The sequence below is a fragment of the Heterocephalus glaber genome, unplaced genomic scaffold, assembly GCF_053883595.1.
Source record: "Heterocephalus glaber isolate CG9 unplaced genomic scaffold, H.glaber_assembly_v1.0 deba00001461, whole genome shotgun sequence".
Classification (NCBI taxonomy): Eukaryota; Metazoa; Chordata; class Mammalia; order Rodentia; family Bathyergidae; genus Heterocephalus; species Heterocephalus glaber.
The window spans coordinates 17,848,729-17,992,907 of record NW_028258308.1 but is presented as its reverse complement, the minus strand read 5'-3'; the positions used below and the strand labels follow the sequence as shown (position 1 = coordinate 17,992,907).

The 144,179-nt window shown below is 39.7% G+C and overlaps 1 protein-coding gene and 1 non-coding gene across 10 annotated transcripts; one reads left to right on the top strand and one right to left on the bottom strand.

Annotated features, from left to right (window-relative positions):
* Positions 1–46,980: 46,980 nt before the first annotated feature.
* On the bottom strand, positions 46,981–47,087 carry LOC147826742 (U6 spliceosomal RNA). The gene has a single exon (XR_015438750.1). It is a non-coding gene; the product is annotated as a U6 spliceosomal RNA (small nuclear RNA).
* Positions 47,088–52,842: 5,755 nt separating this feature from the next.
* On the top strand, positions 52,843–137,226 carry Irf2 (interferon regulatory factor 2). Of its 9 annotated transcripts, none has more exons than XM_087217062.1 (10): positions 52,860–53,049; positions 64,027–64,135; positions 97,687–97,779; positions 105,599–105,698; positions 106,608–106,784; positions 107,097–107,143; positions 116,287–116,404; positions 126,694–126,858; positions 134,641–134,687; positions 135,927–137,226. In XM_087217062.1, exons 2-10 carry the CDS (start codon positions 64,028–64,030, stop codon positions 136,224–136,226), a joined length of 1,155 nt encoding a protein of 384 aa, XP_087073188.1. In that variant the 5' UTR covers positions 52,860–53,049; position 64,027; the 3' UTR covers positions 136,227–137,226. The 9 variants fall into 9 exon arrangements, with proteins under 9 accessions (XP_004853056.1, XP_087073188.1, XP_004853057.1 ...); XM_004853000.4 differs by lacking the exon at positions 64,027–64,135 and adding an exon at positions 91,514–91,603 and having other exon boundaries at positions 52,861–53,049; XM_087217063.1 differs by lacking the exon at positions 64,027–64,135 and adding an exon at positions 65,231–65,378 and having other exon boundaries at positions 52,861–53,049.
* The last annotated feature ends 6,953 nt before the right edge of the window (positions 137,227–144,179 follow it).

Sequence of the window (144,179 nt, the reverse complement as noted above, 5' to 3'; positions counted from 1 at the left end):
ATAGGGAGGAATGAAGTAAAAACACAAGGCTCAAGGAGTATTTCTTATTTCTTTTCAGTTTTCTTGTTTTCCTAGTGGAAAATTTTATGCATAAATATAGCAAAAATAGACTTCCATTTTCACCAAGATGGGGTAACTGAGCCATATTTTCTTTCCTGAATGAAATAATTGAAAAATGGACAAAATACTACATGTGAAAAAGTGATTTAAAATATCCAGGAGAGAGGCAACAAAAGACAGTGATCTCTGAGAAGCAAGAAACAAGACAGCGAGACATATGACTTCTGCAGCTTACTTCTTTGAGAGAGTTTTCAGGCTATTTATCTCCACACGGAGACAGAGCTTGTTGGACTCTCTGAGTTGGGAAGTGGGACTGAGAATCTAGGAGATCAAGGTACCTAGAGGTCATAGGACAGACTGCTGGAGAGTAGAGAACAGCATACCTGTGGAAGGTCCCCCTTGATTATTTAGCTGAGTACTCAGCACATAGTCCAATAAAAGAGAATAGAGGGAATAATGCCTCTTATTCTTACAACACTGGGAATGATGACTTCTCCCTCCAGCCAGACTCACATGACATTTGGTACAGTACCCAGACAGGTTTGCCTCAGGTGTGAGACTAATTAAATCATAGACAGACTATTGCCTAACATACCTTAAAAGCAAGATTCAAAAAGAGTACATCATTACTAAATAAAGTAACAACATATGAGGATAAGGCTAAAGAATATAGTGATACAAACATATCCAATACCCTTCATGATAAAATTTTTAATGTACGACATGCACTTAAAAATCACTAGTTAAGTCAGGCATGGTGGTACATGCCAGCTACTCAGGAGGTTGAGGCTGAGGATGACGAGGTCAAGGCAAGCTGAGCAATTTAGTGAGAGCTTGTCGTAATAATAACAACAACAAGAACAATAATAACAAATAATGAAATTTTAAAAAATAAAGGACTAAGGATATAGCTCAGTGGTAGAGTGGCTACCTGACATGCGAGAGGCCCTGGGTACAAATTCCAGTACCACACACACACACACACACACACACACACACACACAAACACAAGAAGAATTAAAAATTTAAAACAGTAAAGAAAAGAAACAAGAAAATATTAACCATAATTAGGAGATGAATCAGTCAACCAAAGCTAGTCCCAGAATTGAGACAGCCATTGTGATTAGCAGATAAAGATGAGAAAATAATTATTATGAGTTTATTCCACATGTTCAGAAATTTAAATGGAAATATGGAAGATACAAATCATAGTTATAGAGATGAAAACTGTAATATCAGAGATGAAAATACACTAGATGGGACTAATAGCAGATCAGACATTACAAAATAAAAGACTAGTGAACTTAAATTAACAACAGAAACTGTCTAAAATGAGGCACACAAAAAAAGAGAATAAGAATTGAAAAATAAATGGAATTAGTGAACTATGGAACCAAGTTCAAATGGCCTAATACATATGTAACAAAGGGCTAGACAGAAAAAAATAAAAAGGAAAGTGAAGAAATGATAATAAAAATTTCCCAAACATACTAAAAAGTATAAACTAATAGATCGAAGAGCTCAGCAAGCCTCAAGCACAAGAAATGTGAGAACCACATCAAAGCAAAGCATAATTGAACAGCTCAAAACCAGTGATAAAATGATGAGAAAATCTTCAAAGCATGTAAGTACAACAAACATAAAAGAACAAAGATAAGTATGACAGTAGATTTCTCACCAGAAATAATACTAGTGATAAAACAGTGGAGTGACATCTTTAAGGTGCTGAAAGACAACCTAGGATTCTGGGCCTGTCTTTTGCATACCTGTTCATTAAGGAAATTGGTCTGTAGTTTTCTTTTTGTGTGAAGTCCTTGTCTGGTTTTGGTATCAGTGTAATGTTAACTTGAGGGAATGAGTTTGACGTGTTCCTTCCCTTTCAATTTCATGGAAGAGTTTGCGGACTATTGTCATTAATTCTTTCTTAAAGTTCTTGTAAATTTCAATGGTGAATCCACTGTTACTGGGCTTTTCTTGGTTAGTATGATTTTTGGCACTGCCTCAATTTCATTGCCTGTTACTGGACTGTTCAGGGTTTTTATCTCTCCTTATTTATCTGGGCTGGGGATAGTGCCACACTCCCGTAATCCCAGCACTTGGGAGGCTGAGGCAGGAGAACCGCTGCAAGTTTGAGGCTAGCTTGGGCTACATAGTGGGTTCAAGGACACACTGAACTATATAGCAAGACCCTATCTAAAAAAAAATAGTCTTTATTTATTTGGGATTGCTCTGTTTTTCTCATGTGGGCATTCACAGTTGCAACAAAATAGTTTTCTAGGCAAAGAATGTTACCTTGGGTAAATAAGAACATTCTATAATGATAAATCTACAATTTATCAAGAAGATATTCATCAAGACACAAAATCAGTAAGTCTATTTAAGTAATTTGACACTACTGTCAGTCTAATTGAGCTAATCAACTGCCATAGAATATTTAGTTGAAAATGTTAGAAAATAAAGTTTTCTCAAGTGTACATGAAATATGGCAACACAGCCAATATCTTGATCCATAAAATAATTTGAAAATAATTTTTAAAAGATTTTGTTCATGCTGAGTATATCTCTTGGCTACAATGGAATTAAATTAAAAATTAATGACAGAACACTAGAAAATCTTTAAATATTTTTATTTATTTTTTAAAAAATTTTTTGATATCAGTGATTGGACTTAGGACCTTGCTCTCTCGAGGCAGATGGCAGAATGGCTGAGCTAAATCCCTGGCCCTAAATATTTTTAAACTAATAGGTAATCAAATGGGAAATAAGCAAATATTCTGAACCAAAAGAAAAAAGCACATCATATAAAATTTATATGATGCCACTAAAATAGTACTTAGAAAGAAATTTATAGAACTAAATACCTGCACTAGAAAATAAGAAAAATCTTAAAGTTAAAAGTCCCAGTTTCTGTCTGAAAAAAACAGGAAAAGAAGAGAAATTTAAACCACATTGAGTTGAATGAAGAAAATAACAAAAATCAATAAAACATAAGACAAAAACTGTAGAAGAAATCAATGAAAAGATCAATAAAATGGATATTTTTTGGCTAGACAGATTGAGAAAAAGAGAGAAGACACAAATTGCCAATATCAGGAATAAAAGTGATAGTATCAATACATTCTCTACAAATATTGAAAGACTAATAAAGGACCATTAAGGATAATTTTGTTACAGTTAATTCAATACATTTGTTGAAATGGACAATTCCTTTACACAAAGTACAAGTGCTTGCTCTAGAAGTAATAGATAACCTAATGCCCCAATGTACAAAAGAATTGAACTTATAGTTAAAAGACATTTTCACACACAAAAAATCCTCCAGACCCAGATATGTTCACTGGTTGATTTTATAAACTATGTAAGAAAGAAGTAATGTAAGTTCTACACACAAATGATTCCAGCACACTGGAAAGTTCGGATTACTTTCTGGCTCCTATGAGGTCACCCTTCCCCTGATACTATCAAAGACATCATAAGAAAACTACAGACCAGCATTCCTCATGAATATGAATGGAGAAATTCTAAATCAACTTTCAATAAATTGCCATATATATGAGATGACCAACTGGGGTTTATCAGCAATGCCAGTTTGGTTTAACATTTGATATTCACCGATGTAATTCACCATATTAACAAACTAATAAAATAATGACAATCTCAATAGAAATATGAAAAGTACTTGACACTATTTCTATTCCTAACTTTTAAAAAATTGTCAATAATTTAGTAATAAAAGGGTATTTAGAAAAAAATCTACACTAACATAATTAATGATAAAAGACTAAGTACTTTCCTCCCAAGATCAGGAACAGGACAAAGATGTTTGATTTCACCATTATGTTTCAGTTCACAATAGTAGAAAAAGAGAAAGAGAAAAAAAGACAAATAAAGAAAAAAACATGTTAAGCGATTTTGTGTATAAAAATTGTAGAATATGAGCCAGGAACAGTAATGTGTACCTGTAGTCCTAGCTACTTGGGAGACTGAGGCAGGAGGATTGCTTGAGGCCAGGAGTTTGAAACAAGTCTGGGTCACATAGTAAGATCACATCTCAAACAAACAAATACAGTACTAGTAAGTGTAAATGCATATATTGGGACAGAAAGCAAATCAATGGTTGTCAGGGAAGATAGGACAGGAGTGAGGGATTTCAAAGAGGGACTAGGCAAATTTGAGGGTAATGCAAATGTTCATTATTTTGAATGTGGTGATGGTTTCACAAGTGTATAAATGTGCTAATACTTATTAAATTGTATGTATGAAATATATGTTTATTTTATGTCAATTATGGCTCTATAGTATTTTTAATTAAAAATGTCACAAGAATAATATAGCATATGATAGTCCCATCATCCAACTTCAATAATTTTCAGCATTCTGCTATTCTCTTTCATTTTGCTATAAGTGGGAGGAGGGAAATGGGATGTATGTAGAAAGACATTGGGATCAAACAAGACATTTTAATTTTTATTAAGGTGGAAATAGCTGCAGTGTGTTTATATGCTAATGAGAGGAGAGGAGACGACAAACCAAGGCACAGGTTAAGGGAACTGAGAATTCTTAAGTGGGCAGGAAGGCTGGGTTGTTGTCCTTTGTGCAAAGGAGGGATGGGCCTGGGAGAAGGATGACTCATCCAGAACAGTAGGTAAGACAAAGACATGAATAGGCTTACTTAATATGCCACACTGACTCTTTGTTACCAACAATGATAGTATCAATAATTACAGTAATGAGAATGGTTCATAGACCTTTGTATTCACTAATAAAATGAGTCACACAGATTCAGCAGGGGTTGAGTTTCTTGGATGAAGTTTTCAACAAGACCACCAATGAGCATGAGATAGCTACAGATTTTTCTGTATTTTCAGCTAAGTAAAGATAATGCCCCAAACTCCAACTCTTTTGAAGCAGTGCTTCCTTGGCCTGAGCTGGAGTAATCAATTGCTAGAGATGATGAAACTCCTCAGTCTGGGTACCTAGTGCAAAATTATATCACCCTTCACTTTTTTCTGTGTTAATAGTATTCTCATAAATGACTTCTGTCCCCTAGTCCCTGTGCTCTTGTCAGTACCACCATCATCATTCTCACCCATTACCTACACAACAAAAATAACAGCAGTTACAGTTTGCTAAATGTTGCTAGGCACCACTATCTCCATCTTCACAACAGCCCTCTGAGGTAGATGGTATGATTAGCCCCTGCTAACAGCCGTGGAACCTTAGGCTTACAGAGTTAAGATATTGCCCAAGGTCATATTTCAGAAGTAACAGAGCCAAAATGAAAAGTCCAAAGTCCTTGCTCTTAACAAGAATTGTGTTATATTATTGCTTCTTATAAATGACGTTTTATTAGCAAGAAAAGATATATGCATGTTTCCCTCCAATTATAATTTATTATAAAGACCACATTTTGCCAATAATAAAAGAACTCAGAAGAATGAAAATAATTCACAGTTTCAACATCCTGTTGCAACAACTGTTTTCATTTTTCATTTCCTTTCAATGCTTATCCATATGTACATATTTTACATAGTTGTAGATGGAATTTTATATTCTGCTTTTATGCTTAATGTTATGCCAGACATTTTCCTTGTTGCTATTTTGTTTATAATGGATGCATAATATTCCATTCTGTTAATGTGCCATGATTTAGTTAACCATTCACTCATGATGGAAAAAATTTTTTTCTAGGTTTTTAGTTTTGTAAACTATGCTGCAGCAAACTATTTGGCTTCCCTCCATTTTTGTCATTTTTTTATAGACTAAATTTCCAGGAGTGAAATTACCAAACAAGAACTTGGACATGTTTTTTGGCTTGATACTTTTTTCCTTCAAACTTTATAAATGTATCTCCTCGTGCCCTCCCATAACACAAGATGGATCTAATTCTTTAAAAGAGGATATAATTAGGAGCGTTTGTATCTTTCACCATTGTAGATAAATTTCATAACTGATAAGAACAGCTTAACTCCATGAATTGTTTGGGAGGACAAAAATTAAAGGCAACCAGGGAGTGAATTCTAATGGGTACAGGCTGCTTCTTTGGAGTGGTGAAATATCCTGGAATTACATAACAATGATTGTTATACAACTTGTGAATGTTCTAGCAACACTGAAATATATGTATACATTAAAAGGGTAGATTTTAGGATATATGAATTATAATTCAATAAAGCTATCATAACAAAGACAAAATTTCAGACATCCCTAGTAATGGTTTTAACCCTTCCTGTAAGAGAGTTCTAGATTTGTTTTTGTATTTGGAGACTGTATCATAATGGCTTAAGAACATCCAGCTGCTCGGGTTTGATTTGAGGTATCACCACTTCACTGCTGTAGGACCCTTGGCAATTTTGCTGTAGGCTGAGTCCTCCAAAAGCTAATGCTGAGTCAGAGTTTGGAGTGCAGGATGCTTAGTAAGGTTCAAAATATCTTAAGGCAGGAGGTAAAGCAGGACAAGGCAGAGGAAGTGCTAGAAGTGAGATGAAGGACTAACAAGGCCTTGGCCAACCCTGAGCTCTGGGCTGTCAAAACTCCTACCTTGAGGGGTGACCACACCTTTACAAACTGGGCTTTGACTTGATCAGAAAGCTACTATGTGCTAGGCTGGGAAGAGCATGACCTTAAGTGAGGGGCCTGTACCTGAGGCTGACTGCACTGGTCCACATGCAGCAGGTGGCCAACAAGGCCTGTCTTGACTAGGGACTTGGGCAGCACATCTCTGTGTCTTTTGTAGCAAGCTGTTTTGATTTCTTTTGCCTCAATTCTCTCACTTATGAATTGAGATAATATAGTATTTACCTCTTAGGGTTAGAGAATTAAATGCAATAATATATATAATTACAGCAATGGTTGTCATATAATAAATACGCAAAAGACACTATCGTTATTTTATTATTACTCTACTGAATATAGCCAACTTTGCCCAGCCTAACTAAAGAATTGTGATGTAACATATATACTGAGGATGCTCTGAGAACCTTTTTAAAAAGTAGACTTTATGGGGTGGGGATTTAGCTCAGTGGTTCTACCACCTGCCTCGCAAGCACAAGGTCCTGAGTTCGATCCCCAGTACCCCCCCAAAAAAGACTTTATTTTTTTAGAGTAGTTTTAAGTTCATAGTAAAACTGAGACAAAAGTATAGAGTTCTCCTACCCTCTTTGTTCCCCACCTCCACACATGCACAGCCTCCCATGCTATTCTGAAGACCTAGAAAAGGAATAACATGGATCAGAAGTGGTTATGTACACAGAGTATGCCAAAAAAACGTATACACACTTCAGGAAAAGAAAAACATGTATAAATATTTTAATATTAAATTTATTGAGACATCATGAGATTAATATGTTACTTTTGGCCTCTACAATTACAAGAGGTGCTCAAAGTGGTGGCTATTAGCTTCCAGACATTTATTAGTACAGTGAACTGTTGGTTGGGTGACCTTGGTCATTGAGATTGCTGCACATATATTTTCAATCTCTTCTCTAAGGGCCTACAGTGTAGTGGATTTTCTGCAATATACAACATCCTCTAGCGTCCCCCATACAAGGGTAACACCATCTGTTGAAAAATACCATACTATTTTTCTTTTTCTGAAATGTGTATACATTTTTTGGTGCACTCTGTATTTTGAAGGCAGAATGTGCAGAACCCACAAGATATGAACTGAGTGATATGAAAACTTCCCTTCCCCCAGTTTCTCTGCTCTCTCCCTACTCATGACTGATATTTATATCCCATTCAATCATTGTTGGTTATTAACACCTCCACACGGTGAACATGGGTTTATTGGATCTTTCCTGCTATGACAGTTAACAGAGTGGAATCTCATGTACAGAAATATGCTTTGATAAATTGATTAGGGCTATAGTTTTAAATTGAGGGCTCAGAGGAGCTCCTCAATGCAGAGATTTAGAGGTAGTGGGTTCTGGATTTTGCCAATAGCAAAGCTGTGCACGCGTGGGGAGACAGCATGAGCCCCTGGATATTGGGTTTGAAGAGTTGTGTGGGAGGATCCAAAGGTAGAAAAATGATCTGAAAAGGAGGTAGAAGATAACAAGGATTCTTTGCTTAGTCACAGATTTTCCAACAGACAATCTAAGTATAGTTCTAGAGAAGAAAAGACAGCCTAGTGGAGGTCTTAAAAATTTTGGGGGGGCCAATTTAAATTTTATCCACATTGTATAGGAGAAAATTTCTAAGTGTCCCTAAGTTCTGCTTTTAAAACAATTATACAGTTACATACACTTTTCTGGGCACTATCCATTCTATGAATTTTAACACCTGTGTAAGTAGTCACCACTATAACCAGGATACAGAACAATTCTACAACTGAATAGAATTTCCTGTCACTAAATGCTCACAACCACTGATATCGCTCCATCATCATAGGTTGAGATGTCTCCACTTGCAGTTTTATCTTTGTTGGACTTTGTAAAGATTATGGGTTTGGAGTTGGAAAGAAATACTCCTCCCCTATTATGTATGAGATTTGGGGGAGATTAACTTAATGTGATGTGGGAAGAAAGGGCAACATATTCCTACAGTCTCCTCTCCTGCCCAGTGAGGTGAGTCTGTCTCTGTCATCTTGGCAACTGGGCCTTACTCAACAGATCATAATAAAGTTAAGTACAGGTATAGATGAGTTTGATTTACAGTGGACAGGACAAAAAGTTATTTGAAGAAAGAAAATCCTAGTTTTGGGAGGTGAAATGAGAGAGAAAAAAAAAAAGAGCTATCATAGGTGGAGTAACTTGCCGAAAGTCATACAAATATTAGGTGGCAAAGCAAGGATTATAACCCAGATGGTCCTGCTCCTGATCTTATGCTTTTAACTGCTTCATTTTTCAATAAAATTGTAATATGTGGAAACAATTTATGATATCTTTTAGATTTTATATTGCATGCAATTATCTGACACTTTATTTTCTTCATAAAAAATGGAAATTTAAAAATATTACTTAAAATTTTAAACACATAACTAGTCCCTTTTCATTATAAATTGTCCTCTTGAATATTTGGAGTTTATATTCCCTGCTCTATTCTCTGCATCCCAACACAAATGGTAGTTTGCCAGGTTAACCCACAGTACTTCTAAGGGACTCCAAATGAAGCATTTGTTTGCTATTATAAGAAAATACAAAACATTATGAAAAATCCATTTGCTAGTCCATTTGTGATCATGTTGTTTTTATTTCTAGAGCTTGTTCTTTACCTTACTTTTACTCCAATTTGTTTTATAATTGTGATTCCAAAATAAAAATCTAGACAACAAGGTGTATTCAGAGAAGTCTAGTTTCTCCCACTAACCTCTGCTGCCTCTTTAGTCCTTCATGTAAGTAGTGTGGTGGATAAGCTCAGTTGTGTCACCTTAATTGGCTTGGAGGCTACCTAGGGGCTTGGTAAAGCATATTTCTGGATGTGTCTGGAGAAGTTATGGAGGAGTGCCTTTGGGTACTACATATAGTTCCTGGCCCCTTCCTCTCTGGTGCTGTTCCTCTCCTCTGCTTCCTGGATGCGTGAAGTAAGTAGCTTTGTTCTACCATGCCTTCTACCATAACATTTCTTTCTTGGAACCAGCTGACCATGGACTGAATTTTCTGAAACCATGAGGCAAATAAACAATTTCGTCCTTGAAGTTATGGATGTTAGGTACATAGTCCCAACAACAGAAAAGTTGATTAATACAGGTAGTCATTTTGTTTACTTATTTTGTAGTTTTTCTTTTCATTTAAGGACATATGAGTTAGATTTTTATCTAACTTAATCCACAGTATTTTCTGGAAATTACTCCATAGCAATGTATGGAGATGTTTATCATTTGGAGTGTGGTTTTCAGGAGAAAAAGAATGCAGAAGTTCACATAAAGTATGTTTTCTGATCGCATGGAACTAAACTAGAAATTAAACAGAACAACATCTGGACAGAAACCAAACATTTCAATATCAATCAACAGATAACCTATGGGTAAAAAAGAACACAAAGAAAATTAGAAAATACTATGATTTGAATGAAATTGACCATGCAACATATCAGATTTGTAGGACACAACTAAAGGATGATTTTCAAGGACATTTATACCATTAAACACTTACATTGGAAGGGCAGAAAGTTTTCACGTTATGAACTTAAATTCCAATTTAAGAAATCTAAAAAATAAGAGTAAATTAAAACTAATGCAAGGAAGGATATGTAAAAAGTAGGACAGAAGTCAATATACTAGAAAACAAGAAAAAAAATAGAGAAAATAAATAAAAAGTTTGGTCTTAAAAGGATCAAAAAATTGATAAGCCTTTATCCAGACTGATGAAGAAGTTGAACAAAAAGACACAACCAATATTAAAAGCAAAGAGCGATACCCCTATAGATCCAATGGATAGTATCATGGGGACTATTACTGCCAATTTTATGCCAATAAGCTTGATAATTTAGATAAATTGAACACATTTCTTGAAAGATACAAACTACTAAAGCTTACACAAAAATAAATAGTATAAACAGCCTTATATTATGATAATTTAATTAGAGAAATTGAATTTGTAGTTTGAAACCTTTCCACAAAGATCCTCCAGACCCAGATGAATTCAGCGGTGAATTTTACAAAAATTTAGGGAAAACAGAATCAATTATCCACAAAGTCTTCCAAAAGTGTACAAGCATTACCTTGATATGAAAATAAGACACAGCCATTATAGGAAAAAAATTAGATAGATGCAAAAGATCTTAAGAAAAAATTAGGAAATATAATGTAACAATACATAAAAGAAATAATAGACCATGATCAAGTGGTTAAGACTCTTTCAATGTTTGAAAATCAATCAATGTAACTCACTGTAGTTCATCTACTAACAGATAATGAAATATAAGCTACACGATCATCTCAACAGAAGCATAGATTACATGATTTAAAAAAAACTATACTGGTAGATTGCATAGCCATTTGCATAGAAAGGTCCAAATGTTCTGCAAATAAAGGTATTAGAACTAATAAGTGATTTTATTAAGGTTACAGTGTTTAAAGTCAACATAAACAATTGGATGCCAAAATTAAAAATCATTTGCAATATTATAACAAATAAAATACTTAGGGATAAATTTATCACAAAGGCAAGGCTTATACATAGAAAACTAGAAAACATAGCTAAAATTAAAGAAGACTTACATAATGTTCATGGATTGGAAAATACAATTTTGCTAAGATGTCAGTTTTCTCCAAATTGATCAGTGTATTCAACAAATCCCTATCAAAATCTCAGCAAACTTTTTGTCAAAATCAGTAATCTTATTTTAACATTTATGTCAAAAGCAATGGACTTAATATATGCAAAATATTTTTAATAGAAAGAATAAAGCTAGAGTACTTATAATACCTGGCTTATGACATTTAAATATATAATATTCAAGACAATATCTTCTAGACAAAAAATAAAGTAGAAAGATAAGTAGAACAGAATAAAGAGACTAGAAATAGATCCACATTTATGGTAAACTGATTTTGGTGAAGTTATCAACATAATTTCATAGGGAAAAATAGTCTTTTAAATAAATAGTGTTTAAACAAGTGGACATCTCTAAGCAAAGGATTGAACTTTGGCCTTTATTTTGCATCATAATCAAGTTAACTCAAAATAGACTACAGACCTTAATATAAGAGGCAAAACTACAAAAGATCCAGAAGAAAAAGAAGAAAATTTTTATGACCGTGACTTAAGCAAAGATTTCTTAGATAAAATAGAAAGAGCAGATACCATAAAAGAGAAAAATCAATAAATTGCATTAATCATAATTTAAAACTTCTGCTCTTCAAAAGACACTATTCAAATGGAATATGGTGACATAGCCCTTTAATCCCAGCCCTTGGTAAGTTGAGGAAAGAGGATTGGAAGTTCAAATCCAGCCTGGGAAACTTAGTGACTTAGTGAGACCTTGTCTCAAAATTAAAAATAAAAAACATTGGCATAGGAAAGGACTTTATGAACAAATCCTCAGTAGCACAGGAACTAGCACAAAAAAATCAACAACTGGGATCTCATCTTATTAAAAGGCTTCTGCACTGCAAGAGAAACCACCAACAGAGCTAAGAGACAACCTACAACATGGGAAAAAATTTTACCAGCTGTTCCTCAGACAAAGGTCTACTATCTAGAATATATAAAGAACTTACAAAAATCAGATCTCCCAAATATAAAGACCCAATTCAAAAATGGGCATCTGAGGGCCAGGGGTTTAGCTCAGTGGTTTCACCTCCTGCTGCACAAGCACGAGGACCCGAGTTCGATCCCCGGTACCAAAAAACCAAAAAAACAGAAAAACAAAAAACAAAACAAACAAACAAAAAAAATGGGCATCTGAAATAGACACTTCTCAGACAAAGAAGTAAAAGCAGCAAATAAACATATGAAAAAATGTTCAACATCACTGGTCATTCGAGAGATACAGATGAAAACAATGCTGAGATTCCACTTCACCCCAGAAAGAATGGCTGCTATCATGAAATCAACCAATAACAAATGATGGCAGGGTTGTGGGGAGGAAGGAATCTTCTTCATTGTTGGTGGGAGTGCAGACTGGTGCAACCATTGTGGAAATCAACATGGAGATACCTCAAACAACTAAGATTGGAAGTCCCATTTGACCCAGCTATTCCCCTGCTGGGTATCTTCCCAAAAGAATTATACCACAGTGATATATGCTCATCCATGTTTATAGCTGCACAGTTTGTAATAGCTGAAAATTGGAAACAGCCCAATTGCCCATCAACTGGAGACTGGATAAAGATGTGTGTGTGTGTGTGTTTTATAAAATGGAGTACTTACTCAGCCATAAAGAATCAGAAACTAGAGACATTTATAGCTAAGTGAATGCACATAGAGGCCATACTCTTAAGTGAAATAAATAGGACACACATATGTAAATACTGAATAGTTTCTCAGGTATGGAAAACTAAAAGTGTAAATAAGAATCAAAATGTATAATAGATATTATGAAATAGGAAGAAAATATCTAAAGGAGTAGGGGAAATGGGAGGGGGAGGGGAAGGAAAGAAGGGAAAAGAAAAAATATGAGAAAAGGAAAAAAATGGAAACAAAGTCTTTGGAAATAGGGAAGGGTGGAGGGGATGAAGGCAAAGCAGGGGAATAGGGAAAAATTAAGAACCAAGATGCATCATGTAAAGGTACAGGATCCCAATGATGAATGTAACTGCATTGTATACTAAAATGTACCAATAAACTTAATGGAAAAGAAAAACAGTCTGGGGATGTAGCACTGGGCAAATGCCCTAGGTTCAATTTCCAGTACTTAATAATAATAATAATAATAATAATAATAATAATAACCCTGCTAAGAAAATTGAAAGTCAGGCAATTGATATAGAGAAAATATTTGCAAAGTACATCTGATAAAGGACCTAGAAATAGTACATAGAACTCCCCAAACTCAAACAAAATGAACTACTCAATTAAAACATGCACAAAAGATTTGAAGTTTTAAAAAGTACATAACTAAGGACAAATGGATAGAAAAAAGCCCATGAAGTAATGCTCAACATCATTAGTCATTAGGGAGAGACATATACAAACTATGATGAGATGTCACTATGTATATATCAGCATGGCTAAAATTAAAAAGTGTGTCAATAATAAGTGTTGGTAAGGATATAGAGCAATTGGAATTCCCATTGGTAGCTCTTATGCAAAATTATATAGCTACTTGGAAAACTGACAGATTCTTTATAGATTCAAGCATATACATATTTTTCTCTGTGATCCATATCCCACCCCTGTGAATTTATTTACCTGATAGAAAAGAGAATATGGATTCATATTAAGACCATCCCTGAACATTTCTAGTAGTTTTACTCATAGTATCCCCAAACTGGAAATAAATCAAATGTCTATCATCTAATGAATGGATAAACATGGATATATCCATGCACAGAAATACTACTCAGTTATCATAAAGACTGAACTATTGATACTTACAACAATATAGATGAGTTCAAAAGTTTTATGTTAGGCAAGCATAACCAGTCAGAAAAGGTTATACACAGTATGATTCCATTTATATTACATTGTTCAAAGGGAAAAATGACGGGCAGAAAAATCAGACTAGTGTTGCCAGGGTGTCAGGAACCAGGGAAGGGGATTGACCATAATGGTTGTGAAGAACTTTCTGAGTTGGTGGAAATATTCTATTTATTGATTATAGTGGTTGTTATCCAGTCATATATATTTGTCAAAACTCATTTAAATGGAGTGAATTTTATTTTTATATATTATGCCATTATAAACTTAACTTTAAAATATGTAATAAAATATAATAAAGGTAGAAGTAAAAAAGCAAAGAAAAACAGAAGAAAAAGAGTGAAGCCAGAAGCCAGAGAAAAGACTGAAGAAAAGATAAGCTCAAAGTAGGGCCATGATCACTGAATTAAACACACAGTTAAGAATCCTTACGATCAGACAGATTTTCTGCATGTGGTTGTATACATCTGTAAGCCTAGCTACCCTGGGGGCTGAGGCACAAGGATCAAAAGTTTGAATTTAGCCTGGGCAACTTAGCAAGACCCTATCTCAAAATAAAAAGTAACAAGTTAAAAAGAAAAAGACTTGAACTTAATTTTGGCTGTGTTATATACTAGTTATGTGATCTTAGGGAGGTTATTGTAGTCATGTTTAGTCCTGGGTAAAATGAGTATGATGATAATAGTACCCATCTCTGCTGTGCCTAGAGTACAGCATCTACAGAGGAGATCATTGAGTCATGTTTAAAGATGTCTTGATTGGTTCAATCTTGGTAGGAGCAGGGAAGGGTGATTCATGGGTCCTGATTTGGGTGACTGAGGCCAAGTAATTGACATATAGATTTGGAGGGAAAACTATGAGTTCAGACTAAAACATGCCAAGATTAAAGAGCTCCACTGAGGGGCATCTTAATAAACTTTCTACTGAGAGTTGCATATAGACATCCAGACATCAGTTTGAAGTGAAAGCCATCTAAAAAAAAAATCTAGAAAATAAGTTGTATTTTAATTCAGATTCATGTCGAATATATATATATATATCTTGGTTCCTACTGATATTCCAGTGTTTAATTTTATTGGGCTGATATCCAAGCCAACTATAGTCAGCCCTCAGTATCCTCAGGTTCCACAACTGTAAATTTAACCAAGTGTGGGTTAAAGATATTCAAAATGAAAATGTCACATTGTTGCTGATGTGTACTATGTAATTAGGCCTGTGATGATTGCATTTGTACTGAACTTGTACAGATTTTTTCTCCTTGTCATTATTCTATAACCAATACAAGATAGTAACTATTCTGTAGCATTTATGATGTACAGTGGACCTTTGACAAACAAACTGGATGGGTTAGAGGACTGATTGTAACTAAGCCAATAGAGTTGAAGTCTGGATATTTACCTGAATACACACTATAAATAACAAGAGGCAGATGAGTCTTCCCTTAACCTAATTAACCCAAGTTGTTCATATGTCAGACTGGTCATAACTTGAGCATCCACTGTATTATCTGTTGTAAATAATCTAGACATGATTTAAAGTATAGGGTGTGCATAGGTCATACAGAAATACTGTGCCATTTTGTAGAGGGGATTTGAGCATTCGTGGATCTTGGTATCTGTGAGAGGTTCTGGAACCAATTTCCTGAGGATTCCTAATTCTCTGTGCCTTAGTGCCTGAAACATGGTAGTTACTCAACAAATATTTGTTGAACAAATCTGTTGACTACTGCTTTCCAAAGTATTGGAGGCTTCTGGAGTCCCTGGGCACTAGCAGCGTGTAGGTGGATTTAGTGCAAACTGTGAGAAATGGCTACATGACTGGAAACCCAGCCTTTTAAACTCAGAAAGATGGAAAGATGAGAGCAATTGTTGCTACTTGTCACCTGGTTCAATGACTTCATACCAAACTACTATTTTTCTCTTAAATCTAGCTTTAATCCTCTTTAATGCTGACATTTTAAAAAATGCATTGGCAATTGGAACCATTCAGAAAAGACCTACAGCTTCTCTGAAAATTGAATTTTTGAGTTTTTAGTGACTTTGGTAGCAGGGCCTGAAGGTGTCATGGGGAGAAAAAACTTGAGCATCCTTGCTTTATGGCAGGACGCCATTTTAATGCATTGTTAACATCTTAGCTTGGCCTGGGCACCAAAGTATTAAGTTCCTAATCATGCAGGAACCTGTGTTTTCAATTAAAATGTTGTGTGACTTCCTTTAGTTAGGATGATTGCATTCCCTTAACCCAGTTGGGCAGGATGGCACATGTCCTAAGACTTGGCTGTTGTCTTTTATTAGCTATTATTTCTTACCACCCAAAGTCCATGACAATCCTCATTCTTTGATTATTATTTCTTCTGTGGACCCTTGATTCTCAGTGTGTGTTTTCTCAACATCCTGTGTGTGAACCAGGATGGGTTTGAATGTCATAGTTATTGAGAAAATTTGAAAATAAGTGGGTTTGTAGGAGTCAGAGTGAGAGGAGTTGCTGGGCCAGAGAGGAGTGGGAAGTTAACGGACTGTAGGAGGAATGAGTCATAACTGCTCTGAGCTTCAGAAACAGCTCAGTCTGGCCAGCTGCAGGCCTGGCTTTGCTGCTTTAGCAAGTGAATCTATCTGTACTCCTCCTCGTGGGGTGGAACAGGAATGAGCTGGGAAGTTCTGAATAGGAAATTCCACATTTAGACACTGAACTTTAGTATCTAGGTTCTACTCATGGGCAATGGTTGAGGGCAAGGCTGAGTTTACAGGAGTAACCTGAAGGAGGAACTGTCGATATGACAGATGGTGGAATACACAGAATCTCACCCTTTGGGAGAGAGTGAAATGGGAGGATCTGATGGTATTGCATTTTCAAACCTAGGACATTCTTAATGCTTCATCATTTTTTTCAGTTCAGACAAAAGTTCACAGATACACTTATGCATCGTACCCTCAAATGTGTTAGGAAGGAATAGTTTATAATAAAAAGCTGGAAAAAAGAGGCAGATGGATGTGGTGACATTTCATTTATATCCCCCAAAAAGTAGCCAATGAACTCGCTGGAGAAAAGCTCAGAGTTGTCAGAGATGCAGGAGGAAGAAAAGGTAAGAGTTGCAGCTTGAGTCAACCATTCAGATATGAGGGATAACTTTAGGAAGGAGTTATGCAGAGACTTCTAGATCTCAAAGCCTGCTAAAGGACAATGTGACATATGATCTTAGTGGGGCTATGACTCAGGAGTTTGGAGAAATGCTTCCTCCTTCCTTTATCCTCTAAGTGTACCTTTCAAGGATAGCAGAGCATCTTTCCCTTTGTAATTGAAGAACTTTATATAAAAAGCCTTAGTCCCTGGACAGGATAGAGAGAAGAGGATTCTCTCTGAATTACAGCTCTGAGTTAAGACACTTGCTTTTGGGGTCCTGGTATTCATCTCTGGAAAATTCTACAGGCTTCAATACCATGATGTTCCTAAATTATTCACCACAAAGGGGAAATAGAGAGATATTATCCAGCATGTAAATGGGACATCCCAGCAAATTTGGCTTTATTGGGCATACAACATGTTACCATCAAGATTGCAGTATGACAAATCCAGGGTCTCTGAGGAAGGATCTCAGTTTTGCGGGGGGCAGGGCGGGGGTGGTGGTAGCCACAGCATCTCTGTACACCAAACCCTTTTGTATAACCTTGTAGCATTGGCTCCAAAGGTTAATTCAGTCAAGAACATCTTGGTTCTGTGGAAAGTATTTTTCTGAAAGTTGTCACATGAATCCCATCTGGGAGGAGAAAAATGAAATGGATATCTGTGACAACCAAATAGCATAAATAGGACCTTGACGTTTTGTTTTTGTTCCATCTCTGATAGAAGCAAATGCAAGACAGGAGGGGCACGTACAGAGTGGAAAACAATGATGTCATGGGCAATATATCTTCTACTTCTGTCACTACCCAAATATTCGTCCAGGGCACAACAAAATATCATTGTTTGACATTTAGTGTTATAGATACGTGGTGCAAGTATTTGAAACGTGGCTAACTCTAATGTGGTCAATTCCAAATAATTTGAAGAGAAAAATAAAGTGATAGCCTAACAATAAGCCAGGTCTAATTGAAGGCCATTCCTGACATGGGATTGAAGAGAAGCCCATGGGACCATTCTCACCCTGAGATGTGCTAAGCCAGGCTTGGTGTTGGTAATCTGTCTTGCTAGGCTATTATTGCCCTCCCCCCTCCTCCCATCTACGGGTTTGAGCTGTGCTACAACTGTACAGCCATGTATTTTTAGAATTTTAAGGAACAGCTTGAACTCAGACTGATGGGATTTTGTAAAGAAAATCATCTTTAAAGCTAAAATGTTATGAATATCATAGTTTTCATTAACCATTTCTTTAACACTATATATATCCTGTGAGTTGAACATTCACTTCTTCTAGATGTCAAATGTTAGAGTGTTAGATAACAATACTGAAAAATCCACATATTTTTCTCTCCCTTTTTGCCTAGAGGGAGTAAGGACTTTATAGTCCCCCTCCTCTTCCATGCAGGGGTTTTCTTATACAGAGGCTAAAGGCTGCTTGAAACAGAAAGGCTTGTCATTTCAAAACAGCTTTTTAAAGAGCAACTCTACTAACTGGCTGTCCCTTCTCACATTCAAAACTGACTCTGTAGGTCTGGAGCTTAATTGGAGAAATATTTTTAAATTTCATTGATAGATGCCCCTTCACTGATTCTTGGAGGCAGCAAATATTTTGCTTTTGGTCTGAAGCAGCTCCTGGAACAATGAACAATATTCAGCTTCTTTCACAGAGTAGTCAAACAGCTGCAGGTTATTATAGAAGCTTGAGAATATTTTATATTTAAAATGAAACCCTCACACCTTAAAGCAGCTGCAAAATCATCCATGGGGTAGGGACAAATGGCTCCCAGGAACAGGGCCTCTGAAATGTTGCATACCAAGATAAAGCTGCCTGTTTAAGGCAAGGTAAAATGTGCCTGCATCCTACAATCATTCTATGTGGAATCTTTAATGAAATTTACTTATTTGGGTTTCCAAATTTTCTTCTCCAAGAAAGTTGCAAAGAGTTCACTTGCTATCCGCCTACTCTTGCTTTTGAAAATGCCTGTCATGTGATGAACCATAACTATTAATGAAGATGTTCATTAAATAAAGTAATATATATTTAGAATATTCATCCTTGCTGAACTTTTCTACATTCATATCAAAATGGCTCAAAGGATAAAACCCATAACAATTCCTGATGAAGCTTTAGACCTATAGCACAAAAAAACCAAATTAATTATATCCTTGACCCATTTAAGGGCTCATTTTTGTTGCCCAGCAAAACCAAAATTATGAGCCTTAAGAATCTTACATCTCACATTTCTCTTGACTTAATTAGATGCAAGAAAGGAACAAAAGCCACAGTTAAATGAATGAAAGTGAATGCCTATTTTTGTTGCAAATTATCTTCATGTTTCCCATACCTTTGTGTAGTTTGGCAAGCCTTTCACAGTGTTCTTACCTTTGTTATCTTCTTTGAACCTCACAGTAATCTTGCAAACAAAGCAGGTAACAAAAATAACTGTCATTATTTTGCAGATGGGGAAACTGAGGCTACAAGAAGTCACATGGCTGACAACTAAGTGGCAGCAAAGCTCTGCATCAAGTGGATTTAAACTTTGCTGCTTTCCAAAAAGAACTGAGGTAGTTTGTCGCACAGATAATCCTTGTGTGTGAGTGCCATGGTGTGAGCATGGGGAGCAAAGGTAGAAGAAAGCTTTTGAAAGTAGAAAAACAAATAGAAAATGGATTGAAAGGGAGTCATAATCACTGGCAAGTTTGTGCTAAAGTGTAGGTTAGTGCAGCAAATCAGCTCTATGTGCCTCAGGATAAAAATATTAGATGAACAACTATATACTAAACTTTATGGCTTCTAAAACATGGTCCATGAAATCCTTTGGTTGGCACCCAAACAAGTTACTAGGCATTAATTTGGGCATATAGTTGGGACTAACCATATATATCTGGAGTGATATACACTGTGAAAATGAGCCAAAGTGGCTGCCCAGAAAACAGCTGCACAGGTGCACAAGCATCAGCCAGAGGCCTGCCCCATACCATCCATCGGTAAGTGTGTGGAGACACTAGCAGGAAGCCTGCTCAGACACCAGGGTCTGGGGTGCACCGCCCCCAGCCAAAAGTCCTCCCAGACAACAGCTACATAGCGGGGCAGGCCCTAGCCAGAGCCACATCTAGATACCATCCCAAGTGTGCACAGGCCCCAGCCAGAAGCCCACTAGGACAACAGGTCAGCTGAGGGACCCAGAAGGCCACCATTCTGAACCCAGGAATTGGTACACTGGTGAGGAGCAGAGAAAAGGTTGCTCTGTGGCTTGCTGAGAATTGAAGACCATTGGGTGAGCAAAAAGTTGACTCAACAAAGGCACAGCAGGCTGCATCTGTTGAAATGAGAAGATACGTAAATGAGTCTCAAAACCAGACTTCTAGATCATCTAAGGTAACCCCAAAGGGAAGATGGAACAATCTGATACTCAAACACCTGAACTCCCTGAAGAGGCAAAGAAAGAGGATCTGGAAAAAATGAAATCAGAAATAATTTCTAAGATAAGAACAGAGATTATGCCCATAATGCAAGACATGATTAATAATTCTAGAGCAGACACAGATAAAAAAAAATAGAGGTGCTGAGGAACATGATGGAATCCCAACATAGGAAACAAATGGAATCCATAAAATGAATGCAAACAGATTTCCAGGGGATTAAAAACTCCACTGAAAGTTTACATAGCAGAATGAGCCACTGCGAGGATAGGATTTCAGATATAAAATATAGGATTGCAATTAGTGACCAGGAAAATAAAAATTTCTCAAAAATAGTAAAGGACCATGAGAAATCAATCCAGCAGCTGCTAGATGATGCAAAGAAGACTAACATAAATCTGATCAGAGTCAGTGAAGAAACAGGAGAGAGTACAGATGACATTAAAAACTGTTCACAGAAGTGATGGCAGAAAACTTCCCAAGTAGGAGAGAAGAACTTGACATACAGATAAGTGAGGCATACAGGACTCCAACTAGCCATAATCAAAAAAATCTAAACATAGGCATATAATAGTTAAGATTCCAGAAACCCAGCAGAATAACAAAATTCTACAAGCAGTTAGAGAAAAGAAACAAATCACATACAAAGGAAAGCCCATCAGAATCAAAGCAGATTTCTCAGCATAAACACTCAAGGCAAGAAGAGTTTGGAGTGAAGTCTTTACAGCCCTAAGAGAAAACAACCTCCAACCCAGATTGATGTACCCTGCTAAACTATCAAAATTGATGGAGAAATAAAATACTTTCATGACAAAGAGCACCTGAGGAACTTCATGAATGCCAAACCAGCACTCCAAAGAATTTTAAAGAATATCTTAGGAAAAGACAATAAGGATCACAATCCCAGGAAGCCCAGCAGAATGAATCCATCCAGCATGACAAAAAATTAAATGCAAAGGGGGAGAATCCAACAAAAAGAAAAAGTCATGACAAGGATAAGTCAATACATATCAGTTATAGCCATCAATGTTAATGGTCTCAATTCACCAATCAAAAGAAATAGACTGGCAGAATGGGTCAAGAAGCAAGATCCAACAATATGCTGCATATAAGAAACACAATTCGAAAAGAAACTGATAGACTTAAAGAGTGGAAAATGATACTCCATGCGACAAGAACCACCCCCCTCCCAAAAGCAGGAGCAGTTATCCTTTTTGTAGATCAAGTGGATTTCAAACCAAAACTGATTAAGAGAGACAAAGAAAGACACTACATCCCTGTAAAGGGAACAATCCAAGAGGAAGTGATGACAATCATAATCATATATGCACCAAACCCTAGTGCACCCAACTATATACAACAAACACTAACGGACATGAAAAATCAAATAAGCACTAATACAATAGTAGTGGGGGACCTCAATACCCCAATGTCACAAATAGATAGATCAACTAGACAAAAAATAAGCAATGAAATACTAGAACTCAATCAAACTTTGAACAAAAGAACTTAACAGATATTTACAGATTGTTCCACCCCACAAAGTCAGAATACACATTGTTTTCAGCTAAACACAGGTCATTCTCCAAAAGAGACCATATACTCACTCACAGAACATGTTTAAGTAAGTGCAAAGGAATTGAAGTTATCCCCTGTATATTATCAGACCATAGTGTGATGAAATTGCAGATCAATAGAAAAAGAAACTAAGAATTTCATAAACACATGGAAACTGAACAACACTGTTCTAAATAACCAAGGGGTCACAGAGGAAATTAAGGAAGAAATCAGACAGTTTCTACAATTAAATTACAATGTCAATACAACATATTGGAATCTATGGCACACCATGAAAGCTGCCTTATGAGGGAAATTCATAGCAGTGAATAATCATATTAGGAAAACAGAGTGAGCCCAATTAAACAACCTGATGCTGAACCTCAACCTTCTAGAAAAAGAAGAGCAGGGCAAACCCAAAGCTCATACAAGGGAGGAAATTATAAAAACCAAAGCAGAAATCAATGCAATGGAGACTAAAAAAATGATACAAAAAAAATCAATGGAGCAAAGAGTTGGTCCTTTGAAAGAATAAACAAAATTGACAAACCCTTAGCCAACATTTTCAGAAAAAGGAAAGAAAAGGCCCAAATTCATGCAATTAAGAATGAAAAGGGTGAAATTACAACTGACCCAGCAGAAATTCAGAGGATCATCAATACTTACTTCCAGAACCTATACGCCAATAAGATGAAAAACACAGAAGAAATGGACAGATTCCTAGATACATATCAATAACCAAAGTTGGATGAAGAAGACCTAAAAATTCTGAACAACCCAATATCAATCAATGAAATTGAAAATGTAATTAAAAACTTACCAACTAAGAAAAGCCCAGGTCCTGATGGCTTCACTGCTGAAATCTATAAGACATTTAGAGAGAAACTATTGCTGCTACTGTTTAAACTCTTCAATGAAATTGAAAGGGAGGCAATACTCCCAAATTAATTCCTGGAAGCAAGTATCAACTTGATCCCAAAACCAGGGAAAGACCCAACCAAAAAAGAGAACTACAGGCCAATCTCCCTAATGAACATAGATGAAAATATTCTTAATAAGATACTCGCAAATAGAATGCAGATGATCATCAAGAAGATTATACACCCTGACCAAGTGGGATTCATCCCAGGATGCAGGGATGGTTCAACATATGCAAATCAATAAATGTAATACTCTATATTAATAGAGCCAAGGACAAAAACCATATGATCATCTCAATAAATCCAAAAAAAGCATTCAACAAAATCCAACATGAATTCATGATAAAAACTCTATAAGTATTGGAATAAATGGTCTCTACCTCAGTCTGATAAGGGCCATATATGAAAAACCAACAGCCAATATCATACTAAATGGTCAAAAACTGAAATCCTTCACACTAAAATCAGGAACAAGACAAGGATGTCCACTATCACCACTCCTGTTCAATATAGTTCTGGAAACATTAGCCACAGCAATTAGACAAGAGAAAGAAATAAAAACAATAAAGATAGGAAATGAAGAAGTCAAATTGTCATTATTTGCAGATGACATGATACAGTATAAAGAAGACCACAAGAACTCCATCAAAAGCCTTCTAGACTTAATAACCAAATTCAGTAGAGTAGCTGGATAGAAGGTCAACACACAAAAATCAATAGCCTTCCTGTACACAAACAATAGACTCACTGAGAGAGAAATAGGACAAACAATTCCTTTCACAATAGCATCCAAAAAACTGAAATGCCTAGGAATCAACCTAACAAAAGAAATCAAAGACCTCTACTCTGAAAACTATAGCACTTTGAAAAAAGAGATTGAATAAGATATCAGAAAATGGAAAGACATTCCTTGCTCCTGGGTAAGAAGAACCAACATATGAAAATGGCCATTCTTCCAAAACTGCTATATAGATTCAATGCAATCCCACTCGAAATTCCAGCACCATACTTCACAGACCTTGAGAAAGCAATCCAAAAGTTCATTTGGAACAAGAAGAGACCCAGAATAGCAAAAGCAATTCTAGGTAACAGAGACATGGCAGGGGGTATCACATTCCCCAAACTTGAAACTATACTATAAAGCTACTGTGATAAAAACACCATGGTACTGGCAAAGAAACAGACCTGAGGCCCCTTGGAACAGATTAGAAGATGTAGAAACAGCTCCAAACACACTCAGCCACCTCATCTTCAACAAAGGAACCAAACACCCTCAGTGGAGGAAGGAGAGCCTCTTTAATAAATGGTGCTGGAAAAATTTGGTTACAACTTGCCAAAGATTAAATCTAGACCTATATCTCTCATCATGCACTAAACTAAAATAAAAATGGATTAAAGATCTAAATATTAAAACAGAAATGCTGAACCAGCTGGCACAGAGATTAGGTAGAACTCTTCAAAGACATTGGTGCAGGAAAAGATTTTATGAACAAAACCTCAGTTGTACATGAACTAGCACAAATAATAATTTCCTATTATTCAAAAGCTTCTGTACAGCAAGAGAATCCACCAACAATGTGAAGAGACAACCCACAATGTGGCAAAAAATTTTCACCAGGAGTTCCTCAGAAAAGGTTTACTATATAGAATATATGAAGAACTTTAACAAATCAGACCTCCCAAATTTAAAGATCCAATCCAAAAATAGGCATCTTAAATGAACAGACATTTCTCAGACAAAGAAAGAGAAATAGCAAATAAACATATAGAAAAAAAGTTGAACATCACTAGTCATTGCAGAGATGCAAATGAAAAAAAAAAAGCTGAGATTCCACCTCACCCCAGAAGAATGGCTGCTATCAAGAAATCAACCAATAATAAATGCTGGTGGGGTGTGCTGAAAAAAGAAGCCTTCTCCTTTGTTAGTGGGAGTGCAGACTGGTGCAACCAATGTGGAAATCAGTATGGAGATACCTCAAAGAACTAGGACTGGGCCTGGGGATTTAGTTCAGTGGTTCCACCACCTACCTCACAAACGCAAGGTCCTGAGTTTGATCCCCGCTACCAAAAAAAAAAAAAAAAAGAACAAAAAAAGAACTAAGACTGGAAGTCCCATTTGACCCAGCTATTCCCCTGCTGGGTATCTTCCCAAAAGAATTGAAAGAATCATACCACAGTGATATATGTGCACCCATGTTCATAGCAACATAATTTGTAATAGCTAAAACTTGGAACCAGCCCAATTGCCCATCAACTGGAGACTGGAAAAAGAAGATGTGGGTATTTTTTTTATAAAATGGAGTGCTACTGAGCCATAAAAAATGAGAAACTAGTGACATTTATAGCTAAATGAATGCACATTGAGGCAATACTCTTAAGTGAAATGAACAGGACACACATGTGTAAATACCAAATAGATTCTCTGGTGTGAGAAACTGAAAGTGTAAATAAGGACTAAAAGGTAAAATAGATAATGTGAGGGCCGGGGGATTTAGCTCAGTGGTTTTGCCGCCTGCCTTGCAAGCGGGAAGTCCCGAGTTCGATCCCCAGTACCAAAAAAAAAAAAAAATAGATAATGTGAAATAGTAAGAAAAGTAGCAAAGGGGAAGGGAAATTGGAAGGGGTAAAGGAAAGAAAAGAAGAGAATGCAATTAATATCAGCAAATGAAAAAAATGGAAACAAAGTCTTTGTAAACAGGGAGGGCAGAGGGGTTGAAGGGAGGGCAGGGGAATGGGGAAAAGAATAAGAATGAAGAAAGATTATGTAAGGGTGCAAATTCCCAATGATGATTGTCATTATATTATATGCCTGAAATGTACCTATAAAATTAGTAATATAAAAAAAGAATTATCACAACCTTTCAATATAACACTTGCTTGGGGAAATAAGCGCAAAAAAAAAAAAAAAAAAAAAAAGAGCCACATTGAGAACATAATCGGGAAACTGAAACAACCAGTATGGTGATTCCAAGTGGGGGGTAAGACAATGGACTTGAAGAGAATTTGAAAATTGGTGAGAAAATAACCACAGTATCTTTTTTTATGATATATGTTCTAGTTACCTGTTGCTATATAGCAAATCACTCTAACTTCAGTGACACAAAACATCAAAATTTATTCATTATTAAGTATCTTCTAGTCTTGGGAGTTCATTGGGCCTAGAGGGCCTGTCATGTGAGTGTGTGCAGGTGGTGTCTTGGGCTAGAATATGGGTTAATGATGGCTATTGGCTAAGACTTCAGCTGGGGCAGTCAGTTGGAACAGGTACATGTGATTTCTCCACATAGCTTGGGCTTCCTTACAACATGGCAGCTGGGTTTCAAGAGCAAGTGTCCTAAGAAAAAGCCAGGAGTAAAATGCATTTCCTATTATGATCTAGTCTTGGGGTTACACAATCTCATTTCTCTATTGATTGAAAGGTCCATCCAATTTCAAAGGCGAGGAACATAGACTTTACTTTTTTTTTGAGACAGGGTCTCACTATGTAGTTCAGGCTGGTGTTGAACTCACTGTGTGGGCCAGTGTGACCTTGAACACAAGGCAATCCTCCTGCTTCAGCTTCCCAAGTGTTGGGATTACAGGCATGCACCACACACCTGGCTGGCTTCACCTCTTAACAGATAATAAAATCACACTGTCAAAAGAGCATATGGGGCCAGGTGTGCTGGCACACACCTGTAATTCCAGCATTCTGAGAGGCTGAGGCAGGAGGATATCAAGTTTGAACCCAGCCTGGGTGATTTAGGAACTTAGCAAGACCCTATCTCAAAATTTAAAAACAATAGATAAAAAGGGCAGATCAGTTTTAAGGTTCTGGGTTTAATCATAAGCACCACAAACAAAACAAAATAAAACAAAACAAACAACCCCACATACATACATGGGATGACAGATACTGTTACAGGCATCATTAGATGATACAGTCCATCACAGTTTATCCTCTGGTTACAGTGACTCACAACCTCCCATATGCCAAATATATTCATCTCCTACCTCAGAACCCTAGGTATCATTGCTTTATGGAATCAGGACAGGTCAGGGTGGAATAAAAACAGAAGAGTTCACAGGGACTCCTACCTCATTCCTTTGATTAGAAATGTTTCTCTCAGAACCTTTTCTTTCCATGACTTTTCTTGTAAGTGGTTCTGGACTTCTGGCTGTCCAAAGTCTATACTGGTGATATAGAAGGGAAAAAGCTCAGGACATTCAAATTCACTGCCTTATTGGTCTTTCTTGGAGTTTTGATTTCTCTCACCTATACATCTGCCATTAGTTCCTTTTCAGAGACCTTGTTGGTTGCTTCATGGATCCTCTTCAGTGTTCTTAGATGTAATCAGCAGGAGAGATACTATGGCATACACTCACTCCATTTTAACTGGAACCAGATCCAGAAGCCATTTCTTAATTTTAGAATTGTTTGCTATGTGGAAGAGGTAGGAATGAGAAACCATTTTGTTTTCAAACCCAGCAAATTTTTGCTACATTTATATTTAACTGTGTTCTTTAGCTCATCTCTGTTCTCTCTTATTGTATTATATGCAGCTAGACATCAAGTGGCATTTTCAACACTGTATCTGGAAATCTCCTTTACTAAATCATGTAGTTCATTGGTGCAATTTCTATTTTCTAAGTTATCCCAGGTTTCAGTGTTGCTAAACTTTCCACAACTACATAAAAATGTCTTCGGTCTTCAGACTCCAATAGTATTTTCCTCATATGTATTTAAACCCTCACTGACAGCCTTTTCAAGCAGCCCCACCTTCTATTCACTGCCCAGTTCCAAAACAGTGCCACACATTTTAGGTTTTTATTATAGCAGCTCTGATTCTTGTCTCCACATTTCTATCACCTAAGGTTTGATCAGCGAAACAAGACCACCTTCAGCAAAACAAGGACTTCATTGAAGAGATGAGAGTTTATGTGGTCATAGGAGCTGATTAAGCATTTGGTATAGTCTGTCATCACAGCATCCAGACTTGTGCTTGAGATCATCAGGGCTGGAATCATGAGGAAAAGATGGATGTGAAGAAGGAGAGAGTAAGATGGAATGTACAGGAGGACCTGGAAACTGGTGCCTGCTGCCATATTGATCTCTCATGCCTCCAACTCTTCTACTTCACTGATGAAGGGGACCTCTACAGAGGAGCTGGTGCACTTCTTGGTAGATGGCATCACAATGGTGGGAGGACTTGAAAAGTGATCATGGGGTGAGACAGGAACCTAAAGACTGGAGTGGGGCTGATCTTGCTGTTTTATAACAACCCACTCTCACAAGAACTAACTCACTCTGGGAAATTAACTTTAATCTCTTCTGAGGGCAACAGTCCAATAACCTAAATCTTCATCTTTTTAAAGGTTCTATCATTTCTTAACATCACCATACTGGGAACTAAGCGACCATACAAACTTGTTCTCCAAGATTTGGGGGTTAACTACAATCAAAGCATAGTAAAGTGAGAAGAACTCACAAAGGCAGGGAAATTTAGTGTTTATGAATCAGTGCTACAAGATAACAAATAAAAGTGAGTCAATGTCCAGAATAAGTTTTAGTTAAATAGTATTAAAATGATTGTCAGTACTACAATGGACCCCTGAAATTTGTAAGGGTTATGTTCCTAGAGCACCCACGAATTGTGAAAAAACAGGAATTTCAAATATGATCAGAAAAATGCCTATTTTTATAGTTTAAACCCTAAATATACTAATCCAGCAGTTCCACCTTCTCTTGAAGTGTCTTAATCTTCTTCTGGCACTTAGGTTCATTGCCAAAAACCTTAGAAGATGCCAGGCATTTTGGCAGCATCTTGGGGAACTTGGGAATTTAAGAAGAGCACTCAAGATAGCTACATGCAGTACAGCAACCTATTATGATGCAGCAAGGAGAACTGAATAATGCTCTCAGATTGGCTGCTTGCAAATCCCTGCCAAAAAAAAAGAAAAAGAAAAACAAACAAACAAAAAACAATTGGGAAGGATATTTGCAGTTTCTGTGAAATTGTGGGGGGTTTCTGCAAACAATTATTAGTTAGGTTCTAAGAAAAATCCTGCAAATAACTGAGGCCATGCACTCTGAACCACAACTTCATGAGGGTATATTGTATTTTCAAATGGATCATTTAGACATTAATAGATTTTCTTTTAACAAAATATCCCAGACTGAGTAGCTTAATCAACAGGAATCAGTTATTTTACAGTCCGGAGACTAGGAGTTTTAAAGCAAGGCATTGGCAGGTTTGGTTTCTTCTGAGTCCTCACAGGCTTGCAAATGGATACTTTCTCACTGTGTCCACATGGGCATTTATCTGTGTACACATGGCTGGTGTCTGTCTGAGTCCCAATCCTCTCTTCTCATAAGGACATCAGTCATATTAGATTAGGGCCCACTGTAAAGATCCCATCTTGCCTTGGTTTCCTATTTAAAGGTCTTATCTCCAAATACAGACATATTCTGGGAACTGGTATCAGAGATTCAGCATATGAACTGGGTGTACATGGAACACAATTCAGCCCCTAAGAATTTCTATAGGACAATCAAGTTTGAGAACTACTACATGCTATATTTTTTTGGGGGGGAAGTCACAAAGCACATCTGCATTAAAAAATCACACAGTCTTGGAAATCAACCATTCATTTCTCACACATCTTGCTATTTTGTATATTATTTATTGTTAATCCTCAACCACCTTCTTTTATCCACTGGATGATCATACTGAGGTGCTGAGTGGTAATACTATCTGCTATCTGCAGCTGTGGCTGGGAGTCAGGAAGGGAAGTTTGGAAATGAAGTAGGGAAGAGCTGAATCTGAAGGGGATGAACTGAAACCTGGGTCTGTCTCTCATCAGAGCTCATGTTGGTTACATCATCTCCAAGCCTCAGACTTGGGAGATGCCCAGGAGTTGCAGAGAGAAAGGGGTTGGTGAGATGGTCTTTCTCCTTTCTTCTGTTCCAAAGGGACCTTTCAGATTGCTAGGTTATTTGCTCACCTATAGCTGAGGCCAAGTGAGTAGCCTCCCACCAGGCCAAACCTCTACTATGCCATTTGTCTTTATTTTCCAGATGAGGAAAACAACAGAGCTGTGGATGCCACTGGAATGTAGACAGGCTGGGCAAAGATCCACAAAGGAAAGTGTGGGCAGAAGTAAGTGGGCAGAGGATGAGTGATAAGGGGCACTGGCCCCCACCACACTCCAGCTCCCGATATTCTGCAATAGCCACATCTGTACATGCCATCTGCTTAGGTCTCTCCTGCCTTGTGGCCTACTTTCTGTTTCCTACTCCTACCTATCCCACCTGATGCTCAGTTCAGCTATTCTAGCTCAGAGTTTGGCTTTCTGTCTCGACTAAAATTAGTTAAGTCTCCTGTAGGCCTTCGACTTGCAATCTGAACAATTCCCAATTCCCAAAGCTCTAACCTTGCAATCGCATTTTTTTTTTGTATATCCTTTTATTGGTACATTTAAGGTGTACAATATAATGGCATTCATCATTGGAGATATGCACCTTTATATACTCTCTTGGTTCTTATTTTTTCCCCCTTCCCCTGCCCTCCCTTCAACCCCTCCATCCCTCCTTATTTACAAAGACTTTGTTTCCATTTTATCATTTTTCCATATTAATTCCATTTCCTTCTTTCCTTTCCCCTACCCCTCCCACTTCCCCCTCCCCTTTGCCCCTTTTCTTCCTATTTCACACTATCTATTATAACTTTTAATCCTTATTTACATTTTTAGTTTCTCACACTAGAGAAACTATTCAATATTTACACATGTGTGTCCTGTTTATTTCACTTAAGAATATCGCCTCAATGTGCATCCATTTAGCTATAAATGTCTCTAATTTCTCATTTTTGATGGCTGAGTCGTATTCCATTTTATTAAAAAACCATATTTTTTTTTATCCAGTCTCCAGTTGATGGGCATTTGGGCTGTTTCCAAGTTTTAGCTATTACAAACTGTGCTGCTATGAACATGGGTGCACATATCTCACTGTGGTATGATTCTTTTAATTCTTTGGGGAAGATACCCAACAGGGGATTAACTGGGTCAAATGGGACTTCCAGTCCTAGTTCTTTGAGGTATCTCCATACTGATTTCCACAGTGGTTAACCAGTGTACACTCCCACCAGCAGTGGAGCAGGGTTCCTCTTTCTCCACAGCCCTGCCACCATTTGCTGTTGGTTGATTTCATGATAGCAGCCATTCTCTCTGGAGTGAGGTGAAATCTCAGTGTTGTTTTCATTTGCATCTCTTGAATGACCGGTGATGTTGAACATTTTTTCATATGTTTATTTGCCATGTCTACTTCTTTGTGTGAGAAATGTCTGTTCATTTCAGATGCCCATTTTTGGATTGGGTCTTTAAATTTGGGAGGTCTGATTTTTTTTAAGTTCATTATAGATTTGAGATAGTAGACCTTTGTCTGAGGAATAGAAGGTGAAAATTTTTTCCCACATTGTGGATTGTCTCTTCACACTCTTGGTGGTTTCTCTTCCTGTGCAGAACCTTTTTAGTAAAAAGAGATCACACTTTATGATTGTTTGTGCTAGTTCACGGGCAACTGAGGTTTTGTTCATAAAACCTTTTCCTACACTGATGTCTTCAAGAGTTCTACCTAACCTCTGTTCCAGCCAGTTCAGTGTTTCTGTTTTTATATTTAGATCTTTAATCCATTTTGATTTTAGTTTAGTGCATGGTGAGAGATATAGGTCTAGTTTTAGTCTTTGGCAAGCTGAAACCCAATTTCTCCAGTACCATTTATTAAAGAGACTATCTTTCCTCCAGAGAGGGTGTTTGGCTCCTTTGTCAAAGATGAGGTGGCTGAGTGTGTCTGGCATTGTTTCTGCATCTTCTAATGTGTTCCACTGGTCCTCGGGTCTGTTTCTTTGCCAGTACCATGGTGTTTTTATCACAGTAGCTTTGTAGTAGAGTTGAAAGTTGGGGGATGTAATACCCCCTGCCATGTCTCTGTTACCTAGAATTGCTTTTGCTATTCTGGGTCTCTTCTTGTTCCAAATGAATTTTTGGATTGTTTTCTCAAGGTCTGTGAAGTATGGTGCTGGAATTTCAAGTGGGATTGCATTGAATCTATATAGCAATTTTGGAAGTATAGCCATTTTCACTATGTTGATCCTTCCTACCCAGGAGCAAGGGATGTCTTTCCATTTTCTGATATCCTCTTCAATATTTTTTTCAAAGTGCTGTAGTTTTCAGAGAAAAGGTCTTTGATTTCTTTTGTTAGGTTGATTCCTAGGTATTTCAGTTTTTTGGATGCTATTGTGAAAGGAATTGCTTGACCTATTTCTCTCTCAGTGAGTCTGTTGTTCGTGTAGAGGAAAGCTATTGATTTTTGTGTGTTGACCTTGTATCCAGCTACTCTACTGAATTTGGTTATTAAGTCTAGAAGCCTTTTGGTGGAGTTCTTGGGGTCTTCTATGTAGAGTATCCTGTCATCTGCAAATAATGACAATTTGACTTCTTCATTTCCTATCTTTATTGTTTTTATTTCTTTCTCTTGTCTAATTGCTGTGGCTAATGTTTCCAAAACTATATTGAACAGGAGTGGTGATAGTGGACATCCTTGTCTTGTTCCTGATTTTAGTGTGAAGGATTTCAGTTTTTGACCATTTAGTATGATATTCGCTGTTGGTTTTTCATAGATGGCTTTTATCAGATTGAGGTAGAGACCATCTATTCTGATTTTTTGTAGGGTTTTTATCATACATGCATGTTGGATTTTGTCAAATGCTTTCTTTGGATTTATTGAGATGATCATATGGTTTTTGTCCTTGGCTCTATTGATATAGTGTATTACATTGATTGATTGGCTTCTGTTGAATCACCCCGGCATCCCTGGGATGAATCCCACTTGGTGAGGGTGTATGATCTTCTTGATGATCTTCTGCATTCTGTTTGCCAGTATCTTATTAAGGATTTTTGCATCTATGTTCATTAGTGAGATTGGCCTGTAGTTCTCCTTTTCGGTTGGGTCTTTCTCTGCTTTGGGGATCAAGGTGATGTTTGTTTCCAGGAATGATTTCAGGAGTATTGCTTCCCTTTCAATTTCATTGAAGAGTTTAAACAGTAGTGGCAGTAGTTCCTCTCTAAATGTCTTGTAGAATTCAGCAGTGAAGCCATCAGGACCTGGGCTTTTCTTGGTTGGTAAGTTTTTAATTACATTTTCAATTTCATTGATTGATATTGGGCTGTTTAGAATTTTTAGGTCTTCCTCATTCAACTTTGGTAATTCATGCATGTCTAGGAATCTGTCCATTTCTTCTGTGTTTTCCATCTTATTGGTGTATAGGTTCTGGAAGTAGGTATTGATGATCCTCTGAATTTCTGCTGGGTCTGTTGTAATTTCACCCTTTTCATTCCTCGTTGCATGGATTTGAGCCTTTTCTTTCCTTTTTCTGATAAGGTTGGCTAAGGGTTTGTCAATTTTCTTGATTCTTTTGAAGAACCAACTCTTGGCTTCATTGATTTTTTTGTATTGATTTCTTAGTCTCCATTGCATTGATTTCTGCTTTGGTGTTTATAATTTCCTCCCTTGTATGAGCTTTGGGTTTGCCCTGCTCTTCTTTTTCTAGAAGGTTGAGGTTCAGCATCAGGTTGTTTAATTGGGCTCACTCTGTTTTCCTAATATGATTATTCACTGCTATGAATTTCCCTCATAAGACTGCTTTCATTGTGTCCCATAGATTCCAATATGTTGTATTGTCATTTTCATTTTTTTGAAGGAACTGTCTGATTTCTTCTTTAATTTCCTCTGTGACTCACTGGTTATTCAGAAGTGTGTTGTTCAATTTCCATGTATTTATGAAGTTTTTGCAGTTTCTTTTGCTGTTGATCCGCAATTTCATCACACTATGGTCTGATAATATACAGGGGATAACTTCAATTCCTTTGCACTTACTTAAACATGTTCTATGAGCTAGTATGTGGTCTATTTTGGAGAACAACTTGTGTGCAGCCGAAAAGATTGTGTATTCTGATTTTTTGGGTTGGAAAACTCTGCAAACATCTACTAACTCCACTTGTTCAAGAGTTTGATTGAGTTCTAGTATTTTGTTGCTTGTTTTTTGTCTAGTTGATCTATCTATTTGTGACATTGGGGTATTGAGGTCCCCCACTACTATTGTATTAGTGCTTATATGGTTTTTCATGTCCATTAGTATTTGTTTTATATAGTTGGGTACACTAGTGTTTGGTGCATAGATATTTATGATTGTCATCTCTTCCTCTTGGATTGTTCCCTTTACAAGGATATAGTGCCCTTCTTTGTCTCTCTTAATCAATGTGAGTTTGAAATCCACTTGGTCCACTTAGCTACTCCTGCTTTTTGTTGGGTTCCCATTGCATGGAGTATTGTTTTTTACCCTTTAACTTTCAGTCTATGAGTTTCTTTTTGAATTAAGTGTGTTTCTTGTATGCAGCCTATTGTTGGATCTTGCTTCTTGACCCATTCTGCCAGTCTATTTCTTTTGATTGGTGAATTGAGACCATTAATGTGGATGGTTATAACTGATATGTATTGAGTTATCATTGTCATGACTTTTTCTTTTTGTTTGATCCTCCCCCTTTGCTTTTAATTTCTTGTTGTGCTTGGTGGATTCATTCTGCTGGCCTTCCTGGGGTTGTGATCCTCATTGTGTTTTCCTAGGATTTTGTCTAAAATTTTTTTGAGTGCTGGTTTGGTATTCATGAATTTCCTAAGGTGCTCTTTGTCATGAAAGTGTCTTATTTCACTATCAATTTTGAAAGATAGTTTTGCAGGTTACATCAATCTGGGTTGGAGGTTGTTTTCCTTTAGTGCTTGAAACACATCACTCCAAGCTCTTCTTGCCTTGAGGGTTTGTGTTGAGAAGTCTGCTGTGATTCTGATGGGCTTTCCTTTATATGTGATTTGTTTCTTTTCTCTAACTACTTGTAGAATTTTGTTCTTCTCTTGGGTTTCTGGAATCTTATCAATTATATGCCTATCTGTAGATTTTTTTTGATCAAGGCTATTTGGAGTCCTTTATGCCTCACTTATCTGTATGTCAAATTATTTTCCCTTGCTTGGGAAATTTTCTGCCATCACTTCTGTAAACACTTTTTTTTATGTCATCTGCACTCTCTCCTGTTTCTTCCTTGACTCCAATGAGTCTTTTGTTATTTTTCTTTGCATCATCTAGCAGCTGCTGGATTAATTTCTCAAGATCCCTTAAAATTTTAAAGAATTTTTTCTTTTCCTGGTCACTAATTGCAATCTTATCTTCTATATCTGAAATTCTATCTCCAAATTGGCTCATTCTGCTGCATAGGCTTTCAATGGAGTTTTTAATCTCCTGGAAATCTGTTTGTATCTGTTTTATGGATTCAATTTGTTTCCTATGTTGGCATTCCATCATGTTCCTTAGCTCCTCTATTTTTTTTTATATGTATCCTCTCTAGATTTATTAATCATGTCTTGCACTATGGACACAATCTTTGCTGTTATGTGAGAAATTATTTCTGATTTCATTTTTTCCAGATCCTCTTTCATTGCTAGTTCAGGGAGTCCAGGTGGTTGAGTATCAGAGTGTCCCATCTCGTTTCCCTTTGGGGTCACTGTAGTTGATGTGGAAGTCTGGTTCTGTGGCTTGTTTACCTGTCTTCTCATTTTGACCGGGGTGGGGGGGGGGGTGGAGGGTGTTCCTGGCGCCCACAGGCCTCACCTCTTCTGTGCTGGGAGCCATAGCACACCTACCCGGAAGCCTCTTGTACACTGGGAGCCATGACGTGCCAACCTGGAGGCCTCCTCTGTGCTGGGAGCTGTGGCACACCTACCCAAAAGCCTCAAAATCCCATTTCTGACTCAAACTATATAGTCACTTTTTCTTTTCAGCCAGTGAAGATTCTGTGTGCTACCTTCATCCCTGAGCAAGCCGGTGGTCCTCTCTGTTCTTGCAGTGCTCTTATCATGAATCATTTCCAAGTAGCCTCAAGAGGATCTGTCAGCTTGTAATACTAGCTATGCCTTAGAACTGGGCTCTTTGTAGTCAGGTGAAGATGGTGTTATTGTAGTAAAGTGTTTTTCTCTATAGTAACTGACTTGGCACATTAGAACAGTGCCAACAGCTTATAAGGTACAGGACCAGCTATTTCCCAGGCATTATTTCAACTCCTCAAAAACCCCTGGAAAAATAAAGAATATATTGTCTTAATTTTACAGAGGAGAAAATTGACTCTCAGAGAGCAACTCTGAACAGCTGAATAGGTTCCACATCTCCTGACTTCAAAGTCAGGGCACCATGAGCCCTCACACCAGCCTTAGCATGTGCTAAAACCAGGTTGGACCCCAGCCTGGCCCTCTCTCTCCAAGGACTTACAGCATTTTCTCCTAAGTCACAGTTCAAAAGTTCCCTTAGTAACCTCGGTCAGAATGACCCCTTGTTATTTGCTGCTTTCAGTGCCACTGAAATAATTTCTACAACCGAAAGCATTCCCTGAATTGCTTTGGGAAATACATACTTTCTAAATTAAAACTGTCACATGCTGTAAGAGTTACTTACCCAAGAGGTCTTGATGGCTTTATCTCTGCAGTTTGCTTTTTCACAACTTCCATCTTTTCATCTCTGCCTAGTAGAGATGGATCCCCCGCATCTCACAGAACATACTTGCATTATAGAAACAGCTCTTGAAACCTTTTTCCCTATATTTTTAAGAACAACTCAATACATTGAAGGATGTACAAATTTAAATACTCGTTAAGATACAACATTGTGGGGGTTGTTACAGGCTATTTCTTAAGTAGAATTTTGTGTTGCTCTTCTATGGTATTAAGAGAAGGCTGGTGACACAGTGCATAATCCTTTAAGGAATGTCTAAAAGTCAGTTTTACAAATATTTTCTCACTTGATGCCTATGCAGTCTCTAAGAGGATTAGGCTAGTTTGTGTTTCTGAGGTAAGAAAATTGGCTCAGAGTGGAAGGATGACTCGGTGTGTTCCTGTGCTGGTATGGAGAGAGGAAGTTTCCCCATTGAGGATTTATGATCTTAGCATATTGACGAAATGATCCAGACCAACCCTCAGCCTGAGTTCTAGGGATTGAACCAGGGCCTTGGGCATGTTAGGGAAGAATTCTACCACTGAGCCATATTCCCAGCCCACCATCTAACTTTTGTCTGGAGGGCCTCCTGACTCCTTCAGTGTGGTAGGCTAAAAAAAAGACCTCCGTCCTATCTTGGAGATTCCACGTACACATTTATGTTAAAGAGTTTTTGGCTGTGCTTACTGCCTTCCTGGCTATGATGGGATAATTATGTGGCTGAAGAGACATGGGGAGTTTCAGTGACATTTCCTTTAGTCTTTCAAGTCTCGGGTATGGAAGACACAGACTCTTTCTCTGACTTCTTAGTCTCCTGGATGACTAAGGAGAGGAACATCTTTTCACACCAATAGCAGATGGTGTCACCATATCACTGGAACTCAGAGCCAATCATAACCTCAAGAAAGCTTCTCATTCCCTTGCCATTGTTATTTAGAATTGAAAGAATCTTTTTTTAAAAAATTAAATTTATTGGTACATTTTAGGTATACAGTATAATGACATTCATCACTGGAAATTTCCACCTTTACGTAATCTCTCCTGATTCTTATTTTTTTTCCCATTCCCGTGCCCTCCTTTCAACCCTCCATCCCTCCCCATTTACAAAGACTTTGTTCCCATTTTTTCATTCTCTCATATTAATTCTATTTCCTTCTTTCTTTTCCCTTGCCCCTCCTACTTCCCCTTCCCTTTTGCCCCTTTTCTTCGTATTTCACATTATCTATTATACCTTTCAGTTCTTATTTACACTTTCAGTTTCTTACACTGGAGAAACTATTCAGTATTTACACATGTGTGTCCTATTTATTTCACTTAAGAGTATCACCTCAATGTGAATCCATTTAGTTATAAATGTCTCTAATTTCTCATTTTTTATGGCTGAGTAGTACTCCATTTTATAAAAAAACCACATTTTCTTTATCCAGTCTCCAGTTGATGGGCATTTGGGCTGTTTCCAAGTTTTAGCTATCATAAATTGTGCTTCTATGAACATGGTCACACATATCTCACTGTGGTATGATTATTTTAATTCTTTGGGGAAGATTCCCAGTAGGGGAATAGCTGGGTCAAATGGGACTTCCAGTCCTAGTTCTTTGAGGTATCTCCATACTGATTTCCACAGTGGTTGCAACAGTCTACACTCCTACCAGCAGTGGAGCAGGGTTCCTCTTTTCCCACAGCCCTGCCACCATTTGTTATTGATTGATTTCATGATAGCAGCCATTCTTTCTGGGGTGAGATAGAATCTCAGCATTGTTTTCATTTGCATCTCTCGAATGACCAGTGATGTTGAACATTTTTTCATATGTTTATTTGCCATGTCTACTTCTTTGTGTGAGAAATGTCTGTTCATTTCAGATGCCCATTTTTGGATTGGGTCTTTAAATTTGGGAGTTCTGATCTTTTTAAGTTCTTTATAGATTCTAGGTAGTAGACCTTTGTCTGAGGAACAGCAGGTGAACATATTTCCCCACATTGTGGGTTGTCTCTTCACACTCTTGGTGGTTTCTCTTCCTGTGCAGAACCTTTTTAGTAAAAAGAGATCCCACTTGTTGATTGTTTGTGCTAGTTCACGGGCAACTGAGGTTTTGTTCATAAAATCCTTTCCTACACCAATATCTTCAAGAGTTCTACCTAACCTCTGTTCCAGCTGGTTCAGCGGTTCTGTTTTAATATTTAGATCTTTAATCTATTTTGATTTTAGTTTAGAGCATGGTGAGAGATATAGGTCTAGTTTTAATCTTTGGCAAGAGGAAACCCAATTTTTCCAGCACCATTTATTAAAGAGGCTCTCCTTCCTCCACTGAGGGTGTTTAGTTCCTTTGTTGAAGATGAGGTGGCTGAGTGTGATTAGAGTTGTTTCTACATCTTCTAATCTGTTCCAGTGGTCCTCAGGTCTGTTTCTCTGCCAGTACCATGCTGTTTTTATCACAGTAGCTTTGTAGTATAGTTTCAAGTTGGGGATTGTGATACCCCCTGCCATATCTCTGTTGCCTGGAATTGCTTTTGCTATTCTGGGTCTCTTCTTGTTCCAAATGAACTTTTGGATTGTTTTCTCAAGGTCTGTGAAGTATGTTGCTGAAATTTCAAGTGGGTTTGCATTGAATCTATTTAGCAGTTTTGGAATTATGGCCATTTTCTCTATATTGATTCTTCCTACCCAGGAGCAAGGGATGTCTTTCCACTTTCTAATATCCTCTTCAAGCTCTCTTTTCAGAGTGCTATCATTTTTGGAGTAAAGGTTTTTGATTTCTTTTGTTAGGTTGATTCCTAGGTATTCCAATTTTTTGGGATGCTATTGTGAAAGGAATTGTTTGCCCCATTTCTCTCTGTGAGTCTGTTGTTTTGTGTACAGGAAGGCTATTGAGTTTTGTGTGTTGACCTTATATCCAGAGACTTTTCTGAATTTGGTTATTAAGTCTAGAAGACTTTTGGTGGAGTTCTTGGGGTCTTCTATATCAAGTATCATGTCATCTGCAAATAATGACAATTTGACTTCTTCATTTGCTATCTTTATTCCTTTTATTTCTTTCTTTTGTCTAATTGCTGTGGCTACTGTTTCCAGGAGTTTATTGAACAGGAGTGGTGATAGTGGACATCCTTGTCTTGTTCCTAATTTTAGTGTGAAGGATTTCATTTTTTGATAGAAATGAAAGAATCTTGAAACAAAGCTCTCCATCCAAGGTTCAGAAACTGGCCATTTTTAAGAGATACAGTCCAATAGTATGTGACCTTCTGCTGGCTTTGTGCAAGTTAAGTAATACCTTATGAGTAAGAATCAGCCATATGAAAAGCTGGACCAAAGTATTCCAGAAAGAGGGAGTAGGAAATAGAAAACACTGGAAAGGTACTGCACAAGGTAAGTTTTAGGAACAGAAGGAGGCTGGTGTGGCTAAAGCAGGGGTGGCAAACTTCTTTTGTAAAGGGCCAGCTGGTAAATATTTTAAGCTTTGTAAGCCATCCCGTCTTGCTTGCAACTGCTCAACTCTGTTATTTTAGCACAAAAACAACCCTGGGTGATACATAAACAAACAAGTATGGCTGTGTTGCACTAAAACTTTATTTATGGACACTGAAATTTGAATTGCACATGATTTTCAAGTGTCACAAAATATTGTTCTTTTTTCCCCCATTTAAAAACATAAAAAGTGTTCTTGGTTCAAGGGCTGTTCAAAAATAGGAAGTGCTTGGATTTTGCCTGTGGACTGTGGTGTGTCAACCCTGCATAAAAGCATATGAGCAGGGAAAAGAAGAGTCCCTGGTGAAATGACAGAGGTGGATAGGCAAGGGGAGACTGCATGCAGAGAGAGGGTTTGAAGGTCATTAAAGAGTGTATGGGGATTTTTTTCTAATTGCTAGGGGAAATGTGTGAAGAGCTTTAGGCAGGAAAGTGACATGGTATTTTAATAGCACTCAGGAGTATCCAAACAGAATGAAGTATTGGGAAACAAAAGTAGAAGCAGAGATAACAGTAAGGAGCCTGCTCTCGCAGTCCAGGCAAAAAAAGATCAAGCACTGAACTGAAAATCAGATCCCAACCTCAAGGGGAAAGGCCTATCGGGGTGATGATGGCTTAACCATCCAACAGAGTGGCTGGCGAATACTCTATAATTCAGTGAATGTTCTATTTGATTTCCTTCTTTTTTTGGTGGTAAAAGCTGAGATAACTTGGCTTGGTCCAAATCTCTCACCAGTCTCATAATATCATTAAAAGTAAGTAGACATATGTTGAAATTTTGTTGAAGACTGTAGCAGCATATGTGTGTCTGTGTGTGTATGATAGTTAATTTTATGTGTCAACTTGACAGGGTTAAAGGAAGCCCAGATAGCTGGTACCACCAGTATTTCTGTACATGTCTGTGACAGTGTTTCTGAAAGAGATGAGCATATGAATTGGTAGATTGACTAAAGAAGGTCCTTCCCTAATGTGGGAAAGCATTGTCCAATCTACTGAGGGAGAGCCAGAGTAAAACATAAAGAGAAGGAAGGGTAAATTCTATTTCCTTATCCGGTCTAGGACATCATCATTTTCTCTTGCCCTTGGATGTCAGGCTCTTGATTCTTGGGTCTTCAGACTTGTACCAATACGTACATCATCATCTTGCCAGGTCCTCAGAACTTTAAACTTAGATTGATACCACTGGCTTTCTTGGCTTTTTCAGCTTGCAGCCGGCACTGTGGGACTTCTATACTTACAAGAGCCATACCTCTCATAAGTCTGTCTCTCTTTCTCTCTGTATATATAGCATATATGCATATGTATATAAATATATATATCCATGCATATATACATATTACTAAATAGCATTAGGGCATGAATATATATATTATTCATTTTGTTGAATTATATGAAATAGTTAATTTTCTGATTAAAGTTCATCACAATATCAAGATCATTAGATTTATTGTTACTCTGAAAATACACTTGGGTTTTTCTGTCATTGTTTTGGTTTTTTATTTGTTTGTTTCCTGTTTCAGGTTTATTTGTACAAACAGCATAGGAGGATGGCAGCTCCATCCCAGGTGGTGGTCTGGGTGTCACATCAGTTCTCCCCTCTTCACATTGGTGGGCAGAGACTTTTACTCTGGGGCTTAGCACCTTTTGGACCCCAAGCAGAAGCTGGACTACAGGCACATACTACCAACTGTCTGGGTAAAAAACTATTTTAGTGCACAGATGTTCCACCTGCATGGCTATAAGCTAAACATCTGGATATAAGATATTTCTTTAGTTTTCACCAGATGTTTGATGTTATGGAATAGACATACCCATGTAATTAAAGGAACTTGTGGGTGAAATACTGAGTTAACAAGTAACTTGAGGCTACTTTTCCATTCATCCTGAATGCGACCACAAGTGAGTCCACCACAATCATTACATCAGCTGTCTACTAATGAATGCCCTGAGAGGGCCCAAAGAATTCACGGCAGGTACCCATTTGGTGACTGTAACTTTTCCCTTTCATTCCTCAGAAATAAAAATGTCACAAGGAAATAGTTTTAAATCTATAGTTTCAGAGGCTGAAAGCTGCCTTGGAGATCTCATAAAATGCACACATTTCTTCCACATGTTGGTTTTAGGATTCCCCCTCTCATCCTCAATTTTTAGTTGATGAAACTAGTTTCATAATTCTATTGACACCTTCAATATATAATTCAACAAACCCTCGTTGTTTAAAAATGGAACTGGATTAGACCATAGTGCCAAATGAGTTTGTCAGATTGATGTGTGGTGAGTAGATTTTTAAAAGTCTGAAAGCTTTTATTCACATACATAATCCTTTTTTTGTGTTACTCTATTCTTTAAAGCAAACCTCAAATCCCACTACCTGCTGGCAGCTTTTTCTTTGGTAGTCCTTGCTATGCTTCATTGTTTGCTATCTGTATTTGTCTATAACAGAATATCTGGGTATTTTATAGAGGGAAGAGGTTTATTTAGCCCACAGTTCTGGACATGTGAGAACACAGTGCCAGTATCTGCTTGGCTCTGGTGAGGACCTCCAGGTTACATCACAGTATGTCAGACAGCATTGTGGTGAGAATGCTTACAAGACAGATCACAAAGCAAGACAGGAAGCCAAAAGATTCAGGGGCCAGGCATGTGTGTTTTTGTTTTTGTTTTTAATGACAACCAACTTTCTTGGGAAGTAACCAGGTTTCCAAGGAAACCACATTAATTCCTTCCAAATGTGGCACACCTAAGGATCTAATCGCTTTCTACTAGTCCCCATCTCTTAAAGGTTCTACCACCTCACCACCACCACACTGGCAATCAAACTTCCAGTACATGAACATCTGGGGGACACCCTCAAGCCACATCCAAACCAGAGCACTATCTAATTATGTAGCTTTGTGCTTGACTGAAGAAAGTATCATGTTCATGTAATATCCATCTGTTTCCTGATGAATAATTGCTCAGAAGAGGTAGAGGAAACTGGACTAAAGCACTCATGGTGTATGAACTTATGCTGTGGGCTTATAAGTAATGATGAGCAGAAATGTACTCAGCACTTTATTCTCAAAGTGTAGTCAGCAGACTAGACTCTGCCAGCAGCTGGCTTCCTTCTCAGTTCATCAGCCTGCTAGAAGGCAGCCATGTTAGTGCTTTAAGGTGAGGTAGGAGAACTCATTAGCACAAGGACCTCTACAGTGGGAGTAGGACCCACCTTGGCTTTCGGAAACTCTTATCCATCAGGCTGTCGAAATATACAAAAGGACTAAGATGGGGACGTTCCCACCTGGAGAGTAGACAGATATCATAGGGAACTGAAATGACTGCCCATTTAGAAACACCATGTGGGTCTGTTGGGTGATTTGGGGTCAAAAGACTCTTACCAGAAGACCCTGACGTGACATAAACATAGTGGGCAGTCAAGAAATATCTGTTTATAATTAATTACCCAGAGAACTTTATGTACAAATACAAATACAGATGCAAGTACACACACATACACTAGACTACTTAATAAAATAAAAATCAAAAATTAAAATTATTTTAATTTTTCTATTTAACATTGTTTTCATTTTGTATTATAATTATTTTTTCAACATATACAAGTGATCAATATTGATAATTTGGTACATATACCTTCATCCTTTTAAATTCAAAGTTTTTAGGGGAGGAATCACTGTTGTCTTTGCACAAGAGACCAAAATATGAAATTTCCTTGCACCTTGAATTTTACTTTTTGTGTGTGTGTGCTAGGGGTTGAACCCACAGTCTTTCCACTGAGCTACAACCCAGCCCTTTAATTTTTTTTTTTTAACCTTTCAGAAGGGTCTTACTAAGTTATTAAATTGCCCAGGCTGGTCTAAAATTTGAGATCCTCCTGCCTCAGCCACCCAGAGTGCTGAGATAATAGGCATGTGCCACCACCACACCCAGCCAACAGATACTCTTCTTTGTGGGTGTATAATGTCTCACAGAATTGATCAACCACAGTTTATTCAGTCATTCACTACTGACAAATATTCAAGTTCTTTTAAGTAATTTTGCCACTACAAATGTCTATAGCAAACGAATGTTTGACTGAAATGGTGTATTATTAATTTTAGAATGTCATTTAATATACAGAAAAAATATAAAAATAGAGATACACTATAAAGTCAAGAAAGAGGTGTTAAATGAACAGACAGATGAATACATGAAAGTGTTACCTGGGACTAGGTTCCAAACCTTTTTTATCTTGCAGAACCAATCTTTTCATTGCAGGCTTGTCTCCCAGGGTACTCTGCAAGCACCCTGAGATGAGGAAGCAAGTCTCTTTTCTCCTCGCTTCCTCCAAAATGCTGAGCACAGCCCTGCTCTTTGGGACAGTCCCAGACCCACACATTCAGTGTGCTCTCACAGATTCTTCTCAAAATAGCTGCTTAAGTGCAAATGACATTTCTCCATATATACAATGTAATCAATTTGTGTAGTCTCAAGCCAGCCCACAACCTATTTTTAACCCAGAATGAAGGTAAACTACATACTTATAATATTGGTGTTTCTTATTTCTGTGAGAAAAAAAATGTTCTGAATTCCAAAATGAGGATCTGTGTTGTGTGTGTGCACATGCATGTGTGTCTGTGTGTCAGAGAGAGAGAGAGAGAGAGGGAGGGAGAGAGAGAGAGAGAGAGATCATTTCCCTCATTGCCCAAATGAGATGTTCTTCTCTTTCCTCTTCTGCTAATCTGGTTATATACGGAAGTCAAGCAAGCAAAATAGACAATATGATGAGTAAATATGAAAGTACCAAAAAGAAAGCCAAAAGAACTAACTCAAACAAAAACTTCATTTTTTCTTAGAGTCCTCATTCATGTTTGAGATTTAAGAATTTGAATTTATTGCTAAGAATACAGTAAGTAGAATATGCATGTAAGCTAAATGAAATGTATAAAGATTTAAAAATTCACATTTCTTTGAATTCTTAACCTTTTTCAAATATCATATTTAAAACATAATTTTTAAGTTTAAAAATTATTTTTATATTTCAGGAGCACTGAATTCCAAAGTTTGTTCATATTCATTATATGTTCCTCTGAAGAGACAATATTTTTTGAACTGCTAAAACAAAAACAAATCCTTTTGTAAATACTTTGAGAACATAGCATTTATAGGAGATCTTCTATGTCACTTGAAGGTAAATAAATTTAAAAATTCTCAACAGATTATACTTTAAAATATCTTGGATATAAACTCCAGTGCTTTCTTTTTCGAAGCACTGTGGAAATAAACAGCTGAAAGTTACAAGTAACTTATATAAAAAAACATCAGCATCAGAGAGTACATTTCTAAAATTACCTATAAAATTTATCTAAAATTTTATGACAAAAATAAAATCCATTCTCAAAAATGGTAATTTCTCAATAGACAAAAACAAAAGCTACTCATAGTCTCACCAAAGGCAATCACTGTTAATATTCTGATGTACTTCTCTTTAATTTTATATATGATTATCTTTGTGGACTTACAAAACACCAAAACTTAATTTTCTTTTACCCTCAATGTATAGCATAAATATTTCCTATCATATTTAAGTTCATAATAAACAAAAATATCCACAAACAACAAAAGTATATATGTGACCAGTTAAAAAGAAGCAGTGAGAGAGGCCAGGGATTTAGCTCAGTGGTTTCACCGCCTGCTGCACAAGCGCAAGGACTGGAGTTCGATTCCCGGTACCAAGAGAAAAAGAAGCATTGTGAGAGATAAAAGGGTTAGATGATGTTCTTCCAATTTCTCAATCAGAAAAAAAAGGTTTGTCATTAAGTGTCATAAAAGCACGACATCAACCGCATATGTTGTGAAACACATGGCCATAATTCTGGTGGTTCTATACTGTTAGAAAGGCGAAGAAGTTTGTTTTTTTTTAAATCAAGATAGGAGGTGAAACAAAGAAAAGTGGAGACAACTTGAGCACAACTCCATTGATGATGTACCCGTGAAGTTGGTGTTCCGACATGGCTGGCCCTGCCTGCCTCACCCGTTGTGAGCTTGCTCAACTGAGTCTTAACACAGCCTATGTTGCTGGGCCTACCCACTTCCTTCCTTCAATCATATGGTGTATCAAAGCATGGCTGGTTGTGTTCTCCTTATTTATCTCTAATGACCTGAAATTGAAATAAGACTAACAATATTTATAGCTTTGATTTTTTTTTAAAGCAACAGAATCTTTTTCTCAAATGACATTCCATTTCAATATGGAAAACAGAAAACACTGGACCTTTTTTTGGTTTGAAAGGAGTGCAGCCTGAACCGAGGACCCAGTTTAAAGTTAAAAAAAAAAAATGTGATGAGTTGTTAAAACTAATATTACTTTCAGATTACAAAGCATTCAGAACAAGCTACGAAGTTTTATTTATGCTGATTTGCATAAAAATCAGTTTGGCAGAATCTATCATGTGAGGAATTTTTGATTGAAAAAATCAAAAAGGTGAGGGCTGGCTATGTAGCTCAGCACTAGAGCACTTGCCTAGCATGTGGAAGGCCCTGGGTTCAACCCCCAACATGGAAAAATAAAATGCATTTGAAAAGATTACAGCTTTGGAATGAATGTTGATTTTGAGGTGCTACAATTGGTGATGCATCACTCCTCGCTCCAAACTGTTTGAGGAAAATAGTGTGTGCCTGGAACCAGTAGTTGAATATATCCTTTTTTAACAACCGATAATCAATTTATTGAAAAACTTACCTTTGGCATCTGCAATAGTGACTTCTACCTTCATTCCTAGCTCAGTACTGATGGAAGTAATATGCTTAATAATCTCATCATGCAAGTCAGTGAACTGCTTGTGGATTCTCATTTGGGAAGGATCCCAGGTCTTAAAAATATGGACAGCTTCATGAATTTGTGTGTTATCTTTGCACAGAGGCCATGATAATCTTCTCTGTATTATTCTAATTTCAGCATATGTGCTGCCAAAGTGAACACTCTATCTTCTTTTTTAATGGAAAGGTGGTTTTTATTCAGAAGGGGGAGCCATTAATTAAATTAATATCATTTATTTGTGGGGATGAAAATCAGACCAAAAGTTAAAGGTGCACAAACATTTTTACTTAGGAATGAAAAAAATAGAATGCAAAGACTACATATAAATAACACTGTAGTCTCAGCAAATTCAACTGTAATGGGACTGTAGCCGTCTCATTAAAAGACAGTTGCAAATTCCTCTAAGAAATCTTCTCTTTAGAATCCTTCAGAATCCTCCCACTGCTTGTAGAATAAAACCCTAACCCCTGATCTAGGTTCTGCCTACTTGCCCACCACATTCCAGTCCTTCTCACCCTCACACTCAACTCCAGAGTCATGTTCCCTCTCTGTCAGTTCTCTGACAGGGAGGCCATGCCAGACCCTTTTGCCTCTCAGGACATCTGGCCCCAGTTTGCTCTGCTTGGGCACTTACTGCAAAACTGGGCCCTGTTATGGGCTAAATTGTATTCCTCTGCACAAATTCATCAAATCTTAACCTCCAGTACTTCAGAATGTGAGCTTATATGAAAAAAAGGTCATTATAGATGCAATTGGTTAAGATGACAACATGCTGGAGCAGGGTGGGCTCCTAAGCCAAGGTAACCAATGCTGCTAGAGTCCTTAAAAAGGGGAGGAAATTTGGTTACACACACATACAGGACATCACCCTGTAAACATCAAGGCAAGAGATCGAATTATGTGTTTATAAGCCAAGAGAATTCCCAAGATTTCTGGCAAACCATCACAAGACAGAAGGCATGAAACACATGCTCCCCTACTACAGCCTTCAGGAGGAGCCCAGTCTGTGGATACCTTGATCTCTGACTTCAAGATTCCATAGCTCAGACTATAAATTCCTGTCATTTAAGCAACTAAGTCTGTGGTACTTTGTTACCGTAGACTAAGAAACTGACACAGAAGCTTCTCATCTGAACAGGACAAAATGAATATTTATTACTGTGGATTGGGAAATTTGTTGCTCAGTTTAAACTCATGATCTTCAAAGAATAATTGCAACAAAATGAAACTTCATTTTAGAACTTCCAGTAAAATGGAAGGAATCATTGTATGATGTAATAGTCAAACACCCTCAATAATTTGTCCACCTTGGTGCTAGTGTTCCTTGAACTTTAACTAAAAGCTTTTTCAACTTTGTCACAGTTCTACTGGCTCACCTAGAATTTAACTTGGCTCCCTTTTGATTTGATTTGGACTTCACAATAATGTCCTTCGCAATGCAGGACTCTTATCCGTGGCTTTGTATTGGTTGACTGCTCTGGCAAGTGTGGAATGCACATTTTCCATGATTTCAGCCCCCTTAAAGAGGGGAGACCCAGGGGCCAGGGCAGAAGAGGTACCAGTGATGCTGTGGAGAAAACTGACTAATACCTGACAGACTGAGGGTCTCCAGATTTAATCACAGCTATAAACACTTTCACTGTAGTACGCCATCATACTACACATTCTTAACTTTAGTGTACAGTTCTAAAGTCTGTGATGATAAGTAGCTAATGTCCATGCCATTACTGGGCTGCTACAATGGAAATCAACATCTCAATAAATTAGACTGCAAGAACTTCTTGGAGGGCAGTGATTTTCATTCATTTTGTTCACTTCTGTATATCCAGACTGAGAAGGCTTCCTGGATTCTCAGCAAATGTTTGCTACTTTAATAAGTATTTATTAATGCATTTATTAGAAAAATAAAAGCCAATTGTAAGGGTCCACCTTGGGTGCATCTTTAAATTTTTTTCTCAGTTAAGGTCCACTCGTGGAGAAATCTATCACTGTCCTGTTGAAATAATCATTACTTTCACTCATCATTCCTGAAAAGAAATTAGTCCTAAAGCTTCAAGTAGATATCAAGATGTTCCATTTGTAGGTGAAGTGTATCATTCTATACCTGTGAGTGTTCTGGTTTCCTTATACAAGACTGCTCAAATAAGTTTTATATTAGACTAAAGTATTTGATCAGACATCTTTGAATGGCAAATGGTACCTTTTCCGTAGGCTTCCAAAAAGGTTATATTTTGCTCTATTGATCCATTTTCCACAGAGATTTGTGACTGTGTACATCTCATCAAAGAGCTAAGCAGTACTTCCTGACTGTGTATATTAATACCATGTGGATATTTGGGGTCATATTTCATCTTTGATCTTCAGTGATATGTCATCAGAGGCATAAGAAAAAGAAGGAAATCCATTCATTTTATGAGTTTAGGGGGACTGAAAAATTGGAAGCAATACCTTTACCTCAGGGAACTCCAGGGAGGGGCTCAGGAAAGGGGGGAGTCCATGATACCTCTCAGTTTTCCTCTCAGTCTAATCAATCCCTGGCTAATCAATGGAGTGATAAATATTAGTTGTGGGGAAAGATGTTATGAGTTTAGTTTTATGTTATGAGTTTAGGCATGCATAATTTTTTGCATCTGAGGAATATCTAGAAAGTAATGTGTCAGAACTCAGAAGTCACAGATCATCAAATATCCATGTTCCTCCACTTATTACATCTTGATAAGTCCATAGTAAATTGAGAATATTGGATGACAAAAATGCATTTGATGAACCTACAGAATATCATAGCTTAGCAACAGGTACCCTGGCCGTTTCCCCTTGTGATCATGTGTGTGGCTATGAGCTCTGCCTCAGTATTGGTGGCCAGCATCATGACATCACTGAATATCCTACTGTGTACTGCTGGGAAAAGATCAGTGTTCACAATTTTAAGTATGGTTTGTACTGAATGCATATTGCTTTTGTACCATCGTATGGTTGGAAGATTCTAAATAGAATGATCCTAAGTTGGGGGCCATCTGTAATGATATTTGAAGCTTTGGGTGTGGATGAGAGCATCCAAAAAGAAAATATGTAGAATGAGAAAATAAGAGGGTTGAGGAGAGAATGCTTGGCAACACCATAATTTAGGGGGCTGGCAGCAGAAGAGAAGCCAGCCAAGAAACAGAATAGGACAGAAGGATGTCACATAAGCACTGCAGGGAATGAGAAGCACAATCAGCATTATTAAATGATGCTGAGTGACAGACTGAGTATATGACAATTGGAAATGGCCCTTTAGAAAAATGACTAGTAGGAAATACATACCATAATTAAGAGGTGAGATTCCAGGTGTCTTAGTCTCATCTTTCAGCTTTCCTATATTTTTTGACTGCTGCAAAATAAGTAATCAGTTACATTTATCTTAAAGTTATTAAAATATAAAACAAATGCTCTGATAATGTCTAAAATATTTTAGAAGAACCTGATGAAAAGTGCAAGTAATCATTAATTCACAAGTACTGAGTGCCCATGCTAAGGATACAACAAGGAATAAAGGGAACAGCTCTGGCTGCACTGTTTTGCAAAAAGGAAAGCAGCCAGTTTGGCAAGGGAGAGATGCAGGCCTTGTGGGGTGCAGTGGCAGGGGATAAAGCTGCAAAACAGCCTGCTGAGACATTACAGTGGACTTTATGTATTTTTGTCAAGTAATATGGCCTTCATTCTGAAAGCTACAGAGAGATTTCTGAAGGGCAAAGAAAAGTCCTTAACTGGGCTTTACCTGATACTCATTTTCTACTTGGATAGTAGTGTAGCCACTGGCCTGGAGGAGTCCAAGGTAGGAGATAGGTAAGAGGCAGGTTTCCAGGAATTGCAATACCTGAATGACAGCAGTGACCTAGGGATGGGCCGGGGCCGGAGATATTTGTTCGTTGCATGAACAAGTCAATAGGATGTGACTGAATGTATACTGTTGGAAAGAAAACACCAAAAATGACTGGAAGAAAAAGCGTGTGAAAAAATTCTTGTTTGTTAAAGACCATAATTAAGACAGCACCTTTTCCTGAAACAAGGAAAAGCAATTGTGCTTACAACAGGCAGGTCTACCTTCTCACAGGGCTGTAAAGAAAGAACAGGAACTGGGACATCAAGCCTCACAATCACAGCAGTCTGAAGGCTTTCTGCACCCAGCACAAGTTTCCAGGAATAACCTTATGTGTGGCAATAGGTAATTAGGACGCAGGGTGGAGGTTTGTGGGCAAGGCCATCTGCCTGCCTTGAAAGCACACCACTGAGGCAGCTGCCTGTCACAGACACAGGAAGGCGTCAGCTGTCCAACTATGTCTCACTGTTTCTTTCCTGGGACCTGTGTGTGTAGGCTGCTTAATAAGGTCAGTCCCATGCATGCAAGGAACAACAAGTTCAAAATCACACTCTGCATTTTTCCTTCTATCTGCTTGGAATAGAAAAAAAAATGACTAATGACTACTGAGTTTTTAACTTGGGTCCCTGGGTGGTTGAAACTATGCTACAGTTTACATGTAGTTATGGTTATTGATTTATGAAATACAAGAGCAGTGTTACATAGCGTTTTTATAGAATAAATAATGAATCTGAGATCAGAGCCACAAGATATAGTCCCAAACATTCAGCTCTTTCCTTGCCATGCATGCATATTTGAATACCTTCCTTTTTTCAGGGAGTAGAATTCAGTGCTTTTGTGACAAAGAGATGTAGTGGAAGTTATTTCCTAGGATGTTTTTACATATTGATAGTTGCGGTGTCCTAAGAAGGGACTTTTTCTGGTAGATAGATTGGTGGGAGGTTAATAAAACTGTAAGTGGGGTCAGAAACAGATATAGCTAAAGTAAAATCCATACTTTTAAGGTAAGTGACCAAAAAGGGATAGATCCCAAATGAGTGGTACTAGTTTGAGCTAATCAGCAACTCCTGTTGCACCTGTGACATTCTTGGGATCCTTCCTTTATCTCTATTATTCAGTGTGGGAAACTGAGGCAAGGATACCAGGCAAGTAAGTTATGGAGGCCAGATCTGAACTTGGTTAGAAGTAGTACTACAGTATAAAACCTCCACTCAAGACCACCCTGGATCAAGACAGCTTTCAGTAAAAACAGCATTTCATCTTGGAGTAACAGGAACTTCTGTGGCCAGGCAATAACTAGCCTAGGGGTGTTGCTGTGACTGACTGGGGTGGGAGGGGGAGGCGCTTCCTTATCATCCCAGCTCCCAGACGGAGCTCCAGGTGGTGTCAAAGGGCTGGCCCGTCAGACCCCTCAAACCCTCAGCCGCAGATAAGCGTTCCAATAAGGTACCGGCCTAAGGCAACCTATTTTTCAACTGATCGTTCCTCTCATTCCTTTGAGGAGGGCAGTGCTCCAAAGAGGTTTTTTTTATTCATCCTAAACACAGCGGCTCCAAGCACCACCTAACTACCAGAGAGATAGTAAGAACGTCCTTGCTTTCCTGGATGGTAAGCAGCCCCCTCCACCTCCAGGTGTCCCTTCGGGTGGAGAGGCAGCTACCTCCCTTTTCCCCTAACACTAGTTCCCGGGTCGAACTCCAGCCTGGGCACCGCAGACCCCCTTTCGAGCGCTGGTGCGGCGACTCTGAGACCCCTGTGTGAGAGCAACAGACTCACGCGCTACCGCTTGTTGCTCCTGCTGCCTCGACTTGGGGAAGTGAAAATGAAATTGACTTTTTCGAGAAATGATGAAAGCGGCGCTGCCTGCCAATGAACGGCGGAGGCGAACTTCCGCACCTCGCGGCCGAGCCGCTCGCGCCCTCCCTCTGCCTCCACCTCCCGGTTGCACAAGCTTGAAACAAACACTGTGGAGGAAGGGTGGAGGGAGGAGGGAGGAGGGTGGAGGGGGAGGCGAGGGAGGGGGGGAGGGAGGGAGCGAGGCCCGGAGGAGGCGGGGGGTGGGGGGATTTCCAGGCTCAGTGCTTCGCAGTTTCCTCTCCTTGTTTTGCTTTCGATCTGGACTGTTCTCAGGCAAGCCGGGGAGTAACTTTTAGTTTTGCTCCTGCGATTATTCAACTGACGGGCTTTCATTTCCATTTCACACACCCTAGCAACACTTATACCTTGCGGAATTGTATTGGTAGCGTTGAAAAAGCACACTGAGAGGTAACATTTTTCAAATAATAGTTGTGACTGTGCGTGTGTTTCTCTCGAGGGCATGTTTACGGGGACTGGAGAAGCTGTGTGTGTATGCGTGTCCTGATGCTTTGACACGATGTTTTGCGGGCGGAAAACGACGGGGTTCATAAATATTAATACGGATTTTTTGAGGAACAGTCGGCACAGTTATGGAAAATCTGAATTTAGGGGAAGCAGGTTCTGCTGCTGTTGCTACTGGCACTGGGGCTGCTGAGGCTGCGAGGAGGAGGAGGAGGTGGAGGAGGAAGAGGAGGAGGAGGAGGAGGTGGAGGAGGAGGAGGAGGAGGAGGAGGAGGAGGAGGAGGAGGAGGAGGAGGAGGAGGAGGTGGTGGTGGAGGAGGTTGGTGGAGGTTTAATTTCACTTTTGGATTTGCAGATGTGGAGAGGCTCCATGGACACAGCCCAGCTCTGTGTGATTCTGCGCCCCAGGTGTAGTGGGTGGGGGTGCAGGTCCGCTGGGGTTGGGCCTCATTTAACACAAGATTGTCGTATGTCTGTGTGTGTTTGCAGCCGCCGTCGCCCTCAGAGCCCAAGGACGGGAGCCGGTCTTCCTCAGTGCCCGGCGGTGGCGGCTCTCTCCGGGGAGCCCAAGGCGTAAATAAGCAGGCGCCCGCTGCCGCCGGCTGCCCGCGCCCGGCCAGGGGACCCCTCTCGCCGCGGGGAGGGGAAACTTGCCGGGGCCCGGGGCTCGCCCGTCCGCCGGGCTCGGGGCAGGTCACGGGCGCCGGGTGCCAGCGGCAGAGCCGGCCGGCGGGGTCTGCGCGGGGCTGGGCGCAGGGCCTGGCCGGCGCGCCCGGCTTCCTGGGGGCTGGGCCGCTGCCGCTGTGTCCTCCTTCCCGCCGGCCAGCGCCCGGCCTTGCCCCGGGGCTTTGTCACTGCACTTGTCCCGCGCGCCGGGGGCTCGTGCGGCGCGTCCCGGGAGGGCGCGGAGCCGAGGGGTCATCGGCCCTGGCCGCGGCCTAGCGCCGTCCTCCTCCGGTCCCCGCGGGCGCCCCCGGGCCGGCCTGGCGCGCTGGGCCCGACCTGCCTGGGCTGCGCAGCAGCGGTGGGGGCAGGGACCCTCCCGGGACCGGGTGGCGCCCTATGGGCCGGCTCGGGGCCGTCGTCCCCTCGGGGTCCCAGGGCTCGGGCGGCGGCGGGGTGGGGACCTGAGTACCCGCCCCGTGCCCTCTGACCCGCTCTGGGCGCCGGGTGACATTCCCCCGCCGGCGGATCACGGTTGGTGCAAAGCCGCGGCCGCCACTTCCTCTCGCCCCACCGGCCGGGCTCGCCCTCCGAGCGATGCTGGCCGCGGCCAATCGCGGCGCCTGCCCGCTCCCCGCCGCTCGGCCTGGGGGCCGGTGCCCGACGGCGGCCGGGGGAACCTTCCCGAGTGCGCAGGGCGTCGGTGCAGCTCATCCCTTGACCGGGGCGCACCGGCATCCCCTGCTGGCCCCAGGTCTTGGTGCGTTTGGCACCTTCGAACGAGGAGAGGGAAGGAGGCTGGCAGCCCGAGCCGAGCGCGAGGACAGTGTCCGGGCACCAGGTGAGATGCCCAGTTCAGCCGGTGGAGTCAGGACGCTTGACGATCGGCTATTAAATGTGGCTTCTCGGACTGACAGTTGAGGTCACCACGAATGAGCCTGGTGGCTTTCTCTTCCTGGCCCTGCAGTATTTGAAATTTGGGGACTTGGTGCTCGCTCCCTGCACCTTGAGTCTCCTCCCTCCAGTGTGGGCACTGGGCAGTGCTCCTTCTCCTTGTTGTGGCATAAGAAAATACAGCGTCGGTCTAAAAGTGGAAAAGTGGTGCAGGCATTTTCCTTCAATCCCTGCCCTCCCTGTGGCCATGAGTCGGTCTGCTTTTGATGAATGGCTCAGGGTGGAGGATAGTTACATTTCATGTTGTGGATTTTCAGGAATCTCAAAGGTTGCCATCTAGCCTGCAGTTATTTATTAGTTTTCAGGTCGACTGCAAGTAACATTTAAATTTAGCAGCCTGTACTTCCTGGTGCTTAAGGGCAGGTGCGGACAGACTGGGGTCTTGGAACCGACTGCACGTGAATGGTGGAAGATCTAGATGTTAGAAGCCCCTCCCTTGCCAGGGCCCCAAGCTTGACCCTGTTTAACTTCCTCGAACACACAAATTCAGGATTCTCTGATCTGCCAAATCCTCTTTGTTTTTTGTTTGGGGGTGGGTGGGTAAAGAGAGAAGAGGCAAAAAAAAAAAAAAAAAAAAAAAAAAGGAAACTAAAAAATCCTGAAACAACTTTTCTTAAGTATCTTCAGCAGATGACTTATACGGGCGTCTCCAGGAGTAACCATAGAACATCTATTGATTGATGTGGCAGAGTCCGGAATTTCACCGTAATTAGTGAATGGTTATAATTTACAACTTAGTCTGTTGTGTAAGAAGTTAGATTTTGGTCTCTTAGATCCAAGAGTTCTTGTCCATTATGCTTTGTAACTCCTTCTTTAAATTGAGCATTTACGTATTTCACTCGCAATGAGTTGTCTTTTTTCTGTTAATCTTCAAAAGTTAGAAGTAATGTTGCATATATTTCCGACATAGTTACCTGTAAAAATGTCATCATAATCAAAAGTAGGGGGATGTAGTAAAACTGGAAGCAAATTATAACAGACAAATGGTTACCATAAAGTCCTTACAGCACTATGAACTATGGCCCTAGTTTTTCTCTTGCCCTGGCTCTTGCAATACTTTATTTAATATGCCAGAGCTAGTTAAAGATGTTTAAACTCAGTGGGAAAATTTTAAGCTTTGAAAGTTCAATATTTGATGTGTATTGATTTTCTCCTATTACCAAGGACATTGCATTTTTATTAGCATTATCTAGTATAAGCTCTGTTGTTTTTAGAGCATTTTCACATAGTTTCCTTTTGATAGTGAGCAGACTACTAAATTCTAAATTAAGTATTTGGGTCATAGTTCCCTTATCTTCCTTCTTCCAAAATGGGCAGTTCAGGAAATTATTTCTACATTTAATAAATATGTGTAGAGTATTTACTATGCACCCAGACACAGTGCTAGGCAATGTAGATCCACTTGAAAACCAGAAAGCATATTTACATTGTACAGAGGTGGCGTTCTAGTTTGTGAGTTGACAATCAACAACAAAAAATAGAGTAATTACCTTTTGGGATTAGTTCTGTGGGAGTAATAATAATAATAACTATGCAAATAGGGCTATTTCCAGGAACAGTTGAGATATCGTATATGAAAAATCATTTGGGTAAGTTCTAGCAATCATAAATGTGGAAGGCATTAACTTTCAAAATTCTATCAGATTACTATTCAAGTAAAAAGAAAAAAAGCCAGGGAATCACAAGTAGATCAGATATTGACTTTTTTATACAGAATTTCTAGCACGAAAGAATTTTACCTCTCCTGAAAGTATATAAATAATGGTAAGAATTACACCTGGGATAACTATTACATATAAAGTACTCAGAAAATATTTAACAATGAAATATAATATTATCAGTGAAATATTTTTTTCTGGCAGAAGAAAAGTTAGGATGTATCCATGGAGACCAAATGTATGGAAATAACAGTGATTGGACCAGTGTTTTTTTTGCCTCTTTGCATGAGCTCGTTGTGCTTTAGTCTGAATTTTCCTTACCATTGTGTCACACTGTTCAATTCAGTGTCTGTTATTTCAGATATGCACTTAACCGGATTAAAATATTTTGCTAAACTACTTTAAAGGGACTTTTAGTTAACTTGTTGAATACTTAACCACGTGTCCAACACTGTATATAACATGTGAAAATATAGTGTATATTTATAATATAAAATACATAAAATACTATATAAAATAAAAGGCTGTGAAATATCAATTATTAATAATAAAAATAATTTCATCTCTATGGGATACCAGGTTCTTTCCCACACTAGGGTGGGAGGTCAGGACTTTCTGCCTCTGCCTGCCCCATTTGTGTCCTGCTTTGGGCCTAAGTGAATTGATGTTTGGTATAGAATGTCAGCTTTAATATATAATGGGCTGAGCTGAAGAATAGCTCTTATGGTGGGTGTGACTGGTAGGGAAAGAAAAAGGGTGAGAAGGTTTGGTTAGACTTTGATTTGTCCACAAAGAGTGATAAATTTATCTATAGGAAACAGATTTATTTTTTAAATAAAGTACCAAAGGCAACACAGAGACAGGAAATCCATCCCCCACACTGCTGATCCTGGGGGACAAGGTTATACTGAGGACTCCTAGCCCTCTCCTGATTCGGAGCAAGTGGCAGGCTTAAAATCTCCATCTTTTTACCTTGAGAGATTCCCTTTAAAATAACTCCCCCATAAGCTCCGTCTTTTGACAGACTGTCTCTGAAACAAATTGCTTCTAAATAAAACTTCCTAAGAAGCCTTCAGGGGCCCCTGTTATATATCTTTCAGTCAGAACTCCTGATCTGCTTGAGAAAACTAGTATTATCAAGTCTAGTTGATCTTATTCCAGCCAGATGTGGAGAACCTTGGTGTGTTAAACCCTGGGCAGATTCATGTTAGATAAACCCACAGTTCTTAAATCTTCCTCAGGTACTGAAACTGGGAGGACCTTTTCCCAAAACTTCGAGTTCTGTTGGGAATCCAGAGACCCCATGAAAATATTTTAAATGAAGAATAATTATATAAATACAGTAGGACATGTAATTAGTTTGTTCAGTGAACCCAGACATCATGCTATTACTTCATGTATTTATTAAATATTTGTTGACAAGCAGCTAGGGACAAGACTGTGCAGTAGTGGAAAGTACAAGAAGTCAAAAATATGGAGTTGACTTTTACTGCTTTGATTAACTCTCTGGTCACTTCCCCCTTTGGGACCTTAGTGACTAGATAGCCCTGTCATCCTTAGGTGACAAGAGGTACGTCTGTTATGAGAATGCCCTGGGGGAGAGATCTTGTAGAAACCAAGCAGGACCCTTCAGATCTGAGGCTGCCTACATCCCTTCCTGCTTCACAGCGAGCCTCTTATTCCCCATTGTGTGTCAGATGCCCATCCCTGGTTTCCCTCAGGTGTGTGGGCCAGAGCAAGGTGGAGGACCAGTGAGTCAGAGATCTCCTCCTAGGGCCAAACCTGTGATCTCTGCTTTGCTGTGAGACCAGGACATCAGGAAAGCAAGTGGATGGAACCTCTTTCCACCTTGCCACATTTAAACCAGTGCTTTGAATAGGAGAGCCTGTGGTTACTCTCTGTTGGTCCTGTTTATGTTGATCTTGCAGGGCATATGAAAATCATACAAAAATGATACTGGTGCTATGGATGTGATACTTTGAATTTTCCTTTTTTTTTTTCCCCCTCGTGGTGCTGGGAATTGAACATAGGGCCTTGTATGTGCTAGGCAAGTGCTCCTTCCTTGAGCTATACTCCCAAGTCGGAATTTTTCTATTTTTCTTTGTTTGTTTTTGAGACAGGATCTGACTTTGTAGTTCAGGCTGACCTTAACTCACTGTGTAGCCCAGACTGGCCTTGAATGTGGGTGATCCTCTTGCCTCAGCCTTTCAAGTGTTGGAATTAACATGCATTGCCACCACACCTGGTGATTTTTTCATTTTTAAGAGGAGATAAGGCCTAGAGAGTTATAGATTTGTTGCTGTTTTGTTTTGAGTCTCTTATCAGCTTAGAATTCACCTTCTATAAAGAATAAAGAATGCAAGTCAAGTAAAGACTCTATATAAGAAACAGAAGGCTCATGTGGGTCTTTCTGATGATAGGTTCTAAGTACTTTCATCTCAAGGGCAAGACCAATTTAGTTCAACAGAAATCTTAATTTAAGGTTTTGTTTGATAAAAGCCCATGAAGTTTTCATTAAACAAACATTTTGAGAGTTAACTACTTACTAGGTAATTTTCATAAATAAATCCTTTTTCAAGCATACTTAGCAATCTGTTGCTATCTGTGTAACAGGATTTGATACTTGCATAATTGATGTGTTCAAAGGAAAATGAACTCACATATTAATTTGCTCTTATGAAGCTTATGAATGTCAGGGTTTTGGAGGACCCCAAAAAAGTACTTTGTAAATAAAAGACATTGTCATAACCCTGTAAGGTTCCTGCTGAGTTTCCCATTTGGTGAGGCTGATATTTTGAGTGAAAAGAAATTTCATACAAATTGCTTTATTTCAGGTAATATCTAGTATGTTATTTCTGAAAGAATTCTTTTCTCCCTAACCTAGATTTATTGAAAAGAAGAGAAAAATTACAAGAGGGAGAAAAGAATGTCCTAACACTTTGATGTGGTGTTAGTGGGGTAATGGAGTAACAATGGGAGGGGATTGGAAAGTGCAAGTTGGGGGGATTGGGTGATTAACAAAAGAAAAGAAGGTAGAGAGCAAAATAGCACTCCTGAATTCCTGAGTGGAAGAGAGAAAAGATGTAACTAGGCAAGTAGATTTTCTATCTTTGCATAAATATCTTGGAAAGAGTTTTGGAGGTGAAGGGAGCAGTTGGTAGTTAAGTAAGTGTAACTCAAGCACCAGTTGAAATACTGGCATACTTTGACCTTGAGGTTACCTTGTATCCTGAGGATGTTAAAGTCTGATGGGGAAATTTTGAGGCATCAGCTTACTTTATACAAGTAAACTTGGAGATATGGGTGGTTGTCACTTGGGCATGGTTGAAATCACTTTAGAGGTACTGGGGTTGAAGTACTATTTGAAGATGGATGGACTGATATCCCTATCGTGAAGCCCCAGACTCAAACTAAATTAGTCTTGAGGTAAACAATGGGCCCTCAGAGGAAAGACGTGTGTCAATAAAATTAATCAGAAATACCATAATCTCTCTCGGGCTCTCTCTGTTCTGTTTATGTTGGTCTTCCTTGGGGCTGTTTTACTTTTATCAGACTGTAGAGTTTCAAAATGGAACCAGGAAAATAGAATGGACCAATATCGTGTTTTTCTGAAGAATAGATGACAGAAGTTAAGATGGAACTCTGAACACCTAACTAACTGGGCCCTGCCCGTCACACTATTTGGAAACTTAGTACTCTGTAATGTGGTTGGGATTAAGCAATGAAAGAAACATTGTGGAATTTAACAACTGTTAAAGGCTTAAAAATGTTAAATTCCTTTTTCCAGCAATGCTGCTTTTAGAAATCTATTTGCTTAAAGTTACCAGAGGAAACAAAAATTTTTATTTAAGGATGTTTATTGAATTAGCCTTTTTTTTTTAATTGTGAAAACTTGGAAAGAACCTGATTAACCAACAATAGGAACACATGTAAGTGAATTATAGTGCATCCAGAATATAGGTAGCTTATAAAGTTCAGTGTGTGTATTTGTTTGTGTGTGTGTGTGTGTGTGTGTGTGTGTGTATGTGTCTCTGTGCGTGTTTGTTGCTGGGGTACAAGCCCAGGGCTTTGAACATGCTAGGTAAGTGCTCTACCACTGAGCTATATAGTCCCATCCTTATATTCATGTTTTTGAACTGTATTTAATAATGGGATATATTTGATGTGTTATTGTAAATATTGGATAGGGAAAAAGAGTGTTATATTGTGCCCCAGTTTTATTTATATGTGAGCATTTGAGTATAATATTCAAAAAAATCTGTGAGAAAACATCATTTTGATGTTGAATTTTGTTTGTGTTGCCTCCTGAAAAGCTTTGTATTTCTCAAATTTAAAAAGCAAGCACAGTTACTCTTGTAACTAGAAAATGTTCTCATGACCATGCTAAAGTATCCCCTTTGACCCCACCTCTGGTACGTGTAAGATTAGGAAAAGCAAATTAGATGTTGCCGAGGAGGGTGCTGTGCATGGCCCTAGCCATTCTAGACTTCTTAGTGCCGCTCTTTGTGAATCCAGACTCTAACTGGCCAGTGCTAGAAGACACCACTGTCCCCATATAGCTCTTGCTAATTGAAGTCACTGAGCCTGGTGGCTCTTTGGTGAGGTTGACCCATCCTGATTTGCCAAGAAGTGTGAAGGATCTGAGATGTTATCTCACGTCACAGTTTTACTTTGTGGGCCAATTAACTAATTAATGTGAGTAAATATTACTACTGCAGAAATGCAGAACCCCTGGGCAAGAGAAAAAATTCCTTATTGATATTTACAATTAGGTCATTGATTATAAAGACTCATACTTACACCCTCAGGGAATGCTATGAAAACTGATGGAATATGGGTGTGTTTTTTACTCTGTTGACTGGGACAGAGCTGCTGTCTCTCTTTTCCAAAAGTTGTGAGAGAAAGAAAAAACAAACAAAAGAAGAAAACCCAAACTTAAACTCCTTTGAAACCTGTCTGAAAAGGATCCAGGGTTCTGATCTTAACCTTTCAGGAAGTATAAATTTTGTAATCTAGGGACCTCTCCAAGGTCTGGGCTTCCTCTCTTTTGAAATATAAATGCCTAGGAAGATAGGAGTTTTCCTAGCACCTTGGAAACTTGACCAAGGAGTGTGGTCCAGGATGTAACAAATTGATACTCTTCAGGAGATAAGAAATTTTATTATTCTTTTGGATATAAACAGTTACTTTAGACAAATAGCTACAGGTCTAATTCTCAAGGTATGTGAAGAGTAAAATGTTTCTAACCAGTATTTTCCATAGTTACATGTCACATTGTATATCTTCACTAACATCTTTGTATCCTAGCTATTCTCATGTTGCAGGAGCTCATTTTTTCAGGAACCCTGATTCATCCAGAGTTTTATTTTTCTTTGCTCATCCACCTTTACAAGTCCACTGTTGGGAACTGCAAGAAAGGCTGAGTCAGAGTGTGACCCCTAGTTTTTACAATTGAAGAAGACTCCAAAATGCCTAATTTTTACCTGAAAAAACAAAACAAACAACACTAACAACAAAACAAAAAATTGTCTTATTCCCTTTTTGGATATAGAGATATTTTTGAATTATTATAAAACTAAGTTTGGGTGTGAGTATTATGAGTCCAGAGACTGAATGCCAGAGCATAGCTGAAGCGGGGGAGGGGATTGATTAGGACAACACTGTCCAGTGCAAATACAATGTGAACCATGTGTATATTCCCAATTTTCTAGTAGCCACATTAGAGAAGTGCAAAGAAGCATGTGAAATTAATTTTAATGTTTCATGTAACCAATTATATCCAAAATCATTCCAAAATCATCAGTGTGAAAATATTAATGAGATATTTTACATTGTTTTTTCATACTGAGTCCTCAAAGTCCAGTGTCTTCTCCTGCAGTGTCTTAATTCAGCCCACCCACATTTCAAGTGCTGATAGACACAGCTGGTTAGGGGTTGCCATATTGGATGGTGCAGGGTTGGGAAATGAAGTAAGATATGAAGAGAAATGTTAGGGGAAGGACTTTAAATATGGAACACAATTTTAAATATAGGACAAAACCTAAAAGGACTAAAGGAAAGCAGAGTGGTTGTTTTAATTGTAACTGCATGAATCTCCTTTGGTCTTTCCCCACATATCTTACCTGAACTCTTCAGCCTAAAACAATAAAATGCTCTGAATTCCCACAGAAGTAGGGCACTGCATGTGCCATTCTGATAATCATCAGCCATGCACATACTGATGAATCTTTCCTGGGTCTGTTGTGAAAAGCTTTGATTACTTGGAGTTTAGTTTCTGTCACCTATGCAGTAAATTATTTGAGAGCTTGGATGGGTCTTGTTTCTTTGCATTCCCCGCCAGTACTTGATATGCAGGAAGAACTAGACAAATATTTGTTGCTTTGATTTTGAGCAATAAAGCAAAGGTTAGATGGGAAGGCTTAATTCCAGCTCAGGAGAGATGGCAGATCTGCTGTGTTAGAGACCTAATGGTATACATATATTGAGCGCATAAACATTGAGACTTGTCACTTTGCATTAGGATTTGTCACTTTGTATTAGGTGTTCAGTACTCAGAAGGTGAGAAATTGTTTGGCTTTTCTCGTTTGTACCCAGACATTTAAAAGAATCTTACTATGGAGGGAGGTAAGAGAAAGACGAACTGGAAGAGGAAGTAAAAAGAATTGAGATGTATTATGTACATGTACCAACTCTCCATGATGAATGTAATCATTATTTACTGCGCACATGTACTAATAACAATAAAAATTTCAATAAAATCCCAAAATATATTTTCATCCATTTCTCTGACATTTCAGGCCCAATAATGATCCTTATATCTTCTTGTACATATAAATAAGCTTTTTTTTTTTTTTTTCCGGTACTGGGGATCGAACTCGGGTATAAATAAGCTATTTTTAGTGATGAATTGGTGATATACATTGGAGAGTTGCTACTTTCTCTGTAGGGTTCCTTATTAAAAATAACTTTGTTATTGTTTTTCACAAACACTTTCGGGTTATAACATATGTGCGCTAAAATTCTTTTGAAATCAAATGTGGTATTTTAAATTGCCTTCATTTGTTCTCCACTACTGAAATTGTTGATTGAAGCAACAGACTTGTCCAGAGAGCCAAGGCAATTTATTTTTACTGAAGCCTACCTAAGAACTGCTTAGGTAGCTTTATTCTGTAAGATTAAATGTGACCTTCACAGAATCATGTTAGCAGGACCAGCAGCTAGAAAAATAAAGACTAAACCAAACCTTCAGCAACAAAATTCCCAGTTGCTCAGTGGGTCAGAGCTTTTCTGATTGCTTTCTTCCAATAAAAACACTGTAGATTAGTTTTAAGTGATTCTAGTAGGGTTGGGGATTTGCAACTGACAGAAGAACAGGAAAGCATAATCTCGTTTTAAAATACTAATCCCGAAGGCACACCCTTATTGACTCTTTCTTGGGATGTTGGGAGTTTGTTAATATGAGGAAATTTAACTCATAGGCTCTGTTTAACTGCCCTTTCAAGTTAAAGACCTCCAAATAGGAGGGGAGAGGGGTCAGAGAAGTCAATCAAAAGGCTGTTGTCCCCAGAGGACACGCCTGGGAATATGGGGTGTTCTAGTGCTCCCAGGGACCCACAATGGTAACACTGCTCCCTTCTTCCCATTGTAGAATGAAGGTGGAAACTTGGGGAGCCTGCAAGGAGGACCCAGTAGGGAATGTAGATGAACTTCTCCTTCCACTTTCGGGTGTGGTCCTACTGAGGACTAGTTTACTCAGGGTGAGTTGAAAATATAGGAGAGGATTTACTTCTCTTACAGGTGCTTTGAATGCATCATGTACTCTTTGCAGTTCTTGAAAGTCAGGTTACAATTTGGGAGACAGGGTAGAAGAAGCTACTCAACTGAAACAACTAACTATTTTGATCAGTCATTTAATTAGTGAGTGTTTATTCAGTGCTAACTATATGTAGAGGGATGTGTGCAAAGGAGAAGCAATCAGCATGGATTTGAGTTAGGTTGAAGATGTGGTCTCTAGTCCTCCTAGTTAGGAGGTGAAATTGTCCAGGTGGAGAAAACAAAAGCAAGCAAGTAGACAAGAAAGATAACAGGTCCTGCGAAAGGGGTGGTAGATTTTCTGGGAGACCCCCACCCCCACCCCACCCCAGTAGTGGGGATCAAACCCAGGGCTTCAAACTGAGCTACATCTCCAGTGATTTTTTTTTTTGAGACAGGATCTAAGTTGCCTAGGCTGGGCTTGAACTTGTGATCCTCCTGCCTCTGTCTCTCTGAATGATGCTCCTCTTCCTTTGGCCACATCAGGTCGTCTCAGATTGTAGAAGACGCCAGTGATAAAGTGACAGATTTTTGAGTAAGGGCATCATTGTACTTTTTAAAACCCAGATTCTGAGTAGATTATAAAGTAGGCATGAAACAACACATTGTTTATTGTTATTGCTCTATCCCTGTGATCCTCCTATATTCAGTTCAGTTTGTTTGTAGAGCTACTGTTTGGTGTCTTTTGTCATTCAGGAAAATTGAAGTGACTGAGCCTTGATAGTTATCTCCACTGTCTTCTTTTCCTTCCTCTCAGCTTGGATGCTGTCACTAGCCCTTAGCTTAATAAATACCGGACTTCTGCCTGTGGAGGTTTGTGCTAGGAGAACCTAGTTTTTTGTGTGATGAATGGTGGTTTTCTTTTCACATGACTTGAGGGATCATCACCATGAAAGGGAAATGGATCCTTAGTCAATTTAAAAAAATATATAAGCATTTTTGTGTGTGTAAATGTGTGTGTATGAGAGACTGTGTAGCTGTAGTGAATACAGGGGTACCTCAGTTCATGATCTTAACTCTTTCCCTCATTCTGGTCACAGATTAAGTTCATGAACTGAGATACCACTGTACTTCAAATCATCTGAATTAAAAGATAATTATTACCCACAAGAGGACTGAAGGAAACAGTAGAACTAGCAAATTTATAAAATTTACTATTATCATCATCTTTAAGTGTACAGTTCAGTGGTAAGTATGCTTATTTAAAAATTTTTTTTTATTAGTGCATGTTTGGAGTACATAATGTTTACAGTCCTTGGGTGGAGTTGATACATGTACATAACACATTTTAAATTCTTTTTTCATCCCCTTTCTCTCTCCTCCCTCCCCCTCCATCTGTTAATCCTCTTCCCATTCAAGAATGATCATTTGTATAAAAACGAACGCACCTTAAGTATGTTTACAATATTGTGCAGCCATTACCACTATGCTGACCTTTATCATCTCAACCAGAAAATCTGTTCACATTAAACAATGACTGTTCCCTTCAGCCCCTGGCAACCACCATTCTACTTTCTGCCTCAGGGAATTGACTGTTGTAAGTACCTCATATATTTATTTATTTTGCAGTACTGGAGATTGAACCCAGGGCTTTCACACTGATCTACAACCCTAGCCCTTTTTATTTTATATTATTTTTAATTTTTGAGACAAGTTCTCCCTAAGTTGCTAAGTTGCCCAGGATGGGCTTGAACTTGCAGTCCTCCTGCCTCAGCCTCTGAAGGTGCTGGGATTATAGGTATATGTCCTTTTAAGAGTGAATAATTTTCTACAATTTGTTAATCCATTCATCTTTTGCTGTACAATAGGGATATAGGGATGTTATTACCTTCTGGCTGTTGAGTAAGGCTGCTGTGAATATTGGTATAAAAATACCTATTGGGTCCCTGGTTTCAGTTCTTTCAAGCCACCAGAATTGCTGTGTCCTATGGTAATTCTGTGTTTAAAAAATTTTTTTTGAGCCAGGATTTTGCTATGCAGTGTAGGCTGGCCTTGAACTCCCTAGGTACCCCAGGCTGGCCTCAAACTTGCAGCGATTCCTCCTGCTTCAGCGTCCCGAGTGCTGGGATTATAAGTGTGCACCACCGTGCCTGGCCTATGTTTAACATTTTGAAGAACCACTAAACTATTTTCCATAGTGGCTATACCATTCATTTGACATTCCCATCAGCAATGAACAAGGTTTCCAATTTCTGTATATCTTTATAGACATTTGTTATTTTCTAATTTGTTTTTTGGTTGATAACCATCCTAATGGTTGTGAAGGATATCTCAGTATGACTTTGATTTGCATTTCCATAATAATGAGCGACAGGACATCTTTTTATGGGAGAAATCTGTATTCATATTCCTTATTTTTGAATTGTTAGTCTGTAGGTTGTTGAGTTGTATCCAGTCTTGTGTGTGTGTGTGTGTGTGTGTGTGTGTGTGTGTTTCTGTGGTTTACAAAATGACATGCTAGTGTAGTCTAAGGGACTAAGATTTTCCCTCATTACAATATGTATAGAATGCAACATAAAATCATTTTCAAAATTTTGAGATGCTGTAAAGCTGATAAAACACACATTGGGAATTGAGTAATGCCAGAATGAGGTGAATCAGAGTGCATTGAAGGAAAAATCAGATAAAAGTACTCAGACTTCATAAATGCTAGGATCGGAAACTTCCTTAGTGACCATAGTCTGCCCTGCTGAAATCAAGTAAACTGCTCAAGGTTTGGTTGCCAGATTAAGTACTTAGTGAGTTTCGTTGAACTGTGTAACGCTTTCTTTTTTCTGTTGTATTTTGAATCCTAAAATTTCTAGGGAGAGGAAATCCTGAATCTGGAGGTGAATTAATTATATCAGTTCCTAGTAGGGTAACCTCTCTGCTTGGTAAGAAAGAACCCCAGGCTCAGCACTTCTATGGTATCTCAGAGTAGAGTTGGGTCAGAACCACCTCAGGATAACAGGAGCTTAAGAATTAAATATAATCTGCTAGAAAATGGCTCAAACTACTACTTGAATGGATGGGAAAAATTTATTGCTGCAAGTAAATCTGTTAAGTAAAATGAATAAAAACATTTATGTATGTATTGTGAACCAGAGTGAGAAATTTTTCATTTGTTCTGACAAGAGCTGTAGTAGATGAAGAAATTGAATGAAATGTCAGTTGCATGGTAGAAGCTGTGTTGTTGGTTTACTCATATGTATTGCTCCAATTTTTCATTTCTATCAATTCTTCTTAAAGTTTGGCCCCTATAGAATAACATACCCTGGCGTGGTAACAAATAGATCATAACTTACTGAGTTGTAAATAATTCGGAAGAAGATGCATAATGTCTGCGATTGACAAAAGGCGAGGTAATAAGAGGAATTACAAAGTTTTTATTTCCTTCAGTCATGGGGCAATAATTTTAAAATACCTTTAAAACTAGCTCTAAGTACTATGCAAAGAAATATGATAGTGATTAAATTAAATTCTTTTCTGCAAACAACTACTTTAAATAAAATTCTCCAAGGAATTAATTCCTTCAACAGATGTTTTATAACAGCTGTGTGCGAAGCACTATGCTGTGAAGATGTAAAGTTGAAAATTACCCATCCATATTCTCAAAGAGCTTACAGTTTAGTTAGTGAGACAAGCAGATAAATAACCAACTGCAGTAACCAAATAATGAGATACAGGCTTCAGAGAAGCACAACAAGCAAAAGACTTAGGGAGAGAAGAAGGAAGCGGTCTCATGGACCAGAGAAATTGGAGGGCAGTTCACCACCCACTTCCGGAAGGAGAGAGGCAATGTAAATTTGGCAAATGGGCGAGGGAGGCATTTTTGATTGAAAGAACAGCAAGAACAGACAGGAAGGGTTGACAGTTGCTTCTGCTCCTGGTGGCTGGAGCAAACAGATACGAGCAGAGTGTCAGGGCCAGCCCCTAGTGGTCACATATATCTGATTCAGAGCGTGGATTGCTATGTTTCCCAGTAAGGAAAGGTTTTATTCTGGGAGTAGAGCAAGGTGTTTTTTGGGAAGGTTACTGAGAATTTGTAACAGTTTCCCCGTCTGCATTTCAGAAAATGATGGATAAGGGCAGCTGAGTGTGTCACAGCTGTGCATCTGTGGAGTATAAGGGAATATATAAGGGGGGTGTGCATTGGTAGCCTATAGACTGGAAAGAACTGGACAGTGCTTTTGATAATAATGAGGCTTGTCTTTGGGGCCAGCTTTCTTTTCTTTGCCTTGCCTTGCCTTGCCCTGCCCTGCTGTGCCCTGCCCTGCTGTGCCCTGCCCCTCCCCTCCTCTCCCCTCCCTCCCCTCCCCTTCCTTTCTCCTTCCTTCCTTCTCCCCTTCCTTCCTTCCTTGTGACCCAAGGCTTTGCACAAGTTGGACAGGTGCTCTACCATGAGCTTTGTCACAGGCCGTGCTTTCAGATGTTTTCCAGAGAAAGTGATAAGTGGGTACAAAAGTTTTTTTGTGTGTGCTCATTATTTGTTTTCTGATTTGGTTTATAAAAAGAGCATGAAGTAATTATAAATAAGTGTAAAATGCTCAAGTGAAGTGGAGATAAGGACAATTCTCTTTAATTTGTATAAGAAACTCAACTTAGAGAACCAAAGGAAAGCAGGACAGAGTTTTAGGATGGGCTTCCTCTAGAAGTTGGTCTTCCTGAGGATGGCAGAGCCATACTGTGGCAGCCGTGGAAGGACTGGGTGAGTGCCTTGGGGTCACGGCTGCACCGGAGAGACCCTCAAAGGCTGGGGGAGGCCACGGTGTTGAGGCTTTCTGTCTGCTTTCCAAGTCTGACTGAGGTGACTATGGAACTTCTATTGGCTGTGGAGGCCGTACCACCTGAGGTCGACTGATTGCAATAAGAGCACTGATTGGATATTTGCTGAACTCTTGCCTGTAGGAGTAAGATTTGAAAGTCTTATCAAAGGCCCTTGGTATTCTGGAGTTTATTTCAATATATTACATTCTATACTCTATGATAAGTAACTGCCTTTTTGAAACAATGGTGAATTCTGCAGTGCAATGCAATGTTTTGCCCAGGGCGCAGCAAAGTGAATTGCACAAACTCAGCACTCTGTAAGTGCAGGTTGAATTTATTTCTAATGATCAACTCAGTTTTTTATTTGTTTCGACACAGGCCAGTCCATCTTACAGTCTAGGTTAATAGGGATCGTGAGCTGTGTTTTCCAGTGAGGAACAAAGACCTGAGCAGGTGGGAAGCCCAAGAGCCTTCTTTGTATGTGCCCTGGATGTATTTGGGGTTTCCCCAGGCAGGCAACAGGGGCTCTCATTTGTTGTGAGGCCACTGGGCTCTCTGTTAACTGGCCAGCCTCAGTAAAGCCTCCTTGCTCTTCCTCCACTACATCCCTCCATTTTCCCCAAGGCACAGCTTCTCTGTATTAATAAGGGCTCAAATGTGCCACTGTACTTCCTTCTCTTGTTCTTGTTTTTCTTCTTTTTGTTTGTCATGTTCTTTCCTTTCCACCTGTTTTCCAGTGCAGTTCGGGTGCCCGTACTTCTTTGAAGCTTTCCAGAGATCTCTTTTTCTTACAGACTTTTATAATACCTAGTAAAACTCTCCCAACATGACTTCCAAACAATTCACTTGTGTAAAATGCGGGGTCACATTATTTATTGTGAGGTGAAAGAAATGATGGAGCGAGTCTGATGTGGTGATTGAATTAGGACCTACTGTGTTACATACCCATGTTACTTTATCAAGGGATATAGCATTCTTCCAGGAGACACAAATCTGTCTGTCTGTCTATCTCTCTTTCTCTCCAGCTGGGGAATTTAACCAAGGGCCTCATGCATGTTAGGCAAGTCTTTACCACTGGGCTCCATCCTCAGCCAGTAGTGTAAGCCCTCTGAAGGCAGAGATCTTAATCTTCATCATCTTTGTGTCCTCCATAGAGCTCCTCATGATGCTTGACCCATAGTGTTCTTTATAGGGCTTAGCTCAGTAAGGTCTTTTTGAATGAAATGTAGAATAAATGTAAGTCAAAAGTTTGTTAATATACTTAGTTTGATTTCCATGGGAAATGTATTGCAAATAGTAAACAGTTCTTTTTTAATAGTGTACTTTTTATAGTAATTTTGTTTCCCTTGTTTATCACTTGTTCATAATAAGTTTATCTATCACAGCATATAGTTAATATCATCTGCCTTTTGGTCCCTGTCCGCTGTTCCCAGCGGGTTCCAAGAGGGATTGAACTACTTCCTTATCACTAAATAATTACTACATATCATTACATACAAGACTATGCGCTTGATAAACTGGAGTTCAAAGATGTGTAAGATGGAACTCTTGCTCATAAGGACTTTGTACAGAGATAGGCCCTATAGCACATGAAGTTAAGAACTTTGTTTGCATTAGAAAGTGGGAGGAATCAGTAGTTGAAAGGGTTGGAAAAGGTAGGATGGTGGTGAATTATGGTGAGTGGGAGTCCAGATTTTCTTCAGTGTGCATTGTGGAGCCAATGAAAGGTTTTGAGCAAGGTGATAAGATGTCTGAGAAAATTAATCTGACCACACTGCCAATAGGGAATATACTTTGATTCCAGAAAATGGACTTTCGATACTCTTGCTTCTTGTGGAATAATCTGGCTTTGTTTTCTTTTTATGAGGTAGAGCACTCCTCTACTGTGCAGTTTCTTTGGGGAAGTCTTAAGGGGAGAACAGTGCAATCTCATCTCATACTTTCCTAATATGAACTATCTTTTATTGATTTCTTCTCACAGTAGCTCTGTCAAATTGCTATTAAGATCTCTGTTTATAGGTGAGGACTTGATGGTTTGGAGAAGTTACAGGTTGTAAGTGGTGAAGTCTGACCTCATCAAACCTGAGTTTTTTATAGTAAGCATCTACAAAGAAGGGGAAGGAAACCACTGTGGTTCTGAAAGGGGTTGGCAGGGAGAAGGCAGTTGGGACAGTACAATGGACACTGAATCTGATTTCTGGCAACTGTTTGGAAATTGTTGAGAGAGCAGTTAAGTATCTTCTAAAAATATTCGAAGACAATTCTGCAGCTTATAGGGGAGAAATCCATTCTTGCCTGGGAAGTATTCCTGTATTTAGAGGGGAGAGCAATTTTGGCTCTCTTTTGCAGTTGGAATTCATTGCTAATTAAGATAGTTTATCCCCAAAACAGAATCAAACTAGTGGAAACTATAGCCGGTAAGTTTCTATTTTGCATGTTAGCTCTTGAGTTGAACGTGAAGTGTTGAATTGTGTGGCCTAATAAAATAATAATGATGATAAATAAGAAATTTTTATTAAGAGTTCACTGGCAAAAGAAAACTCAAAGGAAATTCTCAAAGGAAAACTGACAGCAAGAAGGAAGTGGCCAGGACCAGCCTATGGATGTGGTATGAGAGAGGGAATCATTTATTTTTATTCCAAGGAAAAAGACATTGCTCTTCAAAATCAACTGTTTTTCAAGGCAAGTTTTTTTTTTTTTTTCAAGCAATTGTCTTTTGAAAGGCTTTGGTTTTCAAGGTAGTCTGTAAATGATTGGCTTGCAACCCAGGCAAACAGTTTTGTCCTTTCATGCCTATAGTTTCTTAGATCTCTGTGTGCTGGCCCATAAGAATCCTTGTTATTTGACTTTTCTAACTTAGGTACTGAATGCACAGCTTCCCTTAGGCCCTTCATCTTCTCTGTGTTCTTAGCAGGGGACAAACACCTTTGGTAGGTCTGTCAAATATGAAAAGGAAGAGAAGGTGTTTGGGGACTTGAACAACCCAGCTAATTCAGGTAATTCTTATTTCCTGCTATGCTTTTCCTTCTCAAGCCTGGTCTAAATGAACCACTTCATGTTGCCTCTTTTCCACACACACTACCTTATTAAATTTTCTCCATATAGTCTGGCCCTGACTTATGATGGTTTGACTTGCTGATTTTTGGACTTTTTGATGGACTTTTTCCTGGCCTGGTTACATACAGCAGGATCTTTTCTGGTAATACTGAGCAGCAGTAGCCAACCACAGATCCTAGTCAGCCCGGTGAGGACAATCACAAAGTCCATCTCAGCTTGGGCAACTTGGTGACTTAATGAGACCCTATCTCAAAGTAAAACATAAAAACTGGAGTGGGGATGTTGTTCAATGTGAAGGCCCTGAATTCAGTAGTTCAAATTTCCAGTAGCACAACATATAGACTCACATGAAACACACAGACACACGTGTGCATGCACACACACACAAACTGTACTCCCCAGTGTGCTGGGTTGCTAAGCTTTGTGGTTCAGTAGGTTAAGCCTACTAAAGGCATTTTCACTTGATATTAGCCAAAAGGCCAAGAAGCAATGCTGAATGCATTTCCAACTTATAATCTTTTCAACTTCCAAAGGTCTTATGGGGCATAACTGACTCCCAGGAGTAGACGATGTACCTATGAGAAGTCACTTTATTTCTCCTGTAGTGGAAGGCAGTGCTCAGAGGACGTGCTGATGAGGGGAAAAATAGGGCCACTTCTTATCCCATTTTTCTTATAGAAATGAGGTCTGCAAATGGAGTATGAGCTCCAGTCCATATCCTGGGAAATCTGTCTGTGACTTGCTTTGCAGAATTGTGGAAGCTGGTGCCATCTAGGTGCTGGGGTCCAGGGCCAAACAAATCCAGTGGCCCCAGTGTGCTTTGAAATTTCAAACATATTTTCAGAAGTTATTTTACACTTTTCAGTTCCAGTTGCTTTATATGAATTGTTCTTGAAAACACTCTTTAAAAACATGATGGACTAAAAAATACTTGTAGATTTTCATAATTTAGATAATCTAGAAAATAACTTATTTGTGCAACTTCACACAGCTTTTTTATTTATTGCAAAAGAATATTGCATTTATTTCTGCAACAGATCATTGGAGATTTATTTATTTTAAAGAAGGCATGTTTTACATGTGATTAAATTACCTGAGAAACATTGTTTGGAGCAACATGGCTGGTCCAAGGGTGTCATTTAAAATTTTGTCCTGTCTGGAAATTTTGTTCCTATTTATATTCCAACCTGTAGTGTGTGTGTGATGTAAAGTGTTATTCTGCATGCTTTGCACATTTCTTCATTTAATCATCACAAAGCCTAATGAGAAGAGAGAAGGTCAGTAGCCTGCCCAAAGCTACACAGCTAAGTGATAGAGCTGGGATTTGAACACAGGCAGGTGGTCCAGGCTCCTCAGTCCAGGCTCCTCATTCCACGCTGTTGTCTCTTCTGCCATTATTTCTATGGCAGCTGTGTGAGAAAATTAACAAAGGGATGTTGTGATTAGAATTCTTTTTTCTTCCAAGCCCCTAGGTATGGATGTGACCTGCTGTGTAACTCTTATTCTTTACTCATCAGGGAAGATAAGTGTAGAATGATTTTCCTGGGGAAAATCATTACATTCTTTATGAAACTCTAACTTGGGAAATGGTCTTTTAAGAAGAAACAGGGATCTCTTTGGAGAGCAAGTCCCTTTCCTCAGTTTTCCCCTTACTCTGCTTCTATTCTTTTCTTTGTTGGCTTCTACCCTTAGAATTCTTCTTCCTGCTTCATCCTACAGCACTGAAGTGTTGATGCTTCTGCAGGCAGGGATGCATCTCAGTTTCCTCCTTCACCTAGGGTCAGATGCCAAATAGAGGCCCACAGGTTCTACAAAGCAGATTTATTTAGGGACTTCAGACTTTAAACCCTGGTTTATCTTTGCTACTGGATTTGTTGTGATGGATTGCAAAAAATGTGTTTTTATCAGCACAGCCCTGGGGTCACACAGAGTCAAAAGACTTCCTTTTTAAGGAAAAGTCCCAGTCAGCTCACTTATCTTGTTTTCCATCTTTCCTTTTGGGTGATTTGTATTTTAATTTTCTTTCACTCTGAGCAAAGACAGAACCGAGCAGAAAGTGTTGGGAAATGACTGGGGGACTTTACTGCTTCCTGGTCCTGACACAAGGAGACAAGTACCAGAACTAGTCAGGCGTCTAAGCATATTCATCTTCTGATGTTTATGTTTGAGCATCCAAAGAGCACAGGTAGAAAAAAACTTTTTCCCAAGGATTTTATATTACCAAGAAGACTCTAAAAGCTGAAGCCCAGTTTTAAATACTTCTCATAATGGAGCTCAGTGCCTGAGAACCAGATTTAGTGTGGACTAAGACACAGTGTCTTCTGCTTAAAATATGGATAGCAGTGGTACCTACCTTGGTAGGGTCATTGTGAGGTTAAAGGAGAAAATGTAGTCTAGTGCTAAGTACTTAGTACATAGATACTTAATACATAACCATTGCTGTGTCAGTGCCTACCCTGCTCATCACAACATTATCTCCTGAGGAATCAGGAGAGCATTTTTAAAGGCTTTTTGACTTTTGCATGTATATATTTATAAACAGTTCAATTTAGTACCTGAAAATACAAAAGCTTGTTTAAGTACTCTGACCTTTAAGGTAGGAAGATACAGGGACTCCTTCACCTTTACCCGCTTTAGTCTTAGTGTTTTCTCTTTCTTCCTACTGCCTGGAGGAAGTTTGTGTCCAGGGATCTCTGAGCTGAATTTCTGCCCATGTCTCAGAATGTAAGCCGTTCAGTGTATATTATTCTTCTCACTTTGCGATGATATATTTGCCCATTTTATTCACAATGAAGGGATAAAAGAAATGGAGAAGGTAAGCTTTCCAGACAATTTTGTTTGTATATGTGTGTGTGTGTAAATTTGTTCTTGTTCAACTAGATACATTTAGTCTTTTTGTTTTATACCACGGTTTCTAGCTGGAGTAGGGCTTGTGTCCATGGCATGGTGGCTCCTGTAGCTCTCAATAAATGACCTGAATCTCACTCTTAGTGCCTATATAGACAAACAAGTAATAAACTGAATTTAATGTGATACTCAACAGTATTGTTTATAATAAATTTAACTTTTGAAATCAAATATTTAAAATGTCACAGAACAAAGAATAATGGTATTACAAATGTCATTATAAAGGAAACCCAGGGAGGATATTTTCAAGATATTTTTGAATTGTACTGAAATCTTTCCTTATTTTATAAATATTTTATATATTAGATTGGTAAATTGGAACATTTACTCATATTGGTTGGTAAGCCTGATTTAAAGGAAATAATAATTTTAAATGGCTATTTCAGATTTTAAATTTATAAAAATTATTCAGGAAACATAGTTTTCCACTTTCTAATAGGCAGAAGCAGTTTTCATTAGACTTTTCCATTTTAGAGCTAAAAAGTGCTATTATTCACAAAATTAGGCTTAGTCTGTGCCAGATTAATTTGTAATGTAAATACAATTTAAGGAACAAGATGCTGATTTTCCTCTATGGCATCATAACAATAATGTATTTCAAGGATAGAAATAACTTGAAATCTACTGCAGGTTCAAAATTCCTTATTTGCAATCCTAAAAGCTCTGAAAATTGAAAGTTATTATCATGACTCATTTGGCAGGATATTCTGCCCTGAACTGACATAAAGCTATTCATAGCTTTTATTTATCCCAATCAATGTAAATGTACATGTTTTGCTCCAGAAATATTATGGTGTCGGATTAAGAGTTTCTGCCTAGATACTGCTGGGGGTGTTATGTTCCATATGGTATATGCACCATATTATCTTTCTAGAATCCAAACACTTTCACATTCTGAAACATTCCTGGCCCAAAGATTTTGAATAAAAGATGACAACTTGTTCCAGTCCAGATAGCCAGATAGCCACTGTAGCCAGAGGATTCTCACTTCCTGGTTTTTCTAAGGACAGACAGCTCCTCTTTGTATCTGTTTCCAGGATAGCCATTAATAAGGGTCCATCCACACTCAAAATTGTCCATTTTGGCCAATGAATTATATGATCACCATATTCACCACGCATGAAATCTTGGTAATGGGCGCTGTGGTCTTGGTAAATATCTGTATGTTTCTAGTGAATTCCTATTACAAAACTTTAAATAAACAATATTCCAGATTATACTTTGCAAATATAAAATAATTTGAAGCATTGTTTATAAGGAATAATTTAAAAAATATACCCTACTGCCTTCCTAGGCAGAATTCCCCACAGCATATATTTCTTTTATGGCAGTTGATCGTTTTCTTCATTGCAACTGATAGTATGTGAGCCTAACTGGGCTACAAGCCCTCTTTCTGTTTCCATTGCTTGTCCTGATGCCTGATGTATATAGAGTCACCTAGTTACCCCACTTACCCATGGAGTATACTTTCCAAGACTCCTAGTGGATACCCGAAACCACAGTGGATACTACTGAGCTCTCTGTGTACTGTTTTCTGATACATGCATATATATGATAAATTTTACTTATGAATTGGCGCAGTAAGAGATTAACAATAAGAATAATAAAATAAGACAGTTATAACAATATACTGTAATGAGAATTACTGAAAACCTATAAATTGTTTATTTCTGCACATTCCATTTAACATTTTCCTATCTTGGTTGATGTTGAATGACTTAACCATGGAAAGTGAAATGGCAGGTGGGGAGGAGGGAGTTTGTAGTGAGTTACTGTTTATTTAAAATATTTATTGAGAATTGACCTTTGACATACTTTAGAACCTAGGGTCAGAGTGTAGAACAAAACAGAGTTGATTTGGTCCTCATGGAGATTCTTGTTTAGTGGAGCAGACAGATTTGGGGACCTGGCTTGGCTTCTCTGCTGAGGAAGAGATTTTGAAGCTTCATCTGAAAAATGAGTAGAAATTAGTTAGCCAGAGAGATAGAACTCTTTTAAGGTTGAGGGACAACAGGGCTGAGGCCTTGGGGTAGCCCCTGATGGAGTTTAGGGGTCAGGCAGCAGAGCATGAAGAAGAGGAGCCTGTTCATGTGACATCACAGGGCCTCAGCAATAAATAACAAGGTCTTATTTATGCTTTAAGGAGCGTGTTCTGGCTGCAGGGCTAGCACTTGATTAGGCCTGGGGTGGCAGAGGGCAGTCAGAATGGCTGCTTGGTACAGTGTTTGTAGAAGGGAGCAATTGTTCTTGACCATTGGTTTCACTTTCCATTCGTACAGTGTCTTAGCTGTTCTCTGGGACAATAGTTATATGTGCTCTGCTTGGTACCATTGGGCCAAAGCAATGACTGCAATTTTCAGCTAGGCTAAAGCAAGTAGAACTGAAGGTTTATTCAGGCTTTCACAACTGAGAAGTTGTAAGTGAGAAACAAAAAGCAAAACCCTTACTCATGGTGCATCTTTCTTGAGCCAAGTGCCTGAAAGGTTTAAAAACTGTTACCATGTAGAAAGTGAAACTATGCTGAGAATGCCAGTTTGGGGGCCTCCAATGAAAACTTGGAGCTGTTTGGAAATGTCCTGCCAAGAGCTCAATCTTATGGGGGCCTCTGAAGGGTAAGTATCTTAAAATATACAACCAGTGGGAGCCCAGGGCTGGGTATTCTCTTGTTTTCCTTTGCTGACACCTCAACCTAGGAGGTGAGGCAGTGCTGCTGGGGAACCAGCTTTGTGTTTTGAATTTTAAATGACCTCACTTAAATATTCACACAGAAGTTTGACTGGAGGTAAGTAAGTCTTTAATGCCTAAATTTGAGTATGCAGGCCAGCTCTGGTGGTCTCATTTTTAGTTTTCTGCACAACCTGACAATTTACCTGAATTGCGGACCATCACTGCCTGTCTTGCCCAGGAAGCCAAGCCAGGAGACACCTTGTTCAGACCATTGTTATTTGACTGAATCACTGCTTATGGATGGATGGATAAGTGATTGATGTATGTACTTAATGGGATCCTGATGCCTGGATTTAGGAATAAACTGCCAGCAGTTTAAGGACAACGAAGGGACTTTTTTCAAGTTGGTTGTATTTGTAGAAATGCTGTGGTCCCCCCATCGGAAATCACTCACATACTTTTCTGTTGTCTTCCTTGCCAAGTCTTTTTCTTTGGAACTAATGTCAGACTTTCACTAAAGGTGCAAGAATAGTACAAAGAATTTCTTTTTCCTGAACCTTTGGGAAGTAACTTGGCCACGGTGATGTCCTATCTCTCCTGAATATTTGAGTGTGTCTTTCTTACAGCGGGGACTGTCTCCAACACAACCACTACAGGACAGTCAGAATCAGAGAACACTGCCAACTGATACTACTACTAATCCACAGACCCCATTGGAGTTTCGCAGGTACCTCAATAGTGTCCCTAGTGGCAAGAGTCTGATCCGTGGCCAACCATTGCACTTGTCTGTCCTGGCTCTTTAATCTTTCCTCAGCGTTCTTGAACTTAATGTTTTTGACAATTGCAGGCCCAGTTACTTTATGAAGTATATCAATTTGGTCTTGTTGGTTGTTTCCTTATGAGAGTCAGGTCATGCATTTTTTTTTTTTTACAAGAATATCACAGGTTGTTACATTCTCATAAGTTGTGTATGACTTTGATTTATTCCTTTATTGGTGATGTTCATTTGATAATTTGATTAAGGAGGTATCTGTCAGATGTCTCCAAAGTTATTCTTTCTCCCTTTGGAATAAAAATGTTTTGTGGGAGGTACTTTGAGACTACATAAGTATCTATTGTAGTTATGTAATTTCTCATCAGCATTTCACATACTCTTTGGCATCTATTGATATTTATTGACCAAATAATTGCTGTTTTGAGAGCTACTACAGGTCCATCTTCTAATTCCAATTCCCTAATTTTTCATATTTATTAATTGGCATTTTACCTTATGGGAAGACTTTCTCTTTCTGCTTCCCTATTCGTAGATTCCCATATTTTAACCTTTTTTCTTTCAGTGATGGGAATTGAACTGATGGCCTTCACACTAAGCTCCATTCCTAGCCCTTTTTTATTTTGAGAATGGATCTCCTCTAAGTCACGCAGTTATCCACTCTGGGTTCAAGCTTGAGATATCTCCTGCTTTGGCCTCCCAGAAGCTGGGATCACAGGCTGTGATCCCACCCAGCTCATTATCTATTTTGATGTTCAAATTCTGTTTCACCACCCCTTCAAATTAGGGGTGTCCTTTTGATATGTTCCCCAAATCTTTGAGGACTGCCTTGCTTTATGGCCCCAAATTAGTAGGTAACCATTCTGTTTCAGGCTAGTCTTTGACTTTCCCTGTCCCAGCCTTGAATTTGGCCATAAGACTCTGGTTCCTTTCAGTGGAGAATTTACAGTAGAAACTGTGATTTGTGCTTGATGCTATTGGTGTGTGAGTGGGCAGGGTTTGAGAATATTATTCATGTATATACTTGCACATACTTTTCATATCTGTATTTGTTTGTTTTTATTGAGATAAATGAAAAACTGTTGAGTCCAGACCTATTCCTTGAACTGTAATCCAGCACCTTGGATTATGCTAGTTTTCTTTCTCTGTGCCTTTGAATTTTTTCCCCAACAGTGAGAAGCCTGGCACCCACTGTGTAATTATTCAGTTGCCTCCCTGTGTCTAATCTCGTGCTCCCCTGACTGCCCACATCAGTGAGGGTGCCCTTCTCACCCCCTCACTTTGGTGTATTTCAAACTGATTATCCTGAGAAACTATAACAGAGAAGTAGATTGGGAAAGTTGTGCTCTTGTTTAAAAAATGATATCTATAAAGGAAATTGGCTGAATGTAGTGGTACACACCTGTAATCCCACTATTTGGGAGGCTGAGGCAGGAGGATCATTGTAGGTTTGAGGTCAGCCACGACTACATAGTGTGTTCAAGGCCAGCCTGAACTCCATAGCGAGACTGTCTCAAAAAATTTTTTTACAAAGCAAAGAAGGAAATCTATACTAGTAAGAATATTTATATCCGGATGAAGACTGCTCCAACTTTTATTACCTGAGAGAATTTATCTGCGTAAGAAAACAACTTTTAGGTCCCATACAGTCCTCTCCCCCATAACTTGTGTGGCCACTACCCCCCAGAAGCCCCAAAACTCTGTTCCTTTCTGTGGCACAGAATGCTGTGTAAACTTCTATCATCCAACTAGTCTCACGTTCTGTGGGACTCCCTTGCATATGCAGATACTTTAAATATGGTTTCTCTCCCATTAATCTGTGGTATGTCCCCTTAAATCATAGCCTATTCCAAGAACCTAGGAAGGTAGAAGGGAACCATTTTGCCCTTCTCTGAGACCCACTGTGATCCAGTATGACCTCATTTGAACTTGTTGACATCATAGAAAGCTTATTTCCAGGTAAGGTCATCATATTCACAGGCTCAGGGTGAATATAAATGTTGCTAGGAACACTGTTTAACCCAGTGCATCTGCTCTGCCTAATGGGCTTTTGGACTAAATCACTCATAATGGAAGTGAGGGAGGAAGAAGATATGGTAGAGGGATGCTCCCTCAGTTGCTTTGAGAAGAATGTTCTTATTTTCAGATTGTTCTTATTTTGGTATCTAAAATTAGAGTAGGTAGACAAATTCAAGGCCTGCCTGGGCAGTTTAGTGAGACCCTGTCTCAAAATAAAGAAATAAAAGGGCTGGGGATGTAGCTCAGTGACAGAGCAACCCTGGGTTTGATCCCCAGTCCTGGAAAAAATATTAGGGTCCTCTGCTGACATGTGGACCATCTTGGAAAACTTGGGACTAAGAGTGAAACTGTACTGCACAGAACCCATATGCTGTAAAGCTTTGTAGCCCCTGATCGGCTGTTCTGGAAATGGCTTCACCTTCTCTGCATGCCTCATTAGGATTGGGGTGTGTCCCTCCATCCCCAGCTGCCCAGTTCTAGGCCAACACATGTCCTGGGTTCTATAAGTGTCATTTGCTTGGAGCCCTTTTGGATAGGCAAGCTGTCACCGGCCTTGTTGGAGAAGGAGCCACTGTGTGTGGGGAAGCCACTGTAGCATGACAGCCCTGGTAGTTTCGGCATGGCCCTTTATTGCCCTGATGGTTGATAACTTATCCTTTCCTCTGCTTTCTTTTGCCATTTTTGTCTTCTGAGCATTCCCATACAATTTAAATATTCTTCTACAATCCCCAGAGTCCATCGTTTAACTACTATTTTTTGTTTAAACGTCTGCCTGGGTGTTTGGGTCAATTTAGGTTTTTGCTGTTATAAACAATGCTCTTTAAACACCTTTGGCCATAAATTTTGTGTTTGCACAAATTATTATTAACTTGCAATTATTGATCAGATACCAGACTTTACACATCTTATTTAATCCTTACCACAAATTTTGAGTAAGCTGTCTCCATTTTACAGGGGAGAAAACCAAGGCATAAAGATTTGGGTTCTGCTACCCTCTACATTTGTTCTTAAAGCAGGGCCCTGGGAAAAGGTTATAGTTGCCCAGTGGAGTATCTGCCACCCCCTCCACTCCTAAACCTGAACAGCTTTTCTATATTTGTGGGGAGGGTAGAGGAAACTAGGGGATTTCTTAAGGGGATGAGAGGTTGATTCCTCTTTTATGGTTACAAGTCCCTGATCTTTGTCTCATATAAGATTCAGGGATAAAGATGTAGCATAGCCACAGGTTTACTCCTTGCCTGCTTGTGTTGGACATAGGAGTACAAGAGCTCTTCCCTGGTCACTGCCCTGCTCATGCATGGGTAGCTGTGCTGTCCTGGAGGCATGGTGTCTGTCAGAACTTGAGTGCCATCCTGTGTCCTGCATTGTGACCACCATCCTCCTCCATGATAAATAAGGGCATTTTGGGGTCCTATAAAGGTCACGATGATTCTATTAGGAAATTCCACATTATCAAAGTAACTAGCAAGAGCCAGACAAGATTGACTGTCATTAACATCCAAATATTTCTTAGGAATGTCCCTTTAGTACCAGATGTGGTAGCAGTGGAGTCTATGTTGGTCAGGAAAAATGTTCTTGGAAAGGTAGGCTCACAACTGTCCTCTGAAAGTCAAGAGAAAAATGACTTGGTATTAAGTGTTACAGGACAAACAGGGTGCTAAGGGATTTAAGTAGGATGGAGTAGAATTTTAGGGCTGAGCAGTTTGGCATTCCTAAGAAGTCCTGCTATTAAAACAGATTATTTTTAGAGTGGGAAGGAAAATGGCCTTATGGCTCAGTGTTTGCTCTTCATATGCACTGACATGGCAGGAGATGGAAATGGACAAATACTAAAAGTGCTTAGTCCTTTTGTGGTTTTCAGAACCTTAAATAAATACGAATGTGAAATTGACATTAAGGTAGTAGAACATTAGCTTTCTGTGGGACTTATTTGTGTTCCTGAAATAGTTTTCCAGGTTAATCAGTAACAGGCTAGGCAGGGCACACTTAACTTCTGCTTTCAAAAGACCCCTCAAGACCCAGGTAGGTGGCCCATGTTTATCAGGCCAGGTGACCCTGTTTTATGAAGCAGAAACTAAAATGAAACAACTAGAGAATATACCCAAGTGATGCAACAGGAAAAATCCCTGCTGGTTCTTTCCTGTTGCTTCCTTAAAGAGGAGAGGGAGGTGGTGGGGTGGACAGAGGGAGATACTTTTATTTTGGCATATGGGAGTGGGGAAATAATTGTTTTCTTAGTGCAAACTACAAAAATAAAGCTTGGGTTGGCCAGGATATGCAATATGTTCTGTTGATTCCCTCTTGCCAGGAAGGTACTGAAAGGGACAGGAAGTGTGGGTTTCAAAGTGGGGCTGGGTAAGAGAAGTTGGGAAACTGCTTTCTGTTCATCAGGCCCAGCTACCGGAGTTTGCACAGGGCAGCAGGGCTGTCTGGGCACAGGGCTCCTGTGTGGATTCGGGGTTGGACAGAGCACGGGGGCCTCTGTGCCTCTTAATGTGGACCCTGTTCGGCTGGATGTTTATACCCTACCCAAAGGCTAACTAAGGGCCCAAGACGCTTGTTCAAATCAAAACTCTGTTGGTCAGTAGCTCTGTGATCTTTGGCAAATATTTAACCTTAAGTGGCTCAATTTCTTAGTCCACAAATGGGAACTTTAGCAGTATCTATCTTATAGGGTTGCTGTGAATCAAGTGAGTTAATACTCCTACTGTGCTTAGAAGCTGGCTAACACTATTAAGCTCTTAATACTCATTAGCCATTGTTATTATCTCTATGGTGGAGTGTGGGGATACTCCGTCCCTGCCAGCTGGTGGTGTTTTCATGGGTTGGCAGGTCTAGACCTAAATCAGGTGGTTACTCACACAGAAGGTCCCTACTCACCAGCGGGCTGTGTTCCCAAAGGTGACTGAGCTTGCAGAGTGTGTGACTCAGGCCTTTGAAGACTCAACTTTTCTCAATGGAGTAGTTTTTGTTTCAGAAGGGTGATCTGCTCCATGGCAACTCCACAGGGGTATCCTGTGCAGATTCTTTGTTTCCACCAGACACCTGACCAGGCCACTGTGATTTGCAGATCAGAACCAGCCTTGAAGCTATGCTTCCATCGCTGGTGACAAGGGTTTCCCCATTCATGCCAGCCACGTTGAGGTATTCAGTAGCCACATATGACTAGCCGCTACCTTGTTGGGCAGTGCAGATAATGCTGGTCTGTACTTCCTGGTACCTGCAGGGTACAAAGTACTGTGCAAGACTCTTTCTAGTTTTATCTGTTAATCCATTTAGCAATGTTAACATAGTTTTCCAACTCCAGGAAGTCTTTGTCTCAGTGGATTAAAACGTGTAAAAGGGAAATGGAGATTGGACTGCTGCATAAGACGCATGGTAACCATTGGAGGCAGTGTGTTCTATGAATTCAAAGGAAAGGAGGATGTATGTGTTTTGAGTTGGCAGGGCAGACATTGTAGAGCTGGCATTTGAACAATGCTTAAAGAAGAGTGGTTGAATCTTCCCTGGATGGACCCTTTTCCTGAACTCTAGCCTTACACATCTAATTGTTTATGTGACATTTCTTTGTGGACACCCCCAAAATATCTCAAACCTAACACCCAAAACCAATCTTGGTATCTCTCCTTTTAAACCTTTCTCATTTCCTGTGTAGCATTACCTCCCACCTTGTCTGAAAAAGGAATAAAGGAGGTCACAGAAATCCAGAGAAGTTTGAAGAGGGAGGAGAGTTGTAAATTCAGAAACCCAGTGTCTTCTATTTTCTCTGTGAAGTTAGAGGAAATATCCTTCGCAGTGATTGATGAGGGCAGAAGTGAGTTAGAGAGAAAGATCTGCAGTTGCTCCTTTGGGAAATGGGTTCAGAGGCTGAAGAGGGAAAAGCAAAGGAGAACTGCAGAGACTGAAAGCTCAGATGAAGTGATAAACCATAAATCTATAATGAGATTGTTTGGCCTATCATCAGTTTTTGCAGTGGGAGCAAACTACAAGACGGATGCAGGGAGACCCATTTGCAGTGGAGAAGTGGTAGAGCTGCTATGTTGGGAGGTGAATGCAGCCAAAGAATGGGTGTTCTGGGAAAGAGAACAAAGTCAAGACCCAAAAAAGCAAGTCAGGGAGATAGTGCTCATTTGGCAGTGGAGGCGCACAGGGTTCTATGAAAGGTAAACACGGATGCCAAAGAGTATTGCAGACCTAGGAAGGGCCCTTGCAGACCATGCTAAGAAATATGGACTTTTTCCTAAGGGAACCAGATGGAAAACCATTGCAAGATTTCTAAGCAAGTGAGTAAGCAGCACAGATTTGTTTTTGAGATTGTGTAATCTAAAGTAGAATGTGGAAATGGACAGAAGACAGGATGGCCTGAAAAAGGGATGATGCCATGTAGCACAGGCAAGAAATGAGGCTCTCCTGAGCCAGGCTGCAGCAGTGAGCTTGGAAAGAGGGTATGAGTAACGAGGACAGCAAGACTGAGCCACATGGTGACTGAAGTGGCAATAAGTAGGAGGACAAGGGAGATGGGCATGGGTCCGGGAAGGTATGGAAAGGGCTCAGTAGGGAGGTCTGGCTGCTTTCCCATTAGTGTGGTTAAACTGGGTTTCTTAAGTTTGCTTAAGAGTACTGCCCTCGGGACTTTGCTCAGAAAAACACACATCTGCACGAGCATGACATGCTACAGGTATTTTCAGAGCTTTCTGTCTGGATGAAGACCTTCTGTTCTTATGAGAGGCTACACTGTATTCACCTGTCGTACTGAAAACCAGGGATATATCGGTGTCTTTTTGAGCACACAAATGGAGGCCCTCTGCTTCTTTGTCTGCTGATGACTGTGATGAAGTAGCACACCTTAATATCAGAGGCTGGATCTCACTGCTTCAGAAACCAGAGTAGTCTGTTATCAGAGGTGGTAATTTTTGTGAAGTAGCAGTGGTACAATCTTCCAAAAGGAGGCAAAATTTTTTTGCCTAATAAAATTGTGGATAGAATGGCAAATATGCTAAACTATAATCTGGTTGAGTCTCAGTTTGGGAAACTGGTTTTGTAGTAAAGGCATTTTACATTTTAATTTAATATGCATTTACTTCCCATTAATAATGAATTCTGCTCACACTTGGCCTTCCCCTTCCCCATGACTCAGTTGGAGAGGTTTACAGCCATTGGACTAATGGGTACTAACTGGCAGTGACTCCCATACTTCATGGCCCATCAGAATTTCTCTAAGATAATTAGAGATTCCTGTTTGCTTCTTCTCATTAGGATGGAACCAGAAAATTTTTTTTTAAGTTCCTTAGGTAGTAATGTTGAATGCCAGTTTAGGAATACTGGTATAAATAGAACAGAAAAGTAGAAGTATGGGTTATGATGTATTTAAAGTGGCCCTAGTAGAAGTCATGATTGAATTGCTTAAAACTTTATGAAAAGCACTAGGCTGGAGTCTCAAAATTCTTTAATGAATCCATGATATGTATCTTTTAAAAATTCAGTAAAATAAAACAATGAATACATGAAATAAAGATTATATCAGTGATACAATGGATGTGATACAACTGATTTCTGTTACTTGTTCATTTTCCTGAAGTTTAACAAAACTTAAAATTTGATTTTGTATAAGTGCAGATAATATGCACATTTCAGATGCTTGCTTCTTTTCAGTGCCTGGCATTCTATCCAAATGTTAAATGTCTTTCTAATTTCATGACTGCCAATTGTTGACTTCATCTTCCAGGGTACCACCAGATGTAGAGTGATACAGACAGACAGATACTGCAGGCAAAGAAGTATTAAGCATAGCCAAATAGGAATGTCTCACACCTCTCCTCAGTATATAGGAACAGGTTGTCTTAGCTCTGAACATATTTTCATGCCGGACTTAATGCCATTAAGCATCTCATATATTTTATTTCTGTATCCCAGTGGTCAGTCCAGTACTAAGAGTGGGTTTTCTTCTCCTTGTCTTCCTGTATCCTATTGTGCTTTCCATTTCCCACATCACTCTCCTTCCTCCTGCCACCTGCATGTACACACACACACACACACACACCACACCTGTAGACACACTCTCAGGAGGTAGCTCAGCCTAATGCAATGCTTTTTCATTTCTCTTGGCCATAATCCAGTATGACAGTGTGATTCAATGTAAAATTGACACATAAGTTTAATAAAACAATACTTACTAGGGCTGGGGATTTAGCTCAGTGGTTTCATCGCCTGCTGCGCAGGGGCAAGGACCCGAGTTCGATCCCCGGTACCAAAACAAAAAACCCCCCAAAACCCCCCAAAACAATACTTACTCTATTTGTGGTGCTCCCTCATATTTTCTGTTCTGTATTCCAGCACATTAAAATTAAATTTAAAATGTTGATCATAATCCAGTAATACTAATCTTAATCCAATAAACTGATTCCATGACCTTCTAGTGGATTGTTAGCAGAGGTTTGAAAAACACTGGTTTCTGGCATGTCTTTCGGAGGCAAGCAGATCTAGGTTTGAATTTTAGCTTAATAGATGTTGTGCCTGGTAAGAAACTTCATTTCCTCATCTGTAAAATGAAGGAAGATACTGTGTCTTATGTAGCTTGCTGGAAGAGCTTGTTAAAAGAAATAATGCGTGAAAAGCATTTGGGTTAGCATCTGACTCCCCCAGGCACTGGAACAAATTTTGTGATGGAAAAAATGATGATGATTTTCATTCAACTTTGGCTTTCTCTCAATTCATATAATTGTGCATGGAAACTCTTACTTTGCTGAAAAGGTACAAAATAGTGTGAAGGGTATAGAATATCATGTAAGAGGAACTTGTATTTGGAGATGGATTTTTGTGTGCCCAGGAAAAAATATTAGTAAAAATTGCTATTATATTCCCTTAAGTGTGTTATCACATGTGTTTTAGTTTGTTTTCTGTACATGCTCATAGCCACCATCCTGAACCAGAGAAGTAGTTTCTGGCTTATCTCCTTGCCTCTGTTTGGCTCTGTATCTAGTGCAGCTTGGTTCATGATACTGAAACATGGCTCTTCTGAAGTCACACACTCAGAAATCTTTAATAGCTTATTTGGGTGAGCGCAGAAGTTAGCCAAGCGCTTGAGACACTCTAGAAAGACTTGGCTTCAAATCCTGACTCTTCATCTAGAGGCCTTGGGTGACTTGCACATTCCTCTCCTTTCCCCTTTCTTTCCTTTTCATTTCCTTTTTCTTTCTCTTTTCTTTATTTTGTTCATTTTTCCTTCTCCTCCTCTCCCTCCCGTTCCCATTCTTCCCCTCCCCTTTTCTGTTTCTCCTTCTCCTCCTCTTCCTCCTTCCCCTTCTTATTCCTCAAAGTGGGTTACTCTCTTAGCTATAGTTTTCCTCATTTGTAAAATGGGAATAATAACTGCTAAGAGCTGTTGTGCAAGTTAGAAATGATTGATGTTAAATATTCAGTACAGTACTTGCTTCCCACGTGCTAGGTAAGTCTTATGAAACCCTACTCATGGGGTAACAGGCAGGTTGCTCTGCCCTATCAGTGTACACATCTTCCTCAGCCCTGCTTTGTCTGAGGACACCAGCCTTTTACCTTACCTGGCTTGCGTGCCACCTTCCCTCTGCCGCTCCATTTTAAACACTTCCTCTGCCATAAAGCTTTCCTTTACAAACCCACTTAATGATGATTTATCTATTTCTTATGAACTAGTTAACTTAGTTGGTAATTAATCTTCTACTGCCTTCTGATCTCTATTGCATAGTTTTATTATTATAATTCTAGTATTATTAGCCTTATGGGATTGATGTCTCACGTCGCCAGCTAACTTATTAGTTCCCTGAGGGTAATGATCACAACTCTCCCATCTTTCAGTCCTCCCCAGCGCTTAGCACGGTTCCTGGTAATCCCATGTGTTTAAGAAATACTTGTTGATGTGCCGGGTGACTGGGTACTGAGAAGGCATATGCGGAAATTCAGGAATGTGCAAAGGTTGAGACTGTGAGAGAAGGTTTAACTCCTGAAAGTAGGTTTGAGTTAGGTTTTATTGGAGAGTAAAGTTTCTGGAGGGGGATGAGAGGGGTGGGCACATGGCTGTGCAGGGATGGCTGTTAGATGCTGAGAACCCATGCAGCTGCACAAGAACTGGCCAAGGGCACTGCTGTGGTCAGCTTCCTGTGACACAGAGTTAAACAGAAACCTTCTTCTTAGTCACTTAGCTCCCATCCCTTTGCGCAGTTCCGATCCATCTCCGGAGACTCTGTTACTGGAACTGATGAACTGTCTGCTCCACAGACAGAAAAGTCTTAAAATTTTTCTCCAAGTGACAATAGTTTGATTTTATCTTCATTCTTGAAGGAAATATTCTCCAGACATAAGATTTTTAAGTGGCAGTTTTTTTTCAGAACTTTAAAAACTTCTTTCCAGTATCTTCTGTCTTCCATTGCTTTTTCTTCTGAGTAGTGACTAGAAAACCTTGTGGGGTTGGGGTGTTTTGCGAATATTGGGGGCAATTGCCTTTTTTTTTTTTTTTGGTACCAGGGATCAAACTCGGGACCTTGTGCTTGCGAGGCAGGTGGCGGAACAACTGAGCTAAATCCTTAGCCCCTATTGTTTTGTTTTTTAAAGGTAATGGGTCTATTCCCCCCCACCCCTGATGTTTTTATGATGTTTGTCTATGCTCTTGGTGAGCATTCTACCACTGAGTCATATCCCAAGACCATTATGCTTTTAGTTTTTAGCAGATGCACTACAGTATACCTAGGTGTGTTTTCTATTTGTGTTTGTTCAGTTGGGCTTTGCAGTGATTCTTAAATTTGTGATTGGAAGATTATTGGCCATTATCTTTTCAATACTGTTTCTGCCTCATTCTTTCTCCTGTCTTTTGTGAAATTTCAAATTACCCATATTTTAGACCTTTTCAGTTTTTTCCCTATGGATTTATGTTCATTTACTTTTAAACATTTTTCCAACCTTTTGTCCCCTTGCTTCATTTTCCTTCCTTTTGGCTTTTTGAGACAAGATCTCATTCTGTACTTTAGGCTGACCTTGAACTCACTATGTAGTCCAGCCAGGCTGGCCTTGAACTTGTGGTGATCCTTCTGTCTCAGCCTTCCGAATGGTGGGATTACAGGTGTGTGCCACCATGTCCGGCCCCATCCCCTGCTTCATTTTCTATATTTTCATCTGCCCTAGCTCCCTTTTTATTATTTTTCCCATTTGTGTTGAAGCTAATGTTAAACCAGTCCATTGAATTTCTAATTTAATGATTTATTTTTTAGTTCTAGTCTCTCTGTCTCTCTGTCTCTGTCTCTGTCTCTCTGTCTCTCTCTCGCTCTCTCTCTTTTTGTAGCCTCTAGTTCTCTGCCAGAAACTTCTACCTTGTCTTTTACTTCCTTAAGCATATTAGGCATAGGCTTTTTCGTTCTGGGGCTTGAACTCAGGGTCTTGCATATGTTGGGCAAGTACTCTACCACTGAGCTATGTTTCCAGTCCAGACATAGGCATTTTAAAGATTGAATCTGAATATACTTGGTCTGTGTATATTCGTTAAATCTGTTTAAGACCTGTGTCTGTATTCCTATGGGTCTATTTCTATTGTCCATTACTTCCCTTGTTTTTTTATTGTTTTTTATCTTCATATTCCTAGTTATATTGATTGAATGCTGATGACTGGATATGAAAAGCTCCAGAGATAATATGAACCCTTAGATAACGCTGTCTTCCTAAAGATAAGATATGCATTTATTTCTACTAGTTCTAGCTTATTTTAATTTGATCAAAGGTGGAGATGATTCAAAGCTGGGCTTTGATCTTTGATATCATACTACGTATTTCCATTTAGTTTTATTATTTACAAAGCGTGGGTGAGGTGGTTTCCAGGACTCCCTTTCCCTGGTTGGTGACTGATCTACAGTTTTTGTTCCCTTGCTCACCTGAATGTGTCAGAAGCTTTGGCCCGCCTCTGAGCCCCATGGCCTTCCCTTTTAAGAGTCAGCAGATTCCCTGGGCTAGAAGAGGAGCTCCAAATACCAAGCTCACCTTCTCAGGTTTCCTTCTTCTCCCAGGCCCTACCCTCCAAATTTTTTTATTCCCTTGTCAGCTCCCTGATGCTTTAAAACAGATTTTAAAAGATATATTTTGTCCATGTTTTTAGCAGGGGTGTTTAGAAGTCTCTAGAACTGAATAAAGACGATTAAAGTGGTCTTTTAGGAAGATGGTCTTGTCAGTGGTATGCAAGTCAGACAAGGGCTGGGAAAGGCTCAGGAATAGAATGATGAAGAGACTGTCCTAACTGAGGGCTTTGTAAAATAAGACGAAAGCAGAGACAAGGGTGATGAGCCTGGGCTGTTCACATTAGACAGACCTGACTGGCTCTTCCTTACTGACTAACAGGTTTCCTTTTAGCAGTTCTCCAATCCAACCCCTTATCCTGTAAAAGATAATCAAGTTCTTAACTCCTAGGGTTAGAAGGGTTAAATAATAGAACCTTAGTATTAATATTGGCACAGAGCAGGTGCCAGTAAATAGTAGCCATTGCATTACTATTTCAGCATTCAAACTTCACTTATTTAGGTGAAAATTCAGTATCACTTTTAATGGCACTAGTTAGGACCACAGCAATGTCAGCTTCATAGGGGGTCATTCATATTATATGAATCAATGAATAGCTCTGATACTAGTGATATTTGAAATACACTTAGTTCCTTCTACTTAGGGTTTTGTTTCATGTGATTTCAGTTACCCTGGGTCAACTGTGATTTGAAAATCTTAAATGGAAAATTCCAGAAATAAATAATTCATAAATTTTAAATTGTGCAGTATTCTGAGAAGTGTGATAAAATCTCATGCCTTTCTGCTTCACCCTCCTTGGGATGTAAAGTATCTCTTTCTCCTGTGTATCCATGTTGTGTACCTTCCCCGTTCATTAGTCATGTAGTAGCCAGAGATAGTCATCAGATCAACGGTGCTTGTGTTCAAGCAACCCTTATTTTATTTAATAATGGGCTCCAAATGGCAAAGTAATAAACTGCCTATTTGGATATGACAAAGAGAAGCCATGACATGCTTTCTCTAAGTGAGAAGATGGAAGTTTACCATAGATTACTATATAAAGGAAAAAACCCCATAGTATATACAAGATTCAAGGCCATCTGTAGTTTCAGGGATTGACTGGGAGTCTTAAATTGTATCCCCACAGATAAGCAGGGATCTCTACCCATCAGGGGCTGAATTGACTGATAACCAGATGCCATGGTTTTGAAGATGATCCCTACTCCAAATCTCAAAGGTACAATGATAGCTGATTTTGAAAAGCACCTTTGTCAGGCTTGATGGCAAATGTTTCAACTCTTACTTTCTTTGAAGCAGAAGTTGCTCATATTATATGCTTATAGGAATAAAAATTTTTAGCATTTTACTTTTACAAAACCTGGTGTACAAGAATAGAAGTTTAGAAAAATTAGATCCCAAGCCTTCATGTTACAAAAAGATTACTAGAATTCTAGATTATAGAAATCATCTTTCTTTAGATGCTTTGTTTTTCTAGGTGATCAAAGTGTGGACTGGGAAGATGGACAAGAGATACACTAAGGGCATACACCACCAATGACAGAGTCAGGGCCAGAACACAAGTGTCCCAATGTCTGTGTCGTAGGAAAAGTATCACCTTTGTGTCTTATCCTGCCTTTTCCAACTCTCTTTACTTTTTGCTTGGCCTGGGTATTTATGCCCATGGAAAACTTGCCTTACAGAAAGAACAGTGTGTTGCCTTGAATTTCAACAATAGAAGATAGAACATCTATGCCAAAGTGGCATCTTTTCTTTCCAATACTCAGTCCTCTGACTCTTGGTGTTTATGGAAATAGGTTCTATTTTCAGTGCCCACTTAAATGGTGAGCTCAGGTGATAGACTCAGTGTAGAATTCTTCCTTTGCTTTTCTTCTCAGAAGAAAGGTATTCATCCTCTGTTGTGAGGAATCAACATCAAATGATAAATTTCCTGTGCAATGTCATGTGACAAGACCACTAGTGATTTATTACATGTGTGTGGGATGAGGCCTACATATAGAATCAAGTAAAAGAGAGGAAATGCCTTGATGCAAATGGGTTAGTTTTTCATTGTGCATCATTGGTGATACCCTAGCTATTAGAAAATAATAATGAAACCTGAAATAGTTAAAGATGTATTTAAGAATTTTCCCTAATAAAACATTTTTGTTTGTCTTTCTTAAAAATTCACATTAATTAATAACAATCCTAATTTAAGAACTTTAAAATTTGAGTTGAGCTGTGGTTCTAACCCCCAGGCATTGGCTTTGGCCACTCTGTTGGTTGGGGATGGCCCTCTTTCTCAGGACCTTAGGACTTTATTGATATTTAGGTGTATGGTGTGGTAGAGTATATCATCTCACAACTGTGACATCTTCTCAGAAGATTGACCTGGTATTAGGACTGGAGTTGGAGGAAACATTTGCATGATGATGATGATGATGATGATGATGATGATGATGATGATGATGATGATGATATAATCCTTACATAAATTGTGCAACTAGAAAATTTTAACATTTTTATAGGAGATTGTATTACCAGGGACAATTTCATCAGTTTTTTTTTTTTGATGTTATGCATAGGGCATATCTGTTAGGATATAGGTTTAAATAGCTCTTCAAGGAAGAGAGAAAAATGAATGAATTCCAGATCTTTCATGTCTAGTGTATGATTATTTCATATACATGTTGGATAAAATGAGAAACAAAAACCATAAAAATAAGTTTTTAAAAATTTTTTTACATGTATGGTTTCCATATGTCTTAGTCCATTTTGTGTTACTCTAACAGAATACCTGGGGTTGACAGTTTAAAAGGTAAGGGGTTTATTTAGCTCACAGTTCTGGAGGTTCAAGGACATAGCTACAATGCCTGCTTGGCTCTGGTGAAGACCACATGGTAGATGACATCACAGTGCCAGGAATGAGTACAGGAAAGGGATTCAGGGGAGAAGCCAGACTTGTTTATAATAATTAATTCTCACAAGAACTAATCTAATCCTGACCCACTACCAAGAGATAGCATTAGTCCATTTATGAAGGTAGAGCTACCAGTAGCCTAAATATTTTACAGCAAGCCCCACCTCTTAAAGGTTCCAGAATCTCAACGCTACTATATTAGGACCAAATTTCTAGTGTATCAACGTTTGGGAGCAAACCATATCCAACTTTAACACTGTGGCATTTTGGCAAGGGAAGAGATACATTTTGCATTTTGTTGAAATGTATCCTGGCATGCAAATAAATAATGGATCAACAGTAAGATGATGATAGAGTGAGAAGATCTGTTGACTAGAATGACTGGATTTTATATAGGAAATCACAGATTATCCACTCAATTTATATGCAAAAATTAAGGAGAATCTATGTTTGTGCTTTTTACTCTGTGGTCCATGGACCTAGGAGCTTGTTAGAAGGTAGAGTCACAGGTCTTGGGAGAACTACTGAATTGAGATTTGTATGCACATTAAGATTGATGAAGCCCTCTCTGATGTCACAATCAGGTCTTAGCTTTACCACTGAGAGAATTGCCCTTATCATTCACTTAAATCCTTTAGCTTTCAGTCTTAAGATGTTGACTAAAATTTTAGGTGCCATTTCCAGAGCCTTCAGGGCTAGCCTGGTCTCTGGCCCTGGCTTCTCCCTGGTGCTGACTGCCTCCAGGAGCTGGTCCTCCTGTGCCAATGCCTTTGCTTTGTCTCTCACTTGTATGAGTTCTTAGTGCTGTCATAACAAAGTATCACAGTGTGGCTTAACACAACAGAAATCTATTCTGTAACAGGTCAGGAGGCTAGAAGTCTAAAATCAAGGTGGCAGCAGGCTGTCTATAAGCTACCTCTTCAGGTTCCAGGGGAGAATCTGTCCCATGTCTACCAGCTTTGGGGAGCTCTAGGCATTCCTTGGCTTGTGGCAGCTTCATTCTAGACTCTGACTCTGTCTTCACATAGCCATTTGCCCTCTGTGTTTGTGTCTTCATGTGCCATTTGTGTGTGTGTGTGTGTAAGGGTCCATGGTCTCCCACCCCCTCTTTTTTTTGGTACTGAGGATCTGGGGATTGAACCCAGGGCTTCCACACTGTGCTACATCCCTAGTCCTTTTTAATGTTTTACATTTTGAGGCAGGACTTTGCTAAGTATGCTAATTTGCCCAGGCTGGGATTGAATTTGCAATCCTCCTCCCTCAGCCTGTTAGAACACTGGGGTTATAGGTGTGAACCACTATGCCAGACTTTCCCTCTTAATAAGGATATCAAGTTCCTTGGAGCCTCTGATCAGATTTTATCAACTGATCACTATATAATCTTGTTCTGTGGCTTTTCCATTTAAAGACACCTTATTTAATACACATTATTAGTTGATTATTGAAATCACAGCCTCTGTCCATAGCTCTATAACTCAGGCCTGAGTGAAGCTTATCTATCCACTACATTTCTTCTCCATATGGCATCACAGCCTTCGTGTGCAGAGGGATACTGCACAGCACTTCAGCACCGCTCTCAGGGACCATCTTAAATGGCAAAATGACCAACTGAAAGTACAAAAGTGTGGAAAATGTCACTAAATAGACCTTGAAAAAAACATTTATTTGCAATAGGCGAGCAGAAACGGGAAGGTAGTGTTGCCTTGTTTGACCTTGGCTGGGAATGTGCATGTTGGATGACTCGCATGTTTTTCTCTCTGTTTATCTGCTATGGCCACAAGATCACCGTGGGTTACTGATTTTGTGGTCACAAATAAGTTTTAGTGAGTAGGCAAATTAATATTTACAGAATTTGGAAATTATGTAGTTCATCAGTATCTCCCTCAAAGGCTTTAGTTTTAATGATGGAAAGCTTTCTGAAATATTTCAGGTGATCATTTTTTTTCCCAATTGAGTTATTTGTGAAAAAAAATTTGGGAAGAAATATATTATTACAATTCCAAATTGAAAGCTGGGCCATTCACATTTCCCTCTTGTGTTTCCATATCACTGAGGTTATGTACACTAGCAGTAACTGTGCATGTTACATTGTCCCCTCAGACGGACTGGAGTCTGTTGCTGTCACCTTGTAACTACTGTCATTACCCCTACTTCTGCTCTCCCCTTGTTCCACTCTATGTCTTCAGATCTTCTTCCAAGGGAGGATCCCACTGGGTTGGTGGTCACCTCCCTGGAGGGCAGAGCCCTTGCAGTGGTCACCCAGTGTGCTCCCAGAGTTCTTCTGTAATTCCTCACTGTAACTCTTTACTGTATTGTACATGGGACCTTTCATATTGATAATTCTTTTCTTTCTTGCATCCCGATTGACTGGGAGTCAAGGTGGCAGAGAATGTCTTACTGTTTTCAGTTCTTGGAACCTCATTCTCAATCCATCATCATTGAATGGGTAGATGAATGAATGAATAGAACAACTTCAGACCCATCGAGAGTAGGTGCATTGAGGATTCCAAGTGGCCTTTCCATGTCCTTTTGTGATGTCTATAGGGTTTCTGCTTATGTCTCAAAGAAGGGTGGCCTGGAGCTTGCAGATGTGTGGACAGGCCATCCTCCAGTGGCGCCCATTGAGACTGAACTTTAATTTTGGCCCAGTCATTGTATTGAACATTTCCTGTGAAGAAGGCTGCACCTGGGCTTTATAGATTTATAAGAAGAAAAGCTCCTATTCTCAAAGAATTTACAAGACTGGAGGTACACTTGCCTAACTTGCACAAGGCCCAAGGTTCCATCCCTCAGCACTGCAAAAATAAAACAAAACCAAAAATTGTCATAATTGTTAGGAAGAGAGGGTGTACAAAGCTGAAAAGTTTAGGGATAAGGTGATAGGTCAGTTTAAAGTCCCTACTTACAGTGGCTGCCCAAAAACAATGTATGACTTTCAGATGAGCAGTGTTAGATCTGTGTGTGGTAGGAGTTGGAGGGGGAGAGATCACTTCAGGCTGGAGTGGTCTGGGAAGGTCTGGTGGAGAATGAGGGTGGAGGCTGGGTCTCTAGGGGATGGATAAGAATTGGAAAAGCCAGGGAAAGAGGAACAAAGAACTTGGAAGGAGCAAGGAACAGGAGGTTTCTGGACCAGTGAGTGACCTGGGGCTGTGAGGGGTACAGGGAAAAGGCAGGGGGCTCCTGCAGGCAAAAGTGAGGCCCCTCATGGTTCCTGTAATGAAGCTTATCCTCTGGGAATAACTGGGGGCCGGGTGCAGAGGAGAAAAGTCATTAGGCTAGAAAAGAGAGTTCTGAGACATTGATCATCTCAGCTAATAGGCACCTGGATGGAATTTTCAGAGCTCATTTTGGGAGGAAACGAGTTACAGAACCAAGAGATAGCTAAGGGTTGAAAAGAGGCTTATAATATCAGCATGGTCCATGAAGTCCTGTAGTCTTGAGCTAGTGTCTTTGCTTTTAGATCCCAAATAAAGTGGAAATGTAGGCATAAGTAAATAGAAAAGGAGTGGTAGACAGTTAGGGAAATGCATTATTAGTGGTTCCTCTCTGGCTGTATTTTGGTGGAAACGGGAAAGACTCCTAGAAAGAAACCTGGGAGGAGCAGGGACAGGCACTGTGTGGGCTGGTGGAGGAAAGCTGGTTAGGTTGTGGAACAATTTCCTAAGGCAAAGTAAGTTAAAGGAAAAAGAGACACTGTCAGGTCAGAGGGGAAGAAGGTATTGAAGAAAGATGCTTGAGGGAGCAAATAAGACATCACATTAAGGTAAAAGCAGAGCAAAGATGAATAAAGGATATGATGTTGGTGAACTCTGAAAACTGATTCTGTTATGCAGCTTTAAATGCCACTATTGGGAGTTCCAAGCATTTATATAACACAGATACCCAAAGGAAGCAATTGGGTTATCATAATTCTTCACTGCAAAACTGTTTTGCTCTGGCCATCCTTGGCTTTCAGGAGGATAATACCTGAAGGTATTGTAAGATACCTTAGAATGGTCCTCAAAATGCCTGATATATTCAAAGTTTCTGCTATGAACACAGCCAGGGTAGGAGAGGAGGTAAGGCTTAGCCTAAGGCAGCATCATCGGTGATATCTGGGCTCTCTAGATACCTGGGTGTCTGCCAGACCAGGCCTACCATGCCCATAGTCCCCTGCAGCTGAGAGCTTGCCCAGAGAATGGCAGACCTGGTTCATTCCGTTGCTCCACCAAGACAGGATGAGCAGGATGGGTAAGCAAGGACAGGTAGCTGGAGAGTATCACTCCTGAATACACTCATCCAGCACCCCCAGCCCCAAGGAAAGGGGAAATAGGAAAGGCTCAAGCAGGGGTATAGAACTTTGAAGTGCAGATGGAAGAGTCAGTAGAAGAAATGTCTAATGTTGTGTTTCCCTTCTGCATAAGGAAACCATGCCGGTGGAAAGGATGCGAATGCGCCCCTGGCTGGAGGAACAGATAAATTCAAATACAATACCAGGGTTAAAGTGGCTTAACAAGGTAAGTGTATTTGGCATGTAAAATCGTGCATGTGTACATGGGAGAGAGAGTTCTTGCTGAAAGCAGGCTCACATGGACCACCGAAAGCAAAGTTGATTTTTGTGTTCAAAATCTTAGACTTATTCATTACAAGAACCAACCAACAATGATTATAAATCATTGAGTTATCATAACAGAGGTTCCATCTTCTCCGACTGTCACCTAAATCTTGAGTTCCCATAGCAGCTCTCCTTTGGTCTTTTGGATGACTTTATGGGAAGCTCCTTGCTGTGGTTTTCTTTAGGGAACCTCTTCCTTCTCCATATTTCTCTTTTGTTATTGCTGGCTTTCTAGGATTAAAGACATCAAAACTCCATAGTTTTATATCGGGAATGGGGCATTTTGGTTTCTTTTTAGCACCCTCTATGTAAAGAATTTTGGTTTTTCTCTTTTTAAAAAATGTGTTTTATCTTTAAATATAACCTGGTTTTTATGCCCATGTGTCCTAAAAATGTAGTTGTTTGTCATTTACAACTCTCCTTCTCCCCCACTACTTCTTTATTGTCTTGTTTTGGTTTTGGTTTCTTGGGGATTTTTGTTTTTGAACTCTGGACCTTGTGCTTGGGAGGCAGGCAATGGAAGCATTGAGCTAAATTCCTGGCCCGTTTTTTTTTTTTTTTGAGACAGGGTCTCCCTTCATAGTTCAGGCTGACCCTGAATTCATTATGTAGCCCAGGCTGGCCTCGAACTCCCAGTGATCCTCCTGCCTCTGCCTCCTGAGTGCTGGGATTACAGGCGTGTGCTACCATGCCCAGCCTTCATTACTGTTTTAACCTTTAAACTCTAATTCAGTTGATCCTAGCTGTTAAGGGTAATTCAGAAAGAAGTAATGTATGTAAAAAATATTGAAAAACTAATTATAACCTAGAAAGTAACTCAATATAATATATTATGCCTACCTCAGGAAAGCTCAAGGGAGAAGTTTCTCTCCTACTACCAGGAATAATTGCAGTTCTTTTGAGTAAATGTCTTTTTACTCTTCTCCCCTCTCCTCCCTTTTCCTTTTTAAATCTTAAGGACACAATGAATAATTTAGCCAGTCAGGCTTTATCTCTGTACCAGGTATAAGAGCTTAAGCCAGACTGCAGATTGTGGCCTGCTCCTAGCGAGTAGCAATGATATTATAGCATTTTTTTTCAAATTAATACCACTCCTAGCTTCATTTTATCTTTTCAGATATCACTCAAATATTATTTCTTTTTGTTCTTATTCTTTCATCTGTTTTAAATTTAATGTTACTGTATTTGAATATCTGTTGAAATGAATCCTTTCTGAAACAATGTGAGTATAGAGTAAATAGAAATAAACCATGTAGTTATTTCATGTATCCTGTTGTGTACCTTCAGTATTATGCAAAAAAAAAATTTTTTTTTTTGTGGTGCTAAGGACCAAATCCAGGACTGGGCACAAGCTAGATAAATGTTGTACCACCGAGTACATCTTTATTTCACAGTATATATTTTAGGCTTGCTGTATCTATAGTGTTTTAGATTCAGATAAGTAATTAATCTTTTCCCAAAAAACAAATAAGAAATCAGGTTGTCTTTTGCCTGTTTAGTTAGGAGGTATAGGGAAAGGGGGTTGGTAGGGAAGTGGAGTTGAAGAGACATAGTGTAGTTGATGATGATGATGACGACGACAATGATGATAAGAGCCAACATTTCTTCAAGACGATGTGCCATGCACTCTTTTAAGCAAGGTATATGCATTAGTTTTTGTAACCCCCACTATGGGATTCCATTTTGAAGAACAAGACAGTATTACCTAATTTGATGTAGAATGTGAGATTAAAACAAGTTCCTGGATTCTGAAGAAACGCAAGTTGTCTGTTACTGCTTTTGCTTTTTCTAAAACACAACTGAACATGGAGAACACAGTATCATTATGCCTCCCCAATGCTGTGTTAGTTGTCTTCTACAGCAGGTTGAGTAGTGGTCTCCCCAAAGGTACGTCCATATCCTAACCAACTGTGAACATGATCTTACATGGAAAAGGGGTTTTTGTAGTTGCAGTGTAGGACTTTATGATGTGATCATCCTGGATTATCTAGTTGGACCCTAAATCCAGTGACAGGCATCTTTCTGAGAGTCAGAAGAGAAGGCACATGTAAAGAAGCCAGTGAAGACAGGTGGAGATTGGTGTGATGCAGCCACCAGCCAGGAACTCCTGGAGGTACCAGAAGCTGCAAGAAGCAAGGAAGGATTCTCTCCTAAAGTTTTTTCAAAAGAATGCAGCTCTGTTGGCACCTTGATTTGGGATTTCCACCTTCCAGGATTGTGATAGAATAAATTTCAGTTGATTAGAGATGTTCAGGTAGTGGTCATTTGTCACAGTAGCCCTAGGAAGCTATTGTACACTTTAATGGTTATTTCCTTAGAGGTGCTCTGTATAGAGACCACTTTTCTTTCATTTACTTTGTACATTTCTTGTAATCCAAGAGCAGAAGGCAAATAGAGTTCTCTTTTTATAACTGAACACTTATCCCTGCTCAGGTGGCCCTTCCTGCTGGGCTTCATTCTTCAGGCCCTTGGTGTGAGAGTTCTCTTTCCCAGGAGGAGCTGGAAAGACCTTCCTGCCCCCTCAAGGCTCCTCTGCTGAGCAGACCTGAGCCCAGCTGATGGGAGGGGAGCATGTGCGAGAAGCTGCCACCACTGCTGCCTCTCAGGTCAACCCTGGCACAAGAGATCCTGGGCTGCCAAGGCCTGCGGTTCCTGTCAGGCAGGCATCCCATTGAGGCCTAGCCACAGAGGGAATGGGGCCATGTCTGTGCCCATGGGCAGTGCTGCCACTGTCACTACAGGCCTCACATGGGCTCAGGATGTTTTCTCTCCGTAATACACTTCTTCCAGCATCTTTTTATAGGTTTCCTCTAACTTAAGTTTGTTAGCATTCATCTGTCCACATAATACTTAACTGAAGGGCTGATGTTATTTCCTTCCCACTCACAACCATTCTAAGAATCCTGTTTATATTTTAGGTGGTTTGAGCTCCTTTCTCTGCTGAAGACTGTTGTGACTCTAAGAAAACAAACACTATACCTGGTACTTTATGATTTACTTGTGTCTTAGCTGGTGTCTTAGTTCACTTTGTTTTGCTATAATAAAATATCTGAGACTTGATAACTTATAAAGCTTGTTTGGTACACAATGCTGGTGGCTAGAGCACCCAAACAGCATGGAGCCAATGTCCTGGTGCTGGCCCTCTTGGCTGCTTTACAGTATGGCAGAGAAGCAGGAAGCAAAGTGTGTAAGCAAGGAAGAAAGACCAGGGCAGGGCCTGGCTTGCTCTTTTTACGACAACTTGATCTTGAGGGAACTAATCCACTCCTGCCTGATCTGATCCACTCCTGTGAGACGTGTTAATCTATTTATAAGAGCAGTGGTCTCATGACCTAATTATCCTCCACTAAGACCCCATCTCTTCAAGGTTCTGCCACTGCCACACCTCCACACTGGGGACAAAAGAAACCTTAGAGGACATGTTGAAGCCATATCCAAACCATAGCACGTGGTGTTCAGAATGCATTCTTGTTTATGGTGAAATGCTCCAGGCTGAAAGCTCCATGTGCATTGCATGGCCATTGTGATTGTCACTTGGTGACAGGCTAGTGAGTAGGAGGCACTCCGTAAAGCTTGTTCTACATACATGAATGAAGGTTGTGTACTTATGAGGAGAAACATTGCTTGTGTTTGTGTTAAAATTATTAGATTTATGAGTAGTAGGTGTGGGTTGGCTATTATTGTCACACACTCTCCAATGAAGAGTCCATCCAACTCAGTACATTCTTAGTAAGAAACAAATAGGTGATTAATTACTGCCTTATTTTGTTTCCATTTCCTGCTTCTGATAAATTTGAAAAATGTTGGTGATGAAATGAATCATTTGGATTCTGCCAAAGGAACAGTGAGGAAAGTTGCAAAGCAGCATTATATGCATGGAACCTTGACTTGAGGCATCTACTTATTAGGAGTATTTACAAATGTACTTAGTATGTTTTAAATAATGCTGAGAATGAATAGGATAGCAAACTCCTATATGCCTACATATAGATTGCTAGATTTATTAATATTTTGTGGTATCTTTGTGGGTGCTTGTGTGTGTGTGTGGGGGGGTGGTATTTTAGTCACTCTCTGCTAGTGTGGTGCATGTTATACCCAAAGTGTCTTTTTACTGTTGATTTGTTCGAATGAGAATCTGAAAAAGATCCACTGTATGTAAGTCTATGACTCTAAGCTTCTCCAAATCCTGAACAGTAACCCCTATGTTTTTGTTTTCCTTCTTGCCACTGATTTGTTGAAAGTCCAGGTTAGTTCTACATATGCCCAAGTGCTTGCTGTGGTTTCTCTGGGCCATTTATTTAGGAAGGAAGTGGGGAGCCGCCTCTGGGATCCTCATTTCTGTCCTAGCTCTGTGTGATTCCTACTTGGTTATTAGTGTTCCTATTCCATGTTGGGACCATGTGCTGTACCACTCCCTAAGCATAGGGACTGTCTGGCAGGGCCGGAGCCTTCCCTTTTCTTCACTTTCAAATGGGCTTGTGTTTGTGTGAACATCAGGCTACCTCTGCTCATGGTAAAAAGTCCAAACAAAAAGAGCAAACTGACTGGAACATCTTAAAAATACTAGGAGAAAGGAGAGGCAGAGGGAGATAACAGCACTAGTTTCCACAGGGGACCGGGTATGTTTGTCCATGCTGCTCAAAAGAAACTCAGTTGTTTCAGATGGACAGAGGAGGGCAAATGTATCCAGACAGAGGGGACTCTGGTACATTCAGTGCCTCCATACACAGTGTGCATGGCCACCGCAGGTGCTGCACTAGTCACTGGGGCTGGGCTTGAGGTGCTTAAAGATGCCACAGGGTCTAAGTAGACCCAGCATCACTTCAGTGTTCCTTAGGACATGGTGCTCTATAATGAGGATGCTTACACATGAACATCTCTTTAAGTTTAAAAATGAACCTCACCTTTTACCTTTAAAAATATTTTAAAAAACAGATGTCTGTGATACATTTACTTAGCAGTTTTTTCTGCAGTATGAAAAAACTACTTAACATTTATATGTAGCTTAAAATATTTTTTGTCATTTGAATTATTTAAAAATGTACAGTTCAGTAACACTAAGTGCATTCATAGTGTTGTGCTGCCATCACTACCATCTAGTTTCAGAACTTTTTCTGTCCTGCAAAAAGGAAATGCCATGTCCATTAAACAATCCCTGCCTGTTTCTTTCTCCCCTAATTTATGGTAACCATCGAGGTACTTTTTTGTCTCTAGATTTTTTCTGGATTTTTCATATAAATGAGCTTATTCAGTATTTGTCCTTTTGTGTTTGGCTTCTTTCTCTCAGCATCATGTTTTAAAGGTTCATCCCTGTGTTAGCGTGCATTGACACTTCACTCCTTCCTTTGTGGCTGAATAATATTCTCTTGCCTGCATATGCAACGTTTTGTTTATCCCTTCATCAGGGAATGGACACTTGGGTTGTTTCCATCTTTGGGTTTTTGTTAGTATTGCTGCTGTGCACATTGTGTGTGAGATTTTGTTTGAACACCTGTTGGAATTCTTTGTGTATATATTCAGAAGTGAAATTACTGGAGCACCTGACAATTGTCTGTTTAACTTTGTGAGCAATGTCCAAACTGTTTTCCAAAGTGGTTCCATGATTTTGTATTCACTCCAGTAGTGAATGAGATTCTAGATTCTCCACATCCTCCATAACACTTTTTAATTTCTGTTTTCTTAATTACAGACATCCCAATAGATGTGAAGAAGTTATTGATTTTCAGTTTCTTATCGATTAGCAACATTTACCCTCTTTTCATGTGCTTCTTGTGTATCTTTTTCTGAGAAAGGTCTTTTTGGGTCCCTTGACTATTTTGAGAGGATTCATAGTTGGTAATGCTACCTTTACTCATTGCTTTCATAATTTCATGATTTTTGCATGATTTCTATGGGAATACATTTGATATTGTGTGAGCATGGGCAGCTACTTAAATGATTTGTCTTCCTTCTACCAACTTAGTGTTTCACAAGATAGACTTCAAATTGTCACCTCAGAAATCTTTTGATCTAGAAAAAATACAACAATTTCCTCAGGGTCTGTATCTCATTAGCAGAAAGCTTTAGCTTATGGGTGTGCATTTCAGGAAAATTCTCTGAATTCAGTTCTTTTTCATTTGTATTCATTTTTATGTGAACATAAAAAAAACCTGCAATAAGAGATTTTGTTCTCTGATTTTCATGGATATTAAAAAATAGAATTTCACTGACCTTTTTCTGATCTACTGCCTTTTGACTCACCCTGGATGAAACCCTCCTGTCATTATGGGTGACCCAGAATGAACAAAGAAGAGTCTGTGAAAAAGTCTCTCACTTTCAGTTCTTCTTTATTAATTGACTTTTTAAAATATGGTAGAATTTTCCCTTGTAACAGTTTTTGGGAAACTCTCCAACATTCTGAAATATTTTCAGTTCAGTATTTGTAACTGGTTCTGTGGAGGAGTATTGAGTCCCTTTTGGGACATCTGGGACCCTTTCAGATTTCACTGTGTGAGACTGAAGTGATGGAAAATCCCTACTTATATTTCCTTTCTGTCCCCAGTGTGTAGTGCAGAGATTTTGTACCTAGCAATTACTAGAACTGCCTGAAAGCTTTTGAAAAAAGTCAGTTTCCTGAGCTTTAATTGCCACAGAATCCAAGTCAACAGGTTTGTCTTGAACAGGGAATCTGCTAAATCTAAAAGCTGAGAGACAGTGTGTGGTATGAATATGGGATCACATAATCTTGGTTTTGAACTTAGATACTTTAACCGTAAGCCCCTTGACTAAGTAATTTGATTCCGATTCTCGGTTTCCTCAACTATAAAGTGGAAATTATAACATAGGCTTAGCTCATTAGGCAGTTGCAAAAACCAAAATTGAGCCCCATGTGGACATATGGAGTCAAATGCACAGTGCCATGGGGACCTCAGTAACTGCTGGCTGTCAGAGGGCTGAGCTACCCAGCTTTTACACGTGGAGTTTCACTGTGCATGTGACTTTTTTTCTGAAACATTAGTTTCTAATCATGAGTTTGCCAGGGTTCATTTAGGCAATTTTTGAGTTTTCTTCTCAGTCTGTAAGAAAGATAGTCTGATGTAAGGATCGTATTGAGGGACTTTTGCCAGAAAATTAACATCATTTTCTACTCTGCATATTTCTACTTCTTGCTATTTCATGTAGGACAGTAGACCCATAGGATTAGAAGGGTAGATAGAATCTTCCTTTTCTGTTTACTACACAAGAGATCAAAACATTTGATTTCTGTGATAGTGGCCTCAGATACACTTGACTTTCCTGTAGCAGTGCAAAGGGTTGTGTGTTCTTTTGGAAAGATGCCTGATTTTTAATTTACCTAAGGCAACTGGAGTTACTATTTACCAAATGGCAAGAAGTTAAGTGAAAGGCATTAGAAATTTCAGTTGTTTGTTAATTATTTACAGTTCTCTGAAAAGAGAGAGACACTAGTAAGGCAATACATTGGCATATTCCAAATTCTCCCATTTGACTTTGAAATATATATGTTCCTTCTCTGCCAGGCTGTGCAAATCTGACTCTTGCCCAGAGCAGTGTCAAGATTTAGAACTCTGCCAGGAGTTTGGTTTACAGTTGATTTCACTGTAGACATACAACAAACTTAGTGATGCTTAGTATGGACTCTTACTAGCAAGAACTCAAGATCCTTCCACCATGGTTAGCCAAACCTGATGACTGCAGTTCTTCTTTATTTTTTCTTACTCCAGGAAAAGAAGATTTTCCAGATCCCCTGGATGCATGCAGCTCGGCATGGGTGGGATGTAGAAAAGGATGCACCACTCTTTAGAAACTGGGCGATCCATACAGGTATTAAATGTCCTGCATTCCTTACAGAGGCAGACACTCTTGTTTATTTTAATTTTCTTTCTTTTTTTTTGGTACCGGGGATCAAACCTGGAACCTTGGGGTTGCAAGGCAGGCGGCAGAACCACTGAGCTAAATCCCCAGGCAGTATTTTTGTTTTCTTTACACATGTAAAATATCCTGGCTGGAGGCTTCATGAAGAGAGTTCTGAAAACCCTGTGACTTGTCACCAAGCCCCGCCAGAACACGTGAATACAAAATATATCATTCAGAAGTAATGTTCCACCCATTCTATAGGATCTTAGTCTTTAATTTTCCCATAAATGTGGTATTCTGATAAGTTCTCTATGGCTTCCAGGGAAATATAAACTCATTTGTTCTGGAGCCGTAAACTGGAGTTGAATTTACTTTCCAAAAGGGTAATCAAGAATACATTTATAACAAGTTTTTAAGTAGTGAGCCACTTTCAGGGCTGAACTTTTTACTTAATATTTGAATGTCAGAAGTTACTTATGTTTGTTGGCCTTTCAGCCTTCCAGGCTTCAGTGTCATCTACATTCATTCTCCATTCCACCTTTTATCTCAGGCTGTTTACTAGAACCAAGATGACCAATTTGTCCCAGTTGGTCTGAATGTGTCTAGGTTTTAAAAATAAAATACCCACATCTTAAGAACTGTCTTAGCCCAAGGTAAATGGTGATGTTTAGTCACTGTAGGTGAAGCCTGGAATGAAGAGGTTTCTTTTACAACCTGTCTGGCAATACTGTGTTTTCAGAAACTTCATTTTACTGTGTGTCTAATTTTTTCTCTCCTTTTCTTTCTTTTTTGGTACCAGGGATCAAACTCGGGACCTTGTGCTTTCGAGACAGGTGGTGGATCTCTTTTTCTTAACCTTTGGTTATTTTGTTTTAGGGAAGCATCAACCAGGAGTAGATAAACCTGATCCAAAAACATGGAAGGCAAATTTTCGATGTGCCATGAATTCCTTGCCTGATATCGAAGAAGTTAAAGATAAAAGTATAAAGAAGGGAAACAATGCCTTTAGAGTATACCGGATGTTGCCCTTATCTGAACGACCTTCTAAGAAAGGTAAAGATTTTATTGACTAAAATAGCGATCTCTTAATATATACCTTCATACCTCCATGATTTATTTCTGCATCTGCAGTAATTCCAAAGATAATATACTTGTTCTGGCTATAGGTGACAGGTCTGCATTTATCTAGCCTGGAAAAATGACTTTCAAGGCCCCAAAGGCATAAAAGATATATTTGAAATTTTGATCACATACAAATTAAAGCAACAGGTTCATTGAGAGTTTCAGAGAGAATTTAATGTAGCAGAAATGTTTCTCTCTTGTGCTTCATGAATTAATCCAAAAACTACTTCTTTGTTGTCACAGGAAAGAAACCAAAGACAGAAAAAGAAGACAGAGTTAAGCACATCAAGGTAATCTTTGGTTGTTGAGAGAGAGAGCCAAAGTTGTGACCATATTTATGATTCATATTCTGTTTCATAAAGACAAGTAATATGATCTCTGTGGAATGTTTAGTCTTCTTGGCTATTGTGCTTTATGTGCTTTATGTGTCTCCTCTTTGGCATACACTCACTTGCAGACACAAGTACACATGTCCTCTGCTTAATCTGATGTTGCTGAGAAACTCATGAATGAAAACACAAATCCACTTGGAGCTTGACAGTCTGAAGCCTCTAACAGACTCTTGGCAGCTGATCACTTTGTTCCAAATAAGCTCCAACAACTGGCTTATTCTGATACTAAGAAATATATTTTCAGCTATTTATTCTTTACTATTTATTAAATATTACTATTCTATTAACTAATATATATGCTAATATATAATAGTATATAGTATATATATTAGTATATATAGTATATATATTCAATCATATATACATATATATTCAATCATGAGCCATTAGTTTGAGGACACAATAATCATCTTAAGTGTAGTTCTCAATTGTTTTTTTTATGGGTCCACTGTAGAACCATCTCTTTTAATTCTTGAGGATTTCTATAGGAGTGTGTATGTGTGTGTGAGTTTCTCAGTAGGCTAGAGTGTCTGAACTCCCCTAAAGTGGAGTGAGAGAGGAACTAAATCTCACATGCTCAACTGGGGTCACACTAGGGAGCGAGCAGACACTACAATTATAGACCTGTAGACCACTGGAGGAATGATTTAGCTCACTGGCTTCCACTTGCAGAAGTGAGCCCATGGATTAAGTGGCATGTGTCCCAGATCATGTAGTTATTTAGAACTGACCTTGAAGGAGATGCTAACATATTCTGATTTTTAATCTAAAATAACTGTTGAAGTAAAAACTCTTAACTGCCCAGATAGCATGATATTTAAAACCAAGTCAGTAAGTTAAAATTGTCAGAAAAAAATCAAAATAATTTATTTCCGATAATATAGTCAGACTTGTGAAAGTAAAGGTCATTCCTTAGTATCCATGAATAGTGGTCCCAGCACACTCCATGGATACCAAAGTTGGCAGATGCTCAGGTCCTTTATATAACATGCTATATTACTTGTGACCTACACACATCCTGTTGTATACGTTGTATCATCACTAGATTACTTATAGTACCTAATATAATGTAAGTAGTACATAAATAGTTATTCTTTATTGTTTAGGGAATAATGACAAGGAAAAAACGATACATGTTCAGTACAGAAACCATTTTTTTTTAATATTATCAATCTGCTATTGATTGAATTCATGGATGCAAAACTTGTGGCTACAGAGGGCTGACTGCAGTTAGATTTTGAAGGAAATCTTGAGACAATCAAGTTTCCAAGATGCTTACCTCAAACATGGAAAATAAATATTTTAGACAGAGTATTTTAACAGTGTTACTTCCAGTTTCATTTTCACTGTTTTTAGCTTCTGTCTTATTTTAAATATACCATAGTGTTAAGGCCTAATTTTTTTTTTAACTTTTTATTGTGGAACAACTCTGCACACAGAGTAAGGAAACTGATGAGCAAAATTTACTCATAGACTATCACCCCAATTTCGACATTAATCAGCTTCTGGCCAATTTTGTTTCATTTGTACTTCTACCCACTTCCCAACTTTCAGTATGAAATCATAGCTATTCAATCCATTTTGACCTACAAAAATAATTTCTTTTTGTTTAGCTTAATATTTTGAAAGAAATTCCAAACATTTTATTATTTATTTCATAAATATTTTAGTATATACCTTTAAAAGATAAATGCTCATTTAAAATGCTGTAGTATGGGTGGATGTGGTGGGGCACCCCTGTAATCCTAGCACCAGAAGGCTGAGGCAAGAGGCCAGCCTGAACTGAGACTCTGTCTCAAAAAACCAGAAAAAACCCCATCATATCATTATTGTAGCTGGAAACATTGAATAAGTGACACTAATTTCTCATTATTATCAAATATCTAGCTACTGTTTAGGATTCTAGTTGTCTCATAAATTTATTATAACTTTTATACAGACTACATGTGATTTTTGGATATTAAAGGTTTTTTTTTTAACTATAGGTTTTCCTACATCACTTTTTAAAAAATATATTTTTCATTGGAAGTGAAAAAAAAACAACTAGTTGTTAGCTATGTATAGTTACTGACAATGAGTATTTTTAAGGCCTACATTTTGATTAGTGTTTTTTAGTCAGAAATATATAATTTTCCTACAAATACATAATTTTGAAGAACTTACTACCTTCTTAAGTGTGACTGTTCATATTTACTACTATTTTCACAGCATCTAGCCCAGTGCCTGGCACAGAACAAATAAGCTGTACATATTTAATAAATGAGTGGGTACATAAGCACTTTTTGAATAAATAAATAAGATAAGTGAGGTGAGAAGGAGGATGCAGAATTTCATAATTGCAGTTGGTAAAGAAATAAGAATGGAGTAACATGTTCACTTTTTGATGCATTTCATCCAAATATACCCACCATAACCCATTGAATGTCAGATGCCAATTATAGTAAAATGTTCCATTATTTTATGTATCCCTAAGAAAGAAAAACTGCTTTCAATGAAAGGATGGCACAGAGTTGGTGGCATGTACCTACTTCAGGTGTGTGGAAATGTGCAGCCTTAAATGAAGGCTATGAGGTGTTCTCATAAGTAAACACATTGGCCTTGCAGTATCTCCCACATGGCCACTAACATGAGCATGTTGTGGAAGGCATAGCCCTGGATGTGCCCAAGGAGTAAGGTTGCCTTAGGTACAGTCTTGTATGTGGGTGAGGTTCCCCCTCAGCAAGCACAATGTATATCACAAAATCCTTGTGTAACAAAGATATCCTTAATACCTAAAATGTGTGCCTTGAGGGACATTGTTCCTTCAGCAGAATTCATTCATCAGATAATTCATCAGCTGTAAGCACGGCATAACTTTTGAATGTAAATCTACTTGCATGTATCTTACAGTACAGCTGCAGAACATGGAAGAGGCCAGCAGGCTTCCCAAGTTCTGTGATTCATGGCAAGTAAGGCCCATGTGTTAACTTAACATACATGTAGAATATTTCCAAAGTTCTTTTTCCAGGTCGTCTGGAATTTTATAATCATGGATTCTTGCTATAAATCGAAACACCTAATCTCCAAGTTTATATGCCATGTGCAAATATACAACTGAATAGTAGATTTCTTCTACTCAGAAAATTTGTTGGTGCAAACCTGGTGTAGTAACTAGGTATGGACACTTGCTATTAAGGCAAGCTCTTCTCAACCTTCAGTTTGAGTTGGATTGAAGTTTTAAGCAGCAAACCGTGTTTAGAACATGTTGGTCAGGTCGCAGAACTTTCCCTGGGTCACTCAGATAGTTTGTGTCTGGGTTCTCTGTTGCCCCAGAAAATAGTTTTCCCGGGGCTCATGGCCATGTGGTAACTTGGAAATGGTGCTTCCACATTCTCTGGTGTTGTGAGTCTGGCTCAGTAACCATATTTTACCTGAACTAGGCCCCACCTGTGTGAATGAAGCTAGCTGTTAAGGAAAATAAAACAAGGAAAACAGTAGTGAGCAGTACTAGATTGTACATCATCGTAAAAACACTAGTATGTATTTTTAAAAATATGAAACAAAATGCTCTGTGGGGATTCAGACAAGGCTAAGAAGTTAAGGAATAAAAGTAGGCAGAATAGAAGGGTATTAGTGGATAATTTTGAGCCCCTCCAAGTGGTAATTATTGCTTCTCTTGGTTTTCCTGGTGGTGAACATGTTAGCTCCCTTTTACCTAGTAAGGAAGTAGGGGCACAGAGAGGTTTAGTCCTTTCCCCAAAGTTGTACTGCTTTATGGAGCTGGGAATTCATGTTAGTCAACTCCAAGACCCATGCTCCTTCCCCTCACCAGTGCCTCTCAGCCCACCGGAAGCTGTAAGAGCTGAGCCAGGTTGAGGGGGTGGATGGGATAAAATGGTGGTTGTTCCCTAGCACTTGTAGCTTCATGAGTGAATGAAGGCTGAGAGATTAGAGTTGTTGTTTGGTCTTCCATGGACAAGTCAGGAAGATGGCTTAATTGGAACAGCAGTTTGTGTGAAAAAACAATGGGTAATAAAGACCTGCAGGGAGGGTGAATATGAATGAATACTTCCTGCCTGAAAGGTTGTTTGCAGATTGAAAGCACATTCTCCAAAATTATAAAGTGCTTCCCGATCAAAGCATTCATGTTATGATGGAATTACAATTAGAGGGCCCTTACCCTAAAGTCACTTGATGAAAAGTCAGCCTGGCCTGTGTTAGTTGTGAATATAGACCCATGGGTAGAAGTTACAGAAAAACAGATACTGGTTCAGCAGAACTTTCTTGTAGAACTGTGGCTCTAACAGCAACATGAGCTGGATTGAATAAAACGCAATGTGCTCTCTGTCACCATTCAGACAGATAGCCACTTGTAGAAGCTGTTACTGTGTTGATCCCTTCCTTGGTTGGAAGAGGTCTGCAGCTTTTAAATTTTAGTCAGATGAAAATCCAGCCAGCTTGAAAACTTGAAAAACAGATAAAGGCAGAGCTTCCCTGGGTGAAACAGATTATCAGGTTTAGCCTGCCTGCTTTGGTCCCTGCCTGTCTCCAGCTCTTGAGGGGACTGCTCAGAGCAGTTTGAGAGCTGGTTCTCTTATCTAAAGATGATTTAATGAAAGAAGGCACAGTTGAACTCTCCTTGGAACAGATTTTCAGAGCATGATGAAAGTTCTTCCTGGTGGAGATTGGAAGGCATGGAGAGGAAGAGAGTCTGTAGCAGCAAGTGTGGACAAAGATGGTGGCTGTTGGAATGAAGAGGAGAAGATGTTTCTCCATAACCTGGAAGAGGATATGGAGCATGAAGGCAGGAGTGGATTAAGAAGGAGGCTCCAGAGAGGGAAGGTTGGGAATAGTGCTCATTTGTGGAGAAGTGGACAAGTTTAACTTTGAGCATGTTGAATGTGAAATGGCAGAGAGCACTGTAAGGCAAACGTCAGGGAGAAAGTTGACTCTAACAGGCTGTAGCTCTGGTAAGTGTTGGATGTGCAGATGTGTGGTCCTTTACTCCAGAATGACATTTGCACACATTGCAACCATGTAGTCTTTGCAGAGATGCCTTCTCCAAAGGAAGCTCTTTCAGATGAAGAGAGATCCAAGGAAGGAGAAGGAGGGAAGAGTGAAATAAGGAGAGAAGTCAAAAGGGGAAGTTGCAAGGAGAAAAGGAAGAGAGGAGGAGTGACCTGGCACCATTCCAGGGAAGAAGAGAAGGACTAGGCACATGACTCTGGTTTGTCTTGTACAGAGCTTTTGTTCCCTGTGGGATTGTGGCCGATGTGGTATGGTATATCCCTCCACCCTGGTCCAATTCCATGGCCTACTTTAGAAAGCTCAGCTGTCAGCCTGAGATTTTTGTTATCAGAGAGACCTGGAAAGGCCCTTAAACTTTTTGTCTTTAAATTGGCTTCAAGGAGACTAGCTCTGTGCAGATAATTAGGACAGAGGGGTGGAAAATGGGTTGGGGGAGGGAAATGACCTTATGGCCATTACACTGGGGAGGGAAGATTTAGTCAAGGGCTTCTGACATGGGGATGAGACTGAGTGCACTTGGAACAGAGATGAGAAACTGTCCAGGAGAGCCATCTGCTGTCCTTTAACTTAGGTTTACCCCAAGCCCATTTAGCAGGACTTGCCTTGAGACCAACCAATGGCAGATTATTTTATAGGTTTAAAAGGCCACCCTTGCTCTTGAACTCTCTTTGGTGCAGATTTGCTTTTGCTTAAATTGTAGACCAAACCTTAGATTTAAAATTACAGAATATTTTCTTGGGCCTAAATACTTGGCAGAGCTGGGTGTGGTGGTACATGCCTGTAACGTCAGCACTTAGGAGGGTGAGGCAAGATTGCCGTGAGTTTGAGGCCAGCCTGGGAAACATAGTGAATTGAAGGCCAGCCTGAACTACACAGTGAGACTGACCTTGTCGCAAAAAAAAAAAAAAAAAAAAGTAATTACTGTAAATACTTGACAGAATACATGTACCACATAGGTATCTGGACCAAGCATGATCTATTTGATTTGCTTTGGAGCAAGGCAAGAGGATTAGGAATGAAGACAGCTACAGGCTCCTTGGTGTACAAGAGAACCTATATCTAAATTAAGGAAGGGAACAGAAAGAGGAGGCTGACTCAGCATGAAGCATGCCAGGTTATGGAGCAGCAGAGGGAGGTAGAGTTGAGATGGGCAGTAGGAGGGCACCAGAGAGGACCAGAACAGGCTGCAGGCAAAGGCCATTCATGACCTGCACTATCTCCATGCACATGTCACATAGAGAACTGTACATCTCTTTTCTTAATTTGGGGTCCTTGGATTTTTAAATACAATTTAGATATAGATAGCCCTATTTCTGATTATCTTAAAAATGTTGACTCAGTTTAACGCAGGCCTTTCTCTCATGGGCCTATCATCCTTCGCCCTGGATGGAGACCTTTCAGGGAAGGGCTGACTACATTTTCATATAGAGTTTACTGTCTTGCCCTTCCAGAGTGGTTGTACAAATGAGATGTTTTGGACTGAAGACTTTGAAACTGACAGTATATTTTGAAGTGGAGGTTGGAGGAGTAAAAGAAGGTTTGAAACAGTCCATCTCCATTGGTACTGTGGAAATAGCCGTTGGTTAGATAGACATCTCCATTGGCTACTATAGAAATAGACAGAATACAAGGCAGGGATTGGGGGAGTAAAATAATGACCCAAATAGTTCTGTCCCGGGCTCCATTGGAATGCGTACAGGATACAGGTTTTATTAAGACCAAGAGCTCCTAGAACTGAACCCCACTGTGTGACTAAAGACTGCGTTCAGTTCCTGTATCTTACCAGACTAAAAGTAGTGTGATCTTGGAAAATTAATTTAGTCTCTGAATCATGATTTTCTCAAGTGAAAAGTGATAAAAGTATCATTTGCCACTAATTAAACTGTAGATCATGTGAAACACTTAGAGGTCTTCATTTGGGAAGTCAGAATAATTTAATTTGTATATATATATAGTATATATAGTATATATAGTATATATATTATATATAGTATATATATATACAAATCTCCCTCATTGCTTTGATAAGAAATGGAGAAACTGAGTTAAAAACTGATTTAAGGTAGCAAAAGGAGCTCATAAAAAATTAGCAGCTCTTTCTGTAATTTCATAAGATACTTATATTAGTTTTTTGAGGCAGTTGAGGAAGTAACAGTGGAATAATGAAATGTGGGCCATGATTGGGGAGGGGGAGACAGAAAAAGGGCCTTTGAGGAAGCCATCAAGGGAGGAATGTGCCATCACAGAAGTAGGGAATCATAGCAGTGTCAAATAGTTCAGAACTGTCAAAAAGGGAGTATTTGGTCATTCCTGTCGGATGTCAGAGTATGGGGTCTAGGGAAAAGGACGTGAGAAAAGGTCACTGGGTTTGGGAAGAGAGATTTGTATTGATGACTTTGGATAGTAGAGAATATTTATATAATAAGTGCCTTTGTACATATTTTTTAATTTAATCTTTACAACATCCCTGTGTCATGGAACCTGTTATTACCCTCAGTTTAAAACTGTCTACAATGCCCTAAGAGAGACTTAAAGAGGCTAAATAAAGTCCTGTACCTGTTCAGAAGTGGAGGAGCCAGGCTTTGTGACCTGCTCTGGCTGATTCCACAACCCATGTTCTTACCACCCTTCTGGGAGCTTATGAAGGGGAAGAGAAACTATGAGTACTTACGAGGGTGCAGGTGGGGAGGTAAAGTTAGAAAGGCAGACATTTCTTCTGAAGTTTGGTTATAAAGGAAGAGAAAAACTCACAACTCAGGCCATAGGCGAGTGAGTGTTTTTCTAGAAAGGTCAGATTTCTCATTTGGGACTTAGAAAAGAAAGAAATGTACAAGATATTAATGTACAAATGTACTAGAGGAAAAAGGGAAAACTTCTGTCCAGTGGGGTTGTTCTGGGCCTTTCCTGAAGTTTAACCTTTGGTACATCTGGTAAGCCATGCAGTGTGTGATATATTTATTTTTTAACTGAGTAAGGAAACTTCTGTAAGATTTGGAGGCTTACCATTGATTCCAAGCAGTGCATAAATAGATAAGAATACTTACCATGCCTTAGATTGCCCACTACTCTTGACTTTTCAAAGCATGGTCTGCTCTACCGCCATGATCCTCAGCTCCCAGTTCTGTGTTCCTTCTCCTCCCCCACCCTCCTTTGTCTTGGATTCTTCAGGAATTGTCCTGTGTGGCTTTTGTCTGGCTTATCACTATCTTTGAAGCAAATGTAATCTTACCTTGAGAAAATTCTCTCCTCAAAATGCTGAAAGTGAATATGTGGCTAAGGACTGGCTTTCTGGAAGCCGGCCAGTACCGTGGGAGTGGAAAGTTCAAGTGCACTTGAATGAAGTAGACATTCAGAGCTGTAATAGGAAAAGAACTTATTCTCACTTCAGTACAAAGAATGTGTAGCCTCTTGGGCTGGGTGGGATATTTGGGCACTCACACGACATTGATGGGAAGTCATGGGCCTGGATACCTGGACTTGGGCCAGAGAGAGGAAGTATGGTCCAGGTTACCAGCCAGCTGCCTGGTGCAGAATGGTCAAGGAGCCCAAGCCCACAGCAAACTAAATCTGAAGAGAATCCATCCACACCTTCCACTAGGTTCTTGTTCTTGGATCAGTTGTTGAGGTAGAGTTTTTTTCTAAGAAGTAATTGCAGAAGTAGTGGTATGATTCCTGGCTTAGAGAAGAGGCCAGGAGTTGACCCTTCCAAGCTCTCCCTCAGAGAAGGAAGGAAGACTTGAAATCTTGGAGTGCAAGGATTAGTTCTGTGACTTTGCTTACCCCCAGAGCTATTGTGTGCAGCTGTAACCATTTCCTAAAGGCAAGCCAGATGGGCTGGTATCTTTTCCTTGAAGGAAAATGAATGAAACCAAATATCCAGCAGCACACTCTCAGCTGCTTTAACTTAATGCTAATTTAAAGACAAACATGAATCATCCTATTGTTATAGAAATTAGACAAAGGGTAGAATTTAAGCTAAGAAAAAGGAAGGGGAAGAAAGTGTTCTCAATGCTTTTTTCTTTTCTTCTTCCTAGCAAGAACCAATTGAGTCATCTTTGGGGCTTAGTAATGGAGTAAGTGATCTTTCTCCTGAGTATGCGGTCCTGACTTCAGCTATAAAAAATGAAGTGGATAGTACGGTGAACATCATAGGTAAACTGTTTTGACATCTTATTTTTTATATACACAAGCAGCCCTCCCACGTCTAAAATTTGTAAAACAGAGATCTTGAAATAAAATAGTAGGAGGAAGTATTGGAACCATCTTAGAATCCCAGTTCCAGTCCCTAGATTTCAGGACTGAAAAATAAAGGCCTTTGAAGATCACATAAAGGAACCCAGATGGGTCAGCCTGAAGAGTGACTTCCAGGAGAAATGTTTTCTCTCCCAGTGGCTAATGGTGGGCAGTTCTTAATCTTTCACTATTTAGTCCTAAATGAAGATGTAATTAATTTAATTTGGGAACCAAAGAGAGAAAAAATGTCCTTATTAGTCCTCTCAGCAACTGTTCCATGCACCCCTGATACAGAGGTGGTGCTCATCTTACAGGCCAAGAAACTGAGGCACAGACACTTGTTGACAAAGGGCACAGACTGACTCAATAGGTATTTTTGAACACTATCCACACACCACTCATTACTATGAACAGGAAGTAGATAGAGGAACGATGCAGGCCCAATTCCTATTTTCATGGAAAGATGCAGAAAGTAAAGAAACCCACAGATAACCACACCATTCCCATTTGTGATAAATATGAGAGAATAACCTGGAACCAGATTTAGACTGGGAGTTCTCAGGGGATTAATGGAAGTGAGTGTTGAGGGAGCTGCAGGTGCTGTGTGGGGCAGATACAGTGGGGACCCTGGTGGGAACATGTGGAGGAACAGAAAGGAGGTCAGTGTGCAAGCCAGGTGAGACCCATGAGGGTGTCACATGAGGTCCTCCTCAGAAGTAGTCAGAGGTTATAGAGGCTTTTGTGGGGCACGGGAGGGAGGTTGGGTTTGATCTTAAATTACTGGAGGGTGTTTTGTTAAAATTAATTGAAGTATAATATGGACAAAAAAGTGCCTGGATGTTTACACACACACACACAATGTAAACACTACCCCTTAGTGGGTTTTAGGCAAAGAAGTGAGAGTCATGGAGTGCACCTCAGTAGAGTCCCACAACGATGTGATGGTGAATACATGGTGGAGACCCTTTATAAAATGGAGACCTAGCAGTGAACTCGGCTCAGATTTCGAGCCAGAATCCAGAGCTGGGACTTTGTGGTCCTCGAGTACCTTTGGTTCATGAAATTTTGCTCCAGTCAGGCCTTTTGATGTTAATAAGAACCAGAGAGATCAAATCACTATAAAAATAAGCCTCCTGGCTGGATGCTTTCATTTCTGGGATCTCACTTGAACATGACCAGGAGGCATGGCAAGTATAGAGATCAGTACCCTTTCCTTGCCCTTGGTTTTGGAGTTGGGGAAGTACACTGGAGCCTTGACTTACAAACTCAGTTTGTTCTTGTGAGGGCTGGTTGTAACTCAAGTTGGTCAATTGAAGGCTCAGGCTCCTCTACACACCCTTCAAAGTCTCTCTCCTGTATACAGGCAGAGATCTCAGTGTCCCTAGAGAGACGTTGGCCCAGGATTTCTCAGTAAACCTCTCAGAGGAAGGGATGTTGTAATGTTCCCTCCAGAACTGTTTAAGGGTTAAATCTGTATCTGAGACCATCTGGAAGTACAAGTCGCCCACATTTGGGTCGTAACTCAAAACTTAGGTCGTAAGTTAAAACTAAAATTCTGGTCATAGGTCAAGTTGTTCACATGTCAGGCCAGTGGTAACTCGAGGGTCCACTGTAGAATCACATATTCAGGGCCATTCTGAGCATTAAGGTCTTTGGGGGAATGCATATGTGTGAGGGATGAATCAGGCAAGGCAGATATGGCCTGGGTTTTCCCCCCAGGCATTTTTATCCCACAATAGTCTGAGCTGAGATCAAGCTCAGAGACCAAGCATTCTTTCACTTCCCAGGGAGGAAGCTGAACACAGTCCCTCTGGGTGAGGTGACTTGCCTGCCCTGGAGCCCAGCTCTCCTCCCTCCAGAGCCCCTTCTTTTCTTGGCCACTTCCTCCTGACCCCTGTAGTGATATCACACCCTTCCAGTTTCTTCCTGCCTTGCCTTTCTCAGCAGGCAGCCCCTGGAAAGCCAGTGCATGCCCCAGGGAGCCCTTGAAAAAAGAAATGGAGATGCTTGCCTTAACTACAGTGCATTTTCTTCAGACTCAGCTTATTGCAAGTGGGTTGGTTGCTTTTTGGAGTTCCTCTTCATTTTTGTGGTGAAGTTGGCCTCAGATGATATGCCAGCCCAGAGTGAGAGCCGTGTCAGGGTTTTCCTTACCCATTTTAATGTTATTTATTTTTAATTGATAAGTAAGAATCATATGTGTATGGGATACAATGTCATGTTTTGATCCATGTCTTCATTGTAGAAAGATTCCTTCAAGATAATTAACACATCTGTCACCTCACCACTTTATTTTTTGAGGGTTAAGAATGTTTAAAAATGTACTCTTTTAGCAATTTTGAATTATACACAATTGTTAATAACATCACTAAATATACAACAGATCACTAAAAGTTATTCCTCCAATTTCTATGTGCCTCTGAATGCTTCTGACCAAACATCTTCCCTCGCCCCAGCCTCCAGAACCAACTTTCTTCTCTCTGTTTCTGTGAAATTGGATTCTTCAGATTCACATGTGGGTGAAATCAAGCAGTGTCTGTCTTTGTGTGCCTGGCTTCATTTAGCATAAAGTCCTCCAGTTCTATCCTGCCCCCCCCTCCTTAAAGATCATTTTGGCTAAGCCTTCAGTGTGTAATTTTTATGTCGGTTTTTTGTTTTGTTTTGTTTTGGGGTGTATTTTTGCCCTTTTATATTGGTTGTTACTACTTGAGGCTGGTATAAGTCAATATTCTCTTCTCAGACAAAATGGCCAGGTTTAGTTAGATAATAACCTACTGGATAAAATGATTCTTTTTCTGGTCTTAATAATAATAATAAATTAATAAGCAAAATGAACTTAAATATAACTTTATCATTAATTGGTGGCCTTATGAAGGTATGTATATGAAGTACATCCATTAAAGTATTATAAAGAAAAGGGTAAGGAGTGATTATTGGTAATGATCTGAAGTCTCCAACTTTGGACCCTGCACAGAGCTTTTGCCCAATGAATCCTGCCTGATTATTAATTAGCTATCTTAGTCCATGTGATTTGTGGATACACATGGGATTCAAATTGAAAGGCCACTGTGGCATTTGAGATACTCTGTCTCCCTTTATCTTGCATAATGCTTTATTTAAAAATGACACCATTTCTTGTCTTCAGTTTGTTTCTAAAATCACATTTCATTTCACCTTTGTGTTTGGGTCCCAATGTGAAAGGCATAAGGTGATTTCATCCTACTTCAATGAGAATGTTTATAAGATTAAAATTAGGAGCTAAAATGTGTATGTAACATGATGATTTTTAAAAAAATGTTGTCTGGGGGATTTTTAGCTACTGGATTAAAAGTCAATACTGAATTCAGTTGAGGCTAGCCACGGGTACATTTGCATTCTGGACAGGGATGGCTATTTTCCTAAGCAAACAGCACTGTGTGCAAAACATGAAATGTACTGTTGCCTTGTACAATCTTGTTTGATTGCTACAATGTTTGCTTTTATTCTTCTTACAATTCACAGCAGGAACACACACACACACACACACACACACACACACGTCAGAGGGCTATGTCCTGCCCTTGTTTCCTTCTCCATTAACAGCTGGATGTACTTTCAGACTTAACCAGCTATGCACACCTAAAGGTGTGCAGTGTTTCCATACAGAAACATACCTTCTAAAGTTCCTGCACTTCTATATGCTTAAGTATCCATGTTTACCATCCAAACAACCTGTCTCTGCTTTCCTTTTAAGAGGAAGGAAGGAAGGGGAAAACCTCCTTATTTTTATTTTTACTTTTCTTTAGCACTGAGTGTTTGTTGTATGTGTGGTGATTTAGGAAATGGAAGAAGCCAGCAACATGTTGAATGCTCTGAGTCCTCGCTGGCCCCTTGCCCAGGGTATCGGCACTTTTACTGAGCTGTATGGAAATGATCTCCAGGCCAGTGGAAGAAGGTTGCAGGTGTGGACCTTCTGTCTGACTGGCTCAGCGCTGCTTTATAGACCCGTTGTGTTTCTTGATAAAAGGCAACCCCACCCGGCAATAGAGTAAAGATCACTTGAAAACAGTGGAGACTATTCATCACTCTGTAATACATAAAGCCAGCTAAAATGACTACACCACTGCCGTTAGGAAGTAAAGTATTTTGGATTTTGTCTTATTTTTGGCTGCTCAAGGTGTACCTTAGAGGATATTCTTTTCTGACAGTTGCTTCCGATTTGACTTTTTCTAAAGTGAAGTTCAAGCATCTTGGTTAGCCCAGCCTGGAAACTCCAGTATCAACAGAGGAGACTGAAAGTGTGAGAGAACAGATTCACAAATTGGCGGGCGGGGGGGCACCCCATGAGGTCTCACAGAATTCAAGATGGCAGCCTCTGCCACTAGAATTTCTATAGTTTGACAGATGATGATACCAGGCTGTCAAGGTATCTCTTCCCATTTCCATTGCCCCTGGTGTTTTGCTATTTTTCTAGTCATTAAAATGTGAAATTGCATGAACAAAATAAAAAGTAGCTTTGGGGAGGGTCTTTAAATGGAGGGCACTCATCATAAGGAATTGTCCATCTCATTTCAGTGAACTGGCAGCTGTGCTCTGTGACTTCCGAGAGGGCCAAGCTATTCCCAATTAGTGGTAGAGGCCAGAGACACGGCATCCAATTATATCGGCTCCCCAGGAAAAGCCTCAGCTGTATAAAACTCTGTGAAGTATGAGCCAAGACACCCCAATAGCCTGAGACACAGAAGTCATAGTGGACATTATTTTTCTTTGGCTCATTGGGCCTTTGAAGACCTGCTTTTGCAAGTCAAGCAGTGTTCATGTGCTGACCAGGAGCCTTGGACTCTGGAGCCTGGCTGGTTTTCAACTTCATTACCATCTCCTAGTTCTGACACTGTTTCTATTTGTACCTAGGCTCTGCTTCCATTTTCTCTTTTTCACAGAGTCATTTGTTTTTTAACATGCCAATATTACCATGTCATCATGATCCCCAAGCCAACCATCTGAGTGCCCCTCCTTACTGGCGTGTGTGTATGTGTGTGTGTGCATGTGTGCACGTGTGTGTTGAAATAACGTTTCATTATGTAGTCCAGGCTGGCCTCAAACTCATAGTGGTCCTCCTGCCTCAGCCTCCTGAGTGATGAGCTTACAGGTGCCTGTCAACACACCCGACTCTAGACTTCTTTTTAAACTTCAGTTTATTCTGAAGAATCTAACCTGCATGTAGCCAATTGTAGAGAATGTGGAGCATCCACCAAGGATCCAGCAGTTCCATTGAGAAGTGAACCATAATGGTTTACCCAGATTTCTGCTTCCAGGTCGCTGACCCTGAGAAACTCCTTAACTCTACTGAGTTTTTACTGAGACATATTGTTGGCTCCATTTGGTGCGGTGCATAATGCTGTTTTCTAATGGGGTGAAAGTACCCGCTGCACCTGCACCTGTCTCACCTGGGATGGCGGGAGCACCTGCAGCTGGACCACACCAAGGTGGACCCTTCCCTGTCCCTGAACGCAATGACCCCTCATGCCTGTCTCATCTCTCCCACCACCACTCCAAACCAACAGTGGCTGTATTTTATAAAATACACATCTTGTCTATTCTTACAAAGACAAGAGCACTGGGTCAGAAGTTAAAGAACTTGAGTTCAGGACCTATTTTTGAAGTTTTCTATTTACCGTATGATTTTAGGGAAACTTCTCTAAACTCTCTGAGACTCAATTTATATATAAATTGGAAGTAATACATATATTATTTATAAAACAAATATATTTTAAATTATATGCAAACATGATTTCATACTTATAATTATATATGTATTTTATATATGAATTATACATAAGATATATATTATATAAGATTTATAATATATATGATATATAATTCATATATAAAATGGAAATAATAAACTGATCTTTCCCACCTCACAGAGTTGTGAGGATCAAATGAGATATACAAGTAAATTGTTCTTTGGTTAGAAAGTAGTAAAATAATATGATTATAATTATATTATCAAAAAGTATATTTGAGTAAAAAAAGTAGCCTCCACCTGTGTTGTGTTATCAGGGCTGGTATTAACAGTTTCAATACTTAAAGTCTCAGGGTCAAGGAGAAATTTCTCCCTATGGTTTGAAGCTGGTGGTCTGATTTTGTACGCGCTGCTATTAGGTTTACTTCTTGGCTGCAGCTACTTGGGTGACCTTAGTAATTTACCTGGCCTCTATGGTTCAGCTTTTCAACTCTCATATGACAGGCCCAAGCCACTCTATGTTTAATAAGCTCTGCTTTTAAGCACTTCTCCGAGCATGGGAGCAGCCTGCTTTCTCAAGTGGAGCCCTACATGGAGTCAAAAATTGTTAATAAACCAGGATTGACCTTTGAAGCAATCAAACTGGTCCATCAGTTACCAGCCATGAATAATATTGTAATTCTTAACAACTAGCTTCAGATAAAATTACACTCCTTTGGGTGACTTTCAGGATGTGCTGACCTTACTAAGCTGGAGGAGCTGGGCAGATTCCTAGCTCGTCTAACCATTTGAGAATTTCCTTGGCACTCAATAGAGAACTATTGAAAAGAAATTTCACTGTTGGTTATGAGACCAAAGATTCATTAAGGTGAGATTTGAAAGTTTTCATCCTGAGAGGGGCTTGGAAAGTCAAGGGTAGCTCAGTTTGAACTTCATTAATTTTCTCTTATGGAGACTATCTCACAAAAGGTTTGAAATTTGGGGTCAGGTAAAGCTGGCCTTGAATCCTGGCTCTGCCACTTACTGACTATTCGAACTTGAATTGTGTCTAAAATAGGGACCATAGTTGTGCCTTCCTTCTAGGGTTGGGAGGGTCTTTAGGAGGGTGGTGGTTAGGAAGAGGTTATGTGATCAGAAAGAAAGCGAGAAAGTTCGTCTGGTTGCTATTATTTATCAGTCAGGTTACTGTCTAACTCCCAGAAGAGTGTCACACACAGAGACAGATTAGTAACAGTGTGGAAGCACATCCAGAAAGCATCTCAAATGATGGCATCACTCTGCTTCACTTGTAGGCTTTGGCTTGAAAGTTGAGAGTTTCTAAAGCGCTCTCAGTCTTCAGATGGAGAAAAGTGGCCATTCCTTACCAAGGCATAAAGCAACACCCTCCTGTGGGAAAGTCTGGCCTCAGCTGTCAGTTAGTTTTATACACTGGGTGTCTAGTTCTTAGCAAAGAAGACAGAAACTTTTCTGTCTTCATCACCAGCCTTCAGGATACACTTGAAATTTGAATAGAGGTACAGGTACTTACATGCTTTTTTGGTCTGAGGCCATGTATATCAAGTGAAACATGGTAAAAATTAATCCCTTTCAGGTATACTTTTCTGTAAGTACTGACAGGTGCACTCAGTTGTGTAGCCACCAACATATTCAAGACAGAACGTCTTCATCACCCTAAAATGTTTTCTCTCCTAACCTCCATGGCCACAACATAGCATACTGTGTCTTTATCACTTTATCTAGATTTAAAAGATCCCATTTGCCAGAAGCCTTGAATGTTTCTGGGAAACATTAAGTGCCATGTTTGCCAGTTGTCATGAACTCCTGCAGGACTCTGGTGCCAGTTGATGGTTGATGACCTTAGCCTTTCATTCATTCATGTTTATTCAGAAGACATATATATATATATATGGGGGGGAGAGAGAGAGAGAGAGAGAGCTTGGTTTCTTGTCTGCACTCACTGATTGCTTCTTAGGACTTGGGGTAAGATAGGACTTTATCTTGTTTTCCTGCCATGTTATTTACTGGGGAGAAAAAGCTGAAGAAACCTGAGAGAGATTAATGTCAGCACTCAGCCCAAGTCCAGTGAACTGCATTACTGATGCCCTCACACTCAAATAGGATAGTCCAAAGGATGAAATAAGAATTTGGAAGTCCACCTGCCATATATAGCCTGCCTTCCTTTTATGTAATTATATTCTTGTCAAAAAACCCAAACAGCATCCGATTTCCTCTCCATTCTATGTGCTGTGGCTTTGTAGACTCTCTTATCACATCCCAGTCTTCTTTTCCAGCCTCTTCTGTTCCTTCTTTTCTTTACTGATGGACCTCTGAATTCCTACTATCCTCTGAGACCTTTCCTGGGTCAAAATCAAGTAATATTTTCATTTCCCCTCTTCAAGCATTTAAAACAGGAACTTCCTCATAAACAAAAATACTTCAGGCAATGAAATATTTTGAGTGGTTGGAGCAAAACTCACCCATAATGACTGGTCTCTCACAGAGCCTGGAAATGTGGTCCCTGTGGCCTCACCTGAACATTCTGTAGTTGCAGAAGGGGAGAACAAGACAGGAGCATAGAGCACTGCACAGCATCCAAGCTGTGTGAGTTTGGACAAATCACTCTACCTCTCTGTGCTCAAGCTTCTCCATAAATAGCAAGATAATGTTGCTTTCCTTGTCATTTTCATGGGTTGAAATGTTATAATAATTTGTACCCATGTGAGTCTAACATTGATAATGGTGGCAAGGTACTTTGAGAACCTGGAGAAAACATTGTTATTAACATATTGTTATCTGACTTATTCATTGGAGCCAATTTTCAGGGACATTTCATGCACTCAACTGCCAGCAGCTGTGTAAAGTTAGTTCTCTTTAAAATTAGGACAGGAAAAATTCAAAACACACTAGACTTTCATTGCTTACCTATAAGAATGGCTAAAATAAAAAATAGTGACAGTGCCAAATACTTGTGAAGATACAGAGAGTAGATAACTCAGACTTTGCTGGTGAGAATATGAGATGACAGGGCCACTGGGGAAGAGTTTGCTGGTTTCTTGTAAAACTAAACATGCAATTCCCATATGAGTCAGCCATTGCACTCTTGGGCATCTACCCCAGAGAAATGGAGACTTATGTTCAATAAAGCACGAACACAGACTTTAATTGAAGCCTTATTTGTATTAGCCAAAGACTGGTGTCAATCTAGACGTCATTCAGTGGATGAATAGTTCAACAGATGAGCTATATCCATACCATAGAATACCACTCAGCAATTAAAAAAAAAGAACTATTGATACACTCAACAACTTGGATGACTCTCCAGGGAATTATTCAGAGTGAAAAAAGCCAATGAGTTATTGTTTTAGTTCATGTATGTAACATCCTGAAAATGACAAAAATTCAGAAACATGGAACAGATTAATGGTTGGCAGGGATTAGGGACAAGCAGGTGGATGGGGAGGTACTAAGAAAGGTGGTGTTGTTACAAAGGAGTAACATGAGAGGTACTTTTGGTGGTGGAACTCTTCAGTATTTTGACTGTGGTGGTAGGCAAATGAAACTGCTGTATGACAAGATTGCATAGATCTAAATTCAGGGTCATACATACACACAGAATGAAGTACCAGGAAAACTGAAGACATCTGAACCAGATGGGGGATTTTTATCAACATCACCATTCTGGTTGTGATTTTGGCCTCTGGTTTTGAAAGATGTTATCATTGGATGTGACTGAGTAAAAGGCACACAGAATCTCTATTATTTCTTGTAACTGTGTGTGAGTTAACAAGTGTATCAAAATAAAAAGTTTAATTAAAAATTGTGAAGCTGATTCAGAGCCAGAATTAGTGCGAATTCATCTTACTGGTGTTCTGGAAAGTAAATGCAATTAATATTTGTTAGAATTGGGAACCTGACTATTCCACTGTTCTGATTTTTGGCCACTTAGTCATATTCTGAGCAAGAAGAAGACTGAGAGTATGAATACAGCCCCTTACTGCTGGAAATAATACAATGAAGTAGGTTTTTATGACTTTTTCTCCTCATTAACATTCATTCAGTAATGTCTCTCTAGACCATAGAATGCAGAAAATGAGCACAGCAGCACCTTCTTTCAGAGCAAGAGCAGAAAACAGAAATAGGTCAGATTCAAAGCAGTGTCATACCTTGCTTGGGGCTAGGTCTGGATGCAGCCTATAGCCGTCCTGTCACTGCGTTGAGTTTGAGATTCTGCTGCACGGGGTAGAACATTGCTAACAGGATGCATCACTGGAAGACATCCTGGGGACAGACCTCAGGAACCCAGTTATTGCAAGCTATTTCTCTCGAGACATTAACCTACAACTCAGGTTTGTTTTCCAACTTCCTGGCAGGTGACATGTGGCAGCCAGGATCTGTGTCTGTTGAAGATTTTCTTTTGTGAAAGTATGTTCTGGAAACTGAGGTCAGATAACTTTGGTGCATGATGGCTTCCTTTTCTTTGAAGTTGTAGGACAGTCCCATCTGGACAGCAACATTGAAGATCAAGAGATTGTCACTAATCCGCCAGACATTTGTCAAGTTGTAGAGGTGACCACCGAGAGTGATGAGCAGCCGGTCAGCATGAGTGAGCTCTACCCTTTGCAGATTTCCCCTGTGTCTTCCTACGCAGGTAAGTGGGCAGGAGGAGACCATGGGGACTGAGTGGGGAACAGGTCAGGGCCACCCTTCAGTCTAGTGTCACCCCGTGTCACTACACAACGAAGAATCTTCTGTCCCAGGAATTATTTTTGCTGGTGTTATTCTTTCTTTTCTTGACCAACGTCTTCTTGAACACCTTTGCTCTCAGTTAGAAAACATCATCACAGCATTTCTTTCCTTGATTGCCCGTACCATGTTCATTCATAACTAGCAAATAAGATTTCTTGGGGAAAGTGGTGCATCAGAGTACAATTTATTCGTATAAATTAAAGCATGTCTGGCAGAGTGTTTTAGTAGAATCTCAAATTTATGAAGTTGGATAGAATCTTGGAAATCATCTCTTCTGGTTAGTTCTTTTCTTTTGGAGCATAGAAGGACTTGCTCTTCATCACACAGCCAGTGTGTGTTTGGGCCAAGACCGGAACTCAGCTTTCAATCCCCAATATCATTGCTAAATCCATTCCATTCCACTAGATTTACTTCTCACTTCCACATATTTTCTCACTTTCTTTCTATTTAGTACAACTTCTAATTGGGCCAGGTGACAGTCACTTTCTAATTCCCTAGGGAGTTGGCCCCATAATTGCAGGAATTGGTTCAGACAGAGTCACAGTATTAGAAACAGATTCAGAAAATGATGGCTCCCTTTTCCATCAACATTATATCATTTTACACTCTGTTTCTGACAATCTCCACGTAGTTTTTTGAAATTCAGTTATAATGAGGAAATGTAAATTCTGACTCAGTGTTATTGCCTGTAAATATTAAGAATAAAAAGCAGAGCCCCTATCATAGAAAATTGCAGTGAGCTCTAGTAAATGGATCAGGGATGTTTCCCAGTGTTCTTACAGTGGCCAAACAGAATGTCCTCCAGTTAGGGGCCACCCGGTGACTGGCACTGAGCCCGCATGACAATTAGAATGGGTTCACATGAGTGCTTGTTTGTAAATTGCCAGCCTCTAGATTAACCTCGTATTCCCTGAATGCCAACTCTTTTACAAATTTATTTTTTAATTGTGGTAAAAGTACATATAACATAAAATTTGCCATTTTTAAATACACACTTCAGTGACGTTAAGTGCATTTGTGTTGTACCGTGGTCGCTACCATCTGCCCCCAGAACTCTTAATTGTCTTGCAAAACTGAAACTGTGCCTAGTAAACAGTCACTTCCCATTTTTCCCCTCTGCCCCAGCCTTGGCAACCGTCAGCCTACTTTCTGTCTCAGTGAATCTGGCCACTCTAAATAGGTCTAATTTCACTCACCATGCACCCTAACTTGATTTTATTTTGGGAACATAAAAGGACTGTGAGAAAGCACCTTGGCTACAGGAAGGTTACGATCTTGTCAATCAAGATAAGCGTGTCATTAGTTGTTCATTTGTCAAACATGTTTTGAACTCTTATATGTGCTGCTCTCTTTTGGGTCTTAGCCAGTTTCCAATAACTATATTATTTATTACACACAGATTCAGTTTATTGTGCTCTGAGAATTATGCAAAATGCTTGATATTGATTAACTTGCTTATTTATGAAGAAATAACCTTCTCAGCTAGGGTACCATCATTATACCCTTTTTAGAAGCAGAAGTCTAAGGCTGATATGGGTAAAGCAGCCTGTCCAGGCATGAAAAACTGGTAGCACAGATAGAATCTGTGTGTAACTATGGCCAAGGCCTATTCTTGACTTCTGCACTGTAGTGCTGCCTTTGGACATCAACATCCCACAATCTTGCTTGATTTTTCTTTTTTTTATTATTAATTTTATTGGTACATTTTAGGTGTACAATATAATGACAGTCATCATTGGAGATGTGCACCTTTACATACTCTCTTGGTTCTTATTTTTTCCCCATTCCCCTGCCCTCTCTTCAACCGCTATCTATCCCTCCCTATTTACGAAGACTTTGTTTCAATTTTTTTCATTTTCCCATATTAATTCCATTCCCTTCTTTCCTTTCCCTTACCCCTCCCACTTCCCCTTCCCCTTTGCCCCTTTTCTTCCTATTTCACATTATCTATTATACCTTTTAGTCCTTATTTACACTTCTAGTTTCTCACACTAGAGAAACTATTTGGTATTTACACGTGTGTCCTATTTATTTCCCTTAAGAGTAGCTCCTTAATGTGTATCTATTTAGCTATAAATGTCTTTAATTTCTCATTTTTTATGGCTGAGTAGTACTCCATTTTATCACTTGATTTTTCACAAGGCCTCACCAAAGGAGGGAGAGCAGAATGTTTGCCCTAACTTTACAGTAGGGGTCATGGAAATGTGAAGTACTAAGCCATTTTACTTGTACTTATGTAGCTATGGCTTAAAAACTCAGGACGTTCTTCTGTGCTGTGTTGCTGTTGGCATTATTACACTCAGGGTGTGTGTGTGCGTTTGGGAGTGAGGGTGGAGCTTTAGTACAGACTAGTATGTTTATCTGTTCAGTAAGACTTTTCTGAAGTCTTGAAAATTCTGGAAGACCTCCTCTTGCTGTTCCATCAGCAGGGGCAGTTTGCGTCTACAGAAAAATCCTGGGAATAGCTGATCCATGTAGAGAGAAATGAAAATTTCGTTACCTTTTCAGGACATTTGTATAGATTTCTAAAGAAAGATCAGTGCCAGGATGACAAGCAGCAGGAGCCTTTCTTAGAGCCTGGTGTTTGGTTTCTTTCCATTGTTTTCATTGTCTGAATTCTCCAGAATCTTTTGGAGTCTTAGAGGAAGAGCTGAAATGTTCGAGCCCTGCTACTTTTCTAGAATTACAGCCCCAGAAGAAAATTAGATGTTACTGACCATGGCTGGTTTGTCTATTGGTCAGGAATTTTATGGCTTTCTTTTAGGAAGGCCAGCTTTCTGTGCTCACCTGTCTTATTTTATGTTCCCCAACAGAATAGGCCATTTGCCTATTTTTCATAACAGACTTCCTTTGTTCAGGCTATTCAAACCAAAGTCCAGCCTTCTCTAACCACTTTCATTCACTTGTTTAGGAAACTGCTATTTGGAGACTGTCATCTGCTATTTTTTCCTCCCTACTAATTGAAATCTAATCCCAGTAACATTGTAGAAGCACAAGAAATTTTGCAACTCCTTCTTCTCCTCTGTGATTAAATATCATGGTGAGGAAGAGTTTCTTTGAGTGAGGTTACTTGCACTGGCTATTTTTTAAAACAATATTAAAATTAATATTAAAATTAAGAATTTTAATTGGATTTATAAAATTTTTATATAGAGAAAGAATGTTCTAAAGTCCTATCTAGGGGAAGCTCCAGGGGATAGTCATTTTATTTTATTGTATTTACTTATTTATTTTTGTAGTTCTGAGGGCCTAACCCAGCAAGCATTCTACATCTCCAGCCCTCATTTTATTTTTGGAGGTTTATCTTGGAGTAGCCCATTGCCTGATCTGTGGTACCACGATTTGGTTAGGTTGTTGATGGTTTAGTAAAAAATAAAAATCACAATAACATTTGAAAGGAGAGGAGGTGGAAACTAGGCTTGAAGATTCAGCAAGCATAATACAAAGGATTAATTAATCATTGTAGAGAGAATGGACATTTTATTGACTAGTGAAGACTTTGCATCATTATCCAAACCATATCAGGCTTGCATGTTGTTGGGTGGGGCAAAAATACATTAGCTTTTAGACTAAGAGGACTCTGCTATGAACTGTTCAGTTGAGTCATCAAGTGAAGTAATTCAGGAATTTTTGATGGAAAGAAATCTTTATTTGTTTACAAAAATGCATTGCATAAAATGTATCATCTGCTTTCCCATAACAGTTCTGACAATACACATTCTCAGGGAGGTATTAAAAACTGGGCTGAAGTGGATTGTGAAGCTAAATCTAGCAGAGGTGAGGCTCTAAAAGAACTTTTGAGGTCATCTGATTCAAATGGCTCCCTTCTTTCTCACCCCAACTGCCTTCCAGAAACAGACTAGAAAGATTAAATGAATTATACATATACCTGTTACTGCTGTGTCAACACTTTCAACTTATTCAGACCATGCTTGCAAAGTGCTCCATTCTTTTTATTCTATTGTATTCAAAGTTAGTAAAAAAAACAAACAAACCTAAGTAATTAAAAGGGAAAGCGAAACAAATACTCATGGGCAGTAGTTCAGCAGTAACATTGATCTGGAAACAGCAGCTACAGTGAACTCATTTGTCATGTAAGACCTCATCTCAGAAATGGCAGTGGTGGAGTAAAACCAAAGGAACAGAGGAAATAGGGATACTTTGAACCCACCATTCAGGAGCAGCCATGATAGTCTAGACAGAAGGGTCTGGGATTCTTGGACTGGAGTCACACCCATCTCCTTCTCCTAGGCTGAAGGCACTCAAGGCTATTTCTTTTTAAACAATTAAAGCTAGAAACCTTACTGTGTTAGCCTTCTATTGCTGTGACAAAACATCTGAAATAAACAACTTAGAAGGAGGAAAGCTTTACTCTGGCTCATGATTACAGAGGTTTCAGTTCACAGTCACTTGGCCCCTACATGTTGGGCCCTTGACAAGGCTGAATAGCATGGTGGAGAGTGTGTGATGGAACAAAGCTACACCCATCATGGTGGCCAGCTGGAAAGTGGAAGAGAGAAGGGAGGGGCCGGGGCCCCAATGACCCCTGCTAGGAAACATTCCCAATGGCCTAACTTTCTTGGCCCAACCTCCTGAAGTTTCTACCCCACTACCCCATAGAACCATAGGCTGGCAACCACGGTCTTCAACATAGGAGCCTTTGTTTGAGGATGTTGAAGATCCAACCTCCAACAGTTTTCTGATGTGGAGAGTCTTTGTAACTGTTTCAGAAGCAGTTGATCTTAATTTAGAAAGGATGCTCCTCACCCACCACTTGTGTAAGCCAGAAACATAAGTTCAGAAGTGTATCCTTTCTTATCCAACCACTTTTTCCCTGAAGTTGACAACTGGGTAGTTGGAGGAAATTAGCATTCTGATTGTGCTTATTATCTTTTTGCAAGGTCTCACCAAGAAGATCTGATTTCCAAATCCCCCAGCAGCTGCAAATTGGACTTGGTTAAGTCCCAGAATTGTGGTATCAGTGGTTCATTTACCCAAATCTTCAGGCCCTAAAGCATGCCTGGTTTGTTTGTTTTTATTTGAAACAGAAAGGAACGGAAGACCATGGTATTTAAGGATTGCCATTAGCAATGAAGGAGACTTGGCCTGTGTAGAAGGAAGAGAAACCTTAGCTTCAGAACACAAACAAAGCTAAGCATAAAAATGGAAAGAGGATCTTGAAGTTCTGTCAGAGGCAGAGCCGGTGGGGAAGCAGAGCCGGTGGGGAAGCAGAGTCCCTGCGTGAGGTGTGGGTCCCTGGGATCAGGAGTGCAGTTTTGTTTTCTCTCTACTGTGCTGACTCAAGTCTTCGACTTTGGCAGATTTCTCAACATCTCTGTTCCTCATGTTTCTTCTTGGGAGCAGCGTTCATGCTTCCTCTGGAGTCTCAGCCAGTGTGGGGGTGATGTTTGGAGGGAGGTTTCCTTTTCTGTTGTTCTTTTGTTTCTATCTGGAGACATTTCTTGGACCTCGTGTTGTCAGTTTGTCTTAACAGCTCAGATCATTGTGAGCTGAGGCTGATGCCTTCCCTGGGCCTCTGTTACTCCTAGCTTACGGGAAGCACGCTCTGTCTGAGGAGTATGGACCTTTAACAACCCATGGTCAGCCCTTGGCAACCTCCCAGGCTTGTGTATAGCCCCGAATAGTGGCTGAGCAGCATTCACAGTGCTCCTGGGTGGAACCTGTGGAGTCCATGTGCTTGCCGTTTTCTTATGGAGTTCACCTATGGTATTGTTTGTCCATTTGTTCTTTAGCCTTTAATTTATAGTGTAACTAGTACTCTGGATGGTAGAAGGGGGTGCTTTCTGGGCTGGAGCTCTAATCCCACCCAGTTCTGCTACCAGGAAGATGGGAGCCTAGAAGTCAGTCCCTCAGCAGACAGAGGACAGAAGAAGGTAGATGGCTGTAGAACATACTATCTTCTGCATTTTGGGGGATGGTAGTAGCTACTTTCCAATTTAGCCTCCTTGTGGGGGCTAGACAGAGCTGCCTGCAAGACTGTGGCCCAGCCTGGCCCATAGTGCTCCGTGAATGTCCACTTACAATTCCTGTTTCAGCCTTGCTCTAGAATAAATGACCCAGGAGAAATGATCTTTAAGAGCCTGTGAATTTTGGAATTTCTATACTCAGTGCAATTTACAATGGCTGTGGATCCTGAAAAACTTTCTGAATACTTGTATTATATGTGCATGTGATGTGTAATCACTAGCTATTGAATTTGACTCTGTTAATCACCCTGTCGTGCAAATCCCATGCTGATTATCTATGTGTGCACTGGGTGCCAGGGCCTGTGCTGGACCTTTCCCAGACATCCTTGCAATTACTCATCATGTAATCCTCTTTGAGGGGGGATAAGAAACACCCCCATTTTTTCAGATGAGTAAACTGGAGCTCAGTGAAGAAACTTGCTCTGTGTCTTACAGCTGGCAGATGGAATCAGGATGGTCACTGATCGGTTATCTATTGCTACATGACAGTGCAGTCACAAACTTACTGGCTTAACACAACATACATTTCTGATTCTTTAGTTTCTGTGGCTCAGAAGACCAGGCTTTGTTACATCCTCTACAGCAGTCTTGCTGACTTGCAGGCCCGTGTTGGCTAGAGGTGTGGTTTCACCCGAGGCTTAAGTGGAGACAAGTACAGTTCCAACCATCTGTGTTTTCTTTTTTTTTGTACCAGGGATCGAACTCAGGACCTCGCCCTTGTGAGGCAGGTGGCAGCACCACTGATCCCCGGCCCAAGCACCCCATAGTTTTTGTCAGAATTTAGTTTCTTGCAGGTTGTTGAGTCAAGATCCTCAGTTTCCTGCTGGCTTTTGCCTAGAAACAGTCCTTAGGTTCTTTGCCATGTGAGCCAGCCAGGAAGAGGATCTCTGCAAAAGACAGGTTCAGTCTTTCATGACATGATCACTGGCATGTAATATGTGCATCCCATCATCTTTCTATATTCTGCTGGTTAAAAGCAAGTCACAGGATCCCAAGCTGCATGTGGTGGTGCACACTTGTAATCCCAGCACTCTCAGAGGCTGAGGCAGGAGGATTTCAGGTTCAAACCCAGCCCAGGCAACTTAGCAACTTAATGAAAGCCTATCTCAAAATAAAAAATAAAATTTTTAGAAAAGCTCAGTGTGAAGTTCCTAAAGAAAGTGAACACTAGATGAGGGTCTGGGTGCCACCCTAGAATCTGTCTGCCCTCAGTAACCCAGATGGAAGATGAAATTCTGGAAATCCAAGACAAAAGTCCTAACAGGACAGAGGTGAAAGGAGGATCTGGTTAGATAGGAATGGTCTGGGAAGATGTCTGTGTGGTGACTGACAGTCACTGGAAGAGGACAGTGTGGGCCTCCATGGATGGAGCTGCAGGGCAGAAAGAGTGCTACAGGGATGGTGTCCCATGATGGGAGGTGGTGCCTATGTAAGCACACTCTGGCTCTTGAAAAGTCAGCTTCCCCTCAACTCTTAAGTTTACATCCTCTTGGGGCGGGGGCAGGAAATAAGAGAATTAAAAAATCTAATGTCTTCCACACAGAAGTGTTCGACCTTACAACTGGAGGGAGATGATGAGTTTAGTTACCCCTTTCTCTTTAGAAAAATAAGTGCTGATATATCTTTTGAAAATGCTGCCTGAGCCTCAGAACAGCTTGAGTGAGTGACAGGAACGATGTGTTTTTCTCTTTGAACAGAAAGCGAAACTACCGATAGTGTGCCTAGCGATGAGGAGAGTGCCGAGGTAAGCTCACTTCCTGCTGCCCCTACCTGCCTTGGCTTCTGATCATAAGTTTTACTTTTGGATTTTCTCTCAAGTACGGTAAAATATACATTACCTAAAATATACCCTGTTCCTGGACTTTGAATTATAAAATTAAGTGTTGGGCACTGAATGGAAATCAGATGTTACCATCAGAAATAGGCTATGACAGCAGGAAGAGGAAATTGAAGTTGGAGCCAGGAAATGTTGATATTCTTATCACTATAAACATCCAATTCACTAGCAGAAATAGAAGGTCCTTCCCAGTCCACAGCAGTGACCAGAAGTAAATGTCAGAAGGAGCTAAGCAAAATTCCTTCCACATACACACTGGTTCTCCCAGTGTGATCCTTCCTACCCAGAGACTGCTGTGTGTGTCCAATCTCAATTCCCCTTCTGCCTACTTCTGGCTTCCCAACTTCCCTCTCGTACAGTGGACTCACAGAATGGCAGGAAGTGATTGTAATGGTGATGGACAGAGAGAAGGGGGTGAGAGGAAGACAGAAATGGGAGTGAGGGAGAGGGGGAGAAAAGTTAATGATTGTTTGAATTCGTGATTTCCCATTGTCCTCAACATTTAGCAGTAGAGTGCAAGAATCCTGAGAAGAAAGTAGGTGTCCACACTGGTTTCTTTAAGCTCAAAGTCCAGCTCCTCTGACTGAAGCTAGCTTTGCCTTGAGGCCAGCTGTTTGCCAAGCATACTGAACCTCCAAGCTGTACCTATTTGAAAGCAGTAAGGGGACATTCACCGTGTGTTCTTAAGTTCCTCACTTCCCTTGCTCTGAAAATACAGGTGGACCCAAAGATCTAACAGGGTCAGCAGTGAGGAACCAGGGAACCATAGCAAACTGTCCATCATGGCCTGAAACCTAGTGAATGATCGGCCTGGGTGGTGTATGGGAGCCGGAAATAGGTTCCCTTCTTTAAAACAAGTTGCCACCATCTTTTCCTGCCTTCGTGGGATAGTCTTGGCCATATTTCTGGGAGGTAGCAAATAGGAATTGGTTAAAAAAAAAGAAAGAAAAGAGAAACCATTGCTTGGGGTGTGAAGATCTGGGTATAGATTTTAGTTCAATGATACAGAGTTGTGAAGCTTTTCTTCATTCTACAATTCTTAAAACATTCATTTCAAACACCCACACATGAGAGCAGGGGCACATTTTCAAAAAGCCATTTGATGGAGGAAAAAGAACATATGTATTTTATTGTTTTCTTTGAAAGGGGAGACCACACTGGCGGAAGAGGAACATCGAAGGCAAACAGTACCTCAGCAACATGGGGACCTACCCGCTGCCCGGCATGGTGACCTTCGTCACTTCCAACAAGCCTGATCTCCAGGTTACCATCAAGGAGGAGAGTTCTCCAATGCCTTACAGCACCTCCTGGCCCATGCTTTCAGACCTCTCTCTTCCTGCCTCCGTGACCCCCATGCCCAGCAGCAGTCGGCCAGACAGGGAGACTCGGGCCAGTGTCATCAAGAAGACGTCAGATATCACCCAGCCCCGAGTCAAAAGCTGCTAAGCCTTTGACCCTCCCTAGTGGTTGTTGGGAATTCTTGGCTTTGTATTATTGTTTGTATTTTATTTTTTCTCTTACACCTATTTTAGACAAATCTAAGGGGAAAAGCCTTGACAATAGAACATTGATTGCTGTGTCCAACTCCAGTACTGGAGCTTCTTTTTAACTCAGGACTCCAGCCCCTTGGTAGACACGTATCTCTAGAGCCTGCTGGATCTCCCAGGGCTACTCCCTCAAGTTCAAGGACCAACAGCCACATGGGCAGTGGAGGTGCTGCATTGCCTATGGTCAAGGCCAGCATGGTGGAGTGGATGCCTCAGAATGGACGAGAAAATGTGAACTAGCTGGAATTTTTTATTCTTGTGAATATGTACATAGGGCAGTACTAGCAACACTGCAGTCTGCTTCTGCACCTTATCTTAAAGCACTTAGGCCTTCTTGTGATCTTGCTCTATTTCACAGCACATACAATACCCCCTTATTTCCCTGTTACCCTGCCTCCCACCCTCTCCCAGCCAGTTCCTTTCCTCCTTTTCCTCCCCTCAAAGGCTGTGCTCTGCATCCTGGAGGAGGAGAAGAAGAAAATGAACTTTTCCACAGATGTCCCATTTTAAGACTGCTTGGGGAAAAAAAAGTCTAATCTGCTATGCTTGAATGCCACGCGGTACAAAGGAAAACTATCATGGAAATATTATGCAAATTCCCAGATTTGAAGATGAAAATACTCTAATTCTAACCAGAGCAAGCTTTTTTATTTTTTATACAGGGAATATTTTATTCAAGGTAAAATTCTAAATAAAATATAATTGTTTTTTATCTTTTCTACAGCAAATTTATAATTTTAAGATTCCTTTTCTTGTTTATCAGCAGTTGTTATTACATCCTTGTGGCACATTTTTTTTTAATTTTGTAAAGGTGAGAAAAGCTTTTATGAGCTCATGTAGCAATCAAATTATCCTGTGGATTGATAATAAATGAATATGATATATAGTTAAATTTTTAACGGGCATCACTCCTGGCTTTGTCTCTGTCTGCTTAGAGCACAGTCATGGGGCAGGTCTGACAAAATATCATTTCTTCTTGGGGACCAAAACATTCTCTTGCTGATCACAAGAAACCCTGGAGACTCCCACTGTGAGGTGACAGGTGACTTCCCCTGGTGAACAGCCACCCAGTACTAGGTGCCATGCTGAATGTCTTACCTGAGTTACTTTCTTTGCTCATTAAACTGTGCTGGAATAGGGATTTATCCCTATTTCACACAGAAGAAGTGGGACCTGGAGTGAAAATGCCTTTGCTCAAGTCACCTAAAGAGTGAGAGTCAGGGATGTTGAAAGTGGAACCCATGTGTGGCAGGACTGTGGAGGGAGTATGTTCGACCACCTCACTGTGAATAGATTGCACCCACCTCTATTTTTCCTGTGCTTATCCATAGACTGTGTGTATGGCTGAGGTTTTGTATTTATGTCTCATGCCAGGTGCATGGATAGGGCATTTTCAATAACAGGAAATAGTTGTTAGGTTCTGACTCCTTGTCTGTTAATCTTCTTTCCAAGACCTAGATGGAGGCCCTGCTTTCAAAACTTAGGGTATATCTTGAAATGAGCCATAGGACTTCACAAGGAAGAGTCCCTGTCACTCATTTGGTATTTCAAGGTGTGTACCTGACCTTGAGAAAACCAGTGCCTTAATCTCTCACGCTTCTCAGGATAGTACTAAAACTCTGCTGCCTACCTATCATCTCTGGGGCATTCTGAGTAGATTGGTAAGTTAATATTTGAAAAGGTTCCTTCAATTTATGAAAGGACAAAGGGCTATTTTTATGCCTATCTCTCCATGTGTGGCTGCAGATATAATTAGCAGTCATAAAATTCCCCACCCAGAACAGATAGCCACTGATGCAGTTACTGGTGGGTGCATTGGAGCCGAAATGCCATCTGTGGCTTGTAGACTGTTTTTGTGGGGACCACTTTTGGAGAAGGTATTTATGTCAGCTTCTTAATGAAAGGAAGAGCCATAAGGACCTAAGTAGATGAGTTCATTTCTTTGTGACATATCAGAATCCTGTCATTCAGTCATCCTGTTTTGTTTTTGTTTTTTTTTTTTTTGGTACCGGGGATCGAACTCAGGTCCTTGTGCTTGCTAGGCAAGCGACAGAACCACTAAGCTAAATCCCCAGCCTTAGTCATCCTGTTTTTAAGTAAATTTGAAAGAAAACTAAAAGAAACTGGTCCTGAATCACATGACCTGGTGATGAAAGGGTTTAGGGTGACTCTGCCTCTACCCTCTTCTCAAACCCCATGTCACTACCCTTTACCACTTTTGTGGTGGGAAACAGACTGAACCTCACCTGATGGTTGAAAATTCAGGATTTGGAGACATGATTTAAGTGCTAAAGATAATACAACAATGTCAATAAGGTCATGAAAAAATAGAAGCATGCTTGAAATATTTTCTGAGAAAGGTTGCTTTGTTTCTACATGATACTTGCCATTAATATAAGAAAGTAAGTTAGTTATCCAATGCCTAGGGTCCACATAACAAAGAAAAACACATAATGGGCATCTCATAAATTCGAGCCCCAGACCTTGTCACTTAGAGGAAGTACTAAGGGACAAGTGCTTCACTTGGTTGGCATCTGTAGGAGTTGATAAGGCTTTATGATGGGTTTGGCTGTATGTTGCATTTAAGTAGCAAGTTCAGTGTAACTGCCCTTGGAACAATTGTTTCCATTCTCTGCAGCCAGTACCTAGGTCACTCCCTTGATAACAAAGCTCTTTGTACAGTTGTAAACTGTGAATCTAGTGACAGGCGCTTCTACTCAGCCATAAGGTTGGGAGAACCCAACATATACAATACACCTGGATACCAAGGGCTCCCAGAAAGCCATTTGCAAATCTAAATAAATTCATACTCAACCAAAGTATAATGTTTAGATGAAGTAACTGCCAAAAGCAGTGTTTAGTCTATTTGAACATATTTATAGAGAAGAAGAAATATACTTGGATGGGTAAGAAATACAAATTCTTTGGACATCACAATCTTAAAATAATATCCCCGCCCAAATGCACAATGTAGTCTACTATCCTTTAGCCACCACTGAGATAGAAATTTTAGGAATGAGGAAGATCACTGATTTGGTTTCAGGATTCTGAATCTTCAGATTTTTGCTTTTAGAAGTACTTTGCATGTGAATGAAAAAGTGCTAAGCCCTGAATGGCTTCCTGCCCCTAAATCTGAGCGATGGAACATTAGACTCTCCATGTGCTTGAGGCCATTCTTTGAGTGCTGAATTCATTTGGCTTTGAAAGCCCCCTGTTATTCTAGCTTTGGACAAACAGACCCACATAAAAGGAGGGAAATAAGAACCCCACTCTTCTGCCAAATTTCTACTGAAGAAAAACAAAAGCCTAGGAAAAGATTGGCAAATGAGATAGCCAAGATGTGTCCCTGGCATGCAGAGGTCGGATATCCAATGTCTCAGCACCACTTTTGGTTAGGAAAGAGAATAGAAGCAGAAACTGGTTTTTAGCCAGTGACGTTGAGCCACCTGCCTCATCCTGAAACTCCATCCCATGGCATCCCCAGGGCCAGGATGATCATCCAGGGGACAGGAACTTGACCTGCCTGGGGCTGTGGGAGCAGTTCTCCCTCTGTGTCCAGGAGGGACCACGCCCTAAGGTATTATAGGTCTTCCCATCTCCCACGGGACTGTAAGCATCTTCAGGTGGTGTCTCAACCACATTCACATCCCAATGGGTAGAACAAGGTGAGGTCCCTGTTAGCCAGTCACTCCCAGGATCTCCTCTGAGCTCCACCATCCCCACTGTCAAGAGAACAGGGTTGTGGGCTTCAGCTGTGCCTTTTAGCAATGAGGCAGCTGCAGACCTGAGGAGGGGAGTCCTGGCTGTGCGAAGCTTCAGGTCAGCAGATGCAGGATGATGGTGGGTGAGATGTGCCCTCTGGAGGCTGCCTGGCCTCTGGGCCCCCATCGACCCCCGTGGACATTGGTACCATCCCTTGTCCAGGACTGGGCATTTCTGGCTCTGCTGTGAGGACAAGTGAGGGATCCACAGAGGTTAGCGGCCACAAGACCTAACAACAGGTGCAGAGCCACTGTCCCTCTGCTTCTGAAAATAGTGCCTGGAAGGAAGTGGTCAGGCCTAATAGCTGGTTTTAGCAAAAATGTTAAGTCTGGCCAAGAGCCTGGGTCATGCTGCATGGAAGAATCAAGATGTGGGACACTGCAGCCTTCACATAGTCTAACAAGAGCATGTGCTGAGGCCTTTGTCCAAATTTCATCAGAAGAAAAGCAGTTTGTGTGCTTTGTTCCTCTAAGCAAGTTGCCCTTGAGGGTTTGGTCTGATTCTCCGTATCTGCTTTATAAACATGTTCAGACAGAGACTGCTGGTGCTGTGGAATGTATTGGGCTGGGATTGTGCAACTGATGCTCAGTTAACCCATTCTGTTCTGTTCTCTGCTAGAGGAACGCCACTGTCACATGCTACAGCCTTGTCATGAAAAAGGTTTTAGCAACACAACTATTTTTGCAGGTGCAAAAAAAAAGAAAAATTCAGAGTAATAGCATTGCTAGGTTGCAGTTTTGGTTGAGAAGAATGTTTTAACATCTGAATACCCAAATATCTGTCCCCATGAATCATCAGAGTACAAGACTACCCAAGATATTCCATCTGCCAAAAGCTTGGGTCTTATATCTGAAAGTGCTCTTATTCTCCAAATTATTATTCTCTAATGTACCAGTTCAAAGGTGTTGACATTTTGAATCCACGTGCTACAGTGAGACATACTGCCGGAAGTTTCAGGATGATATTAGCAGCTAGGCAGGGGTGATTTCCTTATGGTTAGTGATGAGCAAGCCTGTACTCATTCCTAGAATTAACACTGACAGATTTTCTCTGCAGAGTTCACTACTCTGTCTTCCAACAGTACTTCTCCAGTGCAGTGACTCTGGATGTCACCTTTATGTGCAGTATCTTTTCTTTTCTTTTTTTTTTTTTTGGTACTGGGGATCGAACTTAGGACCTTGTGCTTGCGCAGCAGGCACCAGAACCACTGAGCTAAATCCCCAGCCCTGCAGTATCTTTTCTTTGGGAAGACCATGTGTCATATATATTTAATGGAACTATGAGATATAGGCAAGATTTCACTGGCTCAGCTTTAAAATATTCATTGTCTGTGCAAATGAGGATTTTAGTATAAAAAATGCAGACTACAGAAAGCCATTGCTCACATTTTACCTGTGGTTGCATGTATCACATTCAACATGATGGTGGTAAGGGAAACAAGCCATAGGCTGCACAGATTCATGTTTTCAAGCATTTATTTGCAAGATTGATTAAAATTAATAGAATTCTAAGGGCCTTCCTCATGATTCATAGCTCATGATTTTATTCAGGTGACCAATATCTTGATCTTCCCAGGACCGAGATATTGTTAGGATGTGGGACTATAGTGCTGAAACCTGGAGCAGTTCAGGCAAACGTGAAGGAGTTGGCAGCCCTAAATATAAAGCTGAGATTAGGGGATGCATGCCATTTTATGCTCTCTTGAGAATGTTAAAAATCCAAATGAAAGCTTCATGAGGAGATGTTATTGAGGGAATATTATTGATGATTCTATTACGAATGCATTAATTTAGTAGGAGTATTTTATTAAGAAAAGTAGATTTCATTCATTCAACACCGCTAAATTCCCACTATTTGTCAGTACTATTCTAATTGTCAGAGAGTTGTACAGAAGTGAATAGAGCCTTTCTTCCAATGGAGTTTAATTCTTGTGAGGGACATTCAACCAATAAATAAAAATAATCATTGGGTGACACTAAATGCTGTAGAGAAAAATGAAGCAAGATAAGGGAGCTAGAGGAAGATATTCAAAGCTTTCAATTTAATGTTCACAGGATTAATTGCAGGGTTGGCAGTTGCAAAACCAGCAGTTAGAGGCAAAGGAGGAAAACGGTGTGTGTCAGCAGGGCTCAGTTGCAGGAAACAAAAACCACGGCAGCTATTTTAAGCAGAAAGGCATTGACTAGAGACAGGCAGGTGTTTACAGCATTGCTGGGAAAGCTGGAGGAGCCAACTTCTGGGTTGCTTCCACCCCTGCCACCACTATGAAGGCATGAAATCAGGAGCTGTTGTTGGAGGCATGGATTCTGAGAACATGTTGCTTTAGCTGAAATCTCATCAGAAAGTCCCTGTTACTCCTACCTTAACTATCTCTTGAAACCCATGACACTGGGTTTAATGAATGGACATTGAGACACTACTGTAGAAAGTCCCACCGTTTCCACAAACCACCTTTGCTTAACGGCTATAGCCAAATCAGCAGGAAGATGGCTTCTGCTTCAGTTCTGACTTCCAAACTTCTTACAAGAATATTTTATTGGTTGAACCTAATTTGCAGTTAAAAGTCCTACTGCAAGTCAGGCTGGGAAATATAGTTCTATGAGGTGTCATCATAGAACCATAATTTGGTGAATGATTCAAATTTCAAAAAATTACTACAGTAAAAGACACATAGCCATTAGCCTCCCTTAAAATATTTCTCCTCCCTTTAAACACATATCATATCTTTCTTGCCACTTTCTGAAGTAGTTCTGGAACTCAGATTTCATGAATGTCTTTAGTTGTGCTGTCATGGCTACCAAAATGTTTACCTCTCATGGTCATTTTGACTTTGAAGAATAGCCAGAAGTTGCATGGTGCCAGATTTGGTGAATAAGGTGGATGAGAACATGCTGTAATGTTTTTATGAGGCTGCTTTTCCATTGGATGATGCTTAGCAGCAGTATTCACTATATTTTTTGATCCTACTTCCTAAAGACACCCACAAAATAAGACTTCCAAAAATGTTTCAGAATGTATGAAGAATGGTGAGATAAATGTGTTTAAAGTGTGGGAGAGTATTTTGAGGGGAATTAATGTCAGGGCATTTTTTCCTATAATAATTGTTTATTGAAACATTTGCTGTACATTTTGATCACACTGCATACATTTCCAGCCTTTGCAGCAGTGGAGGCCACAGTAGAAGGAGGTGGGAATAGGTGCTGAGCTAGACAGGATGCTCTTCACACCTCGAGAAACGATTCTTCGGCAAGAATATCAGAGGGAGTAAACAAATCCAAGGTAAGATTAGCTGGAGAATGGTGCCTTCATCCCACACCCTCAGTGTATGTGGAAAAGCAACATTGCCTAGTGGAACACAGTAGGCTTTTGAAAGCAATTGGCCTGCGTTCAGTTCTCAATTATTTGTTAATGACTTTAGGCAAATCTCTTCCTGTCTTTGAGAAGAGGTTCCTTTAGATATCAAGTGGGGGTATAAACACTTTCCTTGCAGAGTTATTGTAAGAATTAAAATAATGTTGAAATATGGAGCATATTGTAGGTACTCTATATCAGTTCTACAATCTGTATAATATAAATTAGATACGATCCATATTTTGAAATGTTGATTCCAAATTACCCACTGTCTCACAGACATATTAATTTAAGAGTTCACCAATAAGGATCCCAGATCTCAAACATGGGACTCCAATTTCTATAAGCTAAAATTTGCCACTGCTCTCTGATCAAGGGCTGCCCTTTATCAAGCAAGCCTAATCCTAATTCTGAGTGGATTTAAAAGGACCACAGAATTTACTCCTTTCCAGTGAAAGCTGAAGGGGATCAAAACCTGCTGGTACATTTGTTTTTAAACAACATTGATTCAAATGAAAATTTTAAATATCTTATAAAACCACCAGGTGGAGTTAACTTTTGATGATTGAAATAATTTTCATTTGCTTCATTTGGGTCAGCAATACAATTTCCATTGTAGGTAAGTGTGTACTATAATTCTTACAAGATTCATGAGATGCAGGACCTTTTGACTCAGCAATTTTGAAACTTGGAATATTTCAACATACTTACAAAACAGCACCAATCTACTAAGCTTTCA

Excerpts from the sequence above, each read along its gene's own strand:
- Irf2 (XM_087217062.1), top strand. The coding sequence starts at position 64,028 with ATGAAGGTGGAAACTTGGGGAGCCTGCAAGGAGGACCCAGTAGGGAAT. Across the intron at positions 116,405-126,693 it reads TAGTACGGTGAACATCATAG|TTGTAGGACAGTCCCATCTG; the intron begins GTAAACTGTTTT and ends TTTTCTTTGAAG. Across the intron at positions 126,859-134,640 it reads CCCTGTGTCTTCCTACGCAG|AAAGCGAAACTACCGATAGT; the intron begins GTAAGTGGGCAG and ends CTCTTTGAACAG.